General features: G+C 35.4%; 1 protein-coding gene and 1 pseudogene across 1 annotated transcript; both read right to left on the reverse strand.

Annotated features, from left to right (window-relative positions):
- Positions 1-15,853: 15,853 nt before the first annotated feature.
- LOC124962710 (mitochondrial nicotinamide adenine dinucleotide transporter SLC25A51-like) lies at positions 15,854-16,743 on the reverse strand (annotated as a pseudogene).
- Positions 16,744-28,346: 11,603 nt separating this feature from the next.
- On the reverse strand, positions 28,347-82,721 carry LOC124962858 (methylosome subunit pICln-like). The gene is made up of 4 exons (XM_047522134.1): positions 82,542-82,721; positions 82,195-82,291; positions 34,821-35,264; positions 28,347-28,594 (listed from the first exon to the last, which is right to left on the reverse strand). The coding sequence occupies exons 1-4, from the start codon at positions 82,719-82,721 to the stop codon at positions 28,347-28,349; spliced, it is 969 nt and encodes a 322-aa protein (XP_047378090.1).
- Positions 82,722-144,179: the final 61,458 nt, after the last annotated feature.

Raw genomic sequence — 144,179 nt, forward strand, 5'->3', positions numbered from 1 at the left:
AACACTGCTCTGCATACCTTAACTGCCTCTTTAAAGTTTTTCTAATGGTTGATGGTATCTCCATTTGCTCCTCAAATACAGGCAGGTTCTACAGATTTTGAAGCTCTTTTTATTAGGCTTAGGTTTCTCCTACCTTTTTCCCTTGTTCTTAAGTTTTCACTACCACTTGGTTATTCCTTTTGGGGGTTCTTTGTGTTAGACTTAGTTCCCTTTTTTCCCTTGTTCTTAGATTTTTTGAGCAATTATTTTCTAGGTCACCACTACTCAATCTTTCCTCACTTTATTCTCTTTAAGCATTCTTTTCTGTTACTATTAGATCCTGTTCATGAAGATACCCCTTGTGGCACACTAAGCGACTTTTCTTTACTTTAGCTGTTTTTTTTTTTTTTTTTTCTTTTTTTTCCTCAATGGCGTCCCATTGTTTTTCAATGGTTCCCTGAGGGGTTGCCGCACCCAGACCCCATTGCTACTAATCTGAATAGCTTTAGTTATGGCAATTACAATAACAGTGGCCTAGCTGCCAGGAGCAAGGAGATTGCTGGAGGGAAAACTATCAAGTGCGCATTAAAATTTTTATAGCGGCTTTTCACGTAGGACCGCTTCAAATGTGTTTCTACTTTCACTTTAATTAGACCGCGTTCCACGCGCCAGGACCGCCGATGGCGTGTCCCGATACCGGACCACCTTCCGTGTGTCCTTATTTTTATTTTAATTGGACCGCATTCTGCGTGCCCCCAGGACCGCTGATAGCGTGTCCTGATACCCTTTAACTGGACCGCATTCCGCGTATCCGGATAGTCGCTATACCGCAAACGTCGAGGCGCCTCTCCTTTACCTGTTTACCTTTTTTTGACTTCTTTACCTGTTTACCTTTTTTGACTTTTTTACCTGTTTACCTTTTTTGACTTTTTTACCTGTTTACCTTTTTTGACTTTTTTATAACCGGTTTAGCTTGTTAAAAAAATTTTTAAGATATCTTACCTTGTCCCTTTTGTCTCCCGGGTTTCGGCACCAGCTGTCGTGTCCCCTCTGCCCGCAGAGAGAGACACGGCAAACGTCTGAAGCTTTGGAAGTTTATTGTGCACAGTTTCTTTCCTACGCTTCTCTTACCCCTAGCTTCTGCGCACTCTCAGCTTCCCTTTTCCCAGCTCCTTCCACTCCCGCGTACTCCCTCCTTCCAGCTCCGCTCCCGCTGCTGCCGCGGCCGCCGTCGCCGCCGGTTCTTCCGCTTCTTCCGTCCCTTCCTCAGCTTCTCCCCCTACTCTCCCACCCACCAGGCTTATATACACTTCAGTCAATCAGGGGAGAGTACACAAGATAAACGCGGACAGCTGCAGGCACAGGACGGGTGCACGAGGGGGGGGCATGCTCTAGCCACATCATTAACTAGCCAATTATTGGAATTCGCTGGTTGTTTACTGTATAGCTGGCTGCCTCTGGCTCAGCGTCAGGCGCCATCTTGACCACGCCCGAGGCTGGGGTTCCCGGAAAACCCCACATGGCTACACTAATTTGCAATCCCACCAGCATTGTATGAGTGTACCTTTTCCCCCACAACCTTGCTAACACCTATTGTTGCTTGTATTCTTGATAATCGCCATTCTAATTGGGGTGAGATGGAATCTTAAGGTAGTTTTGATTTGCATTTCTCTTATTACTAAGGATGTTGAACATTTTTTCATATATCTGTTGATTGCTTGTAGATCTTCTTCTGTGAAGTGTCTGTTCATTTCCTTAGCCCATTTGTTGATTGGGTTACTTGTATTCTTGGTGTAGAGTTTTTTGAGTTCTTTATATATTCCGGAAATAAGTGCTCTATCTGAAGTATGAGTGGCAAAGATTTTTCTCCCACTCTGTAGGCTCTCTCTTCACATTACTGATAGTTTCCTTTGCTGAGAGAAAGTTTTTCAGTTTGAATCTATCCCAGTTATTAATTCTTGCTTGTATTTCTTATACTATGTGAGTCCTGGTAAGGAAGTTGGATCCTAAACCAACATGTTGAAGATTTGGACCTACTTTTTCTTCTATAAGATGAAGTGTCTCTGGTCTGATTCTAAAGCCCTTCATCCATTTTGAGTTCAGTTTTGTGCAGTGTGAGAGATAGGGGTTTAGTTTCAGTCTGTTTCATATGGATTTCCATTTTCCCAGCACCATTTGTTGAAGAGGCTATCTTTTTTTGATTGCATATTTTTGGCCCCTTTGTCTAGTATGAGAAAATTGTGTTTATTTGGGTTTTTGTCTGTGTCCTCTATTCTGTACCATTGATCTACCTGTCTATTTTGGTACCAATACCATGCCGTTTTTGTTACTATTGCTTTGTAGTATAGTTGAAGTTCTGGTATTGTGATACCCCCTGTTTCACTCTTCCTGCTAAGGACTGCTTTAGCTCTTCTGGGTTTCTTATTCTTCCAGATGAATTTCATGATTGCTTGCTCTATTTCCGTAAGGTACATCATTGGGATTTTAATTGGAATTGCATTGAATCTGTATAGCACTTTAGGTAGTATGGCCATTTTCACAATATTAATTCTTCCTATCCAAGAACATGAGAGATCTTTCCATCTTCTAAGGTTTTCTTTAATTTCTTTCTTTAGTGTTCTGTAGTTCTCATTGTAGAGGTCTTTCACCTCTTTGGTTAGATTGATTCCCAAGTATTTTATTTTTTTGGAAGCTATTGTGAATAGGGTAGTTTTCCTAACTTCTCTTTCTGAAGATTCAACACTTATGTATAAAAATGCATTGGATTTATGAGCATTGATCTTATATCCCACTCCTTTACTGAATTCACTTATGAGTTCTAAAAGTTTTCTGGTGAAATTTCCCAGTTCCTCTAAATATATAATCATGCATCAGCAAATAGGGATAGTTTGAGTTCTTCTTTTCCTATTCACATCCCTTTAATTTCCTTGACTGTCTAATTGCTCTGACTAGAGTTTCGAGGACAATGTCAAATAGAAGTGGTGAAAGAGGGCATCCCTGCCTTGTTCCAGTTTTTAGAGGGAATGCTTTCAGTTTTTCACCATTTAGAATGATATTGGCCATGGGCTTGGCACAGATGGCCTTTACAATGTTAAGGAATGTTCCCACTATCCCTATTTTTTCTAGTGTTTTGAGCATGAAGGGGTGCTGTATTTTATCAAACGTTTTCTGCATCTATCAAAATAATCATGTGATTCTTAACTTTAAGTCTGTTGATATGGTGAATTACATTTATTGATTTCTGAATGTTGAACCAAACTTGCATCCCTGGGATAAAACCCTCTTGATCGTGGTGCATTATCCTTTTAATGTATTTTGGTATGCAACTTGCTAAGATTTTGTTGAGAATTTTTGCATCAATGTTCATTAAGGATATTGGTTTGAAATTTTCTTTCCTCGATGTGTCTCTGTCTGGTTTAGGTATCAGAGTGATATTGGCTTCATAGAATGAGTTTGGGAGGGTTCCCTCCTCTTCTATTTCATGAAATATTTTGAGGAGTATTGGAATGAGCTCTTCTTTAAAAGTTTTGTAGAACTTGGCTGAGAAACCATCTGGTCCCAGACTTTTTTTTTGTTGGTAGGCTTTTGATGACTTCTTCGGTTTCATTACGTGAAATTGATCTATTTAAATTGTGTATGTCATTCTGGCTCAGTTTTGGTAATTCATGTCTTTAGAAACCTGTTGATATCTTCGAGATTTTCAATTTTGTTGGAGGACAGAATTTCAAAATGGCTTCTAATTATGATTTGTATTTCAGTCGTGTCTGTTGTGATATTTCCTTGTTCATTCTGAATTTTAGTAATTTGGGTTTTCTCTCTCCTTCTCTTTGTTAGTGTGGCTAAGGGTTTGTCAATTTTGTTTGTTTTTTCAAAGAATCAACTATTTATTTTGTCAATTTTTTCTATTGTTTCTTTTGTTTCAATTTTGTTGATTTCAGCTCTCAGTTAAACTATTTCCTGTCTTCTACTAATTTTGGTGTTGCTCTGTTCTTCTTTTTCTAGGGCTTTGAGATGTAGTGTTAGGTTATTTGTTGATTTTTTCTTCTTTTATTGAATGCAATCCATGAAATAAATTATCCTCTAAGTACCACTTTCATAGTGTCCCAGAGATTTTGACATGATGTATCTTTGTTCTCGTTTACTTCTAAGAATTTTTTTATTTCCCTCCTGAAGTCTTCTGTAATCCATTCACCATACAATAACATATTGTTTAATCTCCAGGTGTTGGAGTAGTTTCTATTTTTTACTCTGTCATTTATTTCTAATTTCAATCCATTATGATCTGATAGAATACAAAGTAGTATCTCTATCTTCTTGTACTTGCTAACATTAGCTTTGTGGCATAATATATGGTCCATTTTAGAAAAGGATTCATATGCTGTTGAGAAGAAAGTGTATTCTCTCTCCGTTGGATGGTATATTCTATAAATGTCCGTTAAGTCTAAATTATTGATTGTGTAATTGAGATCTTGGTTTCTTTGTTCAATTGTTGTTTGGAGGATCTGTCCAGTGGTGAGAGAGGTGTGTTTAAATCACCTAGTATTATTGTGTTATGGTCTATTTGATTTCTGGAATTGAGAAGGATTTGTTTGACGTATGTGGATGAGTCACTCTTTGGGCATAGATATTTATGATTGTTATGTCTTGCTGATTTATGCTTCCCTTAAGCAGTATGAAATGTCCTTCTTTATGCCTTCTGACTAACTTTGGCTTGATGTCCGCTTTATCTGATATAAGGATGGAGACTCCTGCTTTTTTACTGGGTCCATGGGCATGGTATGTTTTTTTCCTTCCTTTCACCTTTAGTCTGTGGGTACCTCTTTCTATGAGATGAGTCTCTTGCAGGCAGCATATTGTTGGATCTTTCTTTTTAATCCAGTCTATGTCTTTTGATTGATGAGTTCAGGCCATTAACATTCAGGGTTATTATTGAGATATGATTTGTATTCCCCGTCATTTGACTCATTTTTGTTTTTTTATATGACTTGGTTTCTCCTTTATTTGGCTGCTCCTTTAGGGTAGTTCCTTCCTTTGCTAATTTGCATCATTGTTTTTCATCTCTTCCTCATGGAATATTTTGCTGAGAATGTTCTGTAGCACCAGTTTTCTTTTTGTAAATTCTTTTAGCTTTTGTTTATCATGGAAGGATTTTATTTTGTCATCAAATCTGAAGGTAAATTTTGCTGGGAATAAGATTCTTGGTTGGCATCTGTTTTCTTTCAGAGCTTGAAAAATGTTGTTCCAGGTCCTTCTAGCTTTTAGGGTCTGGTTTGAAAAATCTACTGATATTATTATTGGTTTCCCCCTGAATGTAATTTGATTTTTTTTCTCTCACAACCTTTAAAATTCTGGCTTTATTTTGTATGTTAGGTATTTTCATAATAATGTGCCTCGGTGTGGGTCTATTGTAATTTTGTATATTTGGAGTCCTATAAGCCTCTTGTACCTGGTTTTCTATTTCATAATTCAGATTTGGGAAATTTTCTGATATTATTTCATTGAATAGATTGTTCATTCCTTTGGTTTGTTTCTCTGCACCTTCCTCTATCCCAATAATTCTTAAATTTGGCCTTTTAATGATATCCCATAATTCTTGTAGATTCTGTTCATGATTTCTTACCATCTTCTCTGTTTGGTCAATTTTGTTTTCAAGATTAAATATTTTGTCTTCAATGTCTGAGATTCTGTCTTCCAGGTGTTGTATCCTATTGGTTATGCTTTCTATGGAGTTTTTAATTTGGTTTATTGTTTCCTTCATTTCAAGGATTTCTGTCTGTTTTTTTTTTTTTTTCAGTATCTCTAACTCTTTATTGAAATAATCTTTTGCTGCCCGCATTTGCTCTTTTAACTGTTGATCAGTGCGATCATTCAGAGCCTGCATTTGTTCTTTCATCTCATCATTTGCTTCTCTGATCACTTTAATTATGTACATTCTGAACTCCCTTTCTGACATTTCTTCTGCCATGATGTCATTGGATTTTATTGCTGTACCATCTAGGTTTGTTTGGGACATTTTCTTTGCTTGTTTTCTCATATTGTTCAGGTATCTACCCCTCTAGTAGTGAAACTCTGAGATATTGCAGATTTCCTCTACTGACTAATATCGTCTCTGTAGATTTCCAATAACTCACCTCTTAGCCTTCAGTAGCCTGAAATCTTGGAGGAATTTGATAATATGGTGCTCCACTAGGAAGCTGCCCCTCTAGGGGTGGTGACCTTCAGGTGGGGTATATTCCCTGTCAGTGAACAGAGGCGCTCCACTTGTTGACTGATGGTCGGTCAAAGGGGGACTAGACTGCAGACTGGGGCTCATCTGTTCTGGGTCTGTGTCTCTGGTTCTACTGCCCCTGTGGGAAAGCCCTGCCCATGTGGGGAAGTTTCACTGGGCAGCTCTCCTCTGAGCAGTTAGTTCTCTTCAGTCCAAAACTACCACCTGAACTGGGCAACCCTCCTCTGTGATGTTCCCAGGGGTCCCGACCTACTGCCTGGGCTGGGGAGCCTTGCCCTGCGATGGACTCCCTCACTGAATGGCCCTCCTCTGCTACGTTCCCTGGGGACTGGAGCTACCTCCTGGGTTCGGACCCTCACTCTGTGTCTAAGCTTCCTATAATGCAGCCCTCTTCGGCAATGCTCACAGTTACTGGGTTCACAGCTCCAGCGGTAGAATCTCACTGTGCCACTCTACTCCACGAAGTTCCCTGCTTTCGGGACTACTGCCCCATCCGGGGAGCCGGCCCAGTGGAAGAGACTCACCCAGTGGCTCTGAGTTTGTCCCGAGTCTTTCAATACCTCCTCTTCTTGACTCCTGGGTATGTCAAAGGTCCACTAGTCTCCTGTAGGTGTCTCAGGAAGGGAGCTGTCCTTCAGATGATGATGACCTCAACCTCAGGAATAATTCAAAAATACCTGCACCAGCTTATAAAGAAGCTGGGGAACCCCAGCGAGGGTGCGCTGAGTCAGCACCAAGGCAATGCAGTGTCCCTCAGCAGTAGGCAGGGCAGGCAGGACAGCTCAGCAATGGTGCCTGACCTTGGTGTGAGATTCAGGTGGGCTGGCTCACCCTCTGGTTAGTTCTGCAATGCAGACGGGCTGGCTCGTCTGCTGGTTTGCTCCACGATGGCAACCGACCACAGTGTAGTGGTCAAGCCGGGTTGTTCAGTCATGTCACCCGACCTCGGTGCAGGGGTCAGGCAGGGTCACTCAGTGATGGCGACTGACTTTGGCCCGGTGGTTGGGCCGGTTGGGTGCCCGACCGCTAGCTCCGTGATACAGGCAGCCTGACTCGCCCGCCAGCTCACTCTTCGACCTCATGTGTTCTTATCTAGTAATAGTTTTCATTTCACGTGTATAAATATGCACACTTCCAAATCCCCCAATTTTATTATGTGCTACTGTTGTCACAAATTTTATTTTTACATGTTATGAAGTATATGCTACATTGTTACTAATTTTTTGTTTGGATGGTTGATTAATTTTTAAAAGATTAGAATTTAATAGAAAGTATTAAATAGAATTTAGATAGTATTAAATAGAATTATTAAATAGAATTTAATAGAAAGTATGCTCACCCATAAAAAATTATTATAAGGTTATTTAGCTATTTCTTGAAAATCTAAAAGTACACTTTGCACCAGCATTCTACTCCTAGGAATTTCACCAAGAGAAACAAAAAGAAATCTCTACCAGAAAGTGGACTCAAATATTCCTAGTGGCTCTATCTGGAATAGACAAGAAATAGAAACAACACAACTCAAATGTCCATCAATGGTCAAGTGGATAAACAAATAGTGGTATATCCATACTCCTCTGAAACAAGAAATGAATATTGATACTTGCAACAACATAATTAGGATAAAAGAAGCCAGCCCCCCAAAAGTATACAGTATATGACTTCATTTATATAAAATTCTGGAAAATACAAAATAACCTATAAAACAGAAAGCAGACCCATGGTTTCTTGAGGAATGTTAACGCACAGGAAGAGGAAATCACAAATGATCTTGAGGAAATCAATGTGATGATTAGCAGTCTCATGCTCTTCTTTGCTGTAAAGATTTTAAAGGTTTATACATATGCCCAAACTCACAATATTCTATTCTGTACTTAAACTGTACATAATATCATATTGTAAAATTCAACTTATACTTAAATATATGTGTTTTTAAAAGGTGAGTCTCTTCCACTAAAAAAAAATAGTAATAAAAATTGTTTACTGAGTTGTGCATATCAAATAATATTTTGGGTACCATTTGTCTTTACACAGTTTACAGAGTCACTTATTGCCTATAATATCCCTTGGAGATTAGGAATGAGCATAACTATTTTATTTTTAAATTAAAAGAAGTGCTAGGGTATGTAGGGATTTGCAGAGAATCACAGAAGAGGCTTATGGTGACTATTATAACCGAAATATTTGTGTGGGAGAAAAGTCACAGAATCTGTCTTAAATTCTGAGTCAGAGAAGAACATATGGACTCACGTAAAGCCTTTGCCAGCTTTAGCACTCACTTGCAGCATTTGTCACTGACCATTGATGGACAAGAACTCCTATCAGATGTCTCATCTGTCATGCTGGATGACAGTTCAAATTCGTCACTTACAAAAGAATGCTGGTCTAGCAGATTCACAGGAAAGCTCAGTTTGGAGGGATACCAGTATGGAAAAGATTAAATAGTGAATGGTTACATCATGCATATGCAGAGAAAACTTAATACCAAGTGATTTCTTCATAACATGAAAATGCTTTTCCTTTTTCATGGGGTTAAAAATGATTCTGACTTTAAATCCTGAAGAAATGTGTTAAACTAATCTGGTAATAGCTGAATAGAGACAGAAAAACAAAGTGATTGAAACTTGATACCTTCTAATCAAACATGATTCCCACCTCATTTGAATTGATTTTCTAGAAAGGAATTTGGCATTTTAGAATCCAGAGATTTAACTGAAGTTGAAACGGGTTACTTGGAGACTGGGGAGGACAGGACATAAAGAGGGTCTGAATGCTGATCAAGCTGAGATTCATTTGGAAATTCATCCAGCACACTCACAATCCAAGGATTTCCCATACTCAGTACAGTTTAAGGAGTGTTGGAGTACAGGTGGAGTAGATTTGGGAAGCCATGTTCCCTTTAGGTGATTCTACTCTCCGGTTAGGAATGGTTTGTGCAATGGTGATCACATGATCCAAACTGAGGAAAGGATGCATTTTGTCCTTAGGTCTATATGATCCTATTGTCCTGCTTTCTGACATGCTAAGCCAGCAGCACAAAGCTGATGTTTTAGGAGGGGAGACTTAAGACAAAAATCTACATGTAGCTATAGATTTTAGATATATATTATATGTAAATTATGTTATTGTATATTATAACATATATATTTATAGTTTATAAATAATATACTGTGGTTACACCTGTATATATTTGTATATATACATATATGTATATGTTGACTTCCCTGAGGCTTTTTAATTCTTAAAGTTTATTTATGATAGGCTCATTTCCATGTGAGCAAGCTGGACTGAATTTTTATTTTTTTACAGTTATGGTTGTGAAATAAGACAAGAATGTATATTAGCCTTCAAATGTTGCACACATTTGACCATCGATATGAACAACTCAAGTTCACATATAGCATCTGTGAGAAATGAGGGGCCAATTTCTTCTTCACTACTATAGAGGAACTAAACCCAACGACAAGAAGCCAGTACGCATTGAGAAGATTGTGCTCAATTAATGCAGCACTATAATTATGAAATATGCCTTTCATTTTGAATTGAATTTATCTCTGAATAAAGTTTATCTGGTCTTAATCATATTCCCTTGAAATGCCACAAAACACAGCAGGGGTTAAAGAATGTGGCCCTTCCTTCTTATCCCAGGTCAACCCTTTCCTTTTAGCATAACTTTAGGCAAACTATTGAACTTTGCTCAGCCTCAATTTCTGAGTTGTTGTGATAATTAAATGGCATAATTAGGTAATTTATTTGGACACTCTGTCTGCTAAGCACTATTCTTCTGCAGAGTCATAATCAGAAATGTGGTTTTCTTGTTTTCTTTTAAGAAAAGTTTGCCTTGTAATAATTACCTTTTGATAGCTGATTTCAGGAAAGAATCACAGAATGTTTATTCTACAGTGAAAGTTGAGAATCCAGAAGTTTTCTGTGGCTATGCACTTGATTTATACTCCCAGACATAGATTTGGATTATCTTGTATTCTGAGGAAACCAACTTCTTAGGGATTGTTTGTTCTGGAAGATGGTGGGTGTTCTGGGTGTTAGAAGCCCATTTGACTTCTAATTTGAAATTGTTGGTCCCTTTGTGAGTTCCCATTATGTCACCTTTCCTATCTCAGTTAGGCTTCACTGGGGCTTCCTGGAAGCAGAGACAGCAGGTACAAACTAAATAGCAATTGCAGGAGGATTCACAATTACAGGAGGATCCATTGAAATTCAGATTGGACTTTGTGGTCTCCTCAGAAAGATTTGGGGAATGCAAGATTGAATGACAACTGAATAATGTAAGTCAGAGATTTCAGGCAGAACAAAGATTATTTTTTGATAAAGAAGTTTGATTAAAGCTTTCTCCTGCATGAGGAAGTCTGTATTATTTTTCCACCAAAGTGATTTCACAATTATTTTTGCTTTGCCTTGGTAAAATGTGAAAACAATTGAGTCATATTCCATTTTAACCCAGGTAGCCTGACTGATATTTTATGAACTGATAACTACCAGGGAAAATACTACCACTTGGAGAAGGTTCTTGAAACTCCAAAACAGTATCTCAACACAGAATTATTGTCCCATGAATAAGTAGTTAATCATCTGCATAGAATCCCCCTGAGAAGAAAAGATTATTTATATTTAAATCAATAAACCACATCTCTTCTATTTTTTATTTAACTAAATATAACAACCAATCTGGTCCATTTACTACAACTACATAGCTTTTTTGCACTACTAGTATAGATAATAAAAAAACATAATCTGTAGTAAAATAGTGTTTAACAGAATCTCAGTCATATACTATTATGGATGAATTGTTATACAAGAGTCTGTTCACCAAACATTTTAAAATGTCATTTGACTTTACCACCTTGCAGTCTAGATTCTGGGCTTTCATAATCTCAATGCCTGAGATCAAGATGACCACTTTAGCAATCCCAGGACAAACATGAATGGATAAAGTTTGATGAGATCACTTATGTCAAGTTCTGTTAATTCTTCCTGTTTGTATTTGGGCATCATGGGCCTTTATTTAATTGTTAGAGTCCTCCACTGATGAAGAATTTCCAATAGTCTTAAGCAGTCTAATTAAATGAATTCATCTCTCCATTCTCTTAAAGTCAAACCTCAACCCCTTTAAGAATATATTCCCATTCTTAGAACTGGGGGTCTGGTTCAGTGTTAAAGTCCTTGCTTACCATGCACCAAGCCTTGGATTCAATCCTCAGCACCAAAAGGAAAAAAATAAATTAATTAATTAAAAAATATATATATTATTCCTTATCCTCTTAACATGAACCTCTTTTGCATTTTACAGTATTTTATGTACTTCCATATCATTCATTGATGCATGTCAGGTGCTGGATACAGAGTAATGGTGGGACCAATGAAATCACTGACATCACAGTAATTACTTTCTGTGCTATCATATATCCATAATACAGTAATCAGACATGATGATTTAACTAATCAGAAAAGCTGTACAGTTATACAAGGACAATCCACATCTGACCTAATAGATCATGTGACTCTAAGAATTATGAGTTAGTTCAGTGATCAAGCAGCAGAGGAACTACCAGACATTTTCATGAGTTGGAAAAAAGACCACTTAGAACCTGCAAAAATAAGAAATTCAGAGGGAATCAGCATCATTAGTTAATGATCACTCATTCACTTGACCACTCCATGGGAAAATCTGCTAGGAGCTTCACATGTTCAAAACACATGTTTCCTATTATGTTTCTTACTATCATTTCTCTGAGAGATGAAAGTTGGAGAATTAGTAATATTCATCATACATGATTATCACAAAATGAAAAGGGGAACCCAAACTAAGCTTTCAGATGCATCAATACCCTCAAGAAGCAGAATGCATTTGGAAGGATCAAGATTTCATACAGGATAGAGGAAACTTTAGTCAGAATTAATAGAATATGGAAATTCACAACTCATACAAAGGTGACAAAGGTAAGGGTCAAATTAAAAACCCAGGTATAAAACTGGGGTGAGGAATTAAGAAAGGGGATATGCATTTTTCATATGAAATTAAGCATGGCACTTCTGACACCAAATTTACAAAATGTTTGGTATTATCTTAGTTTATTTTGGCTTTTTTTTTTTTTTGATACTGGGATTAAATCCAAGGATATTTTACTAGTGTAATTTTGCTATTTTGAACTTTAAAAGTCAACCTTTAAGATGTGAGAGATAAAATTATTTATTTCTGTTTTGCTGATATTAAAAACATTAATTGGAGAATTGATTTTCCCTTCTTTAAATTTTTCATCTTTTGCTGCTTACACACTGAGCAATTGTTCAAGTTCTGGTCTTCCAAGAAGTAGATCCATAGATGGGATTAGATAAGCAAGAAATAAAATTGAGAAAATGTCTGTGATAGATAAAGGGAAGGAAGCAAGATAGTCTTGAGATCACATTGTAGGTCAGGCACCTATAATAACAGAGGAGGACGATAGGAAGATTGGGTAAGAAGTGTCTCAGACTTCAGTTCAATTCTAAGGAAGGGTTTTTTCAGGCTACTGGGGAGTCTCTGAGCTACAGCAGTCCTTAAAGAAATCCTGTGCTTTAGGAATACGCTGACACTAGTACTTTGGTTTTTGCCTGGAAACATTTAGAGAAGTACGGCTTTGATGGAACTCAGTGATAGATCAAGAATGTAGCCACTGGTGCTGTCAATCAACTATGATACCCTCAATAGCATTCCTAGCAGCACATTTTTATCTCAGGCATAGAGATTATGGATAATACATTTAACTTTTATATGACTAGTTTTATAATGAAAAAGTAGGTAATGACAATACCATGCTTCTGAGACTATAGTAAGGATCAATGAGTCAATGTCTACGAACTGGTTAACATAGTGCCTGTCCTATAGAAATCACTGAAAATATTTTAAAAAGCAGTGTATACCTTCGTTTGGAGGGGTTAGTTATAAAATTTTGTCCTATGTCAGGTGCCTTTAAGAAGAGAAAGCAGGTCTTTTCTTGGTTGGGAGCTGTCACAAGGTGAGGGTGATTCTATGATTAGGTACATTAGTAATTTTTATCTAGGAACAGTAGAGGCAATCAGGACTAAGACCATAGCCAACAAAAGAGAAGTAGTTAATTGTATTCTTTGGGAAAGAGAAATCTGTGGTCATTTTGGTGGTTTGTGCAAGGCTAGGTTTTGGTCTTTTGAGAACGGGGTACCATCCGTGCAGCCCTCTTGTATAAACAAGCTATTTCGTGAACTGGGCCCCCAGGAAAAGGGCGTGCAAGCACCGAGGATCCAGCAGCCACAGAGGCGCCTTCGAGGGCCAATATAGGTCAAATGGGAAGTGCTGGGCCCCAGGTTTACCAAGGCTGTTCAGAGATATCTATCTGAGGAATGTGCAGCTGTCCGGAGACCCCATCTATCAAGGACAGGGGAACCTAGCCCTGACCCCTCTCCCTCATAATTCACTCCTTCCCTCCTCCTGCTCCCTCCAGGACCGTTCAGTTTTGGCGGGACCCAATAAGATTCAAATAAAGTGGAGGGACCAAACCAAAGGAGGACAAATATTTAGCTATCTGAATTTTAACCAATAATGTACAGGTCCTTGTGTATGAATGCTGAAAAAGCTCTTAAATAGAGCGCTTTCTCGCCACTCGGGGCCGCTCCCCCCCACCGCCCCCCGTAGCCATTGTATTGGTCTGAGGGGCTGGTTGCGGTCCAGGCTCGAGCTTGCTTTAATAAAACCTCGTTGTGTGATTTGCATTACTGTGTGTTCACTCTGACTCTCTGGGGATTATTTGGAACGGGACCCTAACAGGTCATGTTCAGATATAATAATGAATTATCACAACAAGAATTAGATTGTCTTGTGTTGAAGTTTCCTGATTATTTCTGTTGATTAGTGAGTACCACTGCCAGGCCAGCTACTAGCTGGCAGCTCTTAGGTCAAATTGGTCAAATTGGGGTGGGGTGGGGAGACAATACTGACCTGGATTTAAGAAGAGATCTATGTCAATCAAACTGACATCAAACACAAGAAACACAAAGTAACTGGGAAATCTCCAGATGCCCCGTTAGATTCTGATTTAACGGTATTTTTTTTTAATCTTTTTTGGTTTTGTAAACCACTAAGAATCACTCTCTTCCAGAGTCTATTTCTAAATAATTTAGAGGCTAGTGCTACTGACAGTACGGAGTTCTCAAATAATATGTTTACTCTGAGATATGTAATCAAAGTTGGACTTTGAATTAGAGAAAAAAAAATCTGATACTTAAAACATCCAAGCTCTACCTCAACTTTATTCTGGGTACACATGTCACTCGCTATACAAAATTTTTGGAAACAGGAAAAAAAAAAATCTAGATGACAGATGAAATACCAATTTCTCGCTTAGTTACTGAGCCCATTGAAGTAAAATCAAGTTCCTCTTTGAAATTTAATATCGATTTAAATATTTAATGTAAATTGCCCTTTAAACATATTAGTGTAAAATTTCTGCTCCTGTTTGCCCTCTAGAAGAATAAAAGATAAATAAATTGGTCGATAGTCCTTGATTTTATAACCATTTGGCAGCTAATTCAAAATGCAATCTGTGTCCATTACACTATTCTTCTAAATCCATTCACACCCTTCAAAATGTCACAACTAATCACACTGCACCTCCAACCTCCAGAGAGCACAAACTTCACACCAGTTCAGTTTCTACAGTTATAGGCCCTGTACATTCTAGCATTTAATCAGTCTTTTGGTTAGATACTTTGAAATTTTCCAAACCCAAAACAAAAGAATAATCTGGACAAATAAAAGTTTTTTTACAAAGAATAAAATTTCTATTCAAATGCATTATTTCATTCTACAAGTTTTTTTAACCTTACACCTTTCCTTTCTTTAACTAAATGTCTGAAATTAATGCAAATACATGTTGGATTCTGTTCAGTGACTGCTTCATCTTCTGGATCAACTCAAAAATTGACATCAATATTTATCTAGTCCTTGGTAGGATGGAGTAAATGACAAATGATAATGGACAGATGACTTCAGCAGAGATGGAGTTTGCATAAGTTTCAGGCTGTGTTCCAAATGAAGTACAAAAATAAACTTAACTAGGGACACACCTATAATATTACTATTTGGATTCTTCCATTCCTTCTTTAGCAGGCCCTTAACTGGTCAGAAACATGTATGTGCATACACACACTTACACATGCACGCACACATTTGTATGTTGAGAGAGTATTTAGATCTTAATAATTTTAAGATTTAATGAAAATTCCATTGTTACCAAATTCTTTTTTTAATGTTTTAATATTCATATGTATATATGTTTGTATATACATATATATTTTTATATATAAATATATATTATATATTTATCAATATAATATATATTAATATAATATATAATATATATTTTTATATATTTATTATATATATATATTTAGTTGTAGGTGGACACAATACCTTTATTTTTTTTAAATTTTCCTACTGAAATTTTTATTGTTTTATTTTTGTTGTTGACAAGGCTTAAGGAAATTATCTTTGCCCATAATTCATGTAGCCTGGACTTAGCGACACCAACTTATATTTGAGCCAATTAGTAATAAGGTCAAATTACATTCTTAGGTCTATTTAGTTGATACATGGCACTTCACCAATGACTCTTGTCATATAACCTTTAGCAAGAACTCATAAGTAGTATTGATTATGCCCCAAGAGATGAGTGATGGTAATTCAGATGGGTACCTCTGAAAAGATTTGTCAGTTTCCTATCCCATTCTAGCCAGATTATTTTTAAAACCTTGGGGAAAGACTGAAATTCCCCACCAATCTTAGACTATATGTGAGTTTTTACAACATCAACTGGAAAAATCAAGAATCCCAACATGGCACCCAATAGACCTCCACAGATAATGTCATTGACCAAATGAGCACTGGGAGTCGTTGCAGTAGACAGTTGCTCCTTAATGGGACTTCAAAGACCAAAGAACAGGACATTGCTGAATCCATTGCGGAAAAGAATGGGCACCAAACCTCAATAATACTCTCCAATTCCATGACATTTCAATGCCCTGAAAGCCTGATAAGTGTTTGTGAACTTGTCATGATGCTTGTGGTCTTGAAGCAATGTCTGAACTCTTTCCAATGGAGTGAAAATGGCTTCTGTTGTCCCTGCAAGTACTGCTGCCACACCACAGGTTGCAAACTCTGGGGCACTGACGTGCTTCCGGAGAAGACAAGACAAATTCTCACACAGACCAAACATAAGTGCCAGGGTGGTGGTGTTCTGCATTAATGGCAGAAGAATTCCACCATACAAGTTTCTAAATCCATCCCTCCTCAACTGAAGCACCGCATGGCGGGTTTTGATTCCACAGAGCTGCTGTCAAAACAGTATTTTCTGGATGGGAAACATGATGGCTACCTAGTTGAAAGGTGCGCAGCAGCCACACAAGTAATGCTTCATCTTACCGACATTTGTGATGTGAGGGGAGATGTCTTGTTTTGAAGACACAAGGATTGGTGGTCTCTTTTCATGAGCTTCTGAATCCATCATGTTGCTTAAGATCTTTCCTCTTCATGAAGGATTTTTTTAACCTGTGACACCAGCTGAGCCTGGTGGTGTGAGGGATGATAGCTTTTTGGTAACTTTCCCAGTTTCTTCCATTGTTACTAGTTTGTCAGGTTCTTTCTTCTGGAGGCAATTTTGATAACTAGATTTCCATGGCTGTGGGCGCTGGGCCCCACGCCCAGAGTCACCTTGCCAGCAGGTCTGTGGGGAGAGAACCCAGGAGTCAGTGCCCGCGCAGGCACAGACCTATTTTATTTTTTATGTGGTGCTGATGAGTTTTGAACCCAGGGCCTCACGCATGCTAGGCAAGTACTCTAGCACAACCCCAGTCCCCCAAATTCTTTATTGTTTAACATTTTAACCTTAAACTATACTTTCTGTGACTCCTGCTGAATTAGGTAAATATAAGAAATTCTGACGTAGGTCCTTAAAGGAGGCTTTGGAGATCAGTCCTTGTCTGATCAATGCTTCAATCTGCCTTCTCCATATATGGCTCTGCTTAAATATTACATGTCCCTTTCCCCCTATTTCCCAGACAGTGCATATAAAGCAATCAAAAACTGAAAAACTATAATTTCATCTCAAATAAATCCCAAAATGTTAACTATTGTATTGTCCAAATTCAAAAGAGGTATTCTTAGGAAAAGATAGAAATATCAACTTTGAATTGGAAGAACGTGTTGGTTAAAACAACAAAAATTTATTCTGATAATTTATCGTATGTAGGTAAGATGGAATATAAAGATTAAAAGGAGAAAGTCTGTGCCCACCAAAAATGTAGGATATGCTAAAGAAGATTAAAAATAGACCCATAGGCCATAGGACATTTTAAATGGCATAGACAAGAAACAAATCACTATGGAGATGCAAAGCAGAGAGGAGTCACACTGAGTGGGGGCACTGGGAACAATTTCAGTGAAAAATGGATATTTGAGATGAACGTTCAAAAACAGATAGAATTCTGATATGTGGGCAAAAGTGATAAGTACAAATCCCAGATGGAGCAAATCCTCCCTACTTTATTTCTACCACACCCAAGACTCGGGGAATTCTGGTATCACAAGTCTTCCAGGATGTTCCATCACCCCTAGGTTCAGGAAAACCAATAGAAGTCTAATATGATTCTGTAAATTTAAAGGAAAGAGAAAAAAAAAAACCTCATAATATGATCGTCACTGTTTTAAAGTAAAAGATATGCCTATGTCCATGTAGGTAGTAAGAAACAGAACAGAAAATAGATCCTGTTTTCAGAATTCTTTCAAGGGTGCTTGCATGAAGATGCAGCATATTTAGGTTTGTCATAGGCAGGGTTGTAAACAGATTGTGAGAACCACTGGACTAGGTAAATTTCAGGCTCTCAGTTTTTTCCCTCTCTCTTCTTCCCACTTTCCCTCTCCCCTTTGATTAGTTATGTAATTTATTTCTTCTAATCTATTTTGATTTTTTTCAGTTTTTTTTTGACAACTAACTTTATTTATTATTTTGAGTATAGGATTAAGCCTTCCTCTTTGCATACTGCCATCCTATCTCAAACACTAATCAGTTGGATAGGTTCCTTGGAGACCCAGTGGTGAATTCAGTAAGGAGGGAAGAGGGATAATAACACTGGAGGGATGAATTTGCCTTGACATTCTCTTTTCTCTATGTTCTCTAACTTGTTAATTCATCATGAGATTTTATCTGAAATCGTTACCTCTCTACTGCTTCATATTCTCAGTGTCGTCACTGGACTTTAATTAGTCATCATAATTTCTTCTGTTTTTAAAAATCATTTTTTGGTACTGGGGATTGAACCCAGAACCTCATGTGCGAGCACTCTACCACTGAGCTGCACCCCAGTCCTTTTTTCTTTTCTTCATTTTGAGATAGTCTGATTACATTGCCAGGCTGGTTTCAAACTTTTGATCCTCCTACTTCAACCTCCCTAGAAGTTAGGATTGCTGGCCTACACCACTATGCCTGGCTCAATTTAGAGCCTAATCTAATAAAATGATTGATAAATTCATTAGCACTGAGTTTCAAAAACTTGAGAAAGTGAAATGTAAACACTTTGATGGAGTATTTTAGTTTTTTTTTTTTTTTTTTTTTTTTTTTTTCTTTTGTGGTATTGGGGATTGAACCCAGTGTGATGGACTGACAGATCTGACTCCATGAGAATGTTATAGGCCAGACTCTAAGGGAAATGACTAAACAGACTCCATTTTGCTCTGAGACTGCATGTTATGTAGAAAATAAGCTTCTCCCATAGGAACACCCCGCCTCTGTGCCCATCATCAGTTACTTGGTATGAAATGTTTAATACTATACAATGGCAATTCCTATGTAGTAAAAAATTGCTCTCTTTTGATCTCTATTGCTCTTAACCAATGTACCACGTAAATGGTAATTGTGTGAATATTAGTAACCGTTCTTTAGTTTATACCTAGGTAAGGGTCATTTTGACCCACTTCCCCCTCTGTTGATGATCTCATGATGCTAGTTTGTAATTTTGAATCATAGCAACAGACACTGATGATTGATGTGATTTTTGGTATAAGTACCCCTACAACCCTGTGGTCGGGGCTGTTCTCCCAATAGCCATTTTTTGGGGCATTGTATGAGACAGTCAGCCAGCCAGCTTAATAAAGACTCTCAAATTTGGACTTCTCAGTGGTGATCAGTCTGTTCTTAAGTTGCACCCCATAACACCCAGGACCTTGTACATGAGAGGCAAGTACTCTACCAACTGAGCTATAGCCCCAGTCCCATATTTTAGTTTCTTAAAGTAAAATTATTCGCACTAATTGGGAACATGTTCCCATGGTGAAATCTCCACTAAGGTGAGAGGAAAGAAAGTTTTACAGAGATAGAGGTCTTGCTAAAAACTCACAAACAAGAGAATTTAATAACTTAAGAATAAGATAATTATAACCTAAAACAAACACACACAAAAAAAAAAAGAAAAAAAAACTACATCTGAAAAATTCTAGGGCAGATTTTTGTTAATTATTTATTGTAGTTTCATCTCTAAATATAACTTCTCTCAATTTTGTTTCTACTCCAAAAATAACTGAGGTTTTAACTAGATGTTTGATGCACTCTTTTAAAATATAAGTGAAATTAAATCAGAATCTCTCACTCAGTTAAGACATCCTTGTAAAAAAATTTAAGTAACTTTGTCCATGCACCCAAGAAGTTGTATACTTTTTAATTAATCAAATATCCCTTCAATGTTTAAAAACATGTTTGAATAGGTACATGTGTTTTACTATTTTGAAATTAAAGGGTCAAGAAGTCAGAGAAAATTTTTACAGTATAGTATTTTTAGAGTTCAGTAAATTTTCATGTCTTTTAAAAAAGTTTCACAAAATCTGCCACATTTTATGAAATTTCATTTAAAAAACTCATTTTAAAATGGGTTATTAAAATGCATATATGTATATATTACAGTCATTTTATTACATGTCACTAATTAATACACATATAAATTTATCAGATTATTTGGTCACCAGCCCTTCATAAAAATTAATGAGCTTAAAAATATTAATTAATAGATGAGGTAAAAGTATTGGTGAGGATGTTTTAGTCATCCATAGAAGAAACAACAGGGAGTTTTAACCACTATAAGGTGGTAAGGACAGGGTCAGACTGGCTTTCTCCTCACAGTTGGTTTCGTGTATGAGGGGACTTATGGAATCTATTTTCATTTTCAAATGTGGAAATAGATAGGAGATTCTCTGGTCCTCCAAACTACTGAACAACTGTGCTGTACTCTGCTCTCATCCCTACCTATGGCTAGGGGAATTTAAAGCTGTTACCCGCTTTAGAGCAGAAACATCCCCAAAAAGTTCATGTGTTGAAGGATTGGTCCCCAGGTCAGCAATGTACAGAGGGAGAACTTTGGAGAAGTAAATAGATAATGAGGGCTCTGACCTTATCAGTGGATTAATCCATTGATAGCCAAATGGGATGTTGTGGAAACTATAGATAGGTGGAGAACGATTGAAGGAATTAAGTCACTGGGGACATGCCCTTGGGGCTGTATCTGTTCCTCCCTCACATCCTGCTCCCTGACTGCCCTGAGCTGAGCAGCTTTCTTTTGCCATGGCTTCCATCATGGTTTTCTGCCTCAACTAAGGCCAAAGAAACAGAACTAGCTGACCATGGAATGAAACTTGCAAGAGCGAACCAAAACCAACATCTCCTTCCTTAGATTGTTGATGTCAGGTATTTTGGTCATGGTGTTGAAAATCTTACACATCCACCTCTGACCATGTACTGTGTAATGGGGATGAAGTTGGTTCAGTAAATCAAGATTCTTGTAGAACTAGATGGAAGTTAAAGCTGAGATGTAGTTGTGAGGTATGTGACATGGATCCAGGGTTGGTGATCCCATTTCTATGGCATACAGTGTGGGTGTCTTCAGAAGAGGGAGTTGAGGGAAGGTGGTAAGAGGTGGAAACCAAAGGAAGCAAGGACAGGAGAAATGGACAGGAGAAAAGGGCGTTATCTTGGACTCTGGGCTAGAGGCCAGGGAACTCTGGAAAACATGGAAAGTTTCTGAATGTAGCAAGCAAGATTTCTTTCTACTTTGACTTTGTTTATAACTAGACTCATTTGTAACCCAAACTTATGAGCAGCTTCAACAAGTGAATGTGTCTTGAAAATGCACCCGAGAGTGTAACAATCATCTGTAATGAATTAGTCTCATGATTAACTAACTTATTAGTAAACAAAACACCTTAAATTTTTATAAAAAGTTATTAAACAGTGACTGGGTTTCATTTTGAAATTACTTTCCCTTGAAAAGTGTTCACCATTATAATTACAAAGGATTTATAGTAATAATGAGAACTACTATATGTTGTATGCTTAATATTGAGACAATCCTTACAATATTTCATATACCTTACTTTTAATCCTCACAACAACCTGGTGAAATAGATCTATCATTTTTTTTTCAGGTGTTTTGAATTCATAGCAGTACAAGTCACATTTTGCTGGTGTACAGTTTTATGACCTTTGACAAATGTATAAAGACATATAATTGTAGTCCAGTCAGACGTCACATTATTCACAAACAGTTCTCCCATGCCGGTTTGGAGTCAACTCTCTCTCCTCACTGATGGCTCATGATAACTTGCTTGTTTTGTTTCCTTAAGCTAAGCTTTTGCCTTTTGCATTTTGCATGATACATTTCACACTCATCCATACTGTTGCACATACCCATGGATATATCAGCAATTTTAAAAAAAGTTTTTAATAATATTAAATGACATAAAACACCACAGTTTGTTCATTTATAAGTTAATGAACATCCGAATTGTCTAATTAACTTTGTAATTGTTAGACTTGGTTATTATGAATAAAACCACACTAAGAATTTGTGTTGAATTTTTTTTGTATGGATATATATATATATATATATTGAAATGTTGTCATTTCTCTTGAGATATCACATATATAAATCGGATCCCTGAATTGAATAGCAGGTGCATACTTCATTTAAAAAAAAAAAGAAACCATAAAATTTTTAGGTTAGTGAGTAGTATAGTTATCAAAGTAATAGGAGAATTTGAATTTGAACAAAAGTAGTCCAACCCTAGGTTTTACATGATTTTAACGACCATGTCAACATCTGTGAGCTAAATATATCATTGTAAAGAATAATTAGGAAAAACAAGGTTATGTTTTGCTTTTTTATACTGATTACTCTTTTTCATCTGATTATACACTATAAATATGACTATTAAAAAAAAAAAAAAGGCTACCAGGGAGCAGTTTGTTCTTCTGTGGCAGGTGCTGCTGCTCTAGGTAAATTTCTTTTTTAACAAGGATTGGTTCCTTAAAGCAGAAAGACTTTTTTGAATCCTCCTAAAATCTGGACTTAAACATCTCTTATGATCAAAGGTGAAACACAGAAATGTGCACGTGCACAAATGTACAGAAAGACTCCTTTCTGTGAAATAGTCCTAGTGTTTATCCACTCCATGACAAGAATAATAAAGACAAGAATCATTCCTGCGTGTGTTTGGATTCAAATTCCTTGAATCAGAAACAGGAGAACCAGTATCTTTTGCATGGTTACTGAGTAAATCTATAATAGGATTGACATGAAAGTGAATATTTGTGCTCACTTCCCCAAGTTGCTCTTCATATTCAAAATTCTTTTATAGTTACTTCTTTTATGAAATTCAGCATTAGTCCATCCAATAAATACTTATTAGTTTCTACTAATGAAGCCAGAATTGGGGACAGGCAGTTAGTGTAGAAATAGCAGATCAAGTCAAATCGAGGAAATGGAGGTCATGAAAGCCATCTGCATCTGGAAGTTGGAGACTGCCCCTGGGAGAATGGAAAGTCAAGGATCTCTGGAGACCATTGATTACCAAATTTACCTGCCCTTGTCAAGGACTACAGGCAGGGAGCTGCTAATTAATGCCCCCTGGGCCCTTGCCTGCCTGAATCACTTTGGCCCTGTCTGCAGCTCACCTTTTTTGCCCTGTCACTGGCAACTCCTGGGTCTAGTCACATAGGCAGGAAGGATAGATAAGGGGGAGAGAACAGAACTAGGGAAACCCTAACCTATAAAAGATGTAGGGCATGCTCACTTCTTGGATTCTAGAACATCAACCATGGCCCCCTTCTCCCTCCCGGGAGAAGTCTGTATTATTACTACTTTTAAATAGAACCTGCTTAATATGCTTGCCTTGGTGTGCTTCTCTAGTGTTCAGACTTCAACATTAGAAGCAGAACTCAACACTGGTAAATGGCTGTATCACTAATATGACATTAACTTTTGACTATTTTGAAAAAAATTCTACCACCACCACCACCACCACCACCATCTCCTGATAATTTTGAGTCAGTAATCCAAATATCAGCACCATAATAATTATTACCTATTCCTGAGACTGTCATTTCCAGGGAGAGCTTTTTCAACTTCATAATAATTGCCACAAAACTCCTGAGTTCTCTTCTTTTTCTGATCACACATAATCTCAATCCAACCTATTATATGATAATCTAGCTTGTTTATTGCTCAAAAAATCCATCCTAGATCTTTCAATTGGTACAAGTTCTGCTTTAAAATAAACTTTGACCTTGCCTTAGGAAATATTTTGAAAAGGCAAAAATTGCTACTCTCAGTTTTCAAATTCTTTTTTTAATATTCCTTTCCTTTTTCCTATTATTCTTATCATTTATCCATTGCCTTGCAACCAGATTTTGGCTCATGGATACTATGAAAAATTAATCACTGCTCTAGTTTTACCCAATGAAAACTTAATTGCTACCCTATTCTCCACTCTGATAGGATTTGTGTATTTTGTAAGAATCTTCAAACTAGAAATAAACTTAAAATTCCCTAAAGTATTAAAAGTCAAATTAAATTTAAAAATGAATCATGAGTAGGCTTGGCAAATGTTCCCTGGATAGAGATTCTTGAATCATAAATAGAGGTGGCTATTTGGCTTCTAAGGTTAGTTTTGCTTGTGTTCACTTTGGTTGTGCAGGCATTTATGAAAAATTTCTGAAAGAATGTACAGTACTTTAGCTTATTTCCTGGTTACCTAACCTGTCTTTTATCACTCACATTTGTTGTGCATTTTAAAGTATCTGTTCTGATACTGCTCTGAATAATTTAGAAAATATAATGTACCCACATTCTATGGATATTGAATCTTTATTTCTTTTTAATCTGCTTTTTGCCCTTGGATATTTTAAAAGCAGTTGTAACAAAACAATAGCAAATATGCTTATGGTTCAGGGTAGAGCAAATTAGCAGCTGTGTTGTGGATTTGGGTTCACAGTTGGGTCAGTGGAGTCTCTGTTAACTCCAGAAACACTTTAACACCTTTTGTGAAGCTAATGCACTGGCCAGACAAGCTGATTTCTCTGCCTGCTTTTTTGTTTATGTGGGGTGACACTTTCTCAGTTTACTTCTCATTTAGGGGTCAAAGCAGTGCACCTAAATTGGTGGCAGGTGGCAAATGTCTTGAGAAAATTAAGGCTTTTAGCTCACTTGGGAATTTGTTTTGCTCCTAGTGTTTCCTGCGGTGCACTTACTTTTCCTTTTATAGTCAAAATTTCATGTCTGTGAGTAAACTACGGCTGGGTTCATTGTATCTTTCTGTTTATTTCCTTTACTAAATCACAAGTCAATAGTTTGCAGTACAAAGATGTACGTTTTATAATACTTACATAGTACTTACAGGTGTATAATGATTAAGTCATTACAAAGCACTCACATTACTACTGCTGTGTCTGCTTATATTCATTACAGGAAAACTAATCAAATACCTGTATATGTACCTGTCTAGCTACCAAGCTAAATAATTTACAAGTATGGTCTCATTAAATCTTCACCAAATCCTCATAATATTATATATCATGCATTGTAATCTTATTATCCCCAAGTTATGGACTGAATCTTTGTGTCCCACCCTCAGCCCCCTTAAAAAATTATATGTTAAAACTGTAACCTCCAAGAATAGAGCCTTTGGTAAATAATTAGATTTAGGTGAGGTCATAAGATTAGTGTCCTTATAAGAAGAGACTACAAAGCATATTCTGTGTCTCTTTTGAATCTATCCCCCTCCCATCTCTCTTGCTCTCACCCACCCTTCACCCAGCTGTGTGAGGATACAGCAAGAAGGTAGTCCTATGACAACTAGAAAAATAGTCCATACTAGTACCCTGGAATCTTAATTTCAGACTTCCCATTTTCCAAAACCATGAGAAATAGATTTCTGTTGTTGAAGGTACCCTCTCTCTGGTACTTTGTTATCTTGGTCTGAGCTAAAGACACTCCATCATGGGGAAATTGAGACTAAATAGAGACTGAAAGAGAATCTATGCATGTGAGACTAATTTTTTTTAAATTAGCCTAGAAGTTAATTCTATTGTAACTTCAGTTTAACTCCACATTTTGATATTTATATAAATTTCAAAGAATTATTGTGTTTGGGGTCTACAAAGTGTAAACAAGTAATTTTGTGACATCACTAAGAAAAAGAGGTGGGGACAGAGCTATAAAGGAGCAGTTTTTGCATGTTATTGATTAGTTAAACTAGTATAAACTCAATATAGAACACTAAAACTTTAGGATCTTAAACATTATCACCATGGTAACATCCAGGATAATATTAGTAGAATATAAACTATTGAATATGAAAAAAGTTCAAATATTTAACTACAAAACAACAAAAACAAGGAAAGTCAACTATACACAAAAGGAGACAGAAACAGAGGAAATAAGGGACCCAGAAGGTATAAAAAGACTTAGAGAGCACACATCACCAAATGAAAGAAACTATTTTTTTTTTCAGTGAATACTTAAATGTTTTCAACTTTTAAATCAAATGACATTGATTGGAAGAATGTAAAAACATGTGGTCACATTGTACACTATTTATAAGTTGCTCACTTTAAATGCAAGACCCACATTGAAAGTGAAATGATTGAAAAAGAATTGATGCAAATGGTAAATAGAAGAGAACTGGAGTGGCTGTACTGGTATCCGCAAAACAGACTGTAAGTGAAAAAAACGAGTTTACAAGATGCAAAGAAGGATATTATAGCTTAGGACATCAAGAAGTTATAAAAATTATAATTATTTTTACTAAACAACAAAATATGTGAACTGATAGATTTAAAGGGTGAAATAGACAGTTCTGTAATTATCATTTGCGACTCTATTAGTAATGAATGAAGCCACCAGACAGAATGAAAGAGGATTTTAAAACTATAAGAAACCAACCAAATTTAAACAGCGCATACAGAATAATTTTCCAAACAGCAATAGAACACACACATTCTTCTCAAATGCACATGGGATATTTTCCAGAGTAGGTAACTGGTTCAACTACAAATTTAATCTCATTATATTTAAAAAGACATAGATCAAACAAAATATATTCTCTGAACACAAAAGGATAAAATCACAAGTCAATAATAGACATAGAATGAACTTTATACATTTATAGAAATCAAACAAAACATGCTTAAGCAATCAGTGGATTGAAGGAAAAATCACAAGGATAATTAGAAAACAAAAAATAATGAAAACAAAATTTAAAAATTTGTCAGGTACAGCAAAAGAAGAGGTAAGGAGGACATTTATAGCTATAAATCATTACATAAGAAAACAAAAATCTCAAAATTGGAAAACATTTCTGACACAAATTTTTCATTTTTGTTGTTTATTCTGGTAGATGAAATAAAAATGGTTCAGAATCTTCTGTCAAAGAAGACATTCTTAAGAAATTATGTGAGCCAGATTTTATTTCGGGCATATTCTAACAGCATTTTGCAAATGTTTAGGAATGTAATTTACATTGCACTGTTGAATTTGCACTAGAAAATCAGTTAAACTCTCTTACCAATTCCAATCTTTTTCTGTACATTATTTGTGTTTTTCTATGGGAGCAATACCATTTGTAAAACATGCCAGTCATATTTCTTCCTTTCAGCTATTATACCTTTATTGTTTTCCTTATCTTATTGTATTTGTAATGCAATGTTTAATAACAATGGCTTGTTTATTTATAGTGATCTAGTTCTTAATAAAATGTGTTAAGTAAATGACTCTGCTGTTTGTTATTTTTTTTTTCAGATAACCTTTATCAAGTTAGGCATGTTTACTTCTAATTTTATTTACCAGAAACTTTTGATATCATTGGATGCTGAATTTTAGAAAATACTTTATTTCTGCACCTATTTCATGCTTTTTGTCTTCTTGTATCTGTCTCTTTGTTGAATTAGTCTGTTTTCTCATTATAAACCAAAATTGTGTTCTTGGCTTAAACTTCACTTGATCATTTGTTTTCTTTTAATTTTTGATTGTTGATTCTGAAATGGAATATTTTTTAGGATTTATTTTTTAGGAAGATTGTCTTTTTTAATATAGAAAATGTTGATTTATTTGTTAAGCTATTACTAAGACAAAACAATTTATCATTAGAAGTACTTGGAGGACTTCATTTCAGTTCACTTGTTCTGTTACAGAAAACTAACCTAAGAGGGTAGAAATTAAATGATATAACCTAAGAGGCTATAACAGGGTAGACTGGTAAAAGAGGTCAGAAGGAGCAGAAGCTAGCCAGAAACACTTGTGTCAGCGGCAGGTTCTATAGCTGAGCTATTTCCCAAAAGGCTATTACAGAGGCCTGAATTGATTAATTTGACTCCCAAATCATTAAAAAACTTTTGTCTCTGTGGAGAATAACAAAAGCTGATCCTTCTGAGATCTTTTCCTTTTCTTCCCACACTCCAAGCTCCTAAGCATCGTTACCATAGGTCTGCTAATGTACAGATTATTCACACAGCGATGTCAGGAAATATAGCCCTACTCAAAGGGTACCTAGACACAAAGTTTTGGGGTAAATCATAAACTACAAGCACCCCCTTGGTTGGATTAATCCATCTTTGTTAATAAAGTTCATAGTTCCTTCTGCTGGTGACAATTTGCTCAGTAGTTTGTCTTGAGAAAGAACTGGTTTAAACGTTGAGTTTTAGAGAAGGAAAGACTTTCATCAACCCCACTCCAAAGTGGAAGAGGCAAAACGTTCTCTTGTACAGTTATAAGCAGATTTATGCATAAATCATTTTCAGTGATCGGCATCTGCATCCTCAAACTGTCCAGTAACTGTCGGTGTGGTATCTACCTCCATGCCATCTTCATAATCGCTTACTGAATCTTCTGTCTGGACCCCAGCTATGTTATATGGGCTGCTCACAGACTGAGAAAGCATTCCTTCTAATCTGTCCAGTGTGACTTGCCCTTCTGCTGTTAAATGGAATAATTCTTCTTCATAAGTGTAAAATGTAGGGATATGGCCCTGCCCTTGTTCATGTGCTTCCACATCATAGTCTTTATTTTTCGTGTGTGTGAACGAAATCTTTTAATTTAATGGCACATGACAAAAATCATAGAAGTTTTGAAGAAGTTTTCAAAAGGCAGACTAGCTGGTGTTTAGATAAACAGACTTCCATGGTGTTTAAATAGATATGCCTTTCTGGTTATTGATAGTGTGTGAATAAAGTCATCATAAATTGATGGACAAGTTTTTGGTGACCCAAACAGAAGATTGATATTCAGACGCTAATCAGTACAAAAAGAAGGTCTCTGGTGGTCCTAATTCCTTTTTTTTTTTTAATTTATTTTTATTGTAAACAAATGGGATACATGTTGTTTCTCTGTACATAGAGTAAAGGCATAACATTTGTGTAATCATACATTTACATAGGGTAACGGTGTTTGATTAATTCTGTTATTTTTTTCCTTCCCCCCCACCCCTCCAACCCCTCTTTTCCCTCTATACAGTTCCTCCTTCCTCCATTCTTGCCCTCTCCCAACCCCATTATGTGTCATCATACGCTTATCAGTGAGATCATTCGTCCTTTGGATTTTTGAGATTGACTTATCTCACTTAGCATGATATTCTCCAATTTCATCCACTTGCTTGCAAATGCCATAATTTTACTATTCTTTATGGCTGAGTAATACTCCATTGTATATATATACCACAGTTTCTTTATCCATTCAACAACTGAAGGACATTTAAGTTGGTTCCACAATCTGGCTATTGTGAATTGAGCAGCCACATTGATGTGACTGTATCTCTGTAGTATGCTGATTTTAAGTCCTTTGGGCATAGGCTGAGAAGTGGGATAGCTGGGTCAAATGGTGGTTCCATTCCAAGCTTTCTGAGGAATCTCCACACTGCTTTCCAGAGTGGCTGCACTAATTTGCAACCCCACCAGCAATGTGTGAGCGAACCTTTTTCCCTACATCCTCGCCAACACCTGTTGTTGCTTGTATTCTTGATAATGGCCATTCTAATTGGGGTGAGATGAAATCTTAAGGTAGTTTTGATTTGCATTTCTCTTATTACTAAAGATGTTGAACATTTTTTCATATATCTGTTGATTGCTTGTAGATCTTCTTCTGTGAAGTGTCTGTTCATTTCCTTAGCCCATTTGTTGATTGGGTTATTTGCATTCTTGGTGTAGAGTTTTTGAGTTCTTTATATTTTCTGGAAATTAGTGCTCAATCTGAAGTATGAGTGGCAAAGATTTTTTTCCCACTCTGTAGGCTCTCTTTTCTCATTGCTGATAGTATCCTTTGCTGAGAGAAAGCTTTTAGTTTGAATCTATCCCAGTTATTGATTCTTGCTTTTATTTCTTGTGCTATGGAAGTCCTGTTAAGGAAGTATGATCCTAGGCCAACATGATGAAGATTTGGATCTACTTTTTCTTCTAATAAGATGAAGGGTCTCTGGTCTGGTTCCGAGGTCCTTGATCCATTTTAAGTTGAGTTTTGTGCAGGGTGAGAGATAGGAGTTTAGTTTCATTCTACTACATATGGATTTCCGTTTTCCCAGTACCATTTGTTGAAGAGGCTATCTTTTTTTGATTGCATATTTTTGGCACCATTGTCTAGTATGAGAAAATTGTATTTATTTGGGTTTGTGTCCATATCCTCTATTCTGTACTGTAGGGGTGTGTGTCAGATAGCTCAGGTGCAGGTAAGAGCCGAAGGAGCCACAACCCAGGCCCCGGGCAATTGGGTAAATACAAGCTTGTGGCGAGCAACCTGCAAACTCGTTTATTGCAGGAAAACCATACATTTTATAGACTTTTAACCCAATCACAATGTGCCATGGGGGATCAGACCACCAGGACCCTATACATTTTCCCTTGGTAAGAGTAGGTAAATTTGATGGCAGTTATTTATATTCTTAGGTGGTCAAAGCGGAATGCTCCTCTCTGAAAATTTACACACTTGAATTGTTAACTGCTGCGGTACAAGAACTAGGATTTCTCCCAACACTGTACCATTGATCTACCTGTCTATTTTGGTACCAATACCATGCCGTTTTTGTTACTATTGCTTTGTAGTAGAGTTGAAGTTCTGGTATTGCGATACCCCCTGCTTCGCTCTTGCTACTGAGGATTGCTTTAGCAATTCTGGGTTTCTTATTCTTCCAGATGAATTTCAAAATTGCTTGCTCTATTTCTGTAAGGTTTATCATTGGGATTTTAATTGGAATTGCATTGAATCTGTATAGCACTTTAGGTAGTATAGCCATTTTGACAATATTAATTCTGCTTATCCAAGAACATGGGAGATCTTTCCATCTTCTAAGGTTTTCTTTAATTTCTTTCTTTAGTGTTTTGTTGTCCTCATTGTAGAGGCCTTTCACCTCTTTGGTTAGATTGATTCCCAAGTTTTTTTTTTTTTTTTTTTTCGAGGCTATTGTGAATGGGTAGTTTTTCTAACTTCTCTTTCTGAAGATTCAACACTTACGTATAAAAATTCATTGGATTTATGAGCATTAATCTTATATCCTGCTACTTTACTGAATTCACTTATGAGTTCTAAAAGTTTCCTGGTGGAATTTCCAGGTTCCTCTAAATATATAATCATGTCATCAGCAAATAGGAATAGTTTGAGTTCTTCTTTTCCTATTCCTATCCCTTTAATTTCCTTGGTCTGTCTAATTGCTCTGGCTAGAGTTTTGAGGACAATGTTGAATAGAAGTGGTGAAAGAGGGCATCCCTGCCTTGTTCCAGTTTTTAGGGGGAACACTTTCAGTTTTTCACCATTTAGAATGATATTGGCCATGGGTTTAGCATGGATGGCCTTCACAATGTTAAGGAATGCTTCCACTATCCCTATTTTTTCTAGTGTTTTGAGCATGATGGGATGCTGTATTTTATCAAATGTTTTTTTCTGCATCTATTGAAATAATCATGTGATTCTTGACTTTAAGTCTGTTGATATGGTGAATTACATTTATTGATTCCCAGATCTTGAACCACCCTTGCATCCCTGGGATAAAACCCACTTGATCGTGGTGCACTATCTTTTCAATATATTTTTGTATGTGATTTGCTAAAATTTTGTTGAGAATTTTTGCTTCAATGTTCATTTAGGATATTGGTCTGAAATTTTCTTTCCTGGATATGTCTCTATCTGGTTTAGGTATCAGGGTGATATTGGCTTCATTGAATGTGTTTGGGAGGGTTCCCTCCTCTTCTATTTCAAGGAATACTTTGAGGAGTATTGGAATGAGCTCTTCTTTAAAGGTTTTGTAGAACTCAGCTGAGAACCCATCTGGTCCCAGACTTTTCTTTGTTGGTCGGTTTTTGATGACTTCTTCTATTTCATTGCTTAAATTGATCTATTTAAATTGTGTATGTCTTCCTGGTTCAGTTTAGGTAATTCATATGTCTTTAGAAACCTGTTGATGTCTTTGAGATTTTCTGTTTTGTTGGAGTATAGATTTTCAAAATAGCTTCTAATTGTGGTTTCATTCTTGTCTGTAGTGATATTTCCTTGTTCACTCCGAGTTTTAGTAATTTGAGTTTTCTGTCTCCTTCTCTTTGTTAGTGTGGCTAAGGGTTTATCAATTTTGTTTATTTTTTCAAAGAACCAACTATTTATTTTGTCAATTTTTTGTATTGTTTCTTTTGTTTCAATTTCCTTGAATTCAGCTCTGAGTTTAACTATTTCCTGTCTTCTACTACTTTTGGTGTTGTTCTGTTCTTCTATTTCTAGGACTTTGAGCTGTCGTGTTAGGTTGTTTATTTGTTGATTTTTTTCTTCTTTTATTGAATGAGCCCCATGATATTAATTTTCCTGTAAGTATTGCTTTCATAGTGTATCAGAGATTTTGATATGATGTATCTTTGTTCTCGTTTATTTCTAAGAATTTTTTTATTTCCCTCCTGATGTCTTTGTTTATCCATTCATCATATAGCATATTATTTAGTCTCCAGGTGTTGGAGTAGTTTCTGTTTTTACTCTGTCATTTGTTTGTAATTCAATCCATTATGATCTGATAGAATACAAGGTAGTATCTCTATCTTCTTGTATTTGCTAACATTAGCTTTGTGGTATAATATATGGTCTATTTTAGAGAAGGATCCATGTGCTGCTGAGAAGAAAGTGTATTCGCTCTTGTTGGATGGTATATTCTATAAGTGTCCAATAAGTCTAAATTATTGATTGTGTTATTGAGATCTATGGTTTCTTTTTTCAATTTTTGTTTGAAGGATCTGTCCAGTGGTGAGAGAGGTGTGTTAAAATCATCTAGTATTATTGCATTGTGGTCTATTTGATTTCTGGCATTGAGAAGGATTTGTTTGACATACATGGATAAACCAATGTTTGGGGCATAGATATTTATGATTGTTATGTCTTGCTGATTTATGCTTCCCTTACGCAGTATGAAATGTCCTTCTTTATCTCTGCTGACTAACTTTGACTTGAAGTCCACATTATCTGAAATGAGGATGGATACTCTGACTTTTTTTCTGTGTCCTTGTGCATGGTATGTTTTTTCCCATCCTTTCACCTTTAGTCTGTGGGTATCTCTTTCTATGAGATGAGTCTCTTGTAGGCAGCAAATTGTTGCATCTTTCTTTTTAATCCAATCTGCCAGTTGATGTCTTTTGATTGATGAGTTCAGGCCATTAACATTCAGGGTTATTATTGATATATGATTTGTATTCCCCATCATCTGACTCATTTTTGTTTTTTGACAGGACTTGGATTCTCCTTTATTTGGCTGTTCCTTTAGGCTACTTCTTCCCTTTGCTGATTTGCATCATTGTTTTTCATCTCTTCCTCATGGAATATTTTGCTGAGATTGTTCTGTAATGCTGGCTTCCTTTTTGTAAATTCTTTTAGTTTTTGTTTATCATGGAATGATTTTATTTTGTCATCAAATCTGAAGGTATGTTTTGCTGGGTATAAGATTCTTGATTGGCATCTGTTTTCTTTCAGAGCTTGAAAAATGTTGTTCCAGGCCCTTCTAGCTTTTAAGGTCTGGGTTGAAAAATCTGCTGATATCCTTATTGGTTTCCCCCTGAATGTAATTTGATTTTTTTCTCTCACAGCCTTTAAAATTCTGTCTTTATTTTGTATGTTAGGTATTTTCATTATAATGTGCCTTGGTGTGGGTCTGTTGTAATTTTGTATATTTGGGGTCTTATAAGCCTCTTGTACTTGTTTTTCCATTTCATTCTTCAGATTTGGGAAATTGTCTGATATTATTTCATTGAATAGGTTGTTCATTCCTTTGGTTTGTTTCTCTGTGCCTTCCTCTATTCCAATAATTCTTAAATTTGGCCTTTTCATGATATCCCATAATTCTTGGAGATTCTGTTCACGATTTTTTACCATCTTTTCTGTTTGGTCAACTTTTTTCAAGATTAAATATTTTGTCTTCAATGTCTGAGGTTCTGTCTCCCAGGTGTTGTATCCTATTGGTTATGCTTTCAATGGAGTTTTTAATTTGGTTTATTGGTTCCTTCATTTGAAGGATTTCTGTTTGGTTGTTTTATATATCTCTAACTCTTTATTGAAATGATCTTTTGCTTCCCATATTTGCTCTTTTAACTGTTGATGGTGTGATCATTTAATTCCTTCATTTGCTCTTTCATCTCATCCTTCAATGCCTGCATTTGATCTTTCATCTCCTCGTTTGCTTCTCTGATTGTTTTAATTATGTACATTCTGAACTCCCTTTCTGACATTTCTTCTGCCATGCTGTCATTTGGTTTTATTGATATAGTGTCTAGGTTTGTTTGGGACATTTTCTTCCTTTGTTTTCTCATATTGGTCAGATATCAGTGGGACTCTGAGATATTGCAGATTTCCTCTATTGGCCTTTAGTGTCCCTGTAGATTTCCAGTGTATCACCTCCTAGCCTTCAGTAGCCTGAAGTCTTGGAGGGACTTGATAATGCCATGCTCCCAAAGAAAGCCTCTGCTGGGTCCAGGGGTGGTGGCTGGCTGTGTGTGGAAAGCCTCTCACTGGGCGGACCTGCTCCATGCAGCTGCCTGTGGACCTGGTCTGCTGCTGGATGGAGCCTTGCTGCTCTGGGAAGTCTCTCGCTGCCCGGCCCTGCTCCAAGAATCTGCCCACTCACCAGATCTGTCTCCGGGGTCGAGCTTTGCCCAGTGGGAGAGACTCACCCAGCAGTTCTGAGTTGGTCCGGATCTCTCAATACCTCCCCTTCTTGAATCCTGAGTTCTGGAGCGACAGGAGATGCAGTCACCCTCTAGTCCACCATCTTCGAGTCCCCCCACATCATATTTTTCTGCATCATAATCGTCTGAGTCTTCATCCTCAGGATCTGGATGCAGAGCCTGGCATTCACATATTGCTGTGAACAGTGCCTCCAATGCTGATTTATCACGAGGCACAAATCTAAATTCAGTAATCGGTTGGACATCATCATCACTGTCTTCCTCCTCTTCATCAAGAGATTCTTTTGATTCTGCTCCAAATTTGGCATTCACCATAACATACAAACACTCTGGAGGATAAGCATTTAGGTCACTGGACATCACATGTAAACTAATGGTGGGGTATTCCAGTGAGAATCTTAATCCAGAACCATCTAGCCAAGACAGGCGTCTCTCCGCGATGTAAAGAGTGCGGGTACTGAGGTCTTTTCCGTTCAGCACAGCCTCTGTATCAGACTGCTGTTGCCAAAGTCCCTCATTCTGCCCTAGCAGCGGGAAACTTTATGAAACTCATTGTGCCAGGGAGCACGGAACAAGTTCGCAGGAAGCTGAGGTACAGCAATCCCTGCTGGCTGCAGCACACCCCAAAGATTGACTTTCAATCCTCATTTTTGTATAGTCTTTGTATTGACTAATGTTTACTGCATAAAATAAGTTAGGAGATGTTCTCTTACTATTTTTATTTTTTAATGTTGTAAAAGATTTAATTCATCCTTAAAGTCATCTGAGTCTTTTTTTTTCTTTCGGGGATGTTTCTAATTGCTGATTCAATTTGTTTAACGGTCATGACTTCTCTAGCTTAACATATTTCTTGAGTTACGTTTGGCCAGTTTTATTTGTGAAGGGATATGATTTATATGTTTTATCTAATTTTTCAAATTGATCAATGATGAAACAGTTCATAATATATTTTTATATCTTTAGTTTTGTTTTTAAATAAGTTATGTACATTAAAGGTATACAATATGATGTTGGATGCATACTTATGATAGTAGACTAATATATGACAGTCTATTTTCCCTTTTTCATTAAAAAATATATATTGTTCTTTCTTCATTTAAAAAGCTATTACTAGAGTTATAATTTTTTATTGTGCTTTCAAATTTTTTTGCATAATTATACTCTATATTACAAATTTCTATTTTAGAATTCTGTCATCCTTATTTACTTATTCATGTCACCTGTTTCTTTTTTTTCCTCCTAATGTTTTATTGCTAAATTCTTGAACTTGACTGAACAATTTTAAACTTTTCTGTCCTTCAATCATTAGACATTTAACATTACAAGTAGTCATATAAATAACAATTGTCTGCATCTTCAAAGTTTGCTATATAATAATGTTATGCTTAATATAAATGTATCTCTCTATGTATATATGCATGTTAATTTTACCTTTATTTTTGAGATAAAATTACTTAGAAATATCTTCTAATACTCAGTTTTACCGTCCGTATGTATGTTATTTCCAATTTAATTTTATAACAAACAGTGAATGTAGTCTGTTACAGATTTAAAAACTCACTTAGCTTTATGGTCCAGCATGTGATTAATTTTCATAAATATTCTATGTAGTATGAAAAAAATGGATAATCTCCAAGGAAACAGGTTAACATCCACATTTAACCACTAGATGAAAAATATACATTTTGTTCTTCAAATCTTTTATATTTCTGATCTGTTTTTTCCTGTTTATTAATTTATTTTATTTCATTTTACTTTTTTTAGTTGTTGATGGATAGATTTTACTTGTTTTAGTTGTTTTTTTTTATTTATTTATATGTGGTGCTGAGAATCAAACCCAATGCCTCACACATTCCAAGCAAGTGTTCTACCACTGAGCCACAACCCCAGCCCTGATCTATTCATCTTTAAGACAGATTTCTTCAATCTTTTTTCTTTTAATCCTACTGCATTTTAATGTCTCCTGGATATTTTCTACAAATCTGTTTTCCAGTTTGCTAATTCTTTCTTCACATCTATCTAAAATGCCTTTAACTCTATTTAACTTTAGTCTTTTTCACTTTTACTAGTTTTACTTGATTTGTTTTTAAGCTTGCTTTGATTTTATATGCTCTTGTTGCTCATATTTTCAGTTACTCTTTTATTTTTGTGGGGAGGTGGAGGTACCAGAAATTGAATTGGGGACACTAGACCACTGACCCATATTCCCAGAACTTTTTTGTATTTTATTTAGAGACAGGCTTTTACTCAGTTGCTTAGCACCTTGCTTTTGCTGAGGCTGTCTTTCAACTTGATATTTTCTTGCCTCAGCCTCCGGAGCTGCTGGGATTACAGGGGCACACCGGGCCCAGCTTTATTACTCTTATTTTTGAAATTATGTTAAACATACTCAACTACTATGCTTTTTTTTTTTTTTTTTTTTTTTTGCAGTGCTGGGATTTGAACCCAGGGCCTTATGCTTGTGAGGTAAGTGCTCTACCAACTGAGCTATATCCCCAGCCCGCGACTACTATGCTTAAATAAAAATTGTAATATCTGAAGTCTAGTGTTTTATTTTTCCTATTTAACTTTTTCAATGCATACTTTAGCTTTTTGTTTTTCAAATTTTGATTAAAAGTGCTAAGTTTTTTTAACCTTTTATTTCTCTAGGATGTTATTGCCTAGCTTGAAAGCAGGTCCTCTAGAGCTACTTGTTTATTTATTTGTTTACCTACTTATTTGTGTATTTATGGAACATCTCTTACTTATCCAGAGACATATTTTATTAAAATGGGCTTTTAAGCTAGGTGCAATGGTACACACCTATAATTCCAGCAACTCAGGTTCTGAAGCAAAATGATCCCAAGTTCAAAGCTTGCCTCAGCAATTTAGCAACCCTGCCTCAAAATAAAAAATAAATAAATAAAAAGATCTGAAGGTGTGACTCAGTGGTTAAGCATTCCTGGTTTAATCTCTGGTATGAAATAAATAAACAAACAAATCAATAACAATAAAGTAAACTGAGTTTTAAAAATTACATGAATATTATAAATGTCTGACCACAAATTTGCCCTTGGGCTGGCTTCTTGTTATGATTTCTCAGGAGAGAGGTTTGTCCACACCCAGTCCAGCTGAGAAGTTTCTTCTCTGGGCAGACATGAGGCTTCTGGCTCTTTTTTCCCTCTACTGCATCCTATCATCCAGATAGAAACTGAAGTTTCCTGTATTAGACAGTCACAAGGGTGAAAGCTGATTTTGAGATGTTTTAATTCTTAAACCATAGAAAATACATTTTAAAATCTTGGGTTTTTTAATGCTTATTTGCCATTTCCACAATGATTTAATTTGCTAGCATCATACAGTGGTATGTGTGATTGTGTGTGTAGTCATTATAATAATAAATTCCTGAATTTTAGCATATTTCATATATCTCAAATCTTTCTTGCCATTTTCCTTACTGATATCAAATTGTCCCATATTTGACAAATGGCCGTTTATTTATTATTTTTTTTCTTTTTTTGTTGTTATTGTTGTTTTATATATGTTTTAGAGATATGGTCTCACTGTGTTGCTCGGTTTAGAACTCCTGGGTTCAAGTCATCCTCTCACCTCAGCCTTCTGGGACTACAGGAGGAGTACCATGCCTGGTTTCAGTGGTCATTTGGTCATTTATTTAGGCAGTTTCTGAGTCATTTAACATGATCCTAATAGTCTTTGATATAGTTTCTTGAAATCACCTCAAGATGTTCTCATGTATTTTCTTCTCCATCCAAGAATCATCCTTTTCTCCACAGAACCCATCTTGATGTCACCAGTGCCCATTGCCATCAAATCACTCACTGTTTATGGAAGTTAATTTAACTTTAAAATTATGTGAATTACTTAAATGAATATTAAGTCCAAAAACCAAAGTGTGTCCTAAGAACTCTATCTTGCAAATATTTTCTCTGTATCTATTCTATACACTCTCTTTCCTTTGGTAATATCCATTTTATTTTATGCATGTACTTTTTTGGATTAATGTATTTAAATATAGAAATACTTATTTTTTTAAACAAACTATAACCATCCATCTGTATATTGTCCATTATTATTATTTTTTAAACAGGGACTGAACCCAGGGGCACTTTACCACTAAGGTACATATCTAGCCCTTTTATTTTTTATTTTGAGACAGAATTTTGCTAAGTTCCTTAGAGTCTCATTAAATTCCCAAAACTGGCTTTGAACTTGGTATTGTCCTGCCTCAGCCTGCAGAACAGCTGGGATTACAGACGTTTGCCACCACACTCAGCATATACTCATAAATATATTTTCAATATATTTCATTCCATTATGCAAAGATATTATTTCTTATTTTTTTCAATCAGCTACAACTTTAGGGTAAGTTTGTGTGATACCACTGATTAACACTTTGGACAGGTAGTTCTATAATGAAAAATATTTCTCAGTAATGTAATACTCAATTTTAATAAAATATGACAACATTTTACTTAATACATATACATAAGCTATAAAAATGCAAGAAACAGAAGTTTAAATGTAGTAGTAATTAGTTCATTAGTCTTATAGGTGAACAAACTAAAGCACAAATACCTTGAATAAGGTAACGTAGTTATTTGCCAACCTAATCATAAACCAATTTTGTGAGACTTCAAGATAAATTCAGCTTATTCTTTAAAACAGTAAATAAAAATTTTTAAATAATGAAAAAAAACTAAGCTGATATTCTACCAATCACACGAAGACAGCCTGCTGGAAGGTAACTTTGGGGATTCAGCTTCACCTGAAAGCAGCTGCTTATATTTGTTCCCATGAGGATTTATGAGACTAAAACTCACCATGTTGAATTCTGTGTGGACCAGTTTATTTTGTCCAGGAATCTGGAAACTATCAAAATTATATAGCAACAGGCACATATGGAATCAAAGTGAAAGAGCATCTAGGGAACAGGGAAAAGCTCAGAGCAATCCTCTGCCAAAACGCTTTAGCATTCCTACCCTCAGATGATAGAGAAGAATTAAAAAAAAATACTTGGTGTTCTAACCTCTGTCTTGCATTAAATCTTCCTTATTATTTTGTTGCCTTTCATGTCCATTTTAAAATGAAAATTCATTAACCCTCATAATAAAATACCCTGCATGGTTCTATCTATGATGGGAATTATTTTAGTTCAATACACATAGACAACTGGAAAAAAATGTGATGTTAACTCATTTTCTTTACATTTTCCATCAACTGTAGAACAAAAATATTTGAAATAGGCCTTTTCTCTTCCATTTAACTGTAAAAAATTCATGAACTTGCAATCCTACTGACTGTGAGGTTGATTTGCACTTTACTGGTACTGCAGAACAATGGGAGATGAGCAATGATTGATACCTTTCACCAGTAGTCCACCCCATGTATATTTATGGACACACACACACACACACACACACACACACACACACTTTCCAATATGCTTAAATCAAGCCAATGAACATATCCAACACCTCACATATTTTTTGTGATGAGAACATTTAGGATTTAGTATACCAGCAATTTTCAGTGTACAATTCATTATTAATTTTGGGGAACTCCTCTATATTGTATTATATAATGGTTTATTAAATTACATTTCCACCAATAGTATTAAAGGATTTCCTTTTCTCCATTTTCTTAAAAATATTGTTATATTTCATTTTGATTATAGACATTTTAAGAGTTGTGACAGTTGATAAAATATAGCATTCATTCATGTTCAAAACACTAGAAAAACTGTGGGTATAATGGAAACATACCTCAACATTCTAAAAGCTATATATATTAAACCCAAGGGCAACATCATTCTAAATGGAGAAAAATTGAAAACATTCCTTCTAAAAGCTGGAGAAAGACCAAGATGCCCTTTTTCACTATTTCTATTACATGTAGTCCTTGAAGATCTAGCTAGAGCAATTAGACAAAAGAAAGAAATTAAAGAGATATGAATAGGAAAAGAACTCAAACTATTACTATTTGCTGATTCTATATTTAGAAGACCCAAAAAATTCCACCAGAAAAATTCTACAACTCATGAATGAATTCATCAAAGTAGCACGATATTAAATTAACACCCATAAATCAGTTGTGTTCTTATATATCAATTGTGTTCTTATATATGAATTTACTTAAAGAGAAATTAAGAAAACTACCCCATTTACAATAGTCTCAAAAAAATTACTTGGGAATCAATCTAACAAAAGAGGTGAAAGACCTCTACAATGTAAACTACAGAATACTAAAGAAACTTAGAAGATGGAAAGATCTGTCATGTTCTTGGATAGACAGAATTAATATTGTCAAAATCACCATACTACCAAAAGTGCTAAACAGATTCAATGCAATTCCTATTAAAATTCCAATAGAATTTTATTTCTTAATAGAAATAGAAAAAGCAGTCATGAAATTCGTTTGGAAAATTAAGAAACTCAGAATAGCTAAAGCAGTCCTCAGTGAGAAAAGTGAAGCAGGGGGCATCACACTACCAGACCTTAAATTATACCACAGAGATGTACTAACAAAAATGGCATAGCATTGGCACCAATACAGACATGTAGAACAATGGTACAGAACAGAAGACATGGAGACAAACCCACATAAATATAGTAGTAGACAAAGGTGCCAATAACATACATTGGAGAAAAGATAGCCTCTTCAACAAACGGTGCTGAGAAAACTGGAAATTCATATGTAGTGAAATGAAACTAAACCCCTATCTCTCACCCTGAACAAAACTCAACTCAAAGTGCATCAAAAACCCAGGCATTAGAACAAAGACCCTGAACCTATTAGAAGAAAGTGTAGGCCTAAGTCTCTATCATGTTGGCTTAGGAATAAACTTCCAGAATAAAACTCTTAAAGTGCAAGAAGAAAACAAAGAACCAATAAATGGAATGGTATCAAACTAAAAAACTTCTTCACAGCAAAGGAAACAAATCAAGAATGTGGAGAGCCTACAGAATGGGAGAAAATCTTTGCCACCTGCACTGTAGATAGAACTTTAATCTCTAAGATATATAAAGAACTCAAAAAGTTTGACACCAAACAAAACAAAACTAAACAAAACAAAAAATAAAACCCAATCAATAAATGGACTAAGGAACTGAACATATGCTTCACAAAAGAAGAAATAGGATTGGTCAACAAATTTATGAAAAATGTTCAGCATCTCTAGCAATTAGAAAAATGCAAAATAAAACTACCTTAAGTTTTCATCTCACTCTAGTCAGAATGGCAATTATCAAGAATAAAAGTAACAAGAAATGTTGGCAAGGACGTAAATAATCTCTCCCAATTTATTAAAATTTTAACCAGTCATGAACTTTTTAAAACTGATTTCTTGCTCTACTCTTATATCATGTATCTTAAAGACTCACTGAGGGTCTTTACCAATGAAAACATAAGTTAAATTAGACTAAATGCCATTTTTCTAAGGGTAACCACTCTAAGGCTGTCATTGTAGAAACTTAGGACTAATGACATACTAACCTTGTGTGCCTTTAGATATTTAGACTTTTTTAATAATAAGGTATATGAAATCCATTCATTTCACAGGTGCTAAAAATAGATTGATTCACATGGAAAAAAACTTGAAGGAACTTCACCTACATCTGAGTAAGCATATACTATACTGACTAAAAACTTGTATGATAAATATTGAACATTTCTTTTTATACTTTTGATTTCACTTTACAATATAGATAAATTTATTTTCTCATTTGAATTTGATAAAATGAGGAAGTTTATGTACATGTGATAATGTGACCCTGAAATTATTTCTACCACTTAATGTGGTCATATAAACTTATACAATATAGATAAGCAAAAATGAGTAAAGATGGGAAGATGGTATAATATAAAGTGGGGCTTTAGAGATAATTTAAGTAACATACCGATCTGAGCTATTTTAATAATCTTCTAGCATTTGTAGTCACAAAGGCAAATTACCAATCCATAATGCCAGAAAGATATACAAAGGAGCAGTGGTTGAAATTGGGAATATTAACTCATCAAGCTAAAAACTGCTTTCTACAATTGATTATTTCTTCCTTCACAGGGGTAAATTGATTCTTCTGTAAATTATAAAATGTTGGAGAGCATTTGGGAAGTATTTACCCCTTTTCCCCATTTCCCTAGAAGAGAGAGATTTTTGTTTTGCCCTACTCAGAATAAAAGAGTGGGTAGGCATAACTCAGACCTTCCGGATTCTCTCAAATGAACTAATTTTCAAATCTCAGACTTTTTGTCTGCTTGTCTTCATAGTAAATTGTCTGAGACAAAATAATATTTTCTTTGTATTTGCCTAAATATATTTTTTGAATCAGAAATAAACATCCTGATCTAATATTTCTAGGCATTTTTTCAAGCATATATCTGTTCATTTTTGTTAAAACTTTTCTGCATTCATAGAAAGTTTCCATATTTGCTGTCAGTTTTTATTCATCTACTTTTTATCAACAGACAAGGCTCAGAACAAAAACAATAGTGAGTAGGAAAGACAGAGGAGGTCTCTTTGCTGACCCACTTCAACTGAAACTCCTTACACTGCCTATTCTATTTCTGGCAAGTTAATGCTCTAAAATGCTGAAAAAAAATTTAAAAAATCTAAAATTTAGAAAAATCATATGTATTGTTTGCTAGAAATTACTAATCAAAAATTCCAGGGGCTGGTGTGGAGTTCAGTATGTCCATGTACGTAGCATGCATGAGACCTCCACAGACACATCCACAGGAAGGAATATTATAAATCCTCAATTCTTCAAAACTTTTGGTTACAATCAGAGGCAGTGGTGGCCATTTTAAAACCAAATTTCTATCTTTTTTATGGTTGTTTTCCAAATGTTCATTTCCTTGTCAGCTGATAAGAAAATGTGTTCTGTTCTCTCTTCTTCATTTCTAATAGGAAGCATTTGTTTCACATAGGTATAAACACACTCTTAAGTCTTCTTACTGTCCTACTCAGGTCTGAGACTATTATAGAATCAAACTCAGCTAGATTATGCAATTTCTATTAAAACAATTTTCAGCAGCATCCCTGCACTCTACCCACTAGATGCCAGTATCATTGTCCCAGTTGTGACAACAACAAATTAATACCTCTAGACATTGCCAAATATCCCAAGGGAAGGCAGAGCAAAATCACACCTGATTGAGAACCAATGACCCAGTAGGTTTTGTGTACTTCCTATCCTACTAAGCAATTCATACTTTTAAAAAACACTATATCATCTTGACCTCATCTGTAAACAAAAAACACTCCCAACATTCTACCACAGCAACAATGCATTAAATTGAAATGTAACTTGCAAACCTTAGAGCATATGGGGAGGAGGTAAAATTGTAATTGAGTGTTTGCATGTGGATGAAAAAATTAATTAAAACTGCAGCAGTGTGTCATTAAAATCTCTCTGACATGTTAAATTGTTGAGGCTCTTCCTAAGGAAGGTGATTGTAAGATGTCTTTTCTGACCCTTTGGTAGATGATGCCTTTCGTGAAGACTTGCTCTGCTCCTCTCCCTGTTTCAGGTTGTTTTCATGCAACTCATTAAATACTCTGCCTCCTTCAACATTATTTGGAGTATTTTATTTATTTTTAAAATCAACTTGCCCTCTTTTTCTCTGAATCTCTCATGCTTGGCACAATGTTAAGTTGTGGCTACCCTTCTAATTTCTCCATCAATTTCATAAAGATTTATCACACCTACAAGTTGTGAAGCTAAAATTGCAGAGTTGGGTGAGAGGTGAACAAAATTAGCTACATATGAAAATATTAGACATTCAGCCAACTTAGAAAATCTGCAGCAATCTTAGCAAACCAAAAAATTCATGCAAGGAAGCTCCAAGTGCATCTGCCATCACACAGACACATTATACTGATGTGTATAGGAAAACAGAAGCCAAAAACAGAAAACAAGTTCTCATTTCCCCTCATCAAGACTTAATAATTTAAGAATTATTGGTCCTAAGTTCATATTGATATTACTCTTCAAGGGTTATTGATCAGAAGGTAGGCAGGCTAGGAATAGTCACCAGTGATAAAAAACAATCTCTTTATAAAGAACATAAATCCAAATATTAATGAAAATTGACAATTTATCAGGCACTATTAAGACTGAAATGTATTCAATTTTTATTCTTTTAAAAAATTTTCCAAAGTAATTCTTAATACTCCTCAAACGCAGATAACAAAAATGAGTTAAGGGAATATTAAGTAGATTGCACAGCAGTTAGGAAGTGTGAGGATAGGATTCAAATTCAGACAATCTAACACCTGAATCATTCTGGAATAGTGTTGTGTTGAAGTACATCCTGATCCTCTAAGACATTACTGCAGAATTCTAGAGATATTTTTCAACATATTTATTGTATATTCAATTCAAACCAGAGCTTGCTAAGTCCAAATTTAATATTCTTACATTGAGTTAGTAACTGTCTGTCAGGAAGTGAACAAGAGGCAAGGGCAGGGCCAAGTTCACCGGGAGTTCCAAGGTAAATTTTTTTGAGTTGCTTTGTTTTATTGCATTTGATTTACATATTACAGAAGATGGATGTGTGCTTTAGGATGAAGGAAATTTTTAAAAATATATCCTTGACTTATTTTGCACTTTGCAAAATATTCACATGTGTATTATCTTAGCAAGTTTCAAAGCACACTCATGACACTTGTTTTAAAGAAAAAAAAAAAACTAATTGTGGTTCAGATCTATAGAACTATGATTTTAACAAGATTGTAACTTTCTGAAATTCTACCACAAACTGTAATCATTATGGTAATTTTATAATTTGGTGCTCAATTTATATCTCTTTAATTTCCTAAATCTGCCTGCCTTTCTATATACAAATATATGAATAAGCATCCATATGTTCACATTTCCCTAGACACACATACACACATCCTTTCCACACACATACACAAAGACACACACATGCTTATATCTCACACACACAAATCCTACAGGATGCCTCTCCATTCTTTTAGCTCCCATGCATACATGTAATCCATAACGCTTATTCAACAACAAAAGTGCATTTGGTTGCCTTTGGGACCCTGTGTCTTTCTTATTTATTTCCACAAAGCCTAGGTCAGGGACTCATTGGAAGTAGATGTCTGGTAATAGTTTTATGGAACAGTCCAAAGTAAATTTTTGAAATAGGCAAAATAATCTGGAAGTATGTATATATTAAGAACATGTCTTAAGTTTTCCGAGCATCAATATATTTGTTCATTTTTCCCCTCAACAGACTTCCTTGGGGGAAAAAAGAAAGATAAAAGTGAACACGATGGTCCATTGAAATGGCATAGCTGCTACCACCATCACCAACATCACCAATGACAAAATGCAAAGGAGCAGGAGCAGAGTAGGAAGTCAACTAAAACCTGTAGGCCTGTTTTAGTAAGCTTTGACAATGCTGTGACCAAGAGACCTGAGAAGAACAATTTTAGAGGAGGAAAAGTTTATTTGGGGACTAATGGTTTCAGTTCTTAGAGATCCAACTCCATTCCTCGGGGCCTAAAATGAGGCAGAACATCATGTAGCTCTGGACATCAACAGGAAGCAGAGTTCACTCACTGCTTACAAAATATATAGCCCCAAAACACATCCCCAATGACTTTCCTCCTCCAGTCACACCCCATCTGCCTTCAGTACCACTGTTAACCCCTATCAGGGAATTAATTCAATGATTGAATCAAGGCTCTCCTAATCCAATACTTTCACCTCTAAACCTTCTTCCATTGACTCACAAATGAGCTTCTGGGTGACACCAATATTCAATCCATAACACAGCAGGACTTCATGAATGTCCATATTATTTCAAAACACAAAAGCTCTCCTCCATTATTGTCAACCCTCTAATTGCAAAAATTTTCACTGTTGTTCCTGGTGTTGTTATTAGTATTGAGTTTGATGCTTATTATAAAAATATCACTTTTTATAGCAATGGTGGTTGACTAATTCAAAGAGGACTTAGGAAGGGTAACTGGAGGCAAGTACAGAAATTTTTCAAATTGAATTTTTTCTTTTTGATGTGGAGTAAAACTTCATCTCTCTTGGTTAGTTTGTATTCCTCAACAGGAATATGCATATCATATTCTATAACCAGATGGCTTATGTAAAATGTTATTAGGCTGCTACCTAGCCACTTCCTGTCCTTTGCCCCTAGGATCCTGGGCACAGATTGGTTGCTGCTGGGCAGCCTAAAGCTCCAAGCAAGTGAGACGATTCCCCTCTCGTATTCTTTGTCCTGTTCACAGCTGGAGGGTGGCATGATGCCAGTTACATTGGGTTTCCAATATCTATAGGACTTTCCTACTATGCTGTGTACACCAGAAATATTCTTGCTGCTCATGATTTTATGTGCAAAAGTAGTCAGTCAGGAAAATCTAAAATAGTGCCTTAGTTGCTAATCAGAGAATTATGGCTATTTAATAATTTTAGAAAAATCTTACAAGTACTTTTGAATGAGACCTTGTATCATGTTTCTCAAAATTGTAATGCTTTTACAGAAAAATAGTTTAAAAGTCAAAAAATTAAATTTGATAAGTTAAATATAATAAAGTGACATTGTTTAGGCTTATAGAATAGGCTGAGTTGGATGTCTAAGATTTAGAACTAAGAAGATTAGAGACTGACTAGGTCCTGGAAAATAACTAGAATCTTGGAAACAAAGACAGCAACTCATGCTGCAGCTGTAAGAATATCAAAGACTTCTGCTAGAAGTGTAAGACAAAGCTTTGAGGGAATCAAATCTAGTGCTGAAGAATAACTGAACAAGAGCTCTGTCCTAGAAGGATTTCCACAGGAAATAAAAGGAAATATTAATACCTATCTTTCAGTATCTGTCTCACAATAGAAACTCAACTGTTTGGTCTGTCATAGGAGTTTCATGTCATCTATTACTTCCTTCCACTTCTTGGGGAACAAAACGAGACATGATGCAATTCTAAGTGTACCTAACCAAGTTCAACAGGATCTGGATTATCAAAAGAGCAGTAATTAAACCAAGTACCCCTCCCTGGTTTTCTCCTCTCTTCTATGGCTATCATCTTCAAAGCTCCCACTTAGGTAATGGTGACACCTAAGGGCAGCAATGGCAAGTTCAGGCTGACAGCCACCCTTCCTTTCATTCATTAATTGTATCTCCAATTTGTCATCAAATTTAACTATTCTCTGAACACAAGTGTGACTTCAGCATTTTCTACCACATAGATGGTGCCAACTCCTATAATTTGGATATGAGGTGTCCCCCAAAACTTCATGTATGAGATGATGCAAGAATGTTCAGAGGTGGAATGATTAGATTATCAGAGTTGTCCCCTATCAGTGGATTCATTTACAGATATGGATTAACAGGGTGGTATCTGTAGGTAAGTAGGTTATGACTGAGGGATATAGACCACTGGGCCATGCCTTTAGGGTTAATATTTTTGTCCTTGAAGAAGAGTTCATTCTCTCTCTCTTTCTGTCCTTCCTGGTTGCCATGTTCTGAGCTGCTTTCCTGTGCTGTGCCCTTACACCAAAATGTTCTCCCTCATCTCAGGCCCATAGCTATGAAGTTGGCCAACCATGAACTGAAATTCCAAAACTGTGGGCCAAAATGAACTTTTCCTCCTCTATTTTGTTCTTGTCAGGTTTTTTTGGTCACAACTATGAAAAAGTCAACTAAAATACTAAGTAATCAAAGATATCTTAAGAAATTAAAAAGAAAAAAAAAAACTACAGTTCTCTGGGTCTGACTGGAACAAAAGAAAGAACATAAATATTATAAGGGTTTTTACCTGATATTCCATACTAAATTTCTTACTCACAACCCCACCACAATATTAAAAACACAAAGCTCAGATTGGTGTACATATCTAGTATAGTGCATAGCTGAATTATTTTTATTATTTAAGCAGTGATCAATCTTTTGTCTTGATAATATTTGTTTCTGTTTGTATTCCTTTATTTTGGTTGAAAGCTTGATTAGACCTGGAGGATCTACTTCCAAGGTAGCTCATTCACAATATTCTGAATGCTGACTAGGAGCCTCAGTTTATCTCTAGAGGCCATTCTGAAGATTCTCATGGCATGGTGTCAGGCTTCCCTGGAGACTGTGGAGAAATCCACAGTGCTTTTTTAACCAAGAGTCAGAAATCACATACTGCCATGTTACGTTATACCACAGATTACACAAGGCTAACCCCAATTCAAGGTAGAATAGACCTGCACAAAGTATTGAATAAAGGAAGAATCATTAGAGGCCATCTTGGAGACTGGTCACTTTAAGATTAAGAAAAAATATACTTATATTGACATTTAAGGAATTCATGACTGTGTCCAAGGTTATCTTTCATTATCAGCTCTTACTATCTACTGTAACATGCATACCTTCAAAGGAGGAAAAAAAAATCCTCTGCTGTTTCCCATTCACTTTCAAGGCCTTGAATCTTCTAAGATTTTTCTTACGTTGCTATGATTTGAATACTTCTGTCTTTTCCAAAATTCATGCTGAAAGTTAATTTCCAATGACACAGTGTTGAGAGGTATGGTCTTGGTAGGTGAGTAAGTGATGAACACAGAGCAGATGGGATTTAATGGGCTTGATGGAGGTAGCCCTTTGCCCTTCTGCCTTCTGCCACTTCAAGACACTGTTTTTCCCTTTCTCAGAGGACATGATGTTCAAGGTACCAATTTTAGAAGCAGGCACTGGTCCCTCACCAATATATAAACATTGGTCATATCTCTCCTCTATATTTAGAATTTCCTGTATATACCCTCCTTATTCATATCTATAAGTTCTACCTCCCATATTTAAAGACCCAGCTTCAATTCTTCTTCCTCTAGAAACTTTTCTTTTATAGTATTCCTTTTTGCTTTATTATAATTCCATTTTTAATATTTTATGGTTTTATAACTTTTTCATTTCACTTTTTTTGAAAAATATTTACAGACATATGTTATAGTTCATATAGTTCATGATTGAATCTTGACATCTTTACATTTTAATGCCTACAGTGTCTATGATCACTCTTGAGTATCATAGACTCAATAAATGTTTGCTGAAGAAGTGATTTAATCTATCGCAGTAGGTTATATAGGAGAAAGAAGGTAGTAAAGAGTTCATTAAAATTTTATTTTCAATACATCAAGATAGCATGCTTCATGCTAAGTACTACAAAAAAAAGAGCTAAAATAATATTAATGAATTTAATATTTGGTTAAGTATCTTATATGAGATATAGCACATAATCTTTTAATTTTTATAACAAATCTGTCAAGAATATAAATTTCCTTTCTATAATTAATAAATAAATTAAAGCTCTAAGAGTTACTATGCAACAAAGTGAAAGCATGAACCTGGATTTAATATTTCTAATATTTTTATTGTTTTAAAATAGCACCTCTGTATTGTCTCCTGAAACCTGTGACAGAAAGAAGAATCTCACATTATTCTCATCGCATTCAAATAATATAGGAAACAATAAAAAGGTGAAAATCTGACTAATGATGTGTGATTACAACATTGTATTAGAATTTTGCCTAACAGAAGCATATAATTTATCCATGCATTTAGGTCATGCTCTTTCAGTATGTGACAAATTTAAAGGCCTCCTGTTATGACTGTCAAATGCTATTAAAAAGATTTTACATACACACATCCAGATATAAGCTGGCACCTCTAAGACTTTGTCATTATAAATATCTAGAAAGGAATATGTATCTTTATATTTATAGTATTAAAATGGTCTTTATGGAGAAAACATGCCCTGTTTCTCACTCTGTTGATTTCATGGCAAAGTAATCCTAGCCTCCTGTATGTATGACTAAATCACTAGTCAGTGTCACATCTGCAACAGCTAAGAATCTTTGTGTAGTATTCCTGGGTCTGATATTATTGTGCCATCTTTGGTTAAGAACAACAACAACAGCAACAACAAAATGTAGAAAATATTTATCTCAATGATTGTGTGATAGTATTCTAATATGATAAAAAAAAAAAAAAAAACTAACACTATCAAAGCAATGAGTCAACTGTGAACTTACAACTCTCATGCCCGTCAGGAAACCAGTATTAAAATGTGTTTCTGGGCGCCCTCCAGGAGCTGCCCTCTGGATGACTGAGCAGTGGAAGGAACAGTCTTCCTTGGTGGGCCAGCTGTGATGACAAAAGTTGTTCTAACTGCTGACACCTGTCTACTGCCATCATGAACACATTGTTTCAGTTATAAGTAATACGTATCTACTTGCTTAAAGAAATTGGTTGAGTTTGCTACTTTTGCTTCTGTCAAATTCATAAACATAAAACATGAGTGTACATGGTATGAAAAATAAAAAGTAGGACAAGCACTAATTTTAGGAACTAATTTCTAAGCAATGAGGCCTGAGTATTGAGATGTGATTGAGATTACATTATTAATAAGGTTGAGCAGCAGGGATTAATAAAGAATATGGCTGTAACTTAAAGTATAATTTCAAAAAGAGTATGCCTTAAAATTAAAAAAAGTAATATAGTTCCATCAATATTTAAGTTGTATGAAAAAAAATTCTAGGGTCAATTAATTTGGGGACCATGTGCTCTGATGAATTATTGAAAACACAGTTTTTCTAGTGTTTCTTTCTCTTTTTCTTGCCATTCTCTATATTCTAGCAGAATCCTGATTTAAGGCATCAGAAAGGCAACAGCACAAAATTCGTAGTTTCCAAATTCCCTAAATCCCTGAGAGGAATCTTTCTTCTATTCTGGTCACCAAAGGTAGGTGGTCCTGTTTCTGATTTTCATCAAATTAGTAAGAGGTCCCTTTCCTTTTGATAGCTCTTCCGGATTCTGAGAACCTCTGTTCTTGATTCGTGACTAGGAGAGCATAATCCTGCCTTTTCTCTTAAGAGAAAAGACAAAATAAAATTCATTATTACAAATTCCTTTCAAAGCAGCTTTCCCTTCTTTACTTGGACTGAAGTTGTCAGGGAGGTAACAGTACAACGACCAATGGGGTTTTCTCGTTATGTCCAATGGGCTGTGTTTGTAGCTCTCTTTGGAATTCTTAATATGTTGTTTTTGGCTTTTCGAGTTGAACTGAAATTTTAAGACAGAAAAAAATTATACTTAAAGTCTTATCACTGTAGTGTAAAGCAATCTATCTATGTTTTATTATTTTCATTTACTTTAGGTTTTCTACCTCTGCAAGATTGAGAAGTACTCCAATTAGGGTGCTTTTCATCTTCAATGTCTTTTATAAACAGTCATTAATTACAGCTACATATGTAGTCAGGTAATGATTTGGGATCTCTCTGGAGTTTCCTGATTTATGTTTCAAAAGACACAGTGATTAGCAATTCTTCTATCATAGTACAGAAGGTGACTCTTGCTTAAGTATGCCAAAGACAAGTTAACTTGAGTGTCGAACAGATAGGATAAAAGCCTTTTCTCTCTTTCCTCCATCCTTCCTTTGCTCTTCCCCCCCATTCCTGTTCTGTAATTTTTCAGAACAACTGAGGATATTTTGAGTTTTTCTCTTTCAGCAGTAAAGAGAATTTCTATATGATTTCAGAGCATGGAATTGGGAGTGAAGGCAACTTATCTCTCCTCACCAATATCTTGACAGAAGCAGCTGATTTTTACAACCATATATTTCCTAACTCTATATTCATCCAATCAGAAAAATGGCCACTTTGGCGCCATGAAGTGTTGTGAGCATCATTGAAATATCTCTTCATTTTTAAGTGCCTAATCATGTAGGCTCATACAGATATGTAGCTACGTCTATGTAGCATAGATCATTGGAAATCTTACTTGAGATAATTACTTAAAAAACTGGACTATCTGACAAAGTATTGTCAAAATTAGTACTGTCACAATTGAAAAACCAGAGCACTTAGCCAACTTAAGATGAAAGTGTAAGGATGATACTAACAATGAGAGCAGTCAATCATTTTCAGAAAATACTAAAAATTCATATTAACCACTCTTTCACAACATCATGCAGTATTGTCATTTGAATTTTAAATTTCCACATCTAACTAATGAATTCAGTCATTAGTTTACTGCTTAGAATCTGGGTATTTTCAGCTTACAGAAACCTTTCCTATCTTGTCAATGACATTAAGACTGACACAGGAATACATTTGACATCCTTTACTCAGTTCATGACCCTCCTTTCCCAGTCCTATTTGTCCAATTTTCCTCTCCTTGAATTCTAAGTTTACTAAGCTGAAGGGCATCACTTTATAATTAAAAATTGAAATCATTAGAGAATATTTGGAATTTTTAAATAAATATGAAGTCAGATTCCACCTACATACACCAGGGAATTTGACAAAAGTTGATAAAACTGCCCCATTACCTATTAAACAAATAACTGTAGATGGTGATTTGACATTCTTACTCTTTAATTTCTTGTCTACCAAATGAGAATAATAATTTCTACCTCAATGATTTTTGGTGAAAATTAATGTAAAATGTTTGATGTCATATCAGCAACATGGTAAAATATGAAATTTCCAGCTTGCCTTCCAATTATACATGCTCTGAATAAACATCATTTATTAATTCCATCCAGAAGAAAGTAAAATAATGTGTTGAAAGATTCTTGCCTACAAGGCAACTCAGAAAATGTCCATATCCATCCAGTAGAATAAAGCTAAGGCACACTCAAATATGAACCCTTCCCCAGGTGCTGTCCATGAAAACAGGAAGGAATCCTCATTCCTTAGAGAATATCCATGTATTCTACATGTTGAGAAAAGGGTTTCAACGACATATATAGCTCCATAATTTTAAAGTTGTTTATAATTTGTTTCTTAATTCACAAACTTTGGAACAGAAGATATTAAGCATATGTGAGTCTCTTTAGACCACAGAGAAGTGATGTTTTCATGTAGGCATGCAAGTACTTCCAAGGGCTTCATATCCTGAGAGGAATGTCCATAACAGGTTTGATAGCACAGCTCTCTGATTATCCCCAGAAAGCTTTTATGAGACTCATCCAATGGTTGCTTGATGGTCTGGTCTCCAACTAACTTGCATAGAAAAGGTAATGAGGTAGATAAACAGCAGCCCTCTCCAACAGCTTGAGTAGAAATCATGCACTTTCTGAGCCTTTCTTCTGACTAACTCAAGTGATAAATTCTGGTCTAACCTGTTTTTCTTGGAAGGAGTTTGTCCATGATTTCTATAGTTCCTCCCAAGGGACTAATTCCTTAATGACATCGCTCTGGGGGTTAATGGAACTTTGCCTTCTTAATTCCTTCTGGGCCACAGAAAACAAAGTGTCAAACATACAATGGGACCATTTCCAGACATTATCTTCCCAGGATCATAGAATACTGTCTGAATGTTAGTACAGATATTTGTCTAATATTCTCTCCCTAGCTTAGTGCAGAAAGAGAGGGAGATAAATACCCATCCTTATCTTCATTGTGAAGACAGAAGGAACCCTATCCTGAAACACTTCTCACACCTTTGCATCGACATCTAAAGGATCTAGTTTCTATATTACTTGTCTTGAGGTGCCGACAGGATGTTACACCTCAATCTCCATGAGTCCACAAAAAAAAGAATAAAAGAAAAAAAAAGAAAACCAAAACAAAACAAAACAAAAAAACCAGAGCAGTTTGTACAAAAACAAATGCTAGAGAAACACCTCAAAATCTCTGGCTATATATATTGTTGAGATCCTTCTTCACAAGACTAGTCTAAAAACAACAGGGAGACAGTTATCTAACTTAATGTGTCAAAATCAACACAAGGAAAATAAATAAATAGGGAATTATATTTCAAATACAAGAACAAGATGATTCTTCTGAAGCTGACCCTACTGCAATGAAGATATATTTACCTAAAAGTAATTAAAAATAATGATCATAAAGATGCTCACCAAGTTCCTTATAGCAATTGAAGAAAAAACTTCAAACTTTTAAGAGAAAGTATGGAAATGTATCAAACAGACCAAACAGAAATTATATTGCTGAAGAACACTTTAGCTAAACTGAAAAATTCAATAGCAAGTTCAAAAGCAGACAAGATCAAGCAGAAGAAAGGATCAGTGAACTTGAAGACAGGTCACTGGAAATAAACCAATCTGAGGAGTAAAATGACGAAGAATAAAAAGTATTGAAGGTAGATTTATAGGATATCATCATGTGGAACAAAATATGCATAATTGGTTTTCCAGAAAGAGAAGAGACAGAAAGACAAAGAGCATATTCAAAGAAATAATGACAAAACTTCCTAAAGCTAGGAAACAATTTCTGAGTTCAGATAAAGCAAGTTTAAATTATATCAAACAACATGACCCCAAAGTGACCCACAATATTTCATAACAAAATTATCAAAAGTTAAAGACAGAGAGTTTTGAAGACACCTAAGTAAAAGCAAATTGTTAATGAAAGGGCATATCTATAAGATAATTAATCTTTTGTTGTTGTTGTTTTTCCTTCAGAAATCATTAGCCCAAAAGAGACTGGGATGATTTACAGTTGGTCCTACATAACAGTCAGATTGACTGACATCAACTGTAGACCAACAACATTTTTTAAAAAATTCATCTATACTAAACATGCCAGAACTTTTCTTGTAATTATTCCCTACTTAATTATAGTATAAGAACTATTTTCATAGCATTTATGTTGTATTTATCTAGAGGTGATTTAAAGCATACAGGAAGCTGTGTGTAGTTTATATTGCAAATACTATGCCATTTCAGATGAGGTACTTAAGCATTCATAAAATTGTGTATTTGCAGAGTATATATGTGTGTGTGTCATAGAGCCAATACCCTATGAATACCGAGAGGCAACTACATTCAAATTCTGAATGAAAAAAAAAAAAAAATCCAACCAAAAACGCTATATAATCGGTGATCCTGCCTTTAAAAAATTAAAGATTAATCAAGGATAAACAAAAGCAGTAGAATTTGTCACTATTAAACATATGTTTTAAGAAGTGATGAAAGGAGTTCTTTAAACTGAAGAAAGAGGACACTGGTAACATGAAAACATAGGAAAGTGTAAAACTCTGTGGAAGAAGGAATATAGGGAATATACTTGGAAATCTAAAGCACTCTAATATCACAATGATTGTGAGTCAGTAAATTTTATCTTTACTATTTATAGATTAAAAAGTCAAATTTTGGGGGCTGGGGAGATAGCTCAGTCGGTAGAGTGCTTGCCTTGTAAGCACAAGGCCCTGGGTTAGATCCCCAGCACCAAGAAAAAAAAAAAAGTCAAATTTTTAAAAACAACTGAAGTTATAATAATTTGTTAAAGAATACAAACCATAGAAAGATGCATGTTATGTCAACAAAAACATAAGACCTTGGGAAAGAGGAAGTTAAAGTGTAGAGGTTATATGTGTGATCAAAATTAAAATTGTTAATACCTTAATATGTTCTAATATAAGCCAAAACTTTTTTTCTTTAAACATAAGAATAATCACAAGGCCAAAGCCTATGAGAGACACATAAAAGACAAAATAAAAGATAAGAGCATGACACTATAGAAAGACTCCAAACCACAAAGTAAGAAAGTAAGAGAGAAAAAAATTGGAACAGAAAACAATTAATGAAATAGTGCTAATCATCTTTACCTATCAATAAGTGTTTTAAAGATGAATTAATTTTATGTCCCAATCAACAAGCAGAGTGACTGGTTAGAAAACTAAACAAACCCCCTAGCCAACAACAGCAAAACAAGACCCAGTTATTTACTTCCCACGAGAAACTCACTTCACCTTGAAGGACACTCATGGATGGAAGGGAAAGGAATGAAAAATTATGTACCATGCAAATGCAAACTAGTAGCCAGCAGGAGACAGCTATATTTATGTTAGACAAAATGAAATGTAGGTCAAAAGCCATTAAAAAGTTTGTTACATAGTAATAAGGGATAAATTAATCAAGAAGATATAACAATTATAAATATATATGCACCTAACACTATGAAACATCAAAGTACATAAAGCAAATATTAACTGATCTAAAGAGAGATATAACCTACAACACAAAGCTAGAAGAGGATTTCAATACTCCACTTCAAACAGTAAAAACATTAGCCAGATAAAAAATCAATAAGGAAACACTTAGTTTAAACTACACTTCAGACCAAGTGGACAAAACAGACTCATACTGACCAAAAAACCAAGAGAGAGAGAGAGAGAACAAAGTCCAGCATCAGGAAAAGAAAATAACAATGACCAGATCAGAAATCAATAAAATTAAAAAAAGAATAAAAATATCTAAAAGTACATATACTACCACTACAAAGACTGAAGCATGAATAAATTTAAAAAAAATGGGCAGAACAATAACAAGTAAGGAGATTCAATGAAAAATATAAATGTTCCATTAAAGAAAAACTCTGGACCAGATGACTCCATGACTAAATTCTACCAAACATTTAAATAATTAATAACAATCCTTTCAAATTTCTCCAAAAAAAAGTTGAAGAGGAGCAAAATCTTCCAAACTAATTATACAAAGTGAGGATTACCCTAATATCAAAGTCAGACAGAGAAACTATGAAAAGGAAATCAGTAATGATTATGAATGCTAATATTTTCAACAAAATACTAGAAAAAAATATGTTCAATGGTAGCTTAAAATAATTATTCACTGTAAACAAGTGGAATTTCTTCCTGAGATGCAAAAATGGGTTCATAGTTTATATATTAAACGTCCCTCCAAGACCCATGGGTTGATGCTGTTGGGAGATGATGGAATCTTTAGTGGATGGGACCTAGTGGAAGGAAGTTATAGAGTTGGAAGCATGCCCTTGAAGAAGATATTGGGAAACCGTCATCTTTCTTTCTCTCTCTTTGACCACAAGGAGGTGAATAGGCCCTTCTGCCATGGACTCCTGCCATGACATATTCTGTCTTTACAAGCCCAAAGCAATAGGGCCAATAATCATGGATTGGAAACTCTAATGCTGTGAGCCAAAATAAAGTATTGCTCTTTTTGAGGTGATTGTCTCAGATATTTCTCATGGTAATGGAAAGTTTGCTAACACCAGGTGGTAATATCCAAAATGTACAAAGAACTGAAACTATTCAATACTATGAAAGCAAATAACCCAATTAAAATAGGCAATAGACCTGAGTATACATCTCTCAAGAGAACACAAATGGCCAACACATGTGTAAAAAATGCTCAATATCCCTAATCATCAGAGAAATACAAATTTATAACATGGTAAGACATCAATTCATACCCATTAGATTAGCTAATATCAGAAAGATAAATGACAATGAGCTTTAGTGAGGATGTTGAAACAAGAAAACTCTACACTGGGAATGTAAATTAGCATGCCATTGTGGAAAACAGTACGGAGGCTCCTCAAAAACCTTAAAATAAAATTAATACATGATCCAGTAATACTATTTCTAGGAATCTATCTAAAGGAATTAAAATAAGTATGTTGAAGAGATATCTGTACTTCCATGTTCATTACTGATTATTCACAATTACCATGATATGGAAATATGCAGCTGTGGCACAGGCCTGTAACCCCAATGACTCAAGAGACTGAGGCAGGAGTGTCACAAATTCAAAACTAGCCTCACCAATGTAGTGAGGCCCTAAGCAACATAGGGAAACCCCATCTTGAAATTAAAAAAATTTTTAAATGAGGGGTCTGGGAACTTGGCTCCATTTAAGTGATCCTGGGTTCTATCCCTGGCACCCCTCACCCCGCAAAAAAAAAGGAAATATCCAAAATGTACACCAAAAATATATTAAAAAATATATTAGTTACTAAGACATGTGACATATATATACAAAATGGAACACTTTTTAAATAGAAGAACATTCCATTATCTGTGACAACATGGAAAAACCTAGGAGACATTATGCTAAGTGATAGCTGGGTTCAGAAAGGAACATATCACATGACTTCGCTTATATGTGAAATTCAAAGAAATCAGACTCAGCTAGAGAATTATAATGGCTATTCCTGGAGGCTGGAAAAACAGAAAAAACAAAGGGGAGTCATTAATTAATTAAAGGGTACAATGTTTCAGTTAAACAGGACAAATCGGTTCTGGTGAGCTATTGCTTAACATGGTATGTTTATTCTTAATGTATTGTATATTTCAAGATAAGTTAAAAGGTGGATTTTAAGTGTTCTAACCACAAAAAAATGATCAGTATTTGGGGTGATGGGTATGTTATCTATCATTTGTTATCATGTGTTCAATCACTTCACAATGTATACATGTATCAAAACATTATGCTGTTGTCTTCAAATATATGTAATTACTGTCAATTAAAAAAAAACTTTAAAAATATAATGTAATTGACTTAAGATAGATAGTTTTAAAAATGTCCTATGAGATAATGAGTGTATTCAAATGAAGGTTTAAAATTAGGCTTCTGAAGAAAATTATTTACTCATATATCCTCCTATTTAATGTGCTTTTATATGAGATATGAATCAAGTCACAACAATGAAATGTAAATATCTAATCCACATGAGAAAAAGTTCAAATGTACTAGTAGACAAATGAATGAAAATTAACAATCCATAGTTGTTGTTTGTACCTGTAGGAAACTAGATAACTTTATTTTTTTCCTGGGAAGTACAAGAGGGTAGTGACTTCCTGTAAGATAATTTGATTTCATTATCTAAAAAATTATTATGCCTTTTGATTCTAGGAATTCTCCTGAAGAAACAAATGTATAATTTTTATATAAAACATCTAAAAATGACATGAACATCCAATAAAACAGAATGATGATGATTAAATGGCTGTATTCTAACAAAGCATTAAATCCCTCAATCATGTAATGGGTTAATTTTTTTGGTACTGAAAAATAGGCATTACACATTCTTAAATGAAAAATGGCAGTTATGAAAATACACGTATACTGTGATCCCATTTTATTACACCAGTAATGTGTATATATGTGCTTTTAATTAAATATTTTCCATAAGAACATACATTGTATCCTCAATTAAAAAAAACTATATATTTAAGAAATAGCAAAATATTTAATTTTTCTTTCAATGTAATTAGGTTTATTAGCAAACTTCCAGCTTTGTTATTCTAGAGATTCAGTTATTTTCACATATATTTTGCTTTAAAAATACATATTTTACATGTCTATTTTCTTATTTTTGTGTATGTTTATATACATGTTAAATGTGGCACCTAGAGGAAGCTGAATTAGCTGAAACTACTTTCCTTTTGCCTTCCTTGACACTTCCAGAATTCAATTAATTGACTATATCATTTTTGGTGTCATCAAGAAAAGGAAAAGACAAGCGTTTTCAATTTTAGTGGAAAAGATTAACTTAATTATTAAAATGTTGAGATGCTTGTGTAATTTCAAGGAGATAATGTCTATCTGACATACTTATATACACCTAGAAATAATGTTTGGGAGATGTGCTAAACTTTACCCAGGACCTGTAATCCTGAAAAACTCTGATACTTAAGAAATCTATCCACATTTTGTGTTTTAACAAATAGCTGACAGGAAACAACTCTAATGAGTTAGATGAGACTAACACATGCCATTTATTTATTTATTTATTTATTATTTTTTAAAATCATTTTTATTTAGCTTTTAATTTTTTACAGACTGCCTTTTGATTCATTGTACACAAAAGGGGTACGTCATTTCATTTCTATGGTTGTACACAATGTACATTCATACCATTCGTGTAATCATACATGTACATAGGGTAATGATGTCTGTCTCATTCCACCATTTTTCATACCCCATTCCCTCTCATTTTCTTCTACATATTCTAAAGCTCCCCCATTATTCTCTCATTCTCCACCCCCACCCCATTATATATCATCCTCCACTTATCAGGGAAAACATTCGGCCTTTGGTTTTTTGGGCTTGGCTTATTTCACTAAGAATGATATTCTCCAATTCCATCCATTTATTTGCAAATGCCATAATATTATTCTTCTTTATGGCTGAATAGTATTCCATTGTGTATATAAACCGGAGTTTCTTTATCCATTTATCTGTTGAAGGGCATCTAGGTTGGTTCCACAATCTAGCTATTGTGAACTGAGGTCTGACTGGCGCTGAGCCCCCCCCCAACCCTGAGGTCAGAGGCCAGTAGCTGAGTCTGCCTGCCCACCTGCCCCCCTACTGTTGAGGGACGCTGCACCTGCCTCCATTCTGACTCGGCGCACCCTTGCTGGGGCTCCCCAGCTTCTTTGGAGGCTGGTGCAGGCACTTTGAATTATTCCTGAGGGCGTGGACATCATCATTGGAAGAGCGGCTCCGTTCCTGAGACACCTATAGGAGACTGGAGGCCCTTTGACAGGTACCTCTATTTACTCACTTATATCCTACACCCTTCCCCATCCTCTTGTTCACAACTAGAAATTGTAAATAGTAATTGAACTGATTCTGTTTATTTTAAAAATGTTAAAGTCTTTATACGGGCTATCTGGTTCAGGGCTACATTTTCTTTGTTTTGGGTGCTATTGGTATTGATCTCCCCTTCAAAGGAGAGGTAGTGGAAAACTGCAGGGCCATAATAAGCCTGCAGGGGGCAAACTTCAGTATCTCTGATCTTCACTGCTGGAGGGAAATATACAGAAACAATATGAAAAAACAGGGGAAGAAGGTGTCCCGAACAAACCAAGAGGCTATTGGGATAGACTCCAATGACAGCATGGCAGTAGAAATGGCAGAAAAAGAGTTTAGAATCTGCATGATTAAAATGATCTGTGAAGCAAAAGATGAGATAAGAGAGCAAATGCAGGCAATGCAAGACCATTCCAGGAGACAGTTAAGAGAAAATGGAAGAAGCAAAAGAACACTTCAATAAAGAGGTAGAGATTCTGAAAACAAACAAACAAATAAACAAACAAACAGAAATACCTGAAAAGAAAGAAACAATAAATCAAATTAAAAACTCAATAGAAAGCATCACCAACAGAATAGACCTTGTGGAAGACAGAATCTCAGACAATGAAGACAAAATATTCAATCTTGAAAATAAAATTGAGGTTTCAAGATGGTGGACTAGAGGGTGGCTGCATTTCACGTTGCTCTAGGACACAGGATTCAAAAGAGGAGATAGTGAGAGACTTGGGACCAACTCAAAGCCACCAGGTGAGTCTCTCCCATTGGGGAGGCATCCTGGATGGGGCGGTAGCCCCAGAACGCAGGGAACTTTGTGAAGTACAGTTGCTCGGCGAGATGCCCCTCCCCCCGCTGGAGCAGTAAACACAGACAACTGGGATCATTGTAGAGGAGGCGGCTCAGCACAGCGCTTGGACTCAGAGCAACCACTGGGGCTCCGGGTGGCTGCCAGAGGAGGAGCTGCGTGGCGAGCTGTTTGGACTCAGAGCGATCGCTTCTGAACACCAAGGGGTTGCCCAGAGGAAGAGGAGAAGCGTGGCGAGGCGCTTGGTCTAGGAGTGACTGCATCAGAGCCACAGGCAGTTGCCAGAGGAGGAGGCGAGTGGTGAGTTGTTTGGACTCAAAGCAACCGCTCCTGAACACCGGTGGTCTGCCTGGAGGAGGAGTGCGGTGGGTCGCTTTGTCTTGGAGCAACCGCTCCTGAACACCCGGGAGGCTACCCCGAGGAGGAGGAGGAACAGGGCGGGTCACTTGGACTCGGAGTGACTGCGTAGGGCTACGGGCAGTAGGTGGGAGGAGGAGACGCTAAGTGAGTTGGTTGGACTACTAGTGACTGTGTCGGAAACCAGGCGGCTGTCTAGAGGAAGAGGTGTGTGGTGGGTCTCTGAGACTCGGAGCTATTGTACGGGACGCCAGGTGGCTGCTCAGAGAAGGGACCGCATAGCCAGGCGATTAGGTGCAGAGCAGGGTCCCAGGACCTAGGAGGCTTCTTGGTGGAAGAGCCGCATAGAGACATGCTGAGGGGCGGAGCGAAGGCTCCAGGACTTCGGGCAGATTCTCTGAGGAGAGGCAGCCTAAGGAGACTCTCCTGCGAGGGGTGAGGCTTCCAGGCCCAGGAAGTAGGTCTGGGCCCCTGGGAACGTTGCAGAGGAAGGCAGCCCAGCCCAGGCGGTAGTTGTAGATTGAGGGGAACCTCTAGGAGGGGAACTGACAAGTGAGACCTCACCACCGGGTGAGTCTTCCCCGACGGGTGAGGTTTTCCCACAAGGACGGTAAAACCAGAGACACAGGCACTAACAGGCCTTTCCTCAGCCCGCAGCCTAGTTCCCCTTTGGAAGACCATTGGTCAATAAGTGGAGGCACCTCTGCCCACTATCAGGGAATATACCCCACCTGAGGGTCACCACCCCTAGAGAGGCAGCTTCCTTGTGGAGCACCACATTATCAACTTCCTCCAAGACTTCAGGCTACTGAAGGATAAGAGAGGATATACTAGCAATCTTCAGGTACATTGTAAGTCAACAGAGGAAATCTGCACTATCTTAATGATCCACTGATTCCTGAACAATATGAGAAAACAAGGGAAGAAAATGCCCCAAACAAATCTAGATGTTACATCAATAAAATCCAATGACAGCATGGCAGAAGAAATGACAGAAAGGGAGTTCAGAATGTACATGATTAAAATGATCAGGGAAGCAAACGATGAGATGAAAGAGCAAATGCAGGCATTGAGTGATGAGATGAAAGAGCAAATGCAGGAATTGAATGATCGCACCAATCGACAGTTAAAAGAGCAAATACAGGAAGCAAAAGATCATTTCAATAAAGAGTTAGAGATATTGAAAAAAAAAACAAACAGAAATCCTTGAAATGAAGGAAACAATAAACCAAATTAAAAACTCCATAGAAACACAACCAATAGGATAGAACACCTGGAAGACAGAACCTCAGATATTGAAGACAAAATATTTAACCTTGAAAACAAAGTTGAACAAACAGAGAAGATGGTAAGAAATCATGAACAGAATCTACAAGAACTATGGAATATCATGAAAAGGCCAAATTTGAGAATTATTGGGATTGAGGAAGGCTTAGAGAAACAAACCAAAGGAATGAACAATCTATTCAATGAAATAATATCAGAAAATTTCCCAAATCTGAAGAATGAAATGGAAAATCAAGTCCAAGAGGCTTATAGGACTCCAAATACACAAAATTACAACAGACCCACACCAAGGCCCATTATAATGAAAATACCTAACATACAAAATAAAGACAGAATTTTAAAGGCTGTGAGAGAAAAGAACCAAATTACATTCAGGGGGAAACCAATAGGGATATCAGCAGATTTTTCAATCCAGACCCTAAAAGCTAGAAGAGCCTGGAACAACATTTTTCAAGCTCTGAAAGAAAATGGATGCCAACCAAGAATCTTATACCCAGCAAAACTTACCTTCAAACTTGACGATGAAATAAAATCCTTCCATGATAAACAAAAGCTAAAGGAATTTACAAAAAGAAAGCCAGCATTACAGAACATTCTCAGCAAAATATTCCATGAGGAAGAGATAAAAAACAAAGAAACAAATCAGCAAAGGGAGGAATTATCCTAAAGGAACTGTCAAATAAAGGAGGAACCAATTGTGTAAAAAAAATAAATAAATAAATAAAATTTAAAAATGAACCAAATTGTTAATGGCCTGAATTAATCAAAAGACATAGACTGGCAGATTGGATTAAAAAGAAAGATCCAACAATATGTTGCCTGCAAGAGACTCACCTCATAGAAAGAGATACCCATAGACTAAAGGTGAAAGGATGGGGAAAAACATACCATGCACATGGATTCAGCAAAAAAGCTGGAGTATCCATCCTCATTTCAGATAATGTGGACTTCAAGCCAAAGTTAGTCAGAATGGATAAAGAAGGACATTTCATACTGCTTAAGGGAAGCATAAATCAGCAAGATATAACAATCATAAACATCTAGGCCCCAAACAGTGGCTCATCCATGTATGTCAAACAAATCCTTCTCAATTTTAGAAACCAAATAGACTGTAACACAATGATACTAGGTGATTTTAACATGCCTCTCTCACCACTGGACAGATCTTCCAAACAAAAATTGAACAAAGAAATCATAGATCTCAATAACACAATCAATAATTTAGACTTAACAGACATTTATAGAATATACCATCCAACCAAGAGCGAATACACTTTCTTCTCAGCAGCACATGGATCCTTCTCTAAAATAGACCATATATTATGCCACAAAGCTAATGTCAGCAAATACAAGAAGATAGAGACACTACCTTGTATTCTATCAGAACATAATGGATTGAAGTTAGAAATAAATGAAAGAGTAAAAAACAGAAACTACTCCAACACCTGGAGATTAAACAATATGCTATTATATGATGAATGGATAACAGAAGATATTAGGAAGGAAATTAAAAAATTCTTAGAGGTAAATGAGAATAAAGAAACATCATATCAAAATCTCTGGGACACTATGAAAGCAGTACTTAGAGGAAGATTTATTTCATGGAGCACATTTAATAAAATAAGTAAAACTCAAAAAATAAATGACCTAACACTACAGCTCAAAGCCCTAGAAAAAGAAGAACAGACCAACACCAAAAGTAGTAGAAGACAGGAAATAGTTAAACTGAGAGCTGAAATCAACGAAATTGAAACAAAGAAACAATACAAAAAAATTGACAAAATAAATAGTTGGTTCTTCGAAAAAATAAACAAAATTGATAAACCTTTAGCCACACTAACAAAGAGAAGACGAGAGAAAACCCAAATTACTAAAATTCAGAATGAACAAGGAAATATCACAACAGACACGTCTGAAATACAAAACATAATTAGAAGCTATTTTGAAAATCTATACTCCAACAAAATAGAAAATTTCGAAGACATCAACAGGTTTCTAGAGACATATGAATTGCCTAAACTGAACGAGGAGGACATACACAATTTAAATATACCAATTTCAAGTAATGAAATAGAAGAAGTCATCAAAAGCCTACCAACAAAGAAAAGTCCAGGACCAGATGGGTTCTCAGCCGAGTTCTACAAAACCTTTAAAGAAGAGCTCATTCCAATACTTCTCAAAGTATTCCATAAAATAGAAGAGGAGGAAACCCTCCCAAACTCATTCTATGAAGCCAATATTACCCTGATACCTAAACCAGACAGAGACACATCGAGGAAAGAAAATTTCAGACCAATATCCTTAATGAACATCGATGCAAAAATTCTCAACAAAATTTTAGCAAATCACATACAAAAACATATTAAAAAGATAGTGCACCATGATCAAGTGGGTTTCATCCCAGGGATGCAAGATTGGTTCAACATCAGGAAATCAATAAATGTAATTCACCATATCAATAGACTTAAAGTCAAGAATCACATGATTATTTGATAGATGCAGAAAAAGCATTTGATAAAATACAGCACCCCTTCATGCTCAAAACACTAGAAAAAATAGGGATAGTGGGAACATTCCTTAACATTGTAAAGGCCATCTATGCTAAGTCCATGGCTAATATCATTCTAAATGATGAAAAACTGAAAGCATTCCCCCTAAAAACTGGACAAGGCAGGGATGCCCTCTTTCACCACTTCTATTCAATATCGTCCTTGAAACTCTAGCCAGAGCAATTAGACAGACCAAAGAAATTAAAGGGATACAAATAGGAAAAGAAGAACTCAAACTATCCCTATTTGCTGATGATATGATTATATACTGAGAGGAACCAGGAAATTCCACCAGAAAACTTTTAGAATTCATAAGTGAATTCAGTAAAGTAGCGGGATATAAGATCAATGCACATAAATCTAAGGCATTTTTATACATAAGTGATGAATCTTCAGAAAGAAATTATGAAAACTACCCCATGCACAATAGCATTGAAAAAAATAAAATACTTGTGAGTCAATCTCACAAAAGAGTTGAAAGACCTGTACAATGAGAACTACAGAACACTAAAGAAAGAAATTAAAGAAAACCTTAGAAGATGGAAAGATCTCCCATGTTCTTAGATAGGAAGAATTAATATTGTCAAAATGGCTATACTACCAAAAGTGCTATACAGATTCAATGCAATTCCAATTAAAATCCCAATGATGTACCTTACAAAAATAGAGCAAGCAATTATGTAATTCATCTGGAAGAATAAAAAACCCAGAATAGCTAAAGCAATCCTTGGCAGAAAGAGTGAAGCAGGGGGTATCGCAATATCAGATCTTCAACTCTACTACAAAGCAAAAGTAACAAAAACGGCACGGTATTGGTACCAAAATAGAAAGGTGGATCAATGGTACAGAATAGAGGACACGGACAGAAACCCAAATAAATACAATTTTCTCATACTAGACAACGGTGCCAAAAATATGCAGTGGAGAAAAGATAGCCTCTTCAACAAATGGTGCTGGGAGAATTGGAAATCCATATGCAACAGAATGAAACTAAACCCATATCTCTCACCATGCATGAAACTAAACTCAAAATGGATTAAGGACCTTGGAATCAGACCAGAGACCTTGCATCTTATAGAAGAAAAAGTAGGTCCTGAGCTTCAACATGTCGGCTTAGGACCAGACTTCCTCAACAGGACTCCCATAGCACAAGAAATAAAAATAAGAATCAATAACTGGGATAGATTCAAACTCAAAAGCTTTCTCTCAGCAAAGGAAACTATCAACAATGCGAAGAAAGAACCTACAGAGTGGGAGAAAATCTTTGCCAATCATACTTCAGATAGAGCACTAATCTCCAGAATAATATAAAGAACTCAAAAAACTCTACACCAACAATACAAATAATCCAATCGTCAAATGTGCTAAGGAAATGAATAGACACTTTACAGTAGAAGATCTACAAGCAATCAACAAACATATGGAAAAATGTTCAACCTCTCTAGTAATAAGAGAAATGCAAATCAAAACCACCCTAAGATTCCATCTCACCCCAGTTAGAATGGCGATTATCAAGAATACAAGCAACAACAGGTGTTGGCGAGGATGTGGGGAGAAAGGTACACTCATACATTGCTGGTGGGGCTGCAAATTAGTGCAGCCACTCTGGAAAGCAGTGTGGAGACTCCTTAGAAAACTTGGAATGGAACCACCATTTGACCCAGCTATCCCACTCCTTGGCCTATACCCAATGGACTTAAAATCAGCATAGTACAGAGATACAGCCACATCAATGTTCATAGCTGCTCAGTTCACAATAGCCAGATTCTGGAACCAACCTAAATGTCCTTCATTTGATGAATGGATGAAGAAACTGTGGTATATATACAATGGAATATTAGTCAGCCATAAAGAATGATAAATTTATGGCATTTGCAGGCAAATGGATGAAATTGGAGAATATCATGCTAAGTGAGATAAGCCAATCTCAAAAAACCAAAGGATGAATGATATCGCTGATAAGTGGATGATGACACATAATGGGTGGTGGGAGGGGTAAATTTTAGGGTTAGAGTTAGGGTTAGGGAGGGGGGCAGGAATGGAGGAAGGAAGGACTGTATAGAGGGAAAAGAGCGGTGGGAGGGGTGGGGGGGAAGGGGAAAAATAACAGAATGAATCAAACAACATTACCCTATGTAAATTTATGATTACACAAATGTTATGCCTTTACGCCATGTACAAACAGAGAACAACATGTATCCCATTTGTTTACAATAAAAAAAAAAAAGAAAAGAAAATTGAATAAACTAAGAAGATGTTAAGAAGTTATGAATGGAACTTCCAAGAATTATGGGATATCATGAAAAGACCGAATTTAAGAATTATTAGGAAGGCACAGAGTACAAACCAAAGGCATGAAAAACCTGTTCAATGAAATAATATCAGAAAAAATTCTAAACCTGAAAAATGAAATGCCATTTATTTTTGTATGAAAGATCAGACACAGATGCTGTAAATTCATATTCTCTCTGTTAAAAATTAGAACTCTATCCTCATTGATCAATGAAACAAAATGCTTTTAACTAAACTTTGGTTAAGGTCTCTCCTTTCCCCAGATTCTTTATCTTTGACTCACCCTCAGCCTGAGTCAATGACTGATGGGCATTCAGCTCATCTGAACAGCTTCTCCTGAAAATAGGCTGGCCCCCAGATAAACCATTCTCTAATTTGCTTAATCTTGCCATTCTCGTTCATCTCATTTCCCGACATTGTGTTCTTTCCAGGAACTATAAAACAAAAACTCACCACCCCTTTGGCTCACCCTTGAGCTACTATGTCTACTGTTCTCCCTACTACTGTCATCTCTACTGTTTGTTATAATTATCCCTTTCAGGTTGGAGAAAGTCTATCAGTCAGATTATAATCAGGTGAAATTGGTATGATAGAACAAAGAAAAGCAGAACAGAATTTGGCCAAGTATGTACCCCTGAATATCAAAAATATTTACAGGGTATAATGATCCCAGCAACTGTCAGGAAAAATGCTATTTGAAGAATATGGTGAAAATTGGGAAGTTTATGTGAAAAATTGAAAGAGATATACAGCCGTTGTCCAATGCTAAGAAAAAGGGATAGCCTGGGAAGAATTATTGAGTCTCTAATAACTGTTAGAATTTTAACCCATAATATAATGATTAATCCTTACAAGAGCAATCACCAGAATATTATGGACTTTGAAGGCCAACAGACCTGGATTTGAATTTAGATCCGTTATTTAGATACTAAGCAATTCCACATAAAATGGTAATAGTAATAATAATAATAAATCATAATACAATTAACATATTGTATATTTTGTTCTGGTAATGAAACTAAAAACACACTATGTCTTTGAATTTCATAGCTGTTCTATAATGAGGTGATAATTATACAATAAAGCTATTCTCAATACCTACATTAATCTGTGAAGAAATTGTGTCACAAGGAGGTTAGAACAGACGTCCAAGCTTAGATGATGAACCCAGTATTTAAACCCAGCCTACCTTCCTGTCTTTCTTGTGCCTAACTTCTTCATTAGGCTGCCAACATTTGTGAGTTAATTAACCTTGTTAAACTAGCTTTACTTTTTCTCTGTCTTGTAGATATCAGTTAAGAATATGTAACTCAAAGTTTTTTGGGGAGGATTAAATGTGGTAAAATAAGCTGATTAGCATAATGCCTAGCACAAAGTAAGGCCTCAAAAATTGTTAGCTCTTGATCTTTTTTGAGTTTGAAAACTAAGTCTCAGAAAGGAAAAGAAACTCCCTCAAGGTCATACAGGTAGCAAGTAAAATAATTAGGATTCAAAGACATGTCTCTCTAACCCAAAGTCTGTTCATTTCCACCACAGCTTGCTGTCTCAAATGAGTAAGATAAATTGAATCTTGATTAATAAATGAAACAGTGCATTTGCTTTTATCATTCTGCTGCTTTAGGGAAGTGTTTTTAACCAGTTCTCTTGTGGGAAGGGCAGTGAGACCAACAGGACCTTATGTCTTGGTGATTGCTTCTCCATCTGGCATGATTGAGTAAGGGCGTAATACTTAGGAGGAAAATCAATTCACTCTCAGCTGCCGCCTTTCTATCCTCCTTACTGGTGTTTTACAACATCTGCTGCTGCGGTTTCCTTCACACCCATGGTTCTTAATCATTTTTTCCCCCCAGTTTAAAATTGGACTTTTCTCCAGGGGTGTCCTCCTCACTCATTGCTAAATAATGCAGTACATGATGTCCCACCATGTTTTGCTTCTGTCCCTGGTGAGTGGACAAAAGCAGAGCATATGGGAATATTGTGAGACAGAGATGTCAGGAAACTCTCTAAAGCATCTTTTATTGAAGCCATGAATTGCTGTGGCCCTTGAAAAGAAAGGAGGTTTGATCCAGGGTAACAGGAATAGGAGCCATTTTAGTTTGGAACTGATTGCATGTCCTTTTCCTGTGGATGACTAAATACAACAAACTGAGCCGCAAAAAGCCTTCTCAATCTACAAAAGGCCATCTCAGGCTACATATAGAGACTAGTGAAAAAGAAGAAGAAAGAAGTAACCATTTGTGGGTTGGAAGCATAAAAAAAGCAACAGTGAACGGAACTTTGAAAGAGGGTTTTAATTTTTCCATTTTGTGAGTCCTATTGGAAAACAGAACCCTGTGAAATAAATTTGAAATGCATCACATGTTTGAATGTTTGTATGTGTAATAGAGAAAGAAAAAATAAAATATGTCATTCAACTCAGATTAAATTAATGTTTATGTTCCTTATTAGACGAGTGGAAACTACTATTTGTAACTTGTCCTGATTACTGTGCTTTATCCAGGTGGCAGCAAAATGCCTATTTTTTTGCCTGTAACATAATAGGTACTCAATATATGTTGGTCATATAAATAAATAGATAAATAAATAAATAAATAAATAAATAAAATCATGACAAATAGGAGTAAAAGACTGAAATTAAAGATAAAACATGCATCTTTATGAAATTAGTGAACTACTAAGAGACAGCAAAAGAGATTAAAAAGGAAATTATGAGTTTAAAACTAGTGGTTTGCCTATTCCCATGTTTAATACAGGAGTGATAAGCACCCAAGATGGAGAAGAAGAAGAAATATGACCTAAATGAAACATTCACTTTTCCCGGCTAAACCCGGCCTCCCTTACCCGAGCAGAAAAGGTGACACTGAACTTTGGACAGTGTTCAATTTCAGATCTTTTCACATGAATGATACCATATTTATTTTTGTCCTCCTTTCCTATTACATATTAAGTTTCTATCAGCTTGAAGGCCTTACCATTATCTCTTGGTCATGGACTTTGGATTCATTTCAGGATCTCTCACACAGGTATCACATCTGAAGATGTTCTAGTCACTCAAAATGGTGTAGTATTTGAATTTAACCTATGTAATCATCTTATATAGTTTAAATCATCTCTAGATTACTTATAATACTTAATACAATATGAATCCTATGAAAATAATTGTTATACTATATGATTTAGGAAGTAATGATAAGAAAAATCTATACATGTTCAGTATAAATGTAATTTCTCTCTTTCTCTGAGTATTTTTTTTATCTCCGTTTGCTTCACTCTGTGAATGCAGAACTTACATACAGAGGGCCAACTGTATTATTTGCCTTTGAATCTTAGAGGGAAAAAAATGGCCAACATTCAATTGGTGAATGAGTAAACTGAATAAATAAGAAGGAAAACAAAATGCAAATGGGTGTTTCTTTGTGTCAAATACATTCTTTTTCAAAATATTTACTGAAGGAAAGATTCTGGGAAGATGGCTGAGCAACAAATACCCAGGATGCGTTTTCCCACCTGGATAAGAAATATACTGGCAAAATCTATTTTATGTAAGTATTTTGAAACCTTGAAGTATATTTGAAGACTTGTAACGTTTAGGAAAAGGATTGGATTGTAAATTGTCATTAATTCTAGTGAATTTCAGCTCTTAGTTTGAGAGTGGCTGCCCATTCCCAATCCATAGCCCCATGACAGGCATCTGTGCATGTTTCTGGAACAGTTTGGACATAATTTCAAAAGCCAGAGTGAACAGTGAAGACCCGGTCCTTCAGATATCAGTGATATGTGCTCTGGGTACCAATTGCTTCTTTTGATTGAAGAGGTATAGATACAGAAGTGAAAAGCCACTGCTGCAACTCTCACCAACACTATCATTATTCATGTGCCAAACCATGAAAGCAATCCAGTGTCTGTTGACCAATGAATGGACAATCAAAATTTGGTATACACTTACAATGATGTGTTAGCTTTCTGTTACTGTAACAAGTAACTTTGAAACAGTTTATTTTGGCTTATGCTTTTGAAGTTTTCAATCCATGAACAAGTAGACTTCACTGTTTTTAGGATTTTGGTGGGAGAGGCTGGAAACTATTAACCTCATGGCTGGGGCATAAAAGAAAGATAGACGAGAGTCTTGCTTCTCAGCTAGTGGATCTATTGAGAGGTGGTGGAAACTTTAGGAGATAGGGTTTAGTTGTAGGAAGTAGGTCATGGGGGGTATGCTTTGAAGGGTTTATTATGTCACTGACCCCTTGCTCTCTCTCTCTCTTTATTTCCTGGATGTGGTGTGGTAAGCAGTTCTATTCCACCATGCTGTCTCCACTATGATGTTCAGGCCTCATTACAAGCCTATAGGGATGGAATCAAGTAACTATGAATTGAAACCTCTGAAACTATGAGAAAAAATACATCTTCCTTCTTTAATTTGTTTTTCTCAAGTATTTTGTCACAATATGGATGAAACTTGAGAACATCATTCTTAATCAATCTAATTAAAAGATAAACACTGTATAAATCCTCTTAAATAATGTGTCTAGAAAAGTCTAATTCATAGACACACAAAGTTGAATAACGACTAGCAGGGGCTAGAGAGAGGGGTTATTGGGAGTTAATATTCAATTTGTACAGCATTTCAGTTTTGCAAGATAAAAAGATTTCTGGACATGAATGCAAATGATGATTGCACATCAGTATGAATATACTTAATAGTACTGAATTGTGTATTTAAAATTGAGAAAGATGGTCAATTTTATGTTTCGTATATTTGACCCGATTTTTTTAAATTAGAAATATTTACTAAGCAAATAGTAAATACATAGGGAAATTAAAATTTTATTACAACTATAATTGATTAGGTTTCTACTGAGTTTCTTAATCTACAGTAGAATATTAGATTATGCTAGATTATATACTCTTCACATTCAATATTCTATATGCATTTTCTTTTTTTGTATGACAGGAAATAGGTACTTTTATTTTTGCAGATAAAAACAGAAGAGAAAAAGTAACTAAAGATCACAATATTGAGGAAACATGGTTAGGATGCAAACCAGTTCTCTCTCTAAAATCCATTTGCCCATAGAAATGAAGCTCAAGGATAAATCAAACTATTTAATTGCCTCAAAATTCCTTACATTTCTTTAACTTGCCTGCATCTTGCCACTACTTTTATATAAGTCCTGAGAAAAAGTGAGAGATAACAGGTAATAAATACATCATGCCAAAAAAAAAAAAAAAAAAAAACTACACACACACACACACACACACACACACAAAATCATTGGCTACCCAAAAATAAGGAACACAACACACTGGGCTAACTACCACCATTTTCCAAAGATGAACTGGACAAAACTTCTATTTGTAGAGATTAATGGTTAAGTGCTGGTCAAGCAGCTGCTGTAAACCCCTGGGGTTTGGTCCTCTGGGCAGTGTCATTCTCTGAACATGAATTTCCATGCTCTCTGCATTAAGGCAAAACATTTTTATTTTCACCATGTTTGAATCCCAATGTCAATGTGTTTACATGTTCTGTCCCTTGGCTATGTTATTGAGGTCTAAGTGTAAGAGCTGACATAATTTTGGGTCTTGCTGCTACACTGAATTAAGGTTCTGTGATTCTGGCAATTCAAAAACTATATACCGAAAATATTTATACCTGAGAATTACTCTATTTGTATGTCTTTAAAAATGAAAAACTAAACAACCGAACTAAAAAATTTCTATACAATCAAAATAGAGAAATACACTAAATACATTTTTTTTTGCCTGAAGTCAATTTTGTAAATTCAAGGTCAAAAAATGGCGGATGGAAAAATAATTGTATTTTTGGAAATACAATAACTTCAATAGATGATATACATTTGGTTATCATCTTCACCCAAAACTTTGAATTCCTGGGTCATCTCTATCTTCCCATCTTTATTCCAAACCCATACCATTACACTATCAGAAAGAGAAAAGAAGGGAGAAAAGGAAGATTCAAAGAGTAAGAGAAAAATGGAGCAGTAAAGAAAGAAGAACAGGTAAGGGCAGAGATGCTAGCACCTGTTTATGGTAAATGGTAAGGATTCATCAGAGAATATGTGATGGTGCAGAAATGGGATGTTTTAGTCAACGTTCCCCAGAGAAACAGAACCACCAGACAAGGAACCGACTCACAGTATCTTGGAAGCAGACATCCCAAGAACTGTATTTGGCATGTTAGAGACCCAGGAGAGTTGATGGGTAGTTCTAGTCCTAGTTAAAGGCTTGAAAACCAAAAGAAATGATGGTATAAATTCCATTCTGAAAGCCAGCAACCTGGAGACAGGAGGAGCCAATGTTTCATATAGAGTCTGAAGTTGGAAAAGAAAGACAAATGACCCCTCCAAGAGTCAGGTAGGATAAGTGCCCATTTACTCAGCCATTCTGTTCTAGTCAGGTCTTAAATGGATTAGATGAGGCCCATCTACATCAGGGAGGGCAATCCTGTTTACTGTGTTTAGCGATTCAAATGCTAATTTTATCCAGAAACACTTCTCAAAGACACACCCATTATAATGTTTAGACAAATATCTAGACTCCTCATGGTGAGTCAATTCAACACACAAATTAATCATAACAGAAAATAAATGAAGAAATAAAGGATGTGAGAATACAAAATAAGATGAAATCCAGAGTACTAGTAAATACATTGGTCATTCCTAGTAATAGAAACAGCTTTAACATTTCAGTAGTTAGAAACCAAATATGACTGTGAGGGCATATTTACAATCTGTTGCCTGGGAAGACATCAGAAAAAACTGAATGGACAGGAAATTGCATAATATTGAATGAATTTTATTTTGTTAGGTTTGGTGATTGTATAATGAACCCATCAGAACAAGCTTTTATCCATTGAATGTACACTGTATTTGCAACACACTATATAGATAAAATCATATGTCTCACATTTGATTTAAAGTATTCCAGAAAAATTCTGAAGTGCTAAAATTTAATGAGCTGGTTAAATGTGAGACTGAAATATTGAAGAAAGTGGATCCTAAAGGGTAAGAGATTTGAATTTATACTGTTTGATATTACACAATAATTCAAGCTTCCTGGAATTTACACTGTGTACCCCGTCACATTGTGTCACTGCGATCTCTGTAACCAACAGCGTACTGCTGTTTGTATAGTCCTAGCCAAATATAATTTTAAGTGATTCTACACATACATTTGGAAACATAAGCAAAAATGTAATCTATATAAAAAAGAAATTTGCAAAATCAGGACATTATTTTTTAAATCACCCTAATGTTAATTTAGCTAATTAGAGGTTTTTCACTTTGTATGGTCTCCTAAATTTAGTTTTATTTTTTTAAAAGCTAAAACCTGGCTTTTGACACAGCCATAATATATTTCCAAAGTTTGGAACCTAATACAGAAAATGATTTTCAGCAGAGGTAAAGTGAAAACCTGACATTGGTTCCAATTTTTACAGCAAATAAAAATCTATAATACTACTTGCTAGCTGGCCTAGATAAGGGGAAATTATAGAGACCTGACATATAATTAACTTCCTATGAAAATTCAGTGTAAAATTGTATTTATGCTGTCTACAGATTGACAATTTTTATTGTTGACTTAAATAACAATTTCAAGAAAACAAAAGTCAATTTGTTTACTTGAATCATTTTGCTGAATCTGTGACAGTGCTTAAAATATTTGGAAGGTGATGGATATGTTAACAGACACACACACATACATTTGCAAGAAAAGTTTCCAACAGAAGGGTTCTATGAATCCAAAATATTTGAATGGACCAAATTAATATATTGATTGTTATAGTTTGGATGTGAGGTGTCTCCCAGAAGCGCACATGTGAGACAATGCAAGAAGCTTCAGAAGAGAAATGATTGGGTTGTGAGAGACTTAATCCAGTTAGTGATTTAATCCCCTGATAGGTTAACTGACTGGTAACTGAAGTGCTAGGGTATGGCTGGAGGAGACAGGAATCAGGGCGACTTTGGGTATATACTTGTATCTGCTGAATGAACTCTCTCTCTGCTTCTTGATCAACATGTAAGCTGCTTCCCTCCACCACACTCTTCTGCCATGTTGTTCAGTCTTACCTCAAGTCCTGAGGAATGGAATCGGCCTTCTACGGACTAAGATGTCTGAAACCGTGAGTCTGCTAATAATTTTTTCCTCCTTTAAAATCGTTGTGGTCAAATCCTTTAGTTACAGCAGCAAAAAAGCTGACAAAAACACTGATTGAACTGACTAATTTTTAAATCCCAAATTTACAACCAGAGAAATGTTAAGGCAGCTCTTCTGATCTTCTGATCTTCTGATGCCAGCAGGAATAAATGATTAGTTATGGGCATCATTAGGATCAATGACTGACTAAGAATATTTTAAAGAATCAAATATTCCCAACACTTGTATAGAAAATATCTTTTTGTCTCTGACATCACATTGGGTCATATTATATTTTCCCAAGATGGTTGCAGAAACATCCAGTCTGCCTCTTTTCTTTGTAAAACAGGACATTACAACTTCCTCCTGGAGTGGCGAAACTTACAATTCCCCTTTCTAGACTTGAAGTGACCAATGGAATAAAGAGGAAGTGATGCTGTGGCAATCCCATGTATAGCCCAAGTTGCCTGAAATCATTTGTTTCTGTCTTTTGAAAACCCAGAAGTCACATAGAGAGAACATCTGTAAGTGCTCCATCTCTGGCAATCACTGGATTCCAGCGGATACAACATGGACAGCATAGGCAAACCTTCAGAATGAGTGCCACCTCACTCCAATCACATAACAAACTCTCAGCTCACCAACCCATCACACCAAGAGAGAGAATAATTTATTTTTCTTTTCTTGTTTTTTTTTTGAGTCATATATTTTGTTGGTTTTGTTCTGTAGTAATAGATTATTCAAGCGCAAACTCCAAGTAGAGATTATCAGTACCTTTGAAGAAATGGTCTGTTATTATTTAAGTGCAGTCATGCTAAATCTTTCTTCTGTTTTTGGTACACTCACTTTTTGGAATGTTAGAACTGAAAAAATAGGATTACTATATTCTATCTTCATTTATAGGATGAGGAAACTGAAGATCTTACAGAAAAAGAAACATCGACTTGTCCCATAATTTTATCAAAGGAATCTCAAAGTTTGACAGAGAATCCACATCTTCTATCACCAATCCCAGTTCCAGTATGTGAATATGATCCCCTCCTCTGCCACATGTACAGTGAGCAATCCATAGACATTTTTGCTATTATTAAATTTATTTTTAATATTTTCCTTCTATTTTAGTCAGTTTTTGAGTCACTGTGTCCAAAACAATAGACAAGAACAATGTAGAAAAGGAAATGTTTATTTGGTGCTCATGGTTTCAGGGTCTCAGTCCATAGATGGCTGACTTGTTTGCTCTGGACCCAAACAGACATCATGGTGGAAGGGCTCAATAGAGGAAAGCTGCTGATGGCATCAGCTCTCCCAGGGCACTCTGACAGTGACCCATCTCCTCCAGCCACACCCACCTGCCTACAGTTACTACCCAGTTCATACAAACCAGGAAGAACTTGATTAGGTTACAGCTCTCGAAATCTAATTCTCACCTCTGGATATTTCCGCATCAACAGAAGCTTTTGGGGGGACACCTCATATCCAAACCATACCACTTTCCTTTCTCCTTTTGTTTGTTTATATTTAGTCTATAAACATGTTGTTAAAAATGAAGACATTTTTTCCTTTCCCTTGACTGTAGACTGTAATTAGTGAATCATTATTAAAGAATAAAGCACAAATGAGAATGTGCAACTCCAGCAACAGGACTCTGAAAAGGGGGCATCTGTCTGCCTGTTAGGTTTTCTTGCTTACATCATTTGTGCTAGGAGAGCCAGCTTCCACGTGTGGAGCACATGTAGGCTGTTCTGAGGAGAGTGACCTCCATCCAGCAGTTTATTAAGTGGGCCATTTCAGAAGCAGGTTCTTCATTCTCAGTTGTGTCTTCAGAAAACACAGCCCCATGGACAGTTTGACAGAAACCTTATGGGAGACTCCAAGCCAGAAACAACTGCCTATGCCACTATCAAATTTCTGATCACAGGACATATACAATGATACATATTTATTGGTTTAAGTAACAACATTTTGGGACAAATTGTTATGCAGTGATCAGTAACAAATTCAGATTATTTTCTCATGGTTAAACAAATATAAAAAGCAGAGACCAAGGACTTTTTTTAAAAAAAAAAATGTGTCTGTATGTGTATCTGTTTACTACTTCCTCTGCAAGCATGAAGAATTATAAGGAGGCTAGATGTAACCTTTAAAATATTTTTCCATATGGCTTATTAATTTGCACCATCCAAGTGGTATATCTATTTACATAGTGCTTCATAAATATTGAGTTTGTAATATGCACATACCAACTTCTCAGTTCCCTATTTCTATCTGTGAGTTTTTGCCTTTTGAATCTCTAAAGCAAAGAGAGTATAGCTGGTAAGTAATTGTCAGACTTGGTTCTTTGGAAGGTAAAATCTAGAAAGTATCATAATTTACTAATTACTCTGTGTCACAGTCCAGTCTTTTTTTTTTTTTTTTTTAATGTGTCTACTCTATCATGCCCTACCAGAATAAGAACCCTGGGATGTCCTGATTTTTGTTACTGTGGAGCTCTCCTACTGTCTTGCCCACCATTCACATTTAGTTTAACTCCCCTGCACCCAAGAGCAGGTCTTTGCCTGTGTTGTGCCCAAAGGCTCGAGACCCCACAAGGACCACCAGAGACCACGATCAATGCAAGCAGCAAAGAGTCATTTATTAGCAAGTTCGAACCCGGTCCTCTGCGTCCTTAACCAGTGACGCTAAGAGAGGCCCCGAGCCCTTGTCAGCAGGGTTTTTATAATCAAAGGCAAGCAGTTTTACAGTGTTCTTTTAATTGGTTAACATTTGAACAGCTAAACCTCCTCTGGTTGGGTCCGGCCAATCTATTTGATTTTCATTGGGTCCTGTCAGAACTGAACGGTCCTAGTGGAAGAAGGGAGGAGGGAAGGGGTGAACTATGTAGGAGATGAGTCGGGGCTAAGCCCCGCTCCCGTCCTTGACGGATAAGGTCTCCAGGCAACTGCACATTCCTCGGACAAATATCTCTTAACAACCTTGGTAAGCACAGGGGCCCAGCAGTCCTGTTTGTCCTTGAGACAGTTAGCAGCACAGATACCACCCTGCTCTCAACATCCCCCCTTTCCAAGAACATTTAGAGAGCCAATCTTGGGTCTCTATTGTTCTAATTCTTGCTGCTTAATGGGCTGATATTGGCTGAAGTTGGTGGCTCCAAAAACTGGAGCTACAGCTATGGTTATGGCCAGAACAAAAGAACAAATCAAAAGCAAGAACATAGTCACAGTCTATGGTGGCAAGGCTTGATCTTTAGCGGGTTGTCCTTAGACCTGTCCACTCTCCAGGCAGAGTCGTCTAGGGCAGGAAGCACGATGTCGGAAAGGGGTTCAGTCAACTTGGCGTGGGTGTGATGAATCCAGGAGGCGACGCCGTCGACTTTGAGAGCGGTGGGTGTAGTCAAAATGACCATGTAGGGGCCCTTCCACCGTGGTTCCAAGTTGCTCTGTCGATGTCGCTTCACTAGGACCCAATCACCCGGGTGGAAGTTGTGAGGAACAGGAGGCGGGCCTGACTCGTACAGACTTTTGAGCTTAGGCCAGACTTCTCTGTGGGCCCTCTGCAGGGCCTGGAGGGAAGATAAAAGTTCAAAATCATCTACATTTTTTTCTTTCAGTCAGATCAGGGAGTATTGGAGGCGGGGTCCCAAACATGATTCTATAAGGGGTGAGTCCCATCTTATAGGGAGAATTATGCACCCGATATAGGGCATAGGGAAGGAGAGTCACCCAGTTACCGCCAGTCTCCAGGGTTAATTTGGTTAAGGTCTCTTTTAAAGTTCTGTTCATTCTCTCTACCTGTCCTGAGCTTTGGGGTCGATAAGCACAATGCAGTTTCCAATTTGCCCCAAGTACTGAAGCCAGCCCCTGACTTACCTGTGAAGTAAACGCTGGCCCGTTGTCAGACCCTATCATCACAGGAAATCCTTACCTTGGCAGGAGGTCCTCTAAAATCTTTTTAGCCACTATCTGCGCCGTTTCCCACTTGGTGGGGAATGCTTCAACCCATCCTGAAAAAGTATCTACAAAAACTAATAGATATTTATACCCATACCTTCCAGGTTTTACTTCAGTGAAATCAACTTCCCAATATGCCCTTGGCCTATCCCCCCTTAATCTATTTCCTGATTCCCACTTGCTATATCCTGCATTTGTTAACTTACAAACTCTGCAACTTTTGACAATCTGTTCTATCTTATTTTGCACACCTTTAATTCTAATTCCTGCTTGCAGCATCAAGTCCTGTAATTTTCTTGTCCCCATGTGGGTGGACTGGTGGAGCCTGCGCAACACTTTCTGCCCCATCAGTTCTGGAAGTATCATCCAGTTTTCAGAGTCTTTCCCCAATCCATCTAAGCATTGGGCTAGTGGTTGCTGGCGAATCCATGATAAGTCCTCTTCCGTGTAGGTTGGGTCTTTTGGGAGGGTTTGTGAGCCAGAGTCTGGGAGTTGAGCAACCGTGATCAAGTCTCTCTGGAGGGCTACTTCACGTGCCACCTTGTCTGCTAAGCAGTGCAGTTGCCCCTGGATACTGGATCAGATGGTTTTTGATGCCCAGGGCAATGTACGATAGTCAATTTCTTGGGTAACCAGAGGGCGTCTATCAGGGACACAATTTCTTCCTTGTTTTTAATAGATTTCCCCTCTGCGGTTAGCATTCCCCTTTCCCTGTAAATAGCCCCATGAATATGGGCAGTTGCAAAGGCATAACAACTGTCCATGTATACAGTCAAATTTTTTTTTTTTTTTTTTTTTTTTTTTGTCTTTTCCCATCGTTAGAGCCTTAGTCATGGCTATCAGTTCTGCCTTCTGGGCAGAGGTGCCTATTGGTAGAGGCTCAGCCCAAATTACCCCTGTCTCAGTCACTACTGCTGCACCCGCATACCTTTGACCCTGATGTAGAAAGCTGCTCCCATCTGTGAACCATACTGCATCTACATCAAGCAGTGGATGATCTTGCAGGTCTTCTTTAAGCCCATGAACCTGGGCTAGGATTTCCGAGCAGTCATGTATGGGTGTGTCCAGGTCAGGGTCAGGAAGCAGTGCAGCAGGGTTGAGGACTGAGGGTGCCTAAGTCCTCATGTAGAGCTTCCTCCAACAAGGTGGGAGAATTTTGAATCCCTGCGGCAATCTCGTCCAGGTAAGTTGTCCATTGATACCCTCATCAATGTCTGTCCATTCAAAGGCAAATAACTCTTGGCTCTTTGGAGCTAGAGGCAAGCTGAAAAAGGCATCTTTTAAATCCAGCACCGTATACCATTGTCTGTAAGGAGGAAGTGCACTGATTCCGACCCAGATCATGCACTCTGGAGTTCCCAAGTTGTGGTCGATTACTCGGGAGTCTGTTTCCTTCTTTTTCTGCTCTCTCTCCCTGCACTGCTACTGCTAATGCTTTGGTTATTTCCCTAGTAGCCCTAAGCTGCTTTTCCTCTGGTGCATCTCTGTTATTGAATACCCGCTGGGCTATTCTCATTAAGTCTTGAATACTTTTCCCTTCTAAATCCTCTATTTTTTGTAACTTACGCCTTATGTCCGGTGCTGCCTGGTTAACAAAGCTCGTTACTACTGCTGCCTGATTCTCTGGGGACTCTGGATTCATAGGAGTATACCGTCTAAATGCCTCCATTAATCTTTCTAAATAAGCTGAGGGTGATTCCCGTTTTTCTTGCATGACTGAATACACTTTGGCCAAATTAGTGGGTTTACGAGCTGCTGCCCGGAGACCCCCCATTAGAGTCTGGCGATAAACCCGGAGTCTCTCCCTACCTTCAGCCGTATTGTAGTCCCATAATCTCACGGAGGCCTGGACAAGGGGAAAGAAGCATTAATTAAGTCAGGGTTTACAGTAGGTTGTCCATCGTCTCCGGGGACCAACTTTCTGGCCTCTATCTGGATTCTTTCACACTCCTCGGTTGTGAACAGAATCCGGAGTAGCTGCTGACAGTCATCCCAAGTAGGTTGATGAGTGAACATGACACTATCTAAAAGGGAAAGCAAGTCTTTAGGGTTGTCGGAAAACTTAGCATTTTGATTTTTCCGATTATATAAATCACTTGTAGAGAAGGTTCAATATTGAAGCCGGGGATTGCCAGCATTGTCTGGCGGCCCAGTTTCTCGGAGTGGCAGAGCAATTGTGGAATCTGGAGTTTCTGGTTGGGAGGGGCCGGCTGCCCGCTGGGCTCAGCTCCGCGTTCACCTTGCCAGCCCTCCCGAGTCAGTTCTTTCTTCCTCATTTCTGGCTGCAGCCGCTTCTCTCTGTTCTGCAGCCTCCAGTCCTGGGTCCTGAGGAGGAATAGGGGCTTGCATATAAGGAGGGAAGTTAACAAGAAGGGGGTCTGGATCTTCCTCTGGGAGAATAGGGTGGGGAGCTGTGGGCTTTAACTTTAATGTCCATAACTTTACAGTCATTTACCCTTGTATTAAAGTACTACCACATACTATCTGTTTTGAAGGTGATGGCCTATTATCACAAGTTACCTAGGTTGTATGTTCTGGAAGCAGCTACTTCTGCAAAATAGTAACAGGCACAGTTTTACACAGTGAAATTAGCAAGAGTAAAAACATATTTAGCTTGTATAATAGTTATCTTGAATTTTGGCTGAGTTCTACATTATATACCCTGTTTGAGATCACAGTAATCTTTACAACAAACATCAAACTTTTGAGCACAACTTTAAATGAGTTAAAGCCTGACTTACTTTGGAGTCATTCTAACATGTAGCAGGGTGAGGCAGAGCCTTATCTCAGGTAAGGCAGGGCTCTTCACAAGTCTTAAGTAAAATGTTCTAATCCTAAAACTAATTTTTGTCCCTTTTGCCATGACCAGCATGACCAAATTTTTAAGTTCAGTGAGGGTCAAAGGAGTATTAGAAAATAAAGGTTTATAAACACCAATTTTGAAGATTAAGCTGAGATCAGATGGAGCTCTGTTCTCTGATGGAAATGCAGATCTAAAGAGTTATGTTAGTTAGCAACATTTATACATGTCTTATTATTAGGTTAAGGGCTATGTAAGCATTATTCTTTGTTTTCAGGGGAGTTACAGAGACTAGAACATCTACATAACTTTTTCCCAAAACTGCAAAGTGCAATGTTAGGAACCCCGTGTAGCTCTCAAAGAAGTCCACTGTCCAAAGTTACTGTAAGGTGGGCAGGAACTAGAGAAGGGAACTGATGAAACACTGGTTATCTAGCAAAACAATTTCTTTCTGCCCAAGAACTGTGTGCCTGAGATCAATGTAAGAGCTGATAGGACTCCAGTACAGAGCCTCCCCAGGGAGCTACTGCCACAGCAGTTAGGCATCTTGTGCTCCTACACAGGAACACTCCCAGGTACCAGACATGCTACAGTCATGAAGTCAGGGACCCCAATCTCAGTCATTGTTGTCCTATTTTTGCTATTGTACATTATACTTTTTCTTAAATGTCATTTTAAGAAGTTTACATATATTGATTTCTGAGTCCCTATGAATATTAGTTAACACAGTCTAACATTATATCCAGAACAGGAATCAATCAAAGAAAGGCTGAGAGAGCTTTTAACTTTTTTTGTGTGTGTAGCAATATGTTTTTACCTTCTACAATGTGAACTTTTAAACAAATCAGGCTGTCACTAACTCTTAGATATACATTTACATTTAAATTTTTATCTCAGTGAAATAAGTAACCAATTTTACATATACCTTACTGATAATATGTTCCATAATAGAACATTAAATGATAGAAATAAATCCCCAATAAAATTTACTCTTTAAGTTTATTATTACCAGTACAGACAAGTTTATTCTGGAGAATAGCAGCTTGACAAATTTCTTGCTTAAAAAACTTGTATACCTGGAAAATATGAATACATTTAATATGCAAGGTGTGACCATTTTACGATTACCTTGACACTTTAATCTTACTAAATTTAGTTTTTAAAGAAAAATTTAGACTCTGTAACATAGTACAATACTCTTAACAGTTGTTTAACCATAATTGTATAAACCCCAATTTTTAAGACTAATTGTTTTAAAGAATAAAACTTAATAGACACAAAGTTAAGAGTAAATTAGTGTTTCTAAGAAATCCTTGTTATTTTACCATGTCATTTTACCATATAGATTAAACTTTGGCTTATATTAGAACATTAGTATTTCACCTTAGGAAACACCTTAAATAGCTTTAGCTGTCTCACATACACATAACCAACTTAGTTACACACAGACTTGTTGAAACTTGCCCTTTACTTACACACAGACTTTCTTAGCACTTACTTAGACCCTCATGTATTCCATCACACAGGCACTTTCTTACCCAGAAACATTTTTTTTCCTTTTTATTAAATATATTTTCAAACCCAGAACCTTTTATTTTTCTCTTTCCTATCTGTTGGCCCCTTTTTGTCCACATTCTGAAACAACTCTTATGAAATTTTTGAATTTAGACAAATTACTCCGATTTAACAAGATAAAATATTTTGTGGTTAATAGTACTCTAATTGAAACACAGTGAAAGGGGAGATGGTAGCTCTAAATCCAAATCTAAGAGCTCCTTGAAGCTTAGCAGAACTGGAGGGGGAGCAGGGGGAAGTGGTAAGGGAGCAGATGGAACACTCACCCTCCGAGTTGAGGTTTTATCTGTTAGAACATAACTTTTAATAACCTTGTTTTTAGTAATGACACAAAGCAATTTTAAACTCTTTTTAATTTACCAACTTATGAAAACACCAATAATGTTTAAGTATGTTACCCCATGTAATTTAAGGAGTTAAAAGTACTTGATGTTATTTAACAATGAACATTTTAACTTTGCAAATTAATCAGATGTCACCAACAAACACATTTGAGTAATCCCATACATGTTAACTCTAATTTACTTATTCTGTAAAAACCAATATATCAGACAAGTGTCCTGAACAGTATTTGCTGTCTCTTTCCTGTTGAAGAAAAGTCCTAGAAACAATTGATATTAGACATTGTTTAACATCAACATTTCATTAGTTTGACCACCTGGAGACTTGCAAGTTATTTCTAAAGATATTTTACTTTTATTAGTTTACCCAATTTAAATTGAACCTTTTAAAATCATGTGAATATAAGTATTTGGATCCATTTTTAAATTTTAATTTTAGGAGCGCTCAGTTTTGATACAGACAAAACATGACATTAGCACGACATACAAATAATACAAAATCAAAGGCCTTGTAACTTTATAGGTGAATCTCCATTGCAATGTAACAGATGTTCAAAAACTCTAGTTGAATAAAAATAGAACTGATAAAAAAAAAAATCATTAACCTAGGTATGCAGGATCAAAATTATGAGCTCAAAAATACAGCATTAGAGAAAAAACAAAACAAAACAAGAATCCTAGAGAATGAATTAGTTCTGTGTAGTGGCCCAGGAGTTTAAAACGAACACCTTTTTTTTTTTTTTTTTTTTTTATCTTCAGGTTACTCCCCTTTCCCGCTGAGACTGCTGCAGCCTACATTCCAATGCAGGCTTCAGCAAGGCCAGGCAGGGGGGAGGGAGGATCACCCAGGACTCTTTTAACCCTTTTTCTTCCTGGTTGAGAAATCAGGTTAGGTTTGAATGCAGAAAATCACAAAACATTATTTCTTACTATTTTTGAGGAATGGAACTGCTGAGCTCTCTGCCTAGGGGGATTGGAGTAAATAAATCTCTCAGGAACAAGGAGAAGGACTGCAAAGTACCCTGCAATGAGTATCCCTAAGCCTAAGATTGGATTAACACAATGAAGAATTTAATAGAAGGCAAGAGTAAAGACCATATAGTACAATACACAAACAGACAGACACATAGCATGCTAAATCAAAAATTGACTAGCTGGTACTTTGTCAACAAAAACAAACAATTTCCAATTATATCAAGGAGTTGCCCAGGCGCAACACAATGCCCAAATGGGACAAAGAGTTAACCAGATGTGACAAGTCACCCGAATGCAGCACAGAAGCTGCCCAGATGCTGCGCAAAAGCTGCCCAGATGTGAGAGCCACCCAAATGCAACAGAATTGCCCAGATGCAGTGCAAAATCTGCTCAGATGCAGCGCAAAATCTGCTCAGATGTGACAAAAGTCACCAGATGCGACGAATCGCCAGAATGCAGCACAAACTGCTCAGATGTGACAAAAGTCACCAGATGCGACGAATCGCCAGAATGCAGCACAAACTGCTCAGATGTGACAAAAGTCACCAGATGCGACAAGTCGCCTGACGGGTCGAGGGGACGTCTCCCGAGACCCTGCTGGGGTCCTATAGTGCGTCCACCAGGACTATGCCAGCCCAGAACCAGAACCTGCAGGCAATTCAGACCAGAAAACACACGGCAATGCCTTACTCACCGGCTGAAGGTGTCATTTATGACTCTATGATCAGGTGTCTGGGTGGGCTTGGGGATCCCGGACGAGCCCCCATATGTTGTGCCCAAAGGCTCGAGACCCCACAAGGACCACCAGAGACCACGATCAATACAAGCAGCAAAGAGTCATTTATTAGCAAGTTCGAACCCGGTCCTCTGCGTCCTTAACCAGTGACGCTAAGAGAGGCCCCGAGCCCTTGTCAGCAGGGTTTTTATAATCAAAGGCAAGCAGTTTTACAGTGTTCTTTTAATTGGTTAACATTTGAACAGCTAAACCTCCTCTGGTTGGGTCCGGCCAATCTATTTGATTTTCATTGGGTCCTGTCAGAACTGAACGGTCCTAGTGGAAGAAGGGAGGAGGGAAGGGGTGAACTATGTAGGAGATGAGTCGGGGCTAAGCCCCGCTCCCGTCCTTGACGGATAAGGTCTCCAGGCAACTGCACATTCCTCGGACAAATATCTCTTAACAACCTTGGTAAGCACAGGGGCCCAGCAGTCCTGTTTGTCCTTGAGACAGTTAGCAGCACAGATACCACCCTGCTCTCAACACCTGCAACACAGTGAATAAATTATCTGTTATGATGTACTAAAATTACATCTTTTAAGGGGGGAAGATAATGGTAAAAAGATATTAAACATGACCTGTTTCCTTAAAAGACCAGATATGTAACAAGCACCTTAGTATCTCTACCATTTTTAGTAGCTGTAGTACTTAATCAAGAAAAAGTTGTCTGTTAACCTTAATATAGGGATGGCGAGGGCAATTCTGAAAGGAAGAGAAAAATCACAAAAAAGTAGCCAGGAAAATTCTTAAGGGCAATGTCATAACAGATCAAACGCGATTATTAAATGAAGAACATGAAATGGTAAGAAAACATGGAAATTAATATTTATAAAGTGCCTTCTAAGTGCTAATCACTTTGACTCTTTTTACAATTTCAAGTTTCCCTCATAAGAATCTTTAAGGAGGATAAGATTATTCCAATTTTATGATTAAGGAAGAAGAACGTAGAAAGTCCAGATGATACATCCTAGTTCTTAGAATTGAGAACCGCAATTTATCCCTAGATTTTTCTCATTTGTATATACCTTTTTGATGAGTCAGGAAACCAGGCCTAAGGAATAGTGGAAAGAAGAAACATCTAACATGAAAAAGAGAAGGTTAGGATATGGGAGTCTGAAAATATCTTCAGAAACCAAATAAATAGCATTTTCATTAAAAAGTAAATGCATCATCCTCACAAAAAAGAGGTTTTCTAAGCTAGTAAACATAATTTGAGAAGAACATTGAGAAAAAATTATTATGAAAAGGTTGAACTAGAAATTTGTGGAGGGCCATTTCAACTTTATTAGTTTCCATTCCTATATTTTGCCAACCTTGTGACTTGGCACAGATCCAGTTTTTCCTACCATCTACTGAGCCCAGATTCATGGAAAGTAATCCAGTTACCAAAGATAAAATGCAGAGTTGGTGACTTCATTCTTTATGCCCTTGCCACACTACAAGTCAGTTGTAATATTATTTAGTTTCTCCCACAAGAGATCTTTACTTCATTTTCTTTCTATCAAATATTTTACATACCTTGGTTCTTTAGTTATTCCATGTCTGTATCTTATCTTCTAATTATTTCAGTACCGCATCACATCAGAGATGTGACTCTCATATTCATTCAATCATTCTCTCAGTCATTTTTTGAAGTGAACTTGTTCACAACTCTTATAAGAGACTTTATGTATAAACAGATGGATAAGAATGATTCCTTGAACATGAGGTTTCTACCTACAAAGGGACAGGTAAGTTAACAATGAATTGTAATGCAGCATGGTAAATTCCACAACTGATAAAAATATGAATAAGAAAAAAAGCAGAGATCTAATTGAAACTGGCATCACTGGGGACAGTTTCGGGAGGAATCGGAACCTGAGCTGAACTGTAAGAGCCACCCAGAAAGGCAAAGAATGGTGGGGTGTACATTTCCCTAAGCATTTAAGTGGCAAAAGGAGTATGACTTCCGTGATGACCGAAGATCTCTTCTGCTTTTTTTCTGCTGTATGTATGTTTCTGAGGTGAGGAAAGTGAGAATAAGTCTAGACCAGTGATTTGCCACTAGAAGTGATTTTTATTCCATCTGCCCTGAAAACTTTGACCATGTGTAAAGACATTACATGATTGGAGTGAGGAAGCTATTGACATCCCATGAATAAAAGCAAAGGATGCCACTAAACCTCCTACGATACACAGGAAAGAACTTCACAATAACAACAACAAAAACTTAACTGACTCCAAACATGCGCAGTGTCAAGGTTTAGAAATTCTGCCTTAGAGGTTGAAAAAGTCTGCAAACTTCTGCTTTAGACAAAAGTTATTGCAGACCTTTAAGTTAGAGATGAACAAGGGAAAAGCCTCCCCTCTCCTGTCTTCCCTCAGGCTGTCCTGGGTTCTGCTGTGGAAACAATAGGTCTTGTAAACCTCTCTGCCATGTTTAGCATTTTTTTTTCTTTTTGGTGGTGCTGGGGATAGAACCCAGGACCTTGTGCATACAAGGCAAGCACTCTACCAACTGAGCTATCTCCCCAGCCCTATGTTTGCCATTTTTATAAAGGCAGTTGACCTTTCTGCCTGGGAGACAACCTTGCATTCCTAATTCTCTTGGATTCTTTTCTTAACCTGGGAAAATGTATTTCTTGATTAACTACAAAATCACGTATGTCTTCTTCCTAAATTAATGGTTCTCTTGACCAGAGTGTTCACTCATTTGTTAAGGCTTCAAAAGGAAATGTGCATTTCTTAGTCTCCATAAATCATATAAACATGATTTTATATTCACTTTTTAAATGGAGATAAATCATAACATATCTGCTGTATCTTTGGATTGCACTACAAATATGTGTCTCTGGATAAATTCAGGACTTTGGTATGTCATTATTTCCTCAGGGTCTCAATCCATTTTGGACCCTCCTTTATCCAAATTAGGACTATCAGTTGCTCATGCTGGTCTCATAATTTAGACTATCAACATATTTTTAAAAACATATATCCAGAAAAAAATGTAGATTGCCAGTAGAGCACCCTACTTACACAGGAGGGCCTCAGAAGTTGTTTTACCACACTTACCTTCCCAGGCACTCAGAGGCTGCTACAGCCAGGATCCTAGGAAGCTTGACTACTGCTCCCCGGGATCAGACCTTGGCATCAACCACATGGTGCTGGTTCTTCAGGAATTCAGGATGCTGGAGTTAGGGAGTCATGGAAGCTTCCACCAAGATTTGAAAGGAAGGCCTGGGAGGCCAGGCAAAGTGCCGCTGTGTCAGAGTCCCTCTGGGCTGCCCCGGAAAGGGTGATGAATAAGGAGGAATCAGAAACTGTAGTGTTGACCCCTGAGATTAAAAAATGCTGGAACATTTGCTGAGAAAAGCTGTAGAAATTGAGTACAGATAAGTCAAGAGAGAGGTCATGTGGACTTTGCCAGCTAAACCAGAGGGGCAAAGCTATACAAGCCCTTTGGAAAGAACAACAGGATTCCTTGTGCTGCAGGTGCTGGACATGGAACTACAGGACTTTTTTGCCCAGCTGGAGTTTAGTTTTCCTTTGGTCCATTTCTTCTTCTTATACCTCTATTTCTCCCTTGTGGAATGGGGATGTTTACTCTATGTCTTCATATGTTAGATATATGTAACTGAAAGTTGGCCTTGAGTCTCAGAAAGAGTACTTGGATTTGAATTTTGGACAATCCTGGAATTGTCAAGCCTTTAACAACTCTTGGAAATTGGATAAATGAATTTTGTACTGTGAAATAGGCATGAACATTTTGAGGATTGTTATGGTTTAGATATAAGGTCTGAAAAAATGCAAGAAAGGTTAGAAGTGAAATATAAAAGCTTTAACATAATCAATGAATTAATCTTCTGATATGGATTAATTGGATGGTAACTGTAGGCATATGGGGTGTGACTGGAGGAGTTGGATCATCGGGGCATGACTTTTTTTAAATATTTGTCACTGGTGAAAGGAGATGTCTCTTTCTGTCTTCTTCAGAATGGACATGTCCTGAGCTGCTTCTTCCACTTCACCCTTTGTATTAGTCAGGGTTCTTTAGACTAACAGAATCAACAGGAAGTATGATTATTAAAGGGGGATTTATTAGATTGACTTACACGACCAGAAGCTGGAGAGTACATAATGGCCGTCTGCAGCTGGAGAGCTGGAAGAACCAGCAGCTATGCAGTCCAAGATGCAGAAGCCCCAGAACAAGAAAGATCAATAGTGCTTACAGTACTACCTTAGTCCAAGACCAAGGCTTCTGGAAAAACAACTGGAGAATCACTGGTAGAGTCCGCTTTGGAAGAGTGAAGAAGCAAGAGTCCGATATCCTCAGATGATCAAGCAGTGATCAAGAACCCGTTCAAGAAGAGTTGAGCTTGCATCTGCTTCCTTATTCTTCCAACTTTTATTCCATTCAAGTCACCACCGTATTGGGCAGTGCTGCCCATGCTTAGGGAGGGTCTCCAGTTCACTATCCCACCTTCCAATTATTCCTAGACATGGCCTCATTGACCATCCAGAAGCCTCTTAATCATCGGCATCTCTTAATCCAATCAAGTTGACAATTCAAATTAACCATTGGACCCTTCCATCACAATTTACAATTTTCAGCCTTGCCTGGGGCCCTAAGGAATGGAATTGGCCATCTATGGACTAAGACCTCTGAAACCATGAACCCCAAATAAATGTTTCCTCCACCAATAAAAAAAATACAAAAAACAAAAACCTATATCCAAGTATTATAACCATGCTAGGACTGTATAATATAAAGTCAATATTTTGTGATTCTTTAAAACTTGATTAAATTTCTCATTAAATTTTCATATTTACTTTACCTAAAGTCAACCAATTTGTAATTTATTCTCTTTGATCATCTTAGTAAAAAATTGTATTCACCACACAGTGTGTGCTTATGAACGTGTGTAAGAATATTACGCTATCTTATTCTGTTCTTGTGTACTTCTTTGGTTAGATTTTATAAATCTAATTGATGAAGGCTAAAATAAAATGGTCAAAAGTATATTATGAAACAAGGCATATTCTCTATCTCTAGAATTTACTGTAGATGTAACTAGAATATCTTTGCCTCCATTAATATAAACTTAAGCCTTTTCTATGCAAGTGTCAAATTAAGAGTTGCAAATACATTTTAACTTCTTTGATGACCTTAGCCACCATCTAACTAAGGTTCACTCTATAATCATTAGGAGGAGTACAACAATTGAGAAGTAAGATCTACCATGAACTCCTCAGTGATGGGCGTTTGTCAAGCTGGGGTTAGCATATCAGGTAAGCCAGCCAGGGACTGGTGCAGATAAAAATAGTAACTGGGTAAATATTGTAGTTGTGAAAATGAGGTAATTAAAATACAAAATAATTAGCAAATATTTATGGGATATGTTTATACATTAATATATATACCCCCATATTTAATATTAACATAAACCCTTTGAGAACATCTTCATTATGTACATTTCAAAGATGAGATGAAGGAAATTGACCTTCATCAAATTGATGAGATGAAGCAAATCTTAACTCCTCCAGCAAGAGAAAGGCAGACGTTAAACTCAAACCTTGGATTAGTTGGCTTCGAAACTCATATTCCTCTAATATGCACAAGAATATGAGCAACTACAAATATTTTAATAAATCTGTTTCATTGTAAACTAGGAGAAAATTGAGAATCATGGACTGAGAAAGAAGGTCATGGATCTGTACTATGTTTGGAGAACATGAGACATCTGAAACATCAACACAATCAATTTTAGAATATTTTGATTTTCTCATAATGATTTTCTTCATATGAACAATCACTCACTATATCTCTACAATTCTGTAAGGAACCAATAATCCATCTTATGATTATATGGATCTGCTTATTCTGGACATTTCACTTAAATGGAATCAGATGGCACATGGCCTTTCGTGATTATATTCTTTCATTTAGCATATTTCTTACGTTCATCCATATTGTTTCATATATTAGTACTTCAGTCCCATTTACAAATAACATTCCATTGTACAAATATATAATGTTATTTTTCATCCATTCATCAGTGGATGGACAATTGGACCATGTCTATGTTTCTGGCTATTAAGAATACAGCTGCTATGAATATTCATGCATGATGTTTTTGTATGTGTAAAAACATAATTTCAATTCTCTTGCATCTAACTGAAGAGTAAACTTGTTAGTTCATATGGTAACTTTTTGCTTATGCTTCTGAAGAACTGACAGACTGTTTTATAAAGCACCCACACCTTTTTTACCTTTCCATCAGCAGTGTTTGGGAGTTTTAATTCCCCGTATTCTTCCCAATATGTGAATATAGCTGCTCTGGTGTGGGTGAAGTGATATTTCATTGTGTTTTGACTTACATTTCCTTGTGGCTAATTATGTTGAGCATCTTTTCATGTATATATCGGGCATTTGCATACCTTTTATGAAGTATACTTTATTTTTGAAGTTTATATGGGACAATGAGCATAAAGGACAATGTGTGCCTGAAATATATTAGACTTTCAATTAAAAAAACCTGCTATAATTTTTCCCTATTTGCTCAAACATATTTCTCTTCAATAGTCTCTTTAAGTCTTTAAGAGTCTTTTAAGTTTTAAGAGCTAATAATTCATTAGAAATTACTTAACATCAATAGCATGTACATACACTAAAGCTTTTTTATACTGATGTACTCAATTTCAAGATTTATTAATTGTACAACTTATGTATAAACAGCAACTGAGTATGGACATAAATATCGATTTCTCACTTCTTTGTTCTATTCAGAAGGTATTTGGTGAAATTTTGCATTTCTGTTGAGCAGGTTGAGGAAAAAACCAACATCGACCACATCAATTGTAGTAGCGTTTGCCACAGAAGTCACATAAAAACTTCAACTCATCCCTTTTAATACCCTTCTCAGGATAGATGTATCTTTTAAAAGGATGAAGGTTATTATCATTTATTGTTTGTTTTGTATGTACCTAATATTATGCTAAGTCCTTTCCTTCAATTTTGGAGTTAACATTAACAAAGACCCTGTAAAATGATTATTTTCTTCATTTTATAGTAAAACAATTGAGATTCAGAGAGGTTAATTTGCTCCTTCAATGTAATACTAGCCTGAAAAAGCAGAACTGAGAATTTGAACTGCAGCTATTTCATTTTAATTTCTTTGATCGAGTTATATTTTACTAAATATATTTCCCAGTGCTCTTGGATCCAATTAGTTAGATTGGACATTCCACTGTGTGCTCCTGAAGTCAAGTTAACACTTTCATTCTTGATTTCTAATTTTGTGCCTCCATTCTGCAGTATCTTCCATTCTTATCCAAGTTAGCTTAGCTATTTTATATAATCTCAATTGAACATCTTTCATATAGACTTGCTAATACTTTAATCCTCAGAATTATATTTATTCAATAAGTTTTAGTTGGCCTGATGTTAACTGTTAGGTATGGACCAAAATCAAATAAAACATTATGACTAACACACTAGTATAAGGGATAAACTTACAAAAAGTGTGAAAATGGAGATAATGAATAGCTACTAGAATAAAGGCGAGGGTCAGACATATTTTAAGTTTAATGAAGGCAAGAATGTATGCTTGTTTTTTTTTTTTCAGTCTTGAATGAACAATGCCTTCACAGTGCCTGACACAGTTGTTGAAATAGACTCATTTTGATTATAATACATATTGCATGCATATAATTCTAAATTATTCAAATGTATAAGGAAAGAGCTTGATACTGATTAACTTGAATTCAGTACTAAACATGATAGATTTTGGATGATGAAAAGCAAAAATAGAGAAGGGCATGAAACAAAAATAAAGATGTCATCTCAGGGAAGTCAATGTGTGCTCCTATGTGGTATTGAATCCAACAAAAACTGCAAGGTTACTGTAAAAGGCATCTCAACTCAATTGAGGAAATATCTTGTAGCTGGCTTTGGAGGGATAGCCTTTATCCTGAATGCAATAAGCATTTGCTAAAGTATTTTAAGCATAAACTGTCAATGAAAATAGTTTTATGTAATAAATCATGCCCCAAACCCGGTAGTGGATGGATTAAAGTGTGAAAGAATTTAGGCAAAGAAACTGAATATCAATTGTATTTGTATGCTCTGGCTGCTATAACATACCAAAGAGTAAATGAATTAAATGTCACAAATTCTGAAAGCTGGAAGGTCAAAGATTAAAATACTGGCCAATCTGGTTCTTGTTAAAGGCTTTCATGCTGAGTTGCAGGTGGCTGCCTTCTTTCTGTGTCTTCACATTACTGAGAGAGAAAACTTTGGGGTTTCTTCCTCTTCTGTTTGTGTCCATGATGGGACCTACCCTCATAATCTAAAACTCATTGTCTTCTAAAACCATCATGTTGGGGTTAGGCTTCAACTATTAAATTTTGGGGAGAGACACTGATATTCATTCCATAACATAATTTTTTTGTACTCATATGGTTTTTAAGAAAGGCCTAAATGTGTAAGGATGAAGTAGAGAATCATAAAGGACATGCTATTAAGAGAAGCTGGTGACTAATTAGATGTGTTTTTTAAGTTTTTTACCTGAATTTGTTAGTGCTACTAACATTTACCAATATGGATCATGATAGAGAATTAATTATTTTGTCTTTATATTTTAGGAGTAAGGATTCATGTTAAGACAATAAGCTTAATAGTTTGTGGAATATAGAGTACAACTCACTTTTTATAATCAATGAAAAACTATGTAGCTAAGATTTTACATCATCCTCTTAAAGCTTTTTCACAAAATATTATCTGTTTTATGATGATATTTGTTGAGTTCTCAGTTATGGTGACAATTTCTTAATAGAAGGAAAAACATGGAATGCTTCATTTTTTCATTTTTTATGGTTTCTATATAAGAGCTGCACATCAAAATATTTTCAGAAATGCATATTAAGTTTTAAAAGTCTGAGCTTTATGATGCAAAGATATTAATTTGTCATAATCATGCAATTCTTTGTGGTTAATAAACATCTTCAACATTAAGTATCACATTTAAAATTCAATCTCTGCAAGAATCTCAAGTGTTAGGTGGGTCTGGTATTATTCCCTGTTGCAACCAACGTTTTTTTAAAATTAAAAAGGCTTTGAAAAATTGAGTTGCATGCCAAATTAAAGAGGCAGAGAAAAACCATGATACCATATCTTCCGCTTTACATGGATGCATGATATTCTGCATTAACTTCTACCTAAGATTCTTGGAATATTTCCCTCCCTGTCTTCAACCCATTCTAATCCCTTTTCTGAACTCCTCTATTGCCATTTCATGTCCTATTGCCTCCAATTTATTTAATCAGGTTGAATCTAAGCTAGGATGCAAGCCTATAAGAAAAATAACAAAAAAACCCTGCTGATTTGAGAGAGAAAAATCATTGTAATTCATATAAATAATTATAATAATTCCTCACTCTCCCTTGAATAAAGGTCAGAAAGAAAACTTTGTTCCTTGAGGAAAGCATCTATCCAAGAGAGATGTAACTAGGCATATATTATGTGTTCCCATTTGAAAACAAGTGGAAAATGTATAATTATAGACAAAATTATTTTTCTTTTTTTTGGGGGGGTAGAGTCAACAACAGTATAGTAACTAGTCTTTTTCCCATAACTTCACCATATATGCCTATTATTGATTTTTATAATTCTTAAACTGGTAGTCAACAATTTTATCTTGTTGGTTGTTGTGTTACTAGTTTCCAAATAGTTCTTGTGTAACCTTATAAACATGATACATAACAATAATCATTAAATTTTTTTTTTCTGTCAACATCTCTCATATCAAAATTAGATACACTAAGGCTCAAAGGACAAAATAATTTGCTCAAGACCAGTTTGAGCAACACAGCCAACTATGAACTATCATTTCAATTAATAATATGACTATATTAATAATATGAATATATGAACTATTGAAATAATTTTTCCTAATATTTTTATAAATTGATAATTTGGATGTGAAATATTGGAAAAAGAGAAAATAACAAAAGGGAAAGAGAAAATAAAACCATAGAAAGGAAAAACTCCAATCAGTAGCTTTTGACCAACCCTTGTGTTAGAGTCATTTTATTCCATCAACCCAGAGTGAGTTCCAGCTCCAGCTCCCATGCTACTTCTTCAGCAAACTTCACTTGCATGATAGTTTGACAAGGCAGAAAACATCTCCATTATATTAGGAAAGTTAATTTCTTTTTTCTTCTAGACACTGTTTTAAGAGCCATTCGTTCTTATTGGTCATGTGATCAGCATTATATTCCTTTAAATAGTTATTTGAATAGTCTCTTAAATAATCAAAGCTATATGCACGTATTCTTTACATATACCTAATAAAATATTCTTTGAAAAGAAATAAAGAACATCTGTATAAATGAACTCTGGTGAATTGTCTTTATGAGTCATCCTTTTTTCTTATATCACATTTACTTGGGTTTCTCCATTTTCTGCATGAGTAGATTTAAACTCATAACTTATTTAACTCATCAATGGAATGTGCCTCCAAAAGAAAACTTGCTAAAATAATACTTGACATGGTGATAAAAAAAAAAATTTAGGTAGATTGTTGGCTAAATCTCAAAGTTAAAAAGTAAGTGAATCAAGGCAAACTTGAGGAAGAGGTCTAGAATATGAACTTCAACAAATAGTTCCATCAGAATCTTGTCAATGCCACCCTTTATATGGTGATTAATTTTATTGATGGGAAAAGTAACATGAATTTTTGATAAAGGTCAAACAGAAAATAATAAATGAGAAAAAAGAAAGTGAACATATTAAATTCAATTTTGGTCTCTTAGAAAGATTATTGCTTTAAAATAATGCATAATCAAAGAAATAAAAATAATTTAAGACTTAACCAAAAATGAAAAACAGAAAAAAAGAAAAAAAAATTATTTTTATTTTTTTAATCACCATTTATGTATTTTTACCCTGTATTTTGGTATTTTTGAGCTTTATCATAAATGGTATAATATTAGAAACATTAACAGATATGTATACATATAGATGAGATGAGGATTTCTAAAACTAACAAGAAAATTGAAAAAAAAATATCATAGCTGTTAACAGTCTTCAGGGAAGGGAAAAGTTGATGATCTATGCAAATGTATTTATATTGCAAATTCTGTTTTCCCTAAATCAATAACAGCCAGGCACTTTAAAGTTGTCTTTAGAGATATTAACATATTTTATTAACTATACTATTTATTATATATAAAATCATCAATTCTTTTTGATTAACAAACTTTTTTTTTTAATTTAACTGTAACACAATGCCTTAAAAGCATATCACAATGGTCTTCAAGATGGATGAATAGAGGCACCCAGCATTCATCTCTTCCTCTACAAAGATGAACCAAAACAACATAGCACATTTTGAGGTGAGTGAGAGTGAGGGAACACTGGAATTTAGCAACAGAGAGACTGGAACCTTTTAAGACTCAGGGACACAGGACAATATCACAATAAGAGAAAATATTCTGGCACCTACTACCCTTGCTCCACAGCTAGAGAGAAGGGTTAGAGTGAAAGCAAGAGAACAAGCATATTCTCTCAGCATGGTTGCCAGCAATACTAGCTACCAGGAAATTTCAAAATCCTCACAGACTTGCAGCTTACCTACATAAACAACAAGAAATCTATACAGGAGCCTTGGTTGGGAAAACAATTTCACATTATCTCCCAGTGAACTCACAGAATGCTATGCCAAGACCATTTTGAGAAGGTACTGATTGTAACTGGACTCCTCTTGGGTTCAGAAACCCCTATATATTCCCACCTCTGGGACCCCACAGACATTCTATTGCATTGGTTCAACTTCTATTGTCCAAGGCAATAAAAAATTGAGGAACTCCATGACCACTGGACCAGTATTATGAAAGATGTGTAATGGAGTTTAACATGCAGAAGTGAAAAATAGGTAACTATCATCATGAAAGCATGTGAAGATATAAGTTCCACAAGAAGAGTAGATACACAAAGAGAAAGATTAAAAAGAATCAAACATATCATGACAGTAAACCATCAAACCACAAAGACAAATGAGAGGAAGAAAAAAACATGCAAAACAATTAGAGGACAATTAACAGAATGATAAAAGTGTTTATCCATAATAATTTTGAATTTATCTTTCTCCCAACATTTAGTATTCATTCAACTTTCTTCTCTGGTCTGATTTTTCTGACTAGAGTTTCGAGAATGACATTCAATGGGAGCAGTGAGTGTGGATATCCTTTTCTTATTCCATATTTTAAAGAAATTCTTTCAATTTTTCTTCATTCACTATAATGTTGTTTTTGAGTTTGTTATGTATAATTTTTATTATGTTGACATAATTTCCTTCTGTCCATAGTTTTGTCAATGATTTCATCATGAATGGTGTTGGATTTTGTCAAAGATTTTATCTGCATCTCTTGAGATGATCATGTGATTTTTGTCCTTGATTATTCTATGTGATGAATTACATATATTAATTGATATATATAGTCTTTTTAAATGTGTTTCTGAATGCTGATTGCCAATATTTTATTAAGGATTTTTTTCATCTATGTTTATTTGAGATAATGGTTTGTCATTTTCTTTCCTTGGTCTTTATGTAGTTTTGGTATTATGCTGATACTGGCTTCATAGAATGAATTTGGTAGTGTTTAAACACTTGCTATTTCATGGAATGATTTGAGCAGGATTTGCATTAGTTCTTTAAATGTCTGTATTCAAGTGAGACTCCATTTGATTCCAGACATTTCTTTGTTAGAAGACTTTTTATTACTACTTCAAACTCACTGCTTGAAATTGATCTATTTAAATTTTTCTACATCCTCTTGGGTAAATTAGAGTAGGTGATATGTGTTTATAAATTTGTAAATATCTTCTATATTTTCCAAGTTACTGCAATATATTTTTTTAAAATAGTCCCTAATAATCTGGATTTCAGAAGCATTTGTGGTGAAATACTCTTTTTATCTTGAATTTTGCTGATTTGCAGTTTATGTCTCTTTCTGTTGGTTAGTTAAAGAAAGGGTGTATCAATATTGTACATCTCTTCAAGGAACCAACTTTTTATTGCATTAATTCTTTGTATAGTATTTTTATTCTTCATTTCATTTACTTTAGCTCTCACCTTAATTATTTCCTGTCTTTTACTGGTATTGGAATTGGTTTTTTCCTTGCTTTTTAACTTCTGTGATGTACCAATAATAGATTATTTGGTGCCTTCCTAAATTTATTAATGTGGACACGTAACACAGCGTACTTTCTCTTAAAACTATCTTCATAGTGTCCCAGAAATTTTGGAACATTGTATCACCATTTTCATTTGATTACTTTTTTTTTAGGTAATAATGTTCTTTCTTTTTTTTTATTGTAGACAAATGGGATACATGTTGTTTCTCTGTTCATTTGATTACTTTTTAAAAATTTTTTTTTCTATGATCCATTCCTCAATTTAAAATCTCAACCTTCATGTGTTGTTTGGTTTCTAATTTTATTTCATTATCTTCTGTAAAGATAAGACTTTAATACAGATTATATTGATTTTCTGCATTTACTAATACTTTCTTCATAACCTAAAATGTGACCTACTTTGGGAAAGGTTCCATGAACTGCTAAGAAAAAAGTGAATTCAATTTTTGTTGGATGAAATGTTCTATAGATGTCTGTTACATCTATTTGATTTAGAGTATTTAGGTCAGAAGTGTCACTATTGATTTTTTGTCTGGATGACCTTTGTATTATTTAGAGGGATGTGTTGTAATCACCTGATTTTATTATATTGATGTCTATCTGGGCCTAATGTCTTTAAGTGTTTGCTCTAAGTAATTAGGTGCACTAATATTTAGAGCATAAATATTTACTATCATCATATATTTCTTCTTGATGAATTGTTCTGTTACCTGCACAGTGACCTTTCTCAACTCTTCTGACTAGGTTTTGCTTGAAATTTACTTGGTGAGACATGAGAATAAGTACTCCCACTTTTTTTCTGAACTCTATTTGCATGGAATTTATTTTTCTAATCTTTGACCTTTGGTCTGTGGATGTCTTTACCTATAAGATGAATGTCTTACAAATAGCATATGGCTAAGTATGTTTTTTATTCCAGTCTGCCAGTCTAGGTCTCTTAATTAGATAGTTGGGATTCATATTTATAGTGATATTTATTATTTTTTGTCATTTTGGTTTTCTCCATCTATTTAATTCAGTCTTAATTTTAATTTTCTTAACTGTTCTTCCAGTGAGCTTAATCAATCTGAGGACTGTGGAGTTCATCTTTTAGTTCATCTATGTCTAATAGATCTTTAAGTATTTTCTGTAGTGCTAATTAATTGGTAATGAATATTTTATTTTATCTTTAGGGTGGAAAGTTTTTATTTCTTATCTGAATTTGAAAGATAGCTTTCCTGTATATAACAATATTGATTGACAATTGCTTTTATTTAGAGCTTGGATTACTCATTTCAAGCCCTTCTGCATTTTAGTTTGAGCTTGGAAGTCAAAAGTCAGCCTAATTGGTTTTCCTCTTAACGTCACCTGGTATTTTTCTTTTTTGGCTCATATGCCTCCTATATGTGAGTACCTATTTTATTCCAAAGGTTTGAACAATTTTTCTGCCATTATTTCACTGAAAAGTTACTTAATGCCATGAGATTGTATCTCTATGCCCTCTTCTATTGCAGTGACGCTTACATTTGGTTTCTTAATGTTGTCCCAGAGTTCTTGAATATTCTGATATTTTAAAAAATACCTTTATTTATTTATTTATTTATTTATTTATTTATCTTTTTAAAGTATTGCTGACGATCAAACCCAGTGCCTCACAACTGCTAAGCAAGCACTTTACCACTGAGTCATAAACCCAGCCCTCATTTGTTTTTCTTTACAGCATACTGAGATTTCAAGTTCATATACTCTTTCTTAAAGTCCTAAGCCTTCATCTTGGAACTTGGCTCTAGTTTTGCAGTATCAGTTGATTCTCAATGCTAGAACCTGATGTTCCCTATATCTGTAACTACTCCTATCTGGGGACTGATTGTTGTTTTGGGGTTGTTCCCTCCCTTATTCTATGTAGTAATGTATTTTCGAAACTTGAGCAAGGTTAGTTTGAATGTGGAGTAAGATACACAGTCACTTCACTGAATTGTGGTAAAGTTTCCACATTGTGAACTCATAGTATCCCAGTAGATCCCTTGCACCTCACAAAAAAAGTGGGGAAAAAAAACCAAACTACAAAACCAGCAGCAAAAAATAAAATTAAAAAAAAAATACTAATATAAATTCTTGGTGCCTATTATGATATTTATAATGCCAATTACCATGAAAACATAAAAAGGAAGTTTGAAATTAATAATAACAATAACATAAACAGCCACAAATTAATTCTAGCATTAAAGTCAACTACAGCATCCACATTACTGATAACTGCAGCAACAAGAATGGTGGGGGCAAGGATTGTATAAACTAAATAGTTCTAAAAGATAGTAAAATTACATATAGTAAAATGAGATTGGAAGGCAAAATAAATTTAATTTTTAAAAATTGACAGAGGGAAAACAGAAGAAATGTAGCAAACAACAGCTATAAAGAAGGAGGAGTAAAAACTAACTAAAAGAAAAAATGATATATATAGTTATATATTTGGAGAGACAGAGAGAGAGAGAGTAAGCAGATAGTTTATCAATTAGGGAAGAAAGTAGAGGAATGGTAGTAAGAGAAAAACAAAAGCAAAAAAAAAAAGACAAATAAAAAATATTAAACCAAAACAAATAACCCAAAATAGCAAATATGTGAAAATAAGATTAAAAATATGTGTGTGTTTGTGTGTACCCATGAACCAATTAATAGAGCAAGAACACACACACACACACAAAGACACAGAGAAAAAAAATAAACAAGTGAAAAATAAATTTTCCTGAAAAAATAGGTGGTCAAAGCTGTTGACATGGATGGATGTGCACTGTCTATCCCTATGATCTTTCTTTCCATTTTTATTTGGACTGTGTATCATTTAGAAAATGCAAGAGTTGGGGACTGTTACTCCCATCTTCTTTGTGTTGCTCCCCAATTTAGTGACCTGGACCCTAAGCTGATTGTAATACTCTCAGGCTTTCTTCTCACCAGTGCAAGATAGGACAAAATGGGAAGTACTTACAATTGGAGACAATCAAGTGCAATCAGACAATTGGAGTTTTCTCTGGACAGACTAGACTGATGCACTCCCAGGACTGGAAGGATGCTGAGTTCTAGATGGGAAGTTGCAATAACTGGCAGCTGGTGTTTAGCTCTGTTCAAAACTTCCAAACTTTGTTGGGTGCTATCTGCTTTGGGGAACTTAGATCCACATACCCCTAGGGTCAGACAAATGACCATGGATATCTGGGTCTCTGGATCCTCCTGATAATTCCATTTTTAGGGAAAGGTAATTACCACTCAACTCCACATGTCTTGCACACTCCACTGTCCATGAATATGGTCTTCCTTGGAGCAAATGCTGAGTGCAATCACACCTGCCAGACAAGCTTCTTGACTCTCCCCAGTTAATTCCATGGACCAGGAGACCCAAGTGGAAAGAAAGGTTCACAAACCTTATTCGCAACATGAATCCCCTTGGAAACCATCCTCTCTGTGCTCATTTCAGTTGCACTCCACCAGGAAAATTGCAGGAATGTGCAGGGACAGTCATAGTCTGGTGGGTTCCTGAAGCAAAAATCCTCAACGTGATCACCTAAAAATGGCTTCCTGCATCAGCTCTCCTCTCAGCAGCCCACAAACATGAAGCACTATTAAAACACTAGCTCAATGGCAGTGTCTGGGGCGATGCAGTTAAGGTCAGATTCTCTTTCTGTTCTACAGGTTCTCCTGTGCCAAAGTTATTCAATTTGTTTCTCTTTCTGCCTGTGTCATCCTTTCCCTCTAAAGTAAACTAACACAACCAACCTGACTGTAAAGTTCTCTTTTTTGTCCTATTTTCAAAGCATCTGAGTTTCTGTGCCTCCAAGATTTTCTTACTGTCTGATATTTAATTTCCTCTGTCACCCACTTTGCTGGGAAGCCATATTTTCACTTCTTGAATCCCAAACCTTGGATCAGCTGAAAAACACACTCTTTCTCTACTCCACCATCTTTCTTCAGCTTTTTTATAACGAGTTTGCTAAGAAAGAAATCGTGAAAATAATCTCATTCACAATAGCCACACAGACAAAAAACACCTATGAACTAACTTAAGGAAGTGAAAGATCTCTAAAATTAAAACTACAAAACACTGATGGTTGAAAGAAATTAAAAACCTCCTATGTTCATATATATGGAGAATTAATATTGTTAACATGTATGTACTAAAGCACCTACAGATTCATTGCAATCTCTATCAAAATGCCAATGACATTTTTCACAGAACTAAAAAATAGAGTAACCAAAAAAGAAAACAAACAAACAATAACAACAACAACAAAACACCATAGCACAGGTACACGCATATAGCCAGACATCTAGACCAATTAATAAAACATAGAATCCAGAAATAAACCCACACATCTATGGCCAATTAGAAGGCACCCAAAACATTCGCTGGAGAAAGGATAGCCTCAGCAAATGTTACTGAGAAAAGTGGACACCACATAAAGAAGATCGGAAGTAGAACCTGGTCACTCACATTGTTCAAAAATTCAAGTCAAATTGGATGGAAGACTTAAATATTTAAATGTAAGACCTGAAACTAAGAAACTACTAGAAGAAAACATAGGGTAAGTTCTTCAAAATATTGGTACAGGTTATGATTTTCTGGGTAGGACCCCAATAACACAGGAAACAAAACTAAAAATTGACAAATGGGTTTACATTAAATTACAAGTTTTCTGCACAACAAAGAAAACAGCTGGCAGAATCAAGACACAACCTATGAAATGGGAGAAAAGGTCTTCCAACCATTCATCTGACAGAGAGGGTTAATGTCCAGAATATATAAAGGACTCAAAAACCTAACAAAAAATATCCTATTAAAAATTAATGAATGCTCTGAACAGATACTTCTTTAAAGAAGAAATACAGATGGCCAATACATATAGGAAAAATATTCAGTATCATTAGTTATCATTTATATACAAAGGAATATTTCAATGAGATAATTTCTCACCTGTTAGAAAGGCTATTATCAATAATAATTATTAAAAATTTAAAAAATGCTGGCAAGGATACAGATAAGATGGAATCCTTAAACAATGTTGGTGAAAATGTAAACCTAGTACTCACTATAGATACCAATACAGAATTTTCTCTAAAAACTAAAAATAGAACTACCATGTAATCCAACTATCCCACTCCTAGGTATATGTCCAAAGGAAATTAAACATACAAACAAGATGCCTGCACATCCATACAAAAGATGAAATATTGAATCAACCTAGGTGCTTAATAGGAAATGAATGAATAAAAAAAATGTGATGTATATATATATATATGTGTGTGTGTGTGTGTGTGTGTGTATGTATACACACACACACACACACACATAAAAGTATTATTCAGTCATAAAGAAGAATTAAAGTTTGTTATTTGCAACAAAAGCAATAGAACTAGAGAACATTAAGTGAAATAAGCCAGTCACAGAAAGACAAACAACACATGTTCTTTTTTATATGTGGAAATTAAGGTAAGTCAATCTGAAAGTAGAAGAGTGATTACTAGAGATTGGGAAGGGTGTGTGGGGAGGGGTGGGGGCAAGGGTTGAAGAAGGGTTTTGGGGTATGATCAATGCATGCTGGATGCATGTACAAAAATACCACATTGAATTATATTAAAATGTATAACTGCTATAAACATTGATGTGACTATGTTATTGTAGTATGCTAATTTTAAGTCCTTTGGGTATAAATTGAGGAGTAGGATAACTGGTTCAAAAGGTCCATTCCAACTTTTCTGAGGAATCTCCATACTGCTTTCCAGAGTGGCTACACCAATTTGCAACTCTACCAGCAACGTACAAGTGTGCCTTTTTCCCCACATCCATGCCAACATCTATTATTGCTTGTGTTCTTGGTAATAGCCATTCTAACTGGAGTAAGATGAAATCTTAGAGTTGTTTTAATTTGAATTTATCTAATTACTAGAGATGTTGAACAATTTTTCATATATTTGTGAATCTTCTTCAGTAAAGTGTCTGCCCAGTTCCTTGGTCCGTTCAATTTAGATACCTTTCAACGGATGAATGGATAAAGAAACTGTGGTATATATGCACAATGGAATATTATTCAGTCATAAGGAAGAATAAAATTATGGTATTTGCAGGCAAATGGATGGAATTGGAGAATATCATGCTAAGTGAAATGAGCCAATCCCCAGAAAACAAAGACTGAATGTTTTCCCTGATAAGTGAATGATGACACATAATGGGGTAGGTGGGAGGTAAGAGAAGAATGGAGGAACTTTAGATTATGTAGAGGGAAATGAAAAGGGGGAGGGGCAGGGGTATGGAGGATGGTGGAATGAGACAGACATTGTTATCTTATGTACGTGTATGATTACAGGAATGGTGTGAATCTACATTGTGTACAACCATAGAAACGAAAAGTTGTACCCCATTTGTGTACAATGAATCAAAATGCAGTCTGTAAAAATAAAAAAAAAAACAAAAAATATATAACTAATATGTGTTAATAAAAATGAAAAAACTAAAACATTCTTTATATGTATTCTGTTGCTTTGAAATTCTGTCATTCTTTTTAAAGGATTTGATATTCCCATTTAGAGTTGTTTGCACTGTTGTCTTGTGATAAGCAATTCTGTTGTGCACATTTCAAAATAAAATGTAATGCTGCTTCACCTACTTGTATCCTTTCTTTAGATTCTGCATACCACTTGTGGTTGCTTTACATAAGATGTACAACTGCTGTCATTCCTCCAATAACAAAGATTTGCTCCACTAATCAAATGCATATTTGGCTGCTCTGTTTCTGAACCTCCCTGCATAATCGGAAACATTTCATTTTAAGAATAGTGTAATCTTTATGATGCCATTTTATATAGCAATTAAATCCAACACATGTAGTAACGGTGAAGCACACAAAACAATTACATTGAAAATAAAATACTAATGGTCTAGCCTGTCTGTGCAATAACAAGTACCCCATGACTCTTGATTGGTTGACAAAGATTGTAAGACACTATTGATAATAAAATAAAAATCAATTTTATGTGTGCTATTCATAAGAGAATGGGTCTCTTAAAATCAATGAAATATAGTACATCATATTTTTCTTCCAGCCTACCGCCATCTTCAGGATTTACTCCTTCCTGTTAAAAAGGGTGGTACATTAAAAAGGAGGGGAACATAAAGGAAGACTGTGTTGCATCTTGCTCAAGGAGTACTGTGTGTACAGTACAAGGACGTCTAAGTCCAGGCATTTGCAGAATCTAATAGCAGGGTGTTTCCTGGTTTACTCATGGCTCTACATGCCCCTTTGCCAACTGTATGCATACTTGAAAAAGGGGAAGTCCCAATAGGCATTAGCCAGGTACAGTATTTATTCCAATTCCTGTTTCATACAATCGGAGAACCATGGATGATTTTTACTTTTTTTTGTACTTTTAAATGGCTTTTAAAAGGCCAAATGAAAACCTTTTGTGATGTGAAAATTTTACGAAATTCAAATTTTAGTTTCCATAAGTAAAGCTTTTTGGAATAAAACCCTACCCCTTTACTTTCTTACTGTCTGGCTACTTGTGTAGTACAACAGCAGAGCTCAGTTGCTACAGTAAAAAGCATATGGTCTACAAAACCTAAACTGATCTTCAGAAAAAAACAAAAATTGATTTGTTATATGCCAGTTTATCTTGATTTCATTCAAATTAGATTTCATCTGTATGATAATTTATAATTTTGTTAATTTTGTTTTCAAATTAATGAAGGTATCTTCCCTTCAAATTTTTACTTATTTGTTTTAGATTTAGTTCATTTCAGTATATTGAAATATGCCAATGTGCTTCTTTTCCTCTCTTTCTTAGAACTTGTAATTTTCTAAATATACTAAAATTACCATAAACACTTCCTCTTTGACCCATGAGATGGTTAAAAATGCTTTCCTCTGAGTATTTCAGATTTATTTTTAATTTCTTATTCTTTTGTTTTTCATCTCACACATATACACTGAATTAAGATATATTATGTAAAATTCCAAATCCTGTAAATAACATATTATTTACTTTAAAAAAATAGAAATTTGAAAAGAATATATATTTTCAGTGACATAGAAGTTTCATATATTCATTTGTAAGAGACGTATTCATTATATGTTTTTATTATGATGATCAAATACCTATTATTCTTGATTTCTTTTCATTCATCAGTTAAACAATGAGGGTAGCACCTTAACATTTCTAACTAATATTATTCTAATAATAGAGGCTTAGATTGGTAAATGATTTCAAAAATTCATTCAGCAAATATTTAAAGAGCACTGAGTCTTAAAGTCCTCATGATGGGAAATATTTTATGGAAATCAAAACAAAACAAAACAAAAATTCCTTTTTCTGTACTGCATAAAATCAATCCTTATAAACACTATGAAAGTATAAGGTCCTACAGATACGTGATTAAGGAATTTGCCAGAAAGCCAGAACATTGTTTCCCTAAGTTTATACTTTGGGTGATGTTTAATAAAGGGTTTCCTAGGATGTGTCTGTGTTTGGGAAGAGAAGAGATCAGAGTGGGGAATACAGGCAGAAGAAAAGCAAAGTTCGAAAAGTTTGAGTGCAAAAGTAGTGTAAAGCAGGTGTGGGGGGCAGGAGTGAAGAGAAAAGGGGAAGAATGTCAGAAAGCACACAGTACTGGCCTCAGCCTGGGAGACAGACAGAGGATGTAGGCTTGTTTCCTGAAAAGGAGGGAAGAATTTTATGGAAAGAACAATATGATACAACTTTTACCCTTCACTACACACAGATCTGTTTTCTCTAGAGGATGATTGGGAGAATATGGCAAGATTACAGATTAGAAGAAAACTGAGGATACTTAAATTCTATTTACAAATGATGGGGGACATTTTTGTTTTCAAATGGTGAAATCTAACTACATAAAAGTAAATATTGGGTGTTTTAGCTTACTCGTCTGTGTGTCCCTACTGAGCTACTACTGACTTCTTGTTTATTTTTCTATGCCTTCAAATGCATCACGATATCTTTTAAAAGTGTATTGTTTATGGCTGTACCTTTTCATCTTTATGAAAATAGATTTAATTTCATTATCTCATTTTTGTTTCCTTCTAACTACAGGCATAAGTCACTTAATAATGTGAATATTTTCTGAGAAATTTGCTCTTCTGTGGGCAATTTTGCCATTGCATGAACATCTTAGAGTATATATGGACAAAGTAAGAATTCTACAACATCACCAGGCAATATAATCCTCGGGACCATTGTCATATATGTAATCTGTCATTGGCAAAAAAATGTTATGTAAACATGATTGTCTTACTGTACATGGTTTGCATCAGTCTTATTTTCTTTATTCTCCAAATTATGTACAACCAGGATAATACTTCAACCTACTCCAAACACAAACGATGTTTCAGTCACAATAGTCATTCATGTTCTTGAATGCAGCTCTGTCAGATTTTCTTTGCAATATATATCCAGGGTCAAATTCAGGAACATAGTCTATTTGTGTACCCTATTGCCTGCTATTGACTATCTTTCATGAGAAATGTATAGTAATTTATATATCACCACAAATCAACTCAATAGCATTTCACATTATTGTATTCTAATTTTTCAAATATACTCCACATAATTGATAATTTTAAAAAACTATACATTCTCAAACATACCTAAAAATAAAGTCAAGTTAACCCCCTTCATTTATTTATATTTGTTTTATTTGACTTAATTCTTTATTGTTTTGCTGAAATGTCAAATTCAAATACTCATGGGCTTGTTTTCTATTGTTGCTACAAAAAATTACCTCAAATTTACAGACTTTGTCTAACACAGATTTACTACCTTATAGTTCTGGAGGTCCAAAGTCAGAAAGGTGTCTCACTGGGGAAAAACCTGTGTTAACAGGACCTCACCCTATCCCTGACTATGTAAGTCTTGCCTCCTTTTATGTTTAAAGCACTTTGTGATTGTGTTGGACCCATGAAAATAATCTAGGAATTTCTCTCTTAAAGTATCCTGATTAGCAAACTTACTTCTTGCACGACTTATCACAGGTTGGGAGTTTGTTAATAAGGATGTGGATATCTTTTGAGGGCCATTATCCTACCTATGACTCATACATATCATCCATTAATGACCCATGTCCAAAGTGTAAAAACATTTCTTTATACAGCCACAGTGTCAGCAATCTTTTTAAATTTTTAAATTCATTTTTTTTCTTTGTTAAAATTAGTATCCAAAGAAAATCTGTTTAGTTTGGCAATATCACTTAATATTTTTTTTTAATTTAGGTGTAGCATAGCATATCCACTTTTTTCATGTAATTGACCTTTTGAAACTACCCAGTGCACGTTGACTTATAGAATATTTCCCTTTCTGAATTCATTCTATTGTTTCCTCGTGTTGCTATTTAGCATGCTCTAGGCTTTATGTATATATGTATATGTGTGCATGTGTATGAGTATACATATAATGTGTGGATAGATAGATAGATAGATAATATTTGTTTAAACCTCAAGCTAAAGTTAAAGACCAAATGAAATTCAATGTGTTAGGGAAATATACTTCTCAACTGATCCTATAAATTTTTTACATTCTATCACATTAAGAGGCACATATCTTCCTAACCCAGTGTATGAAAGTAAAGTTTTATTTGTTTTTATGAATAAAATTCACCCACTAATAACAGTCACTTCATAACCTCCATTCTGCCACTGCAGGAAATACAGGTGGATTTCTAATGCACATTACTTATATAAAGGCAGTTTTTATTTTTTTAAATCCTGGGGTTGGGAATTAGTCACATTTAATGAATCTTAGGCAATTCTTAGAGCAATTCTGCCCTCCTCTTATTTTGTCTTAGCTTCTTAAGAATTTTTCAGCAGCCTATTCTCAGATACATTGCTATATATTTGTACACATAGTACTTTTGCTATTTCAGTGGGATTTTTGAAAGAGAATGACTTAATTGGGTACAAACCATATTTTTCCCCCTCGCCAGGGACTTTATTTGTAGAGCCAAAGATGACAGAATTTCTGTTTTGGGTAGCTACTGATTAAGAGATAATATGGGGAAAAACAGTATAATTTTAGCAACTGCAATATGTGTGAATGTTAAATATATCATTCATGTTGCTTTTAAAAATGGCAATTCATATGTGTATTAGACATATAATTTAATATTCTAATAATGTCTGATGCAGGTCTGGATTCATGAACTCCTTACAACAACTGATGACCTCTCCCCAGGAGATTGTAGACTTTAGAATAGAAAACATAGCTTTAAAAAATATCACTTCCAATTTGGAATTTCAATGGGACTGATTATCTGAATTAATTCTTAATCTCTAGGCTATGAAAATACAATTGAAAATTCACACTTTAATGCTTAAGTGATTCATAAAATAAATTAACTTTTTGGCAGCTAAATATTACCCAGGGGGTCTAAAATATTTATCACAGCTTCCCAAATTATCCATAAAGGACTATATGTTCAAAAGTGATTCATTTCATTATTCAACAAATGTTTTCCTTTGACTATGGACCATTTCGTTGTTATTATTTGATGCTGGGAATATAGAAGTAAGAAAAATTGGATATTGTTAAATTTTTCCTGCACATGAAGCGTATTACTAGTTCTGTGGAATCACATCTGATTTCCTATCCATTAACCAGGATAAGATGGGAGTAATTTTGGCATTAAGGGCAATTCTGCTATTTGGAATAATTTTAGAAAAAGCTTGGGTTTTGATCAGATTATCTGTGAGAATGAACAAAGGCATAAACAAAAAATAATTATAATGAAAGTGTTTATTTTGTTGTCATTCTCTCTTCTACCCTAAACACCCTAGCAGAGTTCAACCAGGTAAGAGAAAAACCATCAGTTTCATCATTGTATACAACAGAAATTTGAGATACTGTATAATTTTGGAAAGATGTGGGAAGAAAATATCTAGAAGTGAGTTGGGGGATCTCTGAATTTTTCACCAAGCCCTCAATCTAATTAGCCAAGCATGAACAATGACCAAAATGAGGTGATTTAAAAAATCTGTGATGAGATCTATGAATAACTTTAATTCCATGTGGTTGCACTCTCTGTGAGTCTGCTGTGGAACTTCTGAGAAGACGTTAAGTTGCTATTCACTAATGGGTTCAGCCTTTGGAAAAATGTAGGGCCACATAGATTGAAGCAGAGATAGGAAACCACCTCCTCCCCTTTACCTTTATCTTTTGCAGCAAGTGACCCTAGTGACCAAAGGGAATCATAATTCCCTATGCTGCCTAATGCCATCCCCCAAGTAAATTGCAAGTTCCTCCTTTTGGTTAACTATCACCAGAATCATATGAAGAGAAGACGATTCTGAGAAATTAAACCAAGTCTATACAGTAGAAACTAGCAAAAGCAGAAAAGTCCTACCACTTACTCAAAATAAAAGGAAAAAAGTTACTTAAGCAAATTGTTCATGTAAGTTCAATATCTTAAAGAAACTAGTGGAATAATACTACAAAGAGAAATTGGTAAAAATTCTTGAGAGACATTAGCCATAAAAGAAAGTATGTTACCAAAATTGTACAGGTCAAATGAAGGTAAAGACAACTTTGAGTATTGTGACAATATTGTTATTTAAAATATTTGGTTAGAATTTCTGGGTTGCCTTTCCCTTTTAATCTTCATTTTATATTATTTTAGAAATCTGACTTCAGATCTGGTTTGCCTTCTTCAGATGCATATGCTACGCCGATGCAGGTGGGGAATGAGCACTGAAGTGTGTTTTGGGCAATGATAGAATAGGTCTTCCTAATGCATTTTGGCAAGTGCTTCGAGGAAAATTACTTTGTTTCTATTCAGAGAGATCCCATCTTGTTCTCCCCAAATAAAATGCCTATAACCAGTCATTTCTGTGTGAAGAAGAAAGATGGTCTGTATTGAATAAGAAGGAAATATTGTTGAGATTTATTAAGATGATGGTTAGTCCAGGAAGAGATACACATTGGTGAAATATTTTTCTGGTAGCTCGACTGAATTTTGCATGCAGAGAACCAATTGGCTACATTCAGAGCTATTGAAGGATGCTATGTCAATTGAAAAATGTTCATGGCTCCTGGGAGGGGAGCAATGTAAGCTTATAATCCAAGTAGTAGTTCTAAAGTAAAGCAGGTTCTATAGGGAATCCCATTAAAAGAAAATACCCTCCAGTAAAGCCCCTTCTTTTCCACAGCCATCTGGCAGCATTCCATATTGCACTTTTGGTAGAATATTCTATAGGGTACACAGGAGTAAAATTGATACAGATTCTACCTGTGAACATTTGGAAAAGCATGCAGTTTAAATAGTACTAGGTTTTGTGCTATAAACTTCTAGTTGTTCCACAATGTCTTATCATTTCCCTAAATAGAAAAAGATTCCCAGATTTGATAGCTAGGTACATGTCTGCCTGAAGAAAACCTTTTCCAACTTCCCTTAGTGCTATATAGAGTCACTTGGCTAATTTCTGCTAACTAAAGGAGAGCAGACCTGAAGAGGGCAATTTTCAACATGTTGCCTTTAAAGGGAAATGTATTCTTATCCCTTTATTCCACCTTTAGTTCAGATGCTAATACAGGTCTTAGACCAAGAGGTTATATTAGGAATGGTTATCAATTATACACCTAATTGTAAGTTAAAAAGACCCTGGGCTCCTGTGATAGGTGAACACAAATGTATTACCATGGCTCTATCAATAGGTGGAGTCTGTGTCCTATCCCTCTGAGTGTGGGCTGGCTCTGTAGCTTCCTTTAAACAATACAGTGTGGTGGAGGTGATTCTGTGGAAACTTCCACATCTAAAGGAATTACAAGTTTCAACTCCTGCCTTTTGTGAAGCTCCCTCTTAGAAAGTCCTTGTCATGTAAATATCTTATTACCTGTGCGTTAATTAGCTTTTTGTTACCATATGCAAAATACCTGACATAAACAACTTAAAGGAGGACAATTTTTTATTTTGGCTCATAGTTTCAGAGGTTTTTGTCCATGGATCCATTGCTCCATTGCTCCATTTTGTCCACTGCCTGTGGCTCCATTTGCCCTGTGCCTGAGGCAAGGTAGAACATCATGGTGAAAGGATGTCGGGGAGGAAAAGTGCTCAGCTAAAGACAGACAGAAAAGCAGAGAGAAAGAGGAGGGAACTGGGGAGTAGATAAGCCCTTCCAGGCATTTTACCCAGTGACCTACTTCCTCCAACTATGACCCACTTCTCAGCAGTACATTCAGCTATAATGGATTAATCCACTGATGAGGTCAGAGCCTTCATGACCCAGTCATTTCTTAAAAGCCTTACCTCTGAACTCATGAGAAATAGGGGGACATTCCAGAAACAAACCATAATAACTTGTGACCACCATTCTTTTAGAGAGCACAAGATAACCTTGTTAGAAGCTGCACGGAAAAAAAAGAGATAACCTGTCAGCCCATTGCCATTTGAGATACTCCCATGAGGTACTCAACATGTAAGTGAGGAAGACATCTGGAACATTCTACTCTAGCTTGTATCATAAGAAACCAAAGAACCAACCAAGACTAGTCCATATTAAATAATTGTGAGAAATAATAAAATGGTTGTTGTTTTAAGCCACTAAATGTTGGGGTAAATTGTTTTGCTGTGTAGATAGTGAAAATACTTGCTAGATATTCTGCTCATCTGGTAACTACACTGCTTCTTCAGAAACCATTTGGAAGACTTCTGCCTGAATCAGAAAGTTGATGATTCCCACTTAAACTTGCAGAGTGAGCAACATCTGTCACTACAGGTGAAGACTGTGAACACGTTCTCTTCCCAATATCAGATATCAACTATCTTATCCTGACTAACTTCTGTTGATAAAAGAAACTCTGTAACCTATACTCCAAACCAGATCCATAATAATTTTTTTCAAAAAAAAAGCACAAATTGAACATATGGCTAAACTTTAGGCTTTATAATTTTTAGTTTAATTTGAAAATATTTTAAGATTGCTCAGGGGATTTTTTTAATATATTTTTTTTACTATTAATGATTTTGGGATTTTTACTGCCTGCATTTTCATTTACTTAATAAGTGCAAATACATAGAACAAATTAACCTTTTTAGTGGCTCTGACATATATCATAGAAATGGCCAAAATATAATATTCTGCTACATACCAAAGTTTACGAATTATGATGTACTTCATCTCAACATGTCAGAGGAATGAAATTCAAGCAATATTATTGTTTCTAATGCTGTTGTCATTCAGTATTTGTCATTATGTTTTTTTCTTTATCTTATAAATTCCTCATTGAATTTTACCTTGTCTCTATCATTCTGGTCCACTTTTAGCACAGTGGATATCTGTTAACCCTAATGAGATGCAAGAATATTAGGGAATTAACAGTGACTTTCTCTCTAGCTTTATGGAAGATATGGAAACCTTACAGAGACAAGAACCATGGAGTGACTTAATGTTCACTGGTGTATACAACAAAATGCAGTTTTTTCAAGTGAAGAATCTCCACTTTATGTTAAAATATGGAATTTATAATAAAATAGTTAATGGCCTAAAATCTTAGAAAATTCTCTGATTCTACATACCCTCTAACTCTTCTTTAAAATAAAAAAATTTCCAAGCTATGTTTACAAATAATGTTTAAGATTCAGCTGCTGTATGAGATATTTCACATAAGATACTACTATTTTTTTCTCCATGTAGACAAAGTGTTAGAGACTTTTTTTTTTCCAGTGCTGAGTATTGAACCCAGGGCCTCATTCATGCTAGGAAAACAGTCTAACTCTGAACTAATCCTCAGGTCATATGAAGATTTTCTTGTTGAAATATCTTGCTTGATAATCCAGAGTATTTTAGGACCTAATGAATATGGTAGTCTTTATTTTGATGGTCTTTTACATACACACACACACACACACACACACACACACACACACATCTAGTCCTACTTAATCTTCTACATAATGCCTACAAAGTCTAGAATTTTACTGCTAACTTTTGAAATATTTTGTTGCATGTAATTTCCTCTTATCTGCATCATATTTGTATCATATTTTTATATAGCTGAACTCAACATGCAACCATTAGATGATCCTTGCAAAATCACTTTTCTATGGTTGGAGCATAGCTTATTGGAAAAGTGAGTACTTAGCATGTTAGGAGGCTGGATTCAATCCCAGGCACCATAATAAGAGTAACAATAATAAATAAATAAATAAACACTCCACTTTTGTTAGTTTTCTTCAATCCCAAACTAAATTTCCAAGTGTTGAGGTTAGAGGCATTAGGCTGATATTTAAAGGTGATATAATAACTCTCCACGTTTTGAAACATTAATTCCAAAAGAAAGTCTCTAATCCACAAACATCCAACCCATAGTTTGTAGGTTCATATGATTTTTAAGTGCTTGAGTAGTTTGAAAGGCCTGTCATACTCTTATTTTTATTCATAAATATCCCTACAAATATACTGATTATTAAATAATGCTCTCTTTTTACCAGTACAAATACCCATTTCCTTTGAGAGAATATTACTGAGTCACATTTCTCTATCATATCATAGGATCTTAGAATTGGTTGATAAACACTACTAAATAAATTAATTAATTTCCTACTTTAAAAAAATAGGGTTTGATTGAAAAACAAAATAGTACTGAACAACTAACTTGGATATATAACTAGTCTGAATTTAAAATATAAACAACTAATGTTTATTAAACATGTGCTGTAAACTGGATTTTTATTTTTACCAAGAACTTTGCATACATTTTTTCTTTATTCAACTGGTTAAGTATTTGCTCATTCAAAATAAGCTGCATTCAAAGTAGTTTGGAAACCAGGTATTTGGATGTTATGAAATGGGTTTTAAATTCTGAGGTACTTATACCTTATGAAAAGAAAGTATACTTTATTTAATAAATAATTTCTTAACAAAGAGACTCTCAGAATATTTTGGAGAATGTACTAAAACAAGGAAAGCAGGCAGATGAAAAGATGGGTAGTCAAATTAACACAATTATGGAGGTACTTGGACTATGATGCCAGACATATAAATTTGCTCCTTTTTTGTTTGCTTGTTGTGGTCTCTCTGAGCATGAAGTGAAAATAGAATTTCTGTTTAATTTGTTTCTCTCTCTGAAAGCCAACATGCCTGTAAGTCTTGCCAAGAAGCATTCATTTGCAAGTAATAGTGTCCTCATTTTCCTTGTTACTTGGCTTCCATGTCTCCTGATCAAATTCTTAAAAAAGTTTATTTTGATGTAACTTTATGTCATGCTATTGCTTCCTTGTAATCCACTTTGGTTTCCCAATAGTCAGCACTTCTGCATCTTTAGGCAATATATTCTCTCAAAAGAGCACAATAGCCAACATTTTCTAACCCTTTTGTGGATTCTTCAGGACTATAAATTCATTATAATAGAGTAAGTGAACTCCTGCATCTCCTGTCCATATATACCCCGCCAAAATATAGATGTGCTGATTAACACATAATACAAATGCATTATGCTCCAAATAGCCACCCAGAGGAAAGAATGTGCATTTGATTTTATTGCTCAGCATTATGCAAGATGAAAGGGGCATGTGTGTATAATTAAAATGCTGCAAATGTCACTGACTCTCTGGTCAGGAGGCTAGCTTAAAAAAATCAGGCTGTCGCATATTTTGTGACCTTGTCTACCTGCCAAAATGGAGGGAATTCAAAAAGAAAACTGCTGAGCTGGTAACAGAAAAACAAATCTTAGGCAGCAATTTTTTCCTGCCTCTGAAAGATCAATGACGTCTGATTTTAAGGGTACAGAAAGCCCCTTCTCCTAATTTTTTCTGTCTTTCTGTGATGTATGTGTTTCTGAAAGGATCTCATCTTAAGAGTAAAATTCTGAGTTCTGAGTTCTGAGTTCTTTAACAGTGAGATTTGCTACTGTACTAGCTGAGAGCACCAAGGTAGGACCAATTTTGTCTGGGCTCAAATTTCAACTCAACTACTTTCTAGTAAGGTAATCTTGGGAAAATGTTTAACTTTTTTGTGCCTCATTTCATCATGTAAACCGGAGAGGAAAATGGCACATACCTCTCAGAACTAAGGAGAGGATCAGATGAGCTATACTATGTGCCAAAGGCTTAGAAGATGTCTGGCTTATAATAAACCCCTACATCTAAGCAATTATTGCTTAGTATATCTCTACCCCACCCCAGGATTCTTTCTTTCTTTCTCTCATATTCATAGTCATATTTTGAAACTTTCTCAAAAAGTTCTTATGCACATTAAATGGAGAAAACTAAATAAAGAATTAGCACTTCTCAGCATCATATGGGACAAGTAGGACATTAGGGGATCTAAATATTCTTTGAAAGAAATTACAATCTTTCTGGTAAGAATGCTGGCATCCTTTTACAGATGAGGAAACTGAGGTTTGAAAAGGAAAAGTTGCTTGGAGATCACACAACGACCATGTGGCACAAAACACTTGGGAAAGGTCTATTTAAATGCAAAGTCCACATTCTTTCCAAATACTATGATTATTTTTCCTCAAAAAATGTAGAATAGAACCCATAATTTATGAAATATTTTCATAAATTCCTTCAGTTTATTCCTACAGAAAATCCAAAAGACACATTTTGTTAACATATCATTTTATAAATGACAAGGTTGGTAAAGCAGTTTATTAACGCATGTAGACAGTAAATGTCAGAGAACAATGCAAAATTATGCTAATAATTTTCCTGATCATTTATACCCAAGTGATTTATAATGACAGGCAATATTAGAGTGTTAATTTTTCTGAGAGAACATACAGTTTTAGCAAGTGGCTCCTGCTGGTGTTATACAAGTTCCAATAGAAGAGTGTCAAGCAGCAATCAACATGAGCTAGCTCATGAGTGTCCCTGGAATCCCACCTCACAGGGTCCAACCTACTGCACTAACTCACCTCTTTGTTGATCAGTTCCTGTATGTTCAGAGTTAAAGCCAAATCAGTTTTTACAAGAATAAAAATTGTTTCTGCAGATACGTGAGGGGACAAATGACAGTACTAAAAGAAGAAGAAATTCCAACTCAGCTCAATTCCAACTGCAGAGAACAACAGAATTCTGAAGGACAGGTGTTATTTGTTCCTCTCTTTGAAGTTATCCACTTCTAGATCTGAGCATAATAATAGAAATCCCTGTATAACGTGGATGTTATGACTACAATGACAGAGTCATGAGAAAAGGTCCCTTTCTCCAAATGACCTTGTTTCATGTATGATTAAAAGTTTTTATCAAGCAAAGGTAGAAAAATGAGGAAAATATAAACATAACTCACCAAAATTTTATTTGTTATTAAGAAAGAGAATTTGTGTTCCTGGTCATTTTGGTTTATTCCTGGTTTTTAATTTGACTGATTGACTATTCCTTTAGTGTAGTTCCTCCCTTGCTGGTTTTCACTTTTTTTTTCTTTTTTCATTTCATCCCCACAGATTATTTTGTTGAGAATATTCTATACTGCAGGCTTTCTAGTTGTGAATTCTTTTAACTTTTGTTTATCATGGAATGTTTTTAATTTTCCCTTCAAACTGAAGCTCAATTTTGCTAGATATAAAAGTCTTGGTTGGGATCCATTTTCTTTCAGAGCTTGAAATACATGATTCCAGGACCTCCTAGCTTTAAGGATCTGGATTGAGAAAGCAGCTGAGATTTGAATTGGCTTACCCCTAAAAATAATTTGATTTTTTTTCTCTCATGGCTTTTAAGATTTTATGCTTATTCTGTATTTTAGTCATTCTCATTATAATGTACCTTGGTGTGGGTCTGCTTTAATTTTGTACATTTGGGATCCTCTAACACTCTTGTATTTGATTTTCCATTTCATTCTTTAAATTTGGGAAATTTTCTAATATTATGTCATTGAAAAAATTGTGCATTCCTTTGGTTTGTATCTTCACTCCTTCACCTATCTTGATAAATCTTAAATTTGGTCTTTTCATGTTATACCATAATTCTTGGAAATTCTATTCTTTCCTACATAGACAATTTTATTTTCAAGATTATATATTTTGTCTTCATTTCCTGAGGATCTGTCTTCCAAGTGTTCTAGTCTGTTGGTGATGCTTTCCATTGAATTTTTAATTTGGTTTGTTGATTCCTTAATTCCAAGGATTTCTGCTTGTTTCTTTTCAGAATCTCTGCCTCTTCATTCAAATGATCTTTCATTTCCTGTATTTTCTCTTGGATTTCACTTCTTATACCATCCTTTACTTTGCAGATCAGTTTAAGTATGTACATTCTAAACTCCTCTGACATTTCCTCTACTGTATTGTCAATGGATTCTATTATTGGAGCATCTTCTATTATTGGTTTGTTTGGGGTGGTTTGTTCTCTTTCTTTTTTATATTGTTTTTGTGATTTCTAGCAGTATGGATCTGAGGCAGTAGAGATTCTACCCTGTATAATTTTAGTGTCCCTGAATGTTTCCAATACCTCACCTTTAAGAAGGAGACCAATATTAACAACACCCAATGTAAACAATATACAGACTTAAACCTAATAGCTCCTATTAAGACTTCTCCAGTTTTGTGGCAATAAACAGAAATGATGTGATTAAATTACTGTCTACAATATAAATAGATTTTCTAAAAGGGTTTACAATTTCAAATGATGGATAAAGAGAGAACAGAAGTGGTAGAGGAGTTGATGTTTATGATGGAAGAGGAGAGAAGGTAGAAGTAAAAATTTATAGGAAGAGTGGAAGAGGAATTGATAGAGATTGACTGTTAGCAGGAGAAAAAGAGAATCCTGGGAAACTGATAAGTGAGAGGAAAAATATCTACAAAAAAAGAAAGAAAGAAAAAACAGTAAAAATATACATGACATACAGAAATATATTAAAAAGATAGTGCACAATAATCAAGTGGGGATTATCCTAGTGATGCAAAGTTGGTTCAATATATGGAAATCAATAAAAGTAATTTGTCACATCAATAGACTTAAAAACAAGAATCATATGATCATTTTAGTAGATGCAGAAAAAGCATTTGACAAAATATAGTACTTCTCCATGTTCAAAACACTATAAAACATAGGGATAGTAGGAACATAGGTCACATTATAAATGCTATCTATGCTGAATCCAAAGCCAACATCATTCTAAATGGAGAAAAATTGAAAGTATTCCCTCTAAAACCTGGAACAAGACAAGGATGCCCTCTTTCACCACTTCTATTCAACATCCTTGATACTCTAGCCAGAGTAATTAGAGAGGGGAAAGAAACTAAAGGTTTCTTCAGGAAAAGAAGAACTCAAACTATCACTATTTGCCAATGACATCATTGTATGTTTAGAAGATCCAAAAAATTCCACCAGGAAACTTCTAGAACTAGTAAATGAATTCAGCAAAATAGCAGGATATAAAAATCAATATCTATAAATCAATTGCATTCCTATACATAAAAGTGATGAATCTACTTAAAAAGAAATTAGGAGAACTACCTGAATCACAACTCTCCTGCAAAAGAAAAAAAAAAAAAAAAAAAAAAAGCTTGGGAATCAATATAACAAAAGAGATGAAATACATCTACAATGAAAATTACAGAACACTAACGATAAAATTGGAGAAAACGTAGAAAATGGAAAGATCTACCATGCTTCTGGATAGGTAGAATTAATATTGTTAAGATGACCATACTACCAAAAACATTATACAAATTTAATGCAATTCCTATCAAAATCCTAATGACATTCTTCATAGAACTAGAAATAGCAGTCATGAAATTCATTTGGAAAAATATGAGACCCAGAATAGTCAAAGTAATCCTTAGCAAGAAGAATGAATCACAAGGCATCACAATATCAGACCTCAAACTATATTACAGAGTCATAGTAACAAAACTGGCATGGTATTGACACAGAAATGAACATGTAAACCAATGGTACAGACTAGAAGACACAGAGACAAACACACATAAATACGAGGGAGGGGAAGGGGTTTGGGGGTATGAAGGGTAGTAGAATGAATCACACATTATTACTCTATGTACTTATATGACTACATGACCAGTGTGATTCTACATCATGTACAACCAGACGAATGAGAAATTATACTCCACATGTATGATGCGTCAAAGTGCACTCTACTGTCATGTATAACCAATTAGACCAAATAAAATATGGTTAATAAAGAAATAAACCAGTTCTCATAATAAAAAAGAGAGGGAACGTTCTGCTATTGTCTTGGGAAAATGTAGCAATAAAGCATAAATAGAATAAGGTGTGACACAAAATGATTAAACTCCAAACTATTTTAACCTTTTCCTACAAGAATACACTGAAAGTACAAAAAAGGTACACAAATACAATCAATAGGAAATGGAAATTGGAGGAAATTTGGATAAGACAATTTCAAATTGTTTTCATAGTCCGGAGGTTACAGAGGTTTCCAGAATAGTAAATGAATTTAAAGAGGGGAAACTGAATATATTTTTTCTATTTAGAGTGATGTGAAAATAGTCAGCTCTGACAACATATTTTATTTCTAAGTTTATAAAATATAAAGCAGTCAATAATGGGGTCATTTATTTTAGAGAAGCAAACATAAAATGAGGACAAAATCTAGCTTTTTCACAAATACCTAAAGGTCAATTTTACCGAAAAGATTACGTATTTTGAATTAATCTCTCAGATAGGAAAACAAAAACAAATGGATAGAATTTCCAGGAAGGGATATTTTGTCAAAGGCTTTAGTGATAAAGATATTTGGAAAAGTTTATATACCTAAATGGCTACTCCTTGTGAAATGAGTCAGTGTGTTTTGTGTGGACTTACCCTGTTTTATTTTGTGTTACATCCAAGTTGCTTCTATTTTTTTCTCTATGAAAAATAATACCACTGTATCACCAATTGTTGCTCTTTTAAATAGAATAACTAGGGAAAGAATGATTGAAGAGATGTATTTAGTTAGAAATTGATGTGGCACCAATGAGGGAAAGACCTGGAAATCTGACAATTTTCAGGCAAAACAAATGGCACTTGCCAAGATCTTGATATTGAGGGGAGTTTGAAATTGATAGGAAGAAGACCAATATGACTAGAGTGGACTGACTGAGGGCAAGAGTGAAAAAAACATGAGAGAAGGTAATAAAAGACTTCGCCATAATGGCAGTAGGTTGCTTTTGACTCTGACATTAGAAACTCAGGAAAATATTTTAGAGAGGAGAAGCTTGAAATGAGAGATTTTTTTTTTTTTTTTTAATGAACTCTTTTAGGATGCTCTGTTGAGAGCTGACAGAATGTAAAAGACACTCTTGATAGATTGCCATTGTTTTCCAGGTGAAATCATAATTGTTTGGACCAGGAAGGTACCACATGTAAAAAACAAACAAATATACAAACAAACAAACACAAAACAGTAGAATTCCAGATTTTTTTCATTTGTAGTCAATAGAATTTACTATAAACCAGAAGAATGCTATATGATAACGAATCAAGGATAACTGTAAGATTTTCTTTGTATTTAAAAAATAATAAGATTAGAGTTGCCTTTTTAGAGACAGGAAAAACTTTCAGGAAAAACAGATTCCAGTGTTAGGAACATGCATTGAGATCATAACATAATGTTATGTTTGACAGTCCTATTAAAAGTGGGCACACTGAGTTGGCATATAAAAATTTAATTCAAGAATTCAAAAAATAAGTCTAGAAGGAACACAATCTGGAAAGTATTGAAGAACATATGCTGTTTAAGTCAATGTGACCAGATGAAATCACACTGGGAAGGAATGTAAATTGAGTAGACATTCAGAGACCAAGCCCTAAGCACAATAACATATAGAGATTGGGAGATCAGAAAAAATGAGTAACAAATGAGAAAAAGAAAAATCAGGAGAGTCTGGTATCCTAAGAACTTAAGCGAAAATAAGTTAGTTCAGGAGTGACATAGAACTATCACTTTAGTGGAGTAGTTGAGGCAATAATTGGAGAGAATTTAATAGAGAATGATAATCTAATGACTGGAGTAAAAAGAAGCTAGACAAATCATGTCAATAATTCTGATACGGAAGAGAGATATGGAGCAGTAAACAGAAATGAAGGATTGTCAAGGATCTTATTTTGTTTATTTCTTCATCAATTTAATTAGATATTTAGGATGGTGAAATTACACAGTTTGCTTTGCTGGTATTCAAAATTTCCTGCAGAAAGAAGGAAAGTGGAAATTGGAGCATTGTTTCCATGATGTGAGTGGGGAAACAGTGTCAAACCAATGGATAGGTCACCCTCTAAATGACTTATCAATGATTTATACACAGTTCATAAGGGGAGGATGCAAGTGTGTTGGGTAAATATGATTATGGTGTCATGAGGTAACTGTCCTTCAGAGACAGTTCCCCTCCCCTTCCCCTGCCCCTTCTCCCTCCTTTGCTTGGGATCAAATCAAGTCCTGCACATGCTAGGCAAGTGTTCTATCACTGAGCTACATCTCCAACCCCAAAGGCTTTTATTTTCTCCATGCTGGCCTAGCAAGTGTGAGGCACTGGGTTCCATCCTTAGCAACACATAAAAATAAACAAATAAAATAAAGGCATTCTGTCCATCTAAACAACAACAACAAAATAAAAAATAAAATAAAAGTCAAGCAAGATCAGTGGAAATGATCTTTTGTCCTATAACTTCTGCTTCCAGATTGATCACATGCTCAAGAAGCAATTCCTTTATTTTTCTAAACTGCTCCCTCTCCCAACAAGGGCATGGGAATCTGACACTCTGTTATATATGAGAATTTTCCAATGGCTACAGCTCCTCAAAAAAGAATGGGATATATAAAAAAGTGATGTGTTCCTACAATGATTCCAACAATGAGACCTCAGCAGGGAAACAGTCAAAACAATCAAAGGAATAGAGTTTAGTGCCTACTAACAAGACCAAGTACACATAAGTTGGAACTCACACATGATCACAGATTTCAAATTATTGGAAAAAGACAGCAATGCATTTTACATAAAGGGTACATGACTAATCCACTTTTGCAAAGTAGTAAAGTGTTTTCTGGGCTTATTAATATATGATTGACAAAGACTATGTATTCAAGGTAAACAATGTGATGATTACTTCAATCAAATTAATCAACATATCCATCCCCACACATAGTTATCATTTGTGTGTGTGTGGGTGTGGGTCATGAGGACATTTAGTATTCTCTCAGAAATTTTAAGAAAAAAATACAGTATTATTAACTATAATTGCTATGTGGGACATTATAATCCCAGAACTTATTCATATTATAACTGACTCATCTTTAGAACTAAGAAGACAAAGTTAGATCTTTATATTTTTTCATCCAAAAATAAATCCAAACTGATTAAATATATAAGTGAGAAAAGAAAGAAAAAAATCTCAAAGAAAATTAAAGACTATTTAAACAATACAGATTAGAGAAATACATTAGCTAACATTACTTTATCAAATTAGTGTTACAGCCCTTTAACAATTTTAAAACAAAAATTAGATCACCGTGAGTAGCTGTTTTTACCAAATGGTACTATACAGTTCTGAATCATTTGCATGTATCACTATCTCTTGTTTTATCCAGTACAAAACCTTACCTATTTGCTTTCTTTTACTGTAGAAGACATTTATTACTTTTCATATATACCAAAGCCTTTCCACCCATCCTCACGATCAGAACATAGTTATGATTTTTCCTACATATGTGATATTTTGAAAACCTTCGTGGAAAAGCCAAATGTGATTTTTGATGGTACATGGCGGCTCCATGTTTCATTAAGGAAACCCTAAATATTTGTGTCACAGGATCTTTTTCTGGGACAATTACACTTTCCACTGAAGAATCCATCTCCTCTGTGGAGGTTTTGCACAGTTGCTGAGTTCCCAAAACAGAACACCGGGAAGAAGCCTAGGACCCTCAGAGCTCATCCTCACAAGCCTACCACAGTGACCACACTTTAAGGCCGTTTTTGTCAGTTGCTCGGTTGAGGTTTCTGAGTTCAGAGCCCTTCCAGCTCAAATATCTCTGAAAATGAACTCTCATGTTTTTTGTGGCTAATTTTGGGGGATTAAGGCTACAAATATATCTCTAAGGTACATTTTGAGCGACAGATATAACAGGTCTGAGGGACCTGATCCCTGCTCGTATGAAAGTTTCAGGTTTGTTGTATTTCTAAGAATGTTAGCATGTTATCTCCTGCACCCTGCTAGATCACTTATCCTAATTTATCTGATTTTGAACCTCCAGAAATTATTGAAGTGTTTGTTTGCTGAAATTTCCCTACTCGTTTTCTTTGACTTCATTCATTCATAGCCTTTTCAAGTGGGGTTTGAAGAGACAATAGATGAAATTTTGTGAAGCATCTACTACTATGAACAAAAAGGCTAAAAGCTTTCTAAGCATGAAACCATGTACAAATTCCATAAAATGCAAGATGTGTAGATTTTTATTTATAAAATAAACCTTTTATAAGTTTTAAAAATTACCCAGTTTTTAATTTTTAATTTTTTTAGTTCTTATTAGTTGTACATGACCATAGTTTTTAAATGTGAGGAAAAACAATACTGTGATGTCTGAGACAAAAAGGTGTTGTCAGTGCTGATTACATACATGCACAGCTGAAAGCAATGAGTAATCTAATAGAGTAAGGAATAGGCAAAGTGTGAGCAGGCAGTGCTGAGAAAAATGACTCAGTATATGAAAGACGGTCAGATAATTAGAGAGGCAAATCTTTACAATAGAATTCTATATTTCTCCAATTATCACATTGACTCAGAAGAAAATGCTTGATAATCTGTGATATAAATAAGGGTGTAGAGAATCAGCCACTCTCATTTACTACTCGTAGAAGGATAAATTAACTCAGTATCTATGGAGAGTTGGTAACATCTATCAAAATCCAAAATGCCCAAACACTTTAACCCAACAACTCATTTCTGTAAAGTATCCTTCAGATATATATAAAAAGTCAAATTGATGCACAAAATTACCATGTGAAACATTTTAAGAGTGAAAAAGTAGGAAGCACCTGAATACTAAAAAATATGATTATTGAACGATTATGATCTGCCAAGCATGGTGGCACACACCTGTAATCCCAGCCACTCAGGAGACTGAGGCAGGAGAATGCAAGTTCAATATCAGCCTCAGTAACATAGCGAGATCCTGTCTAAAATAAAATGAAAAATAAAATAAAAAGAGCTGGGGATATAGTTCAGTGATAAAGCACCCCTGGTTTAAATCCACAGTACTAAAAAAAAAAAAAAAAAAAAAAAAAAAAAACCCAAAAATAAGATTTAATCCACACAATGTAATAACAAGAAGGAAGTAGAAGATCTCTCTGTGTGCAAATATAGAAATATAGCCAACTAGCTAGGATTTTTTAAATGTTGCAGTCAGTGTATACAGTATGTCTCAATTTGTCAGAGTAAAAAGACATGACTTTATATACATGAACATACACTTTAAATTACTAGAATGATACCAAAGAAAGTGTTACAAGTTGTTGAATTGCAGAACAGGATGATGAGATGTGTGGTAAAAAATTTTGTTTTTGTTTTTAACTTTATGTTATTTTATACTTTTGAATGTGATAGCATACTTTATTGGATAATGATCTTAGAAATGCTGTTTTTAAAATTATTTAAATAAACCAGACATTGTGGTGCACACCTATAACCACAGGAACTGGGGAGGCTGAGGCAGGAGGATTGCAAGTTTGAAGCCATCCTCACCAACTTAGTGAGACCCTAAGCAGTTCAGTTGTCTCAATAGATAAATAAATTTAATTAAATAAAACAAAATTTTAAAACAACAACAACAACAACAAAGGGCTGGGAATGCAGCTCAGTGGTAAAATGCTCTGGGTTAAATCACCAATACTGTGCGTACACACACACACACACACACACACACACACACACACACACACGATTATTAAATAATGGAAAAACTGTGTTCCGTTCTGCTACTAGAAAAAAAAAAATCCTGAAACTATTGTGTTTAAAACTATGCCTATATGACAGTAGTAAATACCTGGTGAATATATGCATTTATACACATATATGGAGAGAAATAGAAAACATTCATTCTATTTCCTTATTTTTATTTTCTTAAAAGTTTCTCATTTGCTATATGAAATAATGAAACCATAAAACAACAGGAAATAGTTTGAAACTTAAAAAGAAAAAAAAGGGAGAAAAAAAGGTAGGAAAGGAAGAAGAAAAGAGAGGAAGAACCTTTACTTCTGCTAATAATGCTAAATAAGCTTCCCCTGCCCTGGAAAGGGGAGGTGAAGTAAGTAACCTCTGTATTGTGATCACACTCTGAATTTTTATGCTCCATCCTTTGGATTGTTGCCTCCTTTCACAGATCCTCTCTTCTCTAGGATCTAGTTCCAGTTCCTGGGTATGGTAGACAAAAAATTCCAAAACTGCCTCCACTGACTGGCTCTGCAACCTCATCTTCTGCTCCACATCCTGTGATGCTCCATCAAAATGCCCGGTGGTGGAGCAGCAAGCCACAGTTCTGCTTTGTGCAGTGACGCTCAGCCTTTATACAATGATGATATGGCTGCCCATCCCCTTCCCCTGCCCCTCTCACTCTGTCACCCAGGTCAGATGGTTTTCCCTCTGCACAGTTGAATCATTTGATATGAGGTCACATGCATCTTTCCACTCCTCATGACCAGGTGGAGAGTTAATAAATGCCCTCTACCCACATACTTTCAGTGATATGCATTTCAACTGGTTCTTGTCACATTTTTTGTAGAAGATTATTGTCCTCTTGAAATTAGGGTCTATCTCTGTGTACTTATCATTACAATGAACAGTTTTCAAGTAAACTATCAGGTAAACGTACGTCTTTCTAAATATTAACACATTTAGTAGACTCAAGTTAATACTTGGTATCTCATGTAAATAAAGCCATTAGCCCCAATTTATATTCCTGTTTTCACAGATATGTTGCACCTTTTTTTTTTAAGTTTGTAGTTTATGTTTTCACTTTCCTCCTGCATATAGAAGAATCTCAAAAGGATTTCAATGGAGAATTTATATGAGCAATAGGACAATTTGGACTGAATGGCATATTAAATACTCAAAAATCTGAATATAGAAAATGTATCACTTCTTTTGGTAATATCATTTGGGTTCCTGCAGCCAACTTTAGTGTAGTGAAAATATTTTTGATAATTTTTTTTTACTAGGTAAAAGAGTCTCTTAAAATGCTTTAGATACTATCTAAAATTAAATGTGAAATATTATACACAATCCTTCTGGGAGATGAAAGCATTTTACGCAATTTCTGTGCTTATCATACCAGCAATTCCTTAAGAGGTGGCAGCGGAGATGCATTCACAGAATATCCTAAGGGAGGGATATATTTTGTTATTGTAAGTCATGTAAAAAATACATGCAAAGTCAAACCAAACAGAAAGCACAGAAGTACAGAAGACTGGAAGGTGGTGTTAGCTGGAGACCCAGCAATTCCCTGCATGCCCATGCACACCTCACCTGAAAACAAAAGGTGAAAATAAACATTTTTTTCTCAGACATCTGCGCTGAAAATTGAAGAAAGTAATTGCTTTCCAATTAGTGGCTGAAGGGAGACGTCTATTTTCTAAGAAAAAGAATTTAACTCTCCTAGCAGAGATTTGCTGACCCACAAAGGGTCTTAGAAGTGCTGGCACCATTCATCTGGGTATATTCCAAAGCATCAATAGAGATAGATTAAAATGAGACAGTTCTAAGAGGCTTAACATGAGAGAAAGCTTCAAAGTCCATCTTGAATAACTTGTCTGGTCAATAGTATAGTGGATCTTGATCCAAATGAGATATTACTTCTTCCCCAAGTCTTGATTAAAATTATCCTGAATTTCTAAGAGCATGCAAATTTCAACTGGTTTCAAATTTTAGAATGTACACAGAAGCAACTTTTCTCATTGTAAAATACACAAGAGTGTTAAAATCTTGACTGCATTCTACACAGTTATTTTTATTTCTGCATCATTTAAATAAAATTCCTTCATTGTAGCAATTATCACTTAGTAGACATTTTAATAACTGATTGTTTACATTGTGTATCTTCTCTCTCCAAACTTTGTGAGACTCTTCCATATAGATAGATAATAATTACCCATCTGTACTAGTGATATGAATATTTTAAGATTGTTGAGATCTGCATGTAGTTTGCCTGCGCCAACAGTGGTGTCAAAAAAGTATCTAACAAAATTAAAATAAGTTCCAATATACACATAGGCAGATCTTGTTTAGAACACAAATGAAGTTTTGTTTCCACCATTAAAAAAAAAAGAAAAGAAAAAACAACTAATTCTCCACCATTGTAGTAGAAATTTCACCTATCAATTTTAATTAACTGGAAGAAAACAACATGAAGTAAAAGTTTTCTATTTGCTCTTCAGTCCACACATCATAAAAGGAAGAACAGATAAGTGTCATGTTCACCAACAAATCCCATTTCTTCCTTCAAAATCAGTTGGTTTTGAGCACTTGTTTACACAGATGGTATACTGACAGCAAACCATGTAGCTATAGTGTTTCCTTGTTTCCCAGTAATTAATACACGTACTGTTTTACAAATTTGGCAATTAAAAAAGGAAATTGGATAACGAAATTGAAAACACGTCAATAAAAGAGTAATGATAGTACTTTAGGTGAAAGCTAAATCGTGCTATGCAGTTATAAAAGTAGCTGAGTGGGATCTTGACCCTGTTGCCATCAGGGAGACTGTAAGTATGCAACCAGAGTTTAGAGAAGGAAACCTAATCAACACAATGATGTGAATGTAATGAAAAGAACCAAGATGTCCCCAAAGAAGCAACACTAGCAAGAGAAACAAAACAAAACAAAGAGAAAAACCAAAACAAAAATGCACTTCACATCTCAGGAAATCCTGAAGATACTGCATGACATCAGAAGCACAAATGATAAGATGCTAGAAGCAAACTCAAACTTGGAAAGAAGCATTCTAGTTCCCCAAGGCATGCTTACTTCATGTCAGATGGAATGTGAGAAGGGAAAGGCAATCACTGTTCAAACTATTGTTGATTTTTTTTTGGGGGGGGGGCAGAGAACAACATTTAAAAAAATTTTTTTTCTTATTGTTGTAAGTTCACTAAATAAACATAAATTTGCAATCTTTTAAAAAGAACAGTTTCCTTTATAAAACAGTAAGAGTTAATGTTTTGACAAGTACTTCAAAATGTCATGGAGCAATCATAATTTCCCAGACATTGAGGTCATGCTGAACAGGTTCATTGCAGGGCCATTTTAGGATCCCATAGTACTATAGTAGTGAGAACTCCTTACACATGTTGCTATCCTCACTCTTTGTAAAATGATGTGAAAAAGTTATTGCATCATGTCATAAATTGAACAGAAAGTATTAGCAGTCTTAATGAACTACTAACAATTATTTCCATTTTTAATAAGATTGGAAGAATACAGTTTATGTTTCCAGTGACATTTCTGAGACAACTATAAATCAGGAAAAATAATAACTTCTTTTGGTTCTTCATCAATATCATTTTTGAAAAAAATATGATCTTAAAAGATATAGACTGGCCTCATGGTGTCCACCTGTAATCCCAGCAGCAGGGTTATGAGGGAGATGTAGGCAGCCAGGACAAGAGGGCAACTGAGGAGGGTGGGGGCAGGGCCAAACCAAAGGAGCATGGAGAGGGTCTTCCAATGAGGTCAGCTTCCTGGTAGACAAAAGTGCTTGTGGACACAAGCAGGGGACCCAGTCTGATAGACTGCCATACTTGTGCTACTAAGTGAAGGATCCAATAGAAAAAGTAAAATAAACACGTGGATACTGGGGACACCAAAGAACCATAATGAAGAGAGCATGGATACGGAAAGAGACAAGGAAAGGAGGAAATTCCAGAGATGATAAAAAGAACAGGCCAAAACTTCCCCACCAGACTCTTGGCTTTGGGGCCGCTTCTCTTTGGAGAAGTCTGTCACTGTCACTTTTGCAATAAACCTGCTGCTTGCTTGCCATCTCTGTGTCCTGTTCTTCAATTCTTTGCTGAATGGAGACAATGAACCCAGCAGCCCTAGACAGTAACTGTTTTAGTCAGCTTTTTCGCTACTGTGACTAAATGACCCGACCAACACAAATGTAGAAGAGGAAAAGTTTATTTGGGGACTCAAGGTTTTATAGGTCTTACCCATAGAAGGCTGATTCCATTCCTCAGGGCTCGAGGTGAGGCAGAACATCATGGTAGAAGAGTGTGGCAGAAGGAAGCAGCTGGCATCATCAGGAAGCCCAGAGACAGACTCTACTTGCCAGATACAAATATGTACACCTCAAAGCCACATCCCAATTCCCACCTCCTCCAGCCACACCCCACTTGCCTCCAGTTATTATTCAGTTAGTCCAATCAGGGATTAATTTACTGATTAGGTCAAGACTCTCAACCCAATCATTTCTCCTCTGAACCTTCTTACATTGTCTCACACATGAGCTTTTGAAAGACACCTCACATCCAAACCACAACAGTAACAATTTCAAGTACAAGGTCAGCATCAGTAACTTAGAGAGAACTTGTCTCAAAATAAATAAATAATAGGACCGAGGATGTAGTTCAGTATTAAAGTGCCCTTTAAATCAATCTCTAGTACTATATACATACACATTCATCTATATATATATATATATATATATACACACAGATGTGTACATATGTATATATATATATATATATTAACTTTATATATGTTAATTGTGTTTTCACAAAGCTTCAGTCATTCTTAGGTTTGGTTGAATAAAACACCACCAATAAAGAGAGATACAACAATGAAAAACATTCACTGAGAATTCACCACATTACTGAAAATAGTCTTTAGAAGTTAACAGCTTATTTAATGTTCTCAACAGTCCTATGAGTAAGAATTACCAGTAACCCAGTTAAAAACTGGGAAACAAAAAGAAGATTAAGTATGTGCTCCAGATCATTCATATAATATGACTTTCATTATTGTTGTTTTAAATTTCCACTGGGAACCAATTTGGTTAATTGGTTGCAATACTTTCTAGCAGTCACATAGTTAACAATGTCTTGGCTCTGAATGGTTCAGATATTCATGATCTTTTGCTCACCCCCTATTATTTTTCACTTCTTCAGTCTCCACAACTGTTCCCACCTCTCCATAACTGATTTATAGATAAGATCCATAGTAACCAGACTGAGATCAAATCTGTTTTTCCCAGTCCTGCCTATTCAGCAGCAGCAGGAACAACTCCCTATAAATGGCTTTAAATGCTGGAAGTTCCAGAAGCCTCCTCACATATATGGCCCCATTTCTTATGATGATAGCATTGAATGTATGTAATGTGGATAAAGACAGATTTTTCACTCCAAAATCATTAATAAAGTATTCGGTGAGGAGGTCAAGTTTAATATCTAAAATTATTAGGGAAAGGATTCTTTTTGGAATGGGAAGGACATTTCAGTTATACTGCAAGTGTCATATTCCGGAAAGAATTTGGAGAAAATCAAAGCAGGCTCATTTCACTTTAGGGAGAATAAAATATAGAGATTAGAGAATAGTCATAATTGGACTTGGTTGAATATAACACCAGCAACAGTGATAAAAAAGAGATCAACAACAACAAATAACATTTACTGAGAACTTTACCATGTTACTGAAAATAGTCTTTAGAAGTTAACCACTTATTTAAATGTTCCTTATTTAACCGTCCTATGAGTAAGAACTACTATTAACCCAGTTTACAAGTGGGAAAACAAAAAGTGAGATTAAGTAAGTTCTCTAGGTCACACGACTAGAAAACTCTGCAGTCAGAATGCAGCCAGTCTTTCTCTCCAGGGTGCACATCCAACAGCCATTCCACTCCACTTCCCATAGATTCAGAAATAGGATCAAATGCGTAACATCTACCTTAGCTACTATCTTATTCCAACCAGCAGTGATAAAGGAAGAAATGTAAAGAAATGTTAAGTATGGACATGTTGAATCAATGAGTGGGTGGCAAGAGCGTTACTGTGGCAGAGTTCGCTCTTTTTGTTTGCTAAGAGAGTTTCTGCCCAATGCAACCTGGGAACACTGTTTGGTTCAAGTCATTGTTATAGACTATGCTGAGATACAAGTTTCAGTAGAGTGTATGTCATTCTGGGTGATAGAAACATGAGTTGAACACACAAAAATGGAAATAATCCATGATTTTGCTCTTCTTTTGTGAGCTTAAAATCTGGGTAAACTAAGCTGGTAGAGATCATAGGGAACATTGCATATGGCGTTTTGTTTCACTTCAATCCATTCAAAAATACAACTGTACATTGTAAAAATATGTGACTGAGATTTTGGTCGGAGATTTTTAAAAAATGACTAATTGTTTAGGCAATTTGAAATAATTGGTCGCAGCAATATATAGATTCCATCCTTCCATTTCATAGGGTCCTAAGACTATGGAATTTCACAATAGGAAGTTCTCAGAAGTGAGATGTTTCTTTTGCTTTCAAATTCTGCTTTCTTTCATAGTTGATTAAAAGTCCCAAGTGTGTAGATGATTTTATTTGCTAAATATATGGCCAAGTTTTGGTTTTATTTTGGGAAAAATTGGGCAAATTATTGACAGTTGCATTATTTAGAAACTGTTAGAGTTAACCTGCCCGGGAGCCTAATAACATATCCTATTCTTATATAAATTGAATCTTCATGCACAAAATAAGTTTTTATGTTAAGTAAATGTGAAGGTCAATGGATAAATAGCCACTGAGGGAAAAAATGGATTTTGTTTTCTTCCATGCCTTTGCTATAAAAATAAAGCAAAAGAAAACAACCTCTTTGCATCTATCAAAGTCAGTTCATTCTGAAGCTTAAAATTGGGAGGAAACTGCAATTCAAGAAACAGTAAAAGAACACTCTGTACTCTCCTTGAACTTCTCTGACCCAATCTCTACATGTATTTTCATTTTGTCCTTAGTCTTTTGCAATTGCTTTTGAGGAATAATATGGGCTCCCTCTGGTGACTAATTTCACACCTAAATATTCCCATGGCAGTTAATTAAGAAGCTGCAGTCTCTGGATCCTGTACTTGTCTTATGCAGAAAAGGATGTGAGGTTATAGGCCTACAGGGAAAGGGTTTTTTTCTTTTATTTTTTAGAAAGAAATAAAAAAGCTTTAGAGTTTAGCATCGGTTCTCCATTAGATGCACAGAGAAAGTTTTAGCCACTTATCTAATTTCATCACATTAAATTCCTGAATTGTGGGCTACGATTTTCCTCTTCACCATAGCTACCATTATTTAGAATAAGAGAGTCCTAACATTTTCAGGCAAAATATTTCTGAAGTTTAGACAAAATTAGGAAATAAGGTTTTCTAATAGAAACTTAAGATTAATAAGAATGGGCCTTTTTCGGTGTGTTTTGTGCACATTAAAAATGAAGTAGAGATCAGGAAAACAAGAAATTAACACCATGAATGGAGAGCTTCTCCAGGTCCATCTCTTCAACCAGAGAACTCTTCAGCAGCACAAAGGATCCTAGGTCAGGCTCCTTACCAGCACGATGTGATAGAGTCCAGGCTGCTTATTCTGCCATTCCTTCTTACTGCACCTATCCCTGCTATGACTTGGATATGATTTGTGTTACCCATATCATGAGTTGAAATTTAATACCATCTGTGGAGAATTAACAGAGTGGAAACCTAATTTGAACCTCTGAATGATGAGCCCAAATAAGCCTCTTTTCTTTACAAAGTTGACTAATAAAATTCCTTTATTCTATCTTCATTTATCCTCTACATTTCCTTTCACATAAGGAAATAAGGTGTTCTAATAGAAATAGTTTTGAACCATGTTCTGGTTTTGTATTCGTTATTTTCTAATCAGAAATAATCTTTACTTTGACATTTCTGTGCATTCTTTCTTATCAGCAGTTATAATCTCACTCTATATGTGCATCCACATAAACAATCTTAAGATAGAATATTGTTTCATAACCTTTTGTAACTTGCCTATGTTATTATCTTGTGCATATATTTTCCTAGAATTTATGTCTTTATCAAAATGTGATTTCAGAGGGTTATTTATGTCACATTCATTCTCTTGAATGCTTTCAACTGTACTACTATAGCATTCTTTATTTGGGCTTTAATAGCTGACATTTTAGGTTTTTGTTTTTCAGTAATCCAAGGGATTAAAAACATTCTAGGGCCTGTTTGTAGTAACTATGAGAGTTTTTAGGAATGTGGTAGGTGAAGCTGAATTGATGGGTTTCAACTGATGCCCGTCTATAACTGTATTAACTAATACAAACATTGTCCTCTAAAGTGAATTTTCCCATTTATCACCCAGTTCTTATGTCTTCTATGAGACTATTTTTCCCAAAGGTTAAAAATAAGTTTTCAGTATATTTTCTGCATTTCTAATACTTTTCAAAAAATTTTTAATGGCTTCACTTAATGATAATCTAATATTGTCACAAATTTTCCCTTGACACTCATCTTCCCCAGATGACACAAAAATGTAAATATGTATTTGCCTCAACATACCCTAAAATGGCATGAAAAGGAAAGATCTAAACTTCCACATCACTTCACTGCTACATCCAGAAAACTGCTTAAGATCAGTGTCTGGTGGATAAACCATTCTGTTCATTTTCTTGTTAGTATTATCTAACTCCAGGTCATTTTCCTTTATTTGACAAGATGTAATATATTCATAGCCATTCAGTTTTCTTTTCTTGCTTTTAAAAAAATTTTATTGGTACTTAAAATTAAACCCAGGGATGTTTTACCAATGACTGACATCCCCAAAATTTTTATTTTTAATTTCGAGACAGTGTCTCACCAAGGTGCTTAAGGTCTCACTATATTGCTGAGGCTAACCTCAAATTTTTGATCCTCCTACCTCACTCTCTCAACTAGCTGGGATTGCAGGTAGGCACCACCTCACCCAGTCTCATTTTTTTTTTAATGGGCTTTCTCTGTCAGCTTCCTTGGTAACAGACAGTATTAATGTCCACATGAACAGCTTTATGATTTTACTGACTTTCACCAGAGTCCTTGAGAAATCCTTCTACATCCCACATTACCATATCTTGTCTGTCATCAAAACACATTTACATTTATTTCTTTAACTGTAAATGGATTTAAGCCAGATAGACAAGATAAAATCTTTCTATCTAGTGAAAACCAGCACCAGAAGCTCCTCATCTAAATACAAATGGAGGACAATAGATGACCACGACACACATCATTTTAACTTTTCAAGAGTTATATCCCTGTTGTTCACGTTGCACACAAGTCAACTCAAAGTGGACCAAAGACCTAGGAATTAGACAAGACACTGCAGCTGCTAGAAGAAACACAGTGTCAACACTCCAACATACAAGTGCAGGCACTGACTTCCTTAGCAAGATCCCTAAAGCTCAAGAATTAAAACAAAGAATCAATGAGTGGGACAGCATCAAACTAAAACCTGCACGGCAAAGGAAATAGGAACATGAAGAAAGAGTCTACAAAAATGGGAGAAAGTCTCTGCCATCTATTCCTTCAACAAGGGATTAATATCCAGAATATATAAGAAACTCAAAAAACTTTGCACCACAAAACAACAAATAAGCTAATCAATAAATGGGCAGAGGAACTAAACAGGCATTTCTCAAAGGAATAAATACAAATGGCCAACAAACAGACAAAAAAATGTACAGCATCTTTAGCGATCAGAGAAATGCAAATCAAAACTATTCTAAGATTTCATCTCACTCCAGTCAGAATGGCAATTATCAAGAACACAAGTAACAGTAAATGTTGGTGAGGATGTGGAGAAAAAGATATATTCAAACATTGCTGGAGGGAATGCAATTGTTATTACCACTATGGAAAGCAGTGTGGAGATTCCTCAGAAAACTCGGATTGGAACCACCAATTGACCCAGTTATCATACCCAAAGGACTTAAAATCAGCATACTATAATGATGCAGCCACATCAATGTTTATAGCAGCTCAATTCACAATAGCTACCAACCTAAGTGCCCTTCAACAGACGAATAAAGAAATGTACATATACACAATGGAATATTACTCAGCCTTAAAAAAGAATGAAATTATGGCATTTGTTGGCAAACAGATGAAACTAGAGAATATCAAGCTAAATGACATAAGTCAATCCAAAAAAGCTAAATGCTGAATATTCTCTATGGTGAGAGATAGAGAAGCAGATGTTCACCTGATTGGACATGGTGGAATTGGGGAAAAGAAGGAGGAATGGGAATGGGAAAGACAGTACAATGAATCAGACATAACTTTCCTATGTTCATGTATGAATACACAACCAGTGTAACTCCACATCCTGTTCGACCACAAAATGGAAAGTTATACTCCTCATGTATACATGATATGTCAAAATACATTCTATTGTCATGTATAACTTATAAGAACAAATAAAAAATTTAAAAACTTTAAAAATAAGAAAAAGAGGGAAAAATTTACAAATAATAATAAATGCTATTGAAGAAATGGGAGAAAATGTATACTCATACATTTTTGGTTGAACTGGGTACAACTGCTTTGGAAAGCAGTATGGAAATCTTCAAAAGATTAGGAATGGATCCACCATATTACTCAACTATCCCCCTCCTTGGTATTTATCCAACTGAACTAAAAGTGGAATATTATTGTGATACAGGCACAGCAATGTTTATAGCAGTGCAATTCACAATAGCCAAGTTTTTATTTTTTATTTTGAGTCAGGGTCTCACTGAGTTGCTAAAGTTGACCTGAACTTGTGAGGCTGAAGCCCAGGTGCCAGTCAATGAATGGATAAAGAAATGTGGTATATATATACAATGGAGGTCTATTTGGCCATAATAAAGAATGAAATTATGTCATTTGATCATAAATGGATGAAACTTAGAGAACATCCTGCTAAATGAAATAAGTGAGACTCAAAGTCAAGGGTGAAATATTTTCTCTCATATGTGAAGGTTAGAACAAATTAAGGGGATAGAGGGGGTGATAGCTCATGAAAATATAAGGAAGATCCGAAGAAGAGGAAGAGAATTGTGGGAGAGGGAGTAGGGATGGGAAAAGGGAGGAACTACAGAGTAAAATTAACCAATTAACCAAATTATGCTGTGTGAGTCATATATATACTGTGTGAGTATATATATAATATATATATATATATATTATAATAAAAAATGTTGATGAGGATGTAGGGGAAAAGGTACGCTCCGTGAATTCCACCTTTATCTATAAAGCACCAATTTAAAAAACAATAAATAGGGTAATGATGTCTATCTCATTCCACCATTTTTCATATCCCCCTCTCATTTTCCCCTACGTAATCTAAAGTTCCTCCATTCTTCTCTCACCCCCCACCCTCCCCTCACAAATGGTATGAATCTACAGCTTGCACAACCTTAGAAATGAAATGTTGTACCCCATTTGTGTACAATGAATCAAAATGCAATCTGTAAAAAATAAAAAAAAAGAATTTAAAAAGCAGCAAATAAATAAATAGAAGAAATATCAGGAAAGTAGAGGAAGAAGAACAGGGGAAGGAGGAGCCCAGGAAAAGAGGGGACTGAAATGGAGCAAATTTTATTCCATGGATATATGATTATGTCAAAATTAACTCTAGTATTAAGTATGACTATAAGGCAGTAATGAATAATTTTGATAAAGAAGGATTTGAAAGTTAAATTTTAATTTATTATGAGCAGCAATTTCTTATAATAATGTTTGATCAATAAGTTTACCTTTTATCTAAGTGGGCTGAAAAGGTGTCATTTGTAAAATGTTGTTTTGAGTATGAGCATTGTATTAACTATATAACTTAGGGGTATGATAAGGACTTCTCCAGTGCTGAGAGAAAGTAGTAAAACTAAGGTTAAGCAAACACACACAAACATTTTGTATTTATTCATTTTTTTAAAAGCAGGGAGTCCAAGAGAAAATGAATGGGGAGAACACACAGATACAGGTAATATGATACAATTATTATCCTGATCACATTACCTCTGATTGAAGAGACATTGAGCATTCAAATACCTCCTTATGTACCTAAGAGATGACACTTCACGTTATCCATCAAATATCCAACCACTGAACAACTGTAATGTTAACCTTTCCACAATGACATTCTGAGCAGATCACCTCCTACTTAAATTCTGTTTCTAAGAACTAGACAGCTCTTCAAAATTGTTATGTGACATATCTTGGAACTAAGAATAGGAAAAACAAAACAAAACATCTTTCTTCCCTTTATTATTTTGTGTTTATTGTTCTCAATGGATAAATAATAGAATAAAAAGTCATGTAAAGAGACCATTGATTCTACCTTCTGACCCCCATTCCTTTGTAGACTTTGAGTAAACTTGTCAATTCCAAAGGAAATATTTAAGAATCTTTAATAGAAGTTTAGAAATTCAAATCAAAATGTTTGCTGAAGTCTCTATTCTAGGCCAATCTTTTTCATCCATCCTTATTGAAGTTAATTCTTATTTTTTTATGGTTTTCCCCCCAAGAGAAATTCTTCAAAATTCTTTCTTTATTCAGGCTTTGATTTCATCTCTACACTTAATCAAATACTTAGCCTTTTATATCCTTGACCAAAAACCAAGTCAATCTCACATGGAGGGCCTTAAATTTTCCCTTATACATCTCAAATAATAGAAATTAAACTATATATAATTGTGCTGTTACAACTCAAAGAAAAATCTGTCATACTCTTAACAGTATAGAAGAACAATCACATACATTTACAATGGTAAAACTAATTTGCCAAACATACTTCTCTGTAGAGCAAATGGAAACAGAAAACACCAGAGACCAAAAAGGGTCTCTTCTAATAGGCTCAATGTTCTTTTCAGAGCCTATTCTCAGATGCATACCTACTTACCTTAATATTTATAGAATATTTGTTTCACGTTTGTTTCAATATTGATCCAAATTTGTATCTCTTTTTGATTAATTTAACTAAAATCATAGTATTCTAAATATATATCAAGTTTCAAACATATAATTTGTTCACTTGGAGATTTTGGTTTCAACTTAAAAATATATCAAGGAATGAACTTAAATCTTCAGTATATTTATGATGAAACAACTGTAATTACCTATGCCTAAACAATTTGATGACTTTGCAAATCATCACATTTCTGCCAGCACTTCCTCTTTGCATCTGATTTCTGTATTTTTCACAAAAACAGAGCTCGGATGAACACTGTGGCAAGGTATAGAAATAACATTATCATGACAGCACTATGCAACTACACCATACTATACCTTGAACTTAATATTGATTGGAACTTCAAATACTGTCTCTGTTAATGATTGCCATTCTAACCAATTTTTTTTAACTAATTTTTGAATGAAGGTATGTTTTGTGCGGAGCATAAATCTACATTATAAGGAGACTAAAGTTTGCTCTAGATTGGTGGAGAAATTGATGTTGGAAGCCACTGTTATCTGTAAGAAATGCAGAGGTGTCACAATACTTTTTTTGTTTAGAGTTTTCAGAAAAAAAAATCTGATTTTGTTTGCCAAATAAAAGAGACTATTTTTACATTGATCAAACTGAGCTTACATTCAGCTTTTCCTACACACTACTGAAAGCGAGAGATCAAGATCCAAAAATCAATCAAATAGCCAACTTTGTTACTGGCTACTGCTCAGAATTCAGCAGGATATAGTCTTTGAATTCAATAACTTTAATGCTGGCTTTGAGATTATGATTTAGTATTGGCCAAGAAATTTATACTTGTTATGTGCATACATATATATGTGATATAAATAAATATATAACTTATTATTTATCTCCAGAGACTTTTGAGTGTCAAAATTAAGATTCTTCAAGGTGCTGTAGCACATGCTTGTATCTCAGTTACTTGGGAGACTGAGTCAGTAGGATCTCAAGTTCAGAGGATGACCTGAACAACATAGGGAAACCAAGTCTCAATACAAAAAAAAAAAAAAAAACCTGTGGATGTAACTGAGCAGTAGAGTGCTTGGGTGAAGGCCTCGGTTCAACTTCTAATACCAAAAATTTACAAAAGATAAAGGTTTGTAAATTTAAGTACTAATACTTTAATACTTCATACTTTTCTCATCCCCACACATTCACCAACCCCAAAGTGAAATTAATATGAATAAATCCATTTCAGTTATTTTCTGAATTTATCTACACATATATTCAAGCTGTCTAAGTAAATATCAAAGACTAAAAAAATCCTGTAACTCCAGATATGTGAAACCAAGTGGTCCTCTAAACTTTGTACGGTGAACATGTATCTAGAAGCTTCTTTTCTGTGATAAAAAGAAACTGTCTTTTCAAAATAATTTAAGCAATGTACTCAGAAATATAATCTACAATACTAGTTTAACACAGTTACCAACTAACTTGATGACTGCTCATATTATGGACTAGAAATAATTCTTCATCCTTGCTTTTTGTTTCGGGACACTTTTGTGATTAATTGATCAGTATATTGTGACAGTGTGCTTCAGGCAACAAGAGAAGATATGGCTAAGATTTAAAAGGATCCTAAGTTCTGAACCTAAAGTACTAATTCTTAACTATTTGTCTATAATTTTTCAGAAAATTACTTGTGGGAGTTCATTTTTCAAAGGAAGACATTTAAAAACGAATTATTTTGTTGATTTGGCAGAATTTTCACTTTTCTTCAAATGGGTCCCTGTTTCTTTGTTACTTTCAGCTCTGACAGAGAAAGAATAACCTCTGTACAATACTTCCATATATTTCATATCAAAAAGCTGCTCTGCAGAGGGGAAGATTTGACCGGTATTTAGTCACTGAGCCATGGAGCAAAGTCATTCCTCTCATCCATTCCTTATGGCCTTCCTGTCTCACCTAGGAGGTGGGAGAGTGGGATCTTTGTAAGAAGAAACACAAAGGTCAAATGCAGAGACAGGACAGATCAAAACCAGATTTAATTGGAAGATTTGAGAGTGTTCTATTATAATAGTGGATTACAGCTAAAAGAACTGCAAGACCCTGACTCTTTGAGGGGAACTTATGGAAGCTCAAGGTTATGAGAAACAAAAGCAAGTACAGTGGAGAAAGATGAAGAAAAATAATGAGGTTAGAAATTGACTAATCTTTGACAGGGAAGCAAAAGAGAAAAGTAGGGATGAATAAATGGTGCCATATGGAAATAAAAGTATAGAGATTTTATGTTTTATACAAAATTTGCCCAAAACAGAATATAGAAATTAAATGTTAAATGCAAAACTGTAAGACTTCCAGAAGGTAGAAGAAAGTCTATATGACCATGTATTTACTGATAAGTTTTTATTTTTGCTTTATTGGTGCTGTAAATCAAACTCAGGGCCTAGTGCATCCTGGGCAAGAACCCTACCACTGAGGTACACCCCCATATCTACCCTTTTTAAAATTTTTATTTTGAGGCAACGTCTTTCCAAGTTGCCCAAACTGGCCTTGAACTTGTGGTTCTCCTGTCTCAGTCCCTGGAGTAGCCATGATTACAGATACATATCATGACCAGTTTATTGATAAATTTTATAAAAAATACCACTAGCATGATGCGCAAAACAAAAAATTGATATGCTGGATGTTATTAAAATGGTAAACTACTCTAGGAAGGTTAACTGAGATATGAGAATATTCATGGATTGAAGGAAGGAGAAGAGATTTATGAAGTAGGAGCCCTTCATATGCTAGAGATGGGGATTATCTAAGTGTGAGAGTCAACAAAACATTGAAAGAAGATTTCTGAGGTGTTTAAGAAAGTGTGTCATAAACATTAAAGCTGGGTAAAGGGTTTATCCCCTCATGAGAGAGAACTCTGTGGAGAAATAAAATCCTTCAGAGATTGTTCTTGGTATTCTCATTTTACAAGAATTTTCTAATATGGCTAACTTACTTTGTACAAAGGTTCAATTCCTCAGAAATAAATTCAGGATTACTAGCAACTTCATATGCAGTCCTCAGAAGGCTGAGGAAAAGGAGTATTAAAACAAAATTAAGCTGGGTACCGTAGTACATGCCTAATAATCCCCATTCCTCTGGAGGTTGAAGAAGGAGGATCAGAAGTTTGAGGCCAGCCTGGGCAATTTAGTGAGACTCTGTCTTAAAAGAAATGGAAGAAAGGTAAGAAGGAAGGAAGAAAGGAAGGAAGGAAGGAAGGAA

This window comes from Sciurus carolinensis, chromosome 13 (assembly GCF_902686445.1).
Source record: "Sciurus carolinensis chromosome 13, mSciCar1.2, whole genome shotgun sequence".
Lineage (NCBI taxonomy): Eukaryota > Metazoa > Chordata > Mammalia > Rodentia > Sciuridae > Sciurus > Sciurus carolinensis.

Bases quoted from the DNA above. Each gene is read 5' to 3' on its own strand.
- LOC124962858 (XM_047522134.1), bottom strand. From the start codon at position 82,721: ATGAGGAAGAAAGAACTGACTCGGGAGGGCTGGCAAGGTGAACGCGGA. The intron at 82,292-82,541 runs GTGATTTATATA...CCCCTTGTCCAG, and splicing joins ATATTGAACCTTCTCTACAA to GCCTCCGTGAGATTATGGGA. The intron at 35,265-82,194 runs GTAAACCCACTA...TCCCGCTGCTAG, and splicing joins GGGTCTCCGGGCAGCAGCTC to GGCAGAATGAGGGACTTTGG.